This window comes from Hemitrygon akajei, unplaced genomic scaffold (assembly GCF_048418815.1).
Source record: "Hemitrygon akajei unplaced genomic scaffold, sHemAka1.3 Scf000039, whole genome shotgun sequence".
Classification (NCBI taxonomy): Eukaryota; Metazoa; Chordata; class Chondrichthyes; order Myliobatiformes; family Dasyatidae; genus Hemitrygon; species Hemitrygon akajei.
In genome coordinates, this window is record NW_027331925.1 from 1157142 (window position 1) to 1301320 (window position 144179).

A 144179-nucleotide genomic window follows, 5' to 3' on the forward strand; every position below is an offset into this window, starting at 1 on the left:
ATAAGCCTACCGTGTGGAACCTTATCAAATGCATTACTAAAATCCATGTAGATTACATCCACTGCACTACCCTCATCTATATGCCTGGTCACATCCTAAAAGAACTCCATCAGGCTTGTTAGACACGATCTGCCCTTCAGAAAGCCATGCTGACTGTCACTGATCAGACCATGATTCTCTAAGTGCCAATAAATCCTATCTTTGTGAATCTTTTCCAACAGCTTTCCCACCACAGATGTAAGGCTCAGTGGTCTATAATTATCCGGCCTATCCCTACTACCCTTTTTGGACAAGGGGGAGAACATTCGCCTCCCTACAATCCTCCGGTACCATTCCCGTGGATAATGAGGACATAATGATCCTAGCCAGAGGCTCAGCAATCTATTTCCTCGCCTCGGATGCAGAACTGGGAAGTGGCAGAGGGAGTTCAACACAGATGAAGAGATTCATTACTGCAGATCAAATTTGAACACAGAATATAATATTAATGGTAAGACTCTTGGTAGTGTGGAGGGTCAGAGAGATCTTGTGGTCCATGTCCATACGACATTCAAAGCTGCTGTGGAGGTTGGCAGTGTTGTTAGGAAGACGTCTGGTGTGATGGCCGTCATCAACCGTGGGATTGAGTTCAAGAGCTGTGAGGTGATGTTGAAGCTACATTTCTCCTAACCTGTACATAAGTAATTGTACCCCAACACGGCATGGTTGTGGGCTTAGTTGGACCCCACTTGGGAGACCTGTGTTCAGTTCTGGTGACCTCACTACAGGAAGGATGTGGATACTATAGAGAGTGTAGAGTAGATTTACAAGGAAGTTGCTCTTGGATTGGAGAGCATGCCTTATGAGAATAGATTGAGTGAACTTGGCCTTTCCTTCTTGGAGCGATGGAGGATGAGAGGTGACCTGATAGAGGTGTATACGATGATGAAAGGCTTTGACCATGTAGATAGCCAGAGGCATTTTCCCAGGCTTGAAGTGACTAACACGAGAGAACGTAGTTTTAAGCTGCTTGGAAGTCGGTACTGAGGGAATGTCAGGGGTAAGTTTCTTACACAGAGAGTGGTGGGTGCATTGAATGGGCTGCCTGCAGCGATGGTGGAGTTGGATACAATAGGATATTTTAAGAGATTCTTAGATAGGTTCATGGAGCTTAGAAACATAGAGGGATATACGATCAGGAAATCCTATGCAGTCTCTAGAGTAGGTTAAATGGTCGGTACAACATTGTGGGCTAAAGAGCCTGTAATGTGTTGTAGATTTCTGTGTTCTGTGTCAAAGGCAGACAGAGGGATTAGTTTAAACGGACAGGAGGACAGCATGGAAAGGTTGGGCCGAAGGGCCTGTGTTAGTGCCGTAAGGGAGGGGTTCTGTCCCAAACATCGACTCCATTCCCCTCAACAGATGCTGCCTGACTTGATAACGTTCTTGAAAAGTTGCATTCTGTTCTGCTTAGCATTCTGTACAAAGGATGTTTTGTGCTGGAAGAGAGCAGAGGAGATTCATCATGATTGAGGGGGCTGTGTTCATAAGTCCATAAGGCATAGGAACAGAATTAGGCCATTCAGCCCGTTGAGTCAGCCACCTTTCTATCATGGCTGATCCCAGATCGCACTCAATTCCAGATATCTGACCTCCCGCCATATCCTTTGATACCCTGACCGATCAGGAAACGATCAACTTCCGCCTTGAATATACCCACACACTTGGTCTCCACCGCAGTCTGTGGCAGAGCATTCCACAGATCCAATACACCCTGGGTAATAAAAAAAAATCCTGCTTACCTCTGTTTGAAAAGGTGGCCCCTCAACTTTGTGGTTGTGCCCCACCACAGGAAATACCTTCTCCACATCCACCTTATCCAGTCCTTTCAACACTCAGTAGGTTTCAATGAGATGCCCCCGCATTTTCCTGAGTTCCAGTGAGCACAGGGTCAAAGCTGCCAAGTGCTCCTCATATGTTAACCCCTTCATTCCCAAAATCATCTTTCTGAACTTCCTCTGGACTCTCTCCAATGACAACACATCCTGTCTGAGATGTGGGGCCCAACACTGTTGACAATACTCCAAGTGTGGCCTGACTCGTGTCTTATAAAGCCTCAGCATTATCTCCTTGCTGTTATATTCATGGGGCGAGATTGGACTGTGTTGACCTACAGGGGGATCTTGGAATCCGAGTTCATAACTTCCAGATAGTGGTTCCATTGTCAGGCAGTTATGTTGCAGTTTTATAAATCTCTAGTTTAATCACATCTGGAGAATTGCATTCGAAGACAGGAATAATGTGGAGGTTTTGGATGGTGAGTGGAAGAGGCTTAACAGGATGCTGCCTGGATAAAGTGAGACTGGACAATCTCGGGGAATTTTCTCCGGAGTGGCAGAGGCTGAGGGAGATCTGACAGACGTTTACAGGAACGTGAGAGACACAGACAGAGTGGACAGCCGGGATTTTTTCTCTGAGGAGGAAATGTCCAATGCCAGTGGGCATGCACTTCAGGAGAAAGAGGGAACACACTCTCATTGGTCCTTTTTGCAGTATTGAAGTATTTTGTAATTTCGTGTAATTTTGTCTTTTCTCTGCATAGCTGCTGTTGGAAAAAAACAATTGGAAAAGACAATGATGTTAAAAACCTGACTCAGAATGTTTAAAGGAGATTTGCGTTTCAAGTTTTGTTTTTCATTCCCATAGTGGTGGGTGTCTGGAGTGAATATCGGCTGGTGGTGGAGGCGGATGTGATAGAGGCTATTAGATACCATGTGAATGTGAGGAGGATGGAGGGATGTGTTCCTTGTGTAGGCAGAAGGGATTGGTTTAGTAAGGCATGAAGTGACAATTGGTTCAGAACAAGACAGTGAGCAGAAGGGCCTGTTCAAGGATAAGTACAGCAAGCAGAGCAGGTAAACTGGATAAAGTGATCCCACTCAGAGAACAGATTGTGACGTCAGTGGATATATGTCGTCATCACAGTTCTCTCACCAAAGATACTTCACTGCTGGATAAAATGAAGTTTGTGATGTTTATAACCGATGTGGTGAATTGTACTGATCAGACATCTCATCCTACTGAGGAAATAAAATGATTGTGAAAACTGCAGAAAGGTATCTTGGTGTAACTGGTGTTTTGTGGGAAGCTTTAAATGAAGTTTTGTTGGGTGGGGTATCTGTATCGCAGTCTACTTGTCAACATACACAATAGGATTAAAATATTGCAATGAAATGCGAGAACTCTGATTTATAATGGTCAAGACTTTAAGAAGTTTATTTCTGGTTTTCAGATTCTTCCGATGTTATATCTGTTCAGGAAACCTGTACATTTTAAGTTTCTATTCCTGTGCAGGATTGTATTGTCGTTTGGCTTGACAGGTTAGTTGGTAGAGGGGTGATGTTGCCAGTTTTATAAGGAAAGGGGCAGAGTATAGCGTTGTGAATGGGAATAAAATGTATCATGAACTTGTGCAAAATCTTGATTCAACAGGTATGTGTGTAGCTTCTTGTGTGAAATATTAACTTTTTGAATCGTATTTGGAGGTTTGGCCATCCACTTTCCTCATGGAAAATGGTTGTTGTAACAGTGTCCATTCTAAAACCTGCAGCTCCCCGTCTGATCCTCCTTGTTATAGGCCAATATCATGAACGCCTCATTTATGTAAACTTGTGGGATGTGTGGTAATTGGGAGTTTGCATTATATTTTTGATAAAAGAGTTGATTTCATGTTTTATCAGTCGGGGAATTCGGAAAACTTTGGAATCAGTTTTGGGTTTGGAAGATTATATTAGGAAACACAGTTAAATAAAGATCAACACGTACAAACAAGCTGGAGGAACTCAGCAGGTCAGGCAGCGTCCGTGAAAACGAGCAGTCAACGTTTCGGGCCGAGGCCCTTCGTCAGGACTGAAGAAGGAGGGGGCAGGGGCCCTACAAAGAAGGTGGGTGAGGGTGGGAAGGAGAAGGCTGGTAGGTGCCCGGTGAAAAACCAATCAGAGGAAAGATCGAGGGGGTGGGGGAGGGGAAGCACGGAGGGGATAGGCAGGAAAGGTGAAGAAGGAATGTAAGGGGAAAGCACTATGGGTAGTAGAAGAAGGCAGAATCATGAGAGAGGTGATAGGCAGCTGGAAGAGGAGGCAGAGTGAAAGTGGGATGGGGGAAGGGAGGGGGAGGTAATTGCCGGAAGTTGGAGAATTTGGTGTTCATGCCGAGGGGCTGGAGACTACCCAGACGGCATATGAGGTGTTGTTCCTCCAATCTGAGAGAGGGAGAGAGGGAGGGAGGGAGAGGAGGAGAGAGAGAGAGAGAGAGAGAGAGAGAGAGAGGAGAAGAGAGAGAGAGAGAGAGAGAGAGAGAGAGAGAGAGAGAGAGAGAGAGAGAGAGAGAGAGAGAGAGAGAGAGAGAGAGAGAGAGAGAGAGAGAGAGAGAGAGAGAGAGGAGAGTGGGGATTGAAAGAGGGAGAAGACAGAGTGGGGAGATGAAAAGAGATAAGGAAGAATAGGGAATAGCTGGCCTTCGAAGGGGCTGTAGCGCTATGCGGCGGGATTGCCTGGGAGGATGGTGTGCTGGGCACCTGTATCGACAAGTGCCATCCACCTCTGCGTGTTTCCCATTCCCCAGTGTACTACGACAGGTATATGTGGCCTCAGGTCCCCCGGGCGGGAGAGGGCGAGAGAGCAAATGCGCCGGGGGCCCTGGCCTTCATCCTATGGTGAGGCGCCTCGGTGGCTGAGGTGGGACATTTCCCGTCTCAGGAAATCTCTGAGTTCTGTCCTCAGGCAGTTTCAGGTAAGGGAGGTGCAGAGGGTGGGTTGGTGTGGGCATGGTCTGGCTGGGCGGGGCGGTCTGGCTGGTCTTGTTGTAGCTAGATTTGCCCCTGTAATGCAGAGAACGAAGTGAGATTGGGGAGAAGAAAGACGGGGGAGTAGGGAGAGGAAAGAAGGGGGAGTGGGGATTGAAAGAGGGAGAAGACAGAGTCGGGATACGAAGAGAGATAAGGAAGAATAGGGAATAGGTGAAGAATAAGGAACAGTGTGGTGTGGAAGAGGGATTCCGGAGAAAGGGGAGTACAACAGTGTCACTCCACTCTTCAGGAAGCGAGAGAGGCAGAGGGAAGGAAACTGAAGGCCAGCTGGTCTGACCTCAGTGTTTGGGAAGATGTTGGATTCGATTATTAAGGATGATGTCTCAGGGTTCTTTGGGCAAATGATAAAAAGGGCCGTAGTCAGCATAGTTTCCTGACAAACCTGTTGAAATTCATTGAAGAAACTAACAAGCGGGATAGACAAAGGACAATCAGTTGATGTTGTGTACTTTGAATTTCAGGCCTTTGAAAAGGTGGCAGACATGAGGCTGTTTAACAAGCTACGAGCCCATGATATTACAGAAAGAGTCCAGCACAGATAAAGCAGTGGCTGATTGACAGGAGGCAGAACGTGTGAATAAATGGAGCGTTTTCTGTCTGGCTGAAGATGTCCAATGGCATTCCACAGGGGTCTGTGATGGGACCGATTATTCTCTGCTATATGGCGATGACTTGGATGATGTATTTGATGGCTTTGCTGCAAAATCTGCAGAGGACATGAACAGAGATGGGGGGAAAGGTAGTTCTGAGGACGTAGAGAGGCCACAGAAGGAGCTGGACAGATTAGGATTGGAAACGGCAGATGGAATACAGAGCATTCATTCCATGAGGACTAAAAGGTAAAAGCAAGGACGAAATGCTGGAACATTAAAAAGCTCTGGTGGGGCCTCACTTGTAGTATTTTGAGCAGGTTTGAGCTCCTTGTCTTAGAAAGGATGTGCTGAATCTCCAGGGGGTTCAGAGGAGGTGCACGAAAATGGTTCCAGTATTGAATAGGTTGTCATATCACCATTGATGTCTCTGGGCCAGAATTCAGAAAAATAAGGGGTGAACTCGTTGAAGGAGGAGCCTTGATAGAGTGGATGTGGGCAGGATTTTTCCTGTGATTGGTGGGTCTAAGACCGGAGGAGCCATAACAGAGGGCATCCTGATAGAACGGAAATGAGGAGGAATTTCTTTAGCCAGAGTGGAGAATCTATGGGATTCTTTGCCACAGGCAACGGTGGAGGCCGAGTCTCTCAGTACATTTACTACAGAAGGTCATATATTACTGATTGTTCAGGGTGTGAAAGGATACGAGGAGAAGACAGGAGATTGGGACTGGGACGAAATTGGATCAACAAGGATGATACGGTGATATGTTAAAGCAGAGTCGATGGGCCGAATGTCCTAATCTACTCCTGCACCTCATGGTCTTATGGACTATCTGCATTTTGAACGCTTCTGTCTCTTTGGGATGTGGATAACCTAGGCTTTCTGAATTGCTTCCCAAAATTCCACCCAGTCTTGCTTTGACGTCTCTTCCAATCACTTTTGGCCAGCTCCTCTCTCACGCCTCTGCAGTTTCCAGGGCCTGCTGACATTTTCTACCTGTCATTGGTGCCAATATTTACCAACAAGTCTGGTTGCTCGCCGTCCCCCTTTAGAATGCCAGGGACCTGATCGGAGTCATCCCTGTCCCTGGCACCTGGACACATCTCACCATCCGGGTGACTCTATCGCCACCACAGAACCGCTGGTCGTTGGTTGACAACAGGAGGAACTCTAACCCTGTTACGGCGGAGGGAGGATCGGGTGAGAGTTAATGTTCTGGAAATGGAGGGTTTGCCTCATGGATCAGAGGGAATGAAAGGTTGGAGAGGCTTCAGTTGTTTCCTCTGTAGCGATGGGGGGTGAGGGGAGACCAGAGGCAGACTGAGGCTGAGTAGGGATCTGACAGAAGAGAACCGACATCGTTTGTTCACCAGGTGAATATCTCAATTACCAGAGGATGTGATTTCAAGGTGAGTGTGGAACAGTTCAAAGATGATGTTTACCTGTGTCCCGGTACTCTACTCTGCTCCACAGTCCTCTCTCTCTCCCTTTCTCCCTCTCTCCCCCTTAACTCTCATATCTCTCCGTCTCTCTCTCTCCCCCTTAACACTCATCTCTCCGTCTCTCTCTCTATACATATACAATTCCTCAATTTCTCTATCTCCTCTTTTCCTCATCCGTACTCTTTTACACCCTCCCACTCTTTCCTCCAAACATTCTTCCCTACACAGTCACTAACCTGCATCTTTCCCTTATTGTCTCTTGCTCCGTTTATGCCTAACTTTTCGCTTGCCTCTCGTTTTCTCCCCAATTCCCCCTTTCCTGTAGCTTGCTGTCTCCGCCACCCACCCGTCCAGACCAGCACCCCTCCCCCACCCCGCACTGTGATGACGGTTTTACACACTCAGTGGATTACAGATGTTGTATAATTTCTCGTCGGTTGGAAAGATTCAATGTTCTCTCAGAAGATAAAGGCTTGTGGTTTCCCGGAGAGACCTGTTTGTTTCCGTTTAGTGTGCTGCAGAATAGGCGGCGGAGGGGTGTGGAGAAGGGGGGAGAGAGAGGGCAAGTGAGGACGTAAGAGAGGGGGAAGAAGGGAAAAGAGAGGGGTAGAGAAAAGGGAAAGTGAGAGAGGGAGAGAGACAGAGAGAGAAAGAGAGAGAGAGAGAGTGACAGGCAGAGAGAATGAGAGAGGGGGAGAGAGAAGAGGAGAGGGGAAATGAGTGTAAATTGGGACATTTGCTTTCAACGAATCAAGGTACAGTGATAACCTTTGATTCGCATCCCGTCAATAAAGATCAATTCATCACCTCGGGACTGGGAGTGCGGGGTCGCGAAATGTAGGGGGACAATTAATTAAAGGAACGAATCATACAGACCAATTAATCACAACACTGCATTAGGGAGATTGTGAAGTTAGTGGTCCATCTCTCAGGAAGTCAGAATGTTCGACGTGTGTGGGGTCTTTGATAATGTGGACTGTTTTATTGAGGCAGAGAGATGTGTAAACAGTGTCCACAGTTTCCATGATGTACTGAACTTGTTCACAGCTCTCTGCAGTGTTTCCGGTGGGGGCCAGTGCTGTTGCCGTGACAACACGACTAGTTTCCGCACAGGATGTGTTCTGTAAAAACAGTTGATGGTCGTCCAGGAGGCGCCGATTTTCTTCAGCCTCTGGAAGAAGCAGAGAGGCCGCTGAGCTTTCTTGGCGATAGTGTCCTTGTGGCTGGACAAGGACAGGCTGTCAGTGGTGTTCACTCTCAGGAGATTGGGGCTCTCAACCCCCTTATCCTCTGCCGTTGATGTAAACAGGATTGTCTGCATCGCCCCGGCTGACTTCCTGTTGTCAGTAACCAGCTCTATTGTGTTGGTGAAATGGAGGGGGTGGGGAGTGTTGATACCAGGTCACAAAGCTCTCCAGCTCCGACCCGACACGCGGGTGGAGAAGGTTTACAGGAGTAAATTCCAACCGTGTGCAAACAGCACTGGCTCTGTGAACACGGGTGGAACTGTCCAGACGGACTGAAGGGTCTATTTACGCGCTTTCCCCGAATCTCATCCTTCTCTCTCACCTTCCTCTCTCTAGTCTCTCTCTGCTTCTCCTCTCACATCCCAAACTCTACTATCCCTCCCCCTCACTCCTCCATTACTCCCCACTCCCTCCGCCTTACACCACTCTCACACTGACCCCTCACCCTCTGCTTACTCCCTACCTTCCTGAATCCTGCATCACTCATATGAAACATATTCCTCCCGCGCCCTCCTCATCCAGCCGAAAGGCTTTATCTGCTGTCGCTTCCGCAGGACACGGATTTACTCAACTTCCGGTGACTCTGATTCACTGTCAAACCCTCAGCGGAGAGGAAGGGAGAGGGCGAGGGAAAGTATCAGGCCATTGGGAAGAGGGTGAAACAAATTTGGGGGAATTGGGTAGGGGGCGAGAGAGGAGGGAGACAAAGGGATGAGGATATGCGGGGAGAAGTGAGTGTGTAGAAGGAGGAGAGATAGAACGGGTAAAGAGCTCGGGGGAAGTTGAGAAGCAGGAGATACTGGGAAGATGGAGAAACAGGACTAAATGGAACCAGACAGGAGAGGAATTTCATCCTCACCCTCTCCATATCCCTCTCCCTATACGTATCCCTCTCTCACTCCCCCTCTCTCTCTCTCCTTCTCACGCTTTCCCTCTCTCTCCCTCTCCCTCTCTCTCCCCTCAGTTCTCTCTGTCTCCCTCTCTCTCTATCACACTCTGCCTCTCTCTCACTTCCTATGTCTGCCCTCCCTCTCCCTGTCTCCTTCTCTCTCACTCTCTCCTTACGCTCTCTCTGTCTCCATCTCTCCCTCTCTCTCACTCCCCTCACTCTTTCTGTCTGTCTCTCACTCCATTCCTCTCTCTCCCTCTCTCTCTGTCTCTCTCTTTCTGTCTCTCTTTCTCTCCCTCTCCCTCCCCTCTCTCTCTATGACACTTTCTGCCTCTTTCTCTCTCACTCTCTCTCCCCACTCTCTCTCTGGTTCTCTCCCTCTCTGTCTCCCTCTCTTTCTTTTTGTCTCTGTCTCTCTCTGTTCCACTCCCTCTCTCCCTCTGTCTCTCTCTTTCTGCCTCTCTCTCCTTCTCTCTCTCTCTCCTCCTCAGTTCTCTCTCTCTCCCTCTCTGACTCTCCCTCTCGCTTTCCTCCTCTCTCTCTGTCTCTGTCTCTCTCTCCGTTTCTCTCTCTCCTTCTCTCTCTGTCTCTCTCTTTCTGTCTCTCACTCTCTCTCTCCCCCTCAGTTCTTTCTGTCTCCCTCTCCCTCTCACTCTCTCAACTTCTCACTCCCTCTCCCTCTGTCTCTGTCTCCCTCTCTCACTCTCTCTCCCCACTCTCTCTCTGGTTCTCTCCCTCTCTGTCTCCCTCTCTTTCTCTGTCTCTGTCTCTCACTCTCTGTTCCACTCCCTCTCTCCCTCTGTCTCTCTCTTTCTGCCTCTCTCTCCTTCTCTCTCTCTCTCTCCTCCTCAGTTCTCTCTCTCTCCCTCTCTGACTCTCCCTCTCTCTTTCCTCCTCTCTGTCTCTGTCTCTCTCTCCGTTCCTCTCTCTCCTTCTCTCTCTGTCTCTCACTCTCTCTCTCCCCCTCAGTTCTTTCTGTCTCCCTCTCCCTCTCACTCTCTCTCAATGTCTTACTTCCTCTCCCTCTGTCTCTGTCTCCCTCTCTTTCTCTCCATCTCTGTCTCTCTCTCTCACTCTCTGTTCCTCTCTCTCGCTCTCCCTTTCTCTGTCTCTCTCTTTTGTCTCTCCCTCTCTTTCTCTCACTCTCTCCCCACCCTCTCTCTCTGTCTCTCTCCGTCTCCCTCTCTCTCTCTCCATCTGTCCCTCTCTCTCTGTCTCTCTCTTTCTGTCTCTCACTCTCTCTTCCCCTCTCTCCCCCTCTCAGTTCTCCCTGTCTCCCTCTGCCTCTCACTCTCTCCCTCTCTCTCTATCACTCTCTCTGCCTATCACTCTCTCTTCCCTACTCTGTCTGTCTCCCTCTCCCTCTCACTCTCTTTCACTCTCAATCCCTCTCCCTCTGTCTTCCTCTGTCTCTCCCGCTCCCTCTCTCTCTGTCCCTCTCTCTCACTCTCTCCCCACCCTCTCTCTCTCCCTCTCTCTCCCTCTCCCCCTCAGTTCTGTCTGTCTCCCTCTCTCTCTATCACTCTCTGCCTCTCTCTCACTTCCTCTGTCTCCCCTCCCTCTCCCTGTCTCCTTCTCTCTCACTCTCTCCTCACTCTCTCTGTCTCCCTCACTCACTCTGTCTCTGTCTCTCACTCTCTGTTCCACTCCCTCTCTCCCTCTGTCTCTCTCTTTCTGCCTCTTTCTGCCTCTCTGTCTCTGTCTCTCCTCCTCAGTTCTCTCTCTCTCTCACTCTCTGACTCCCTCTCTTTCCTCCTCTCTCTGTCTCTGTCTCTCTCTCCGTTCCTCTCTCTCCCTCTCTCTCTGTCTCTCTCTTTCTGTCTCTCCCTCTCGTTCTCTCACTCTCTCCCCACCCTCTCTCTTTCTCTCCCCATCTGTCCCTCTCTCTCGCTCTCTCTCTCTTTCTGTCTCTCACTCTCTCTTCCCCTCTTTCTCTCCCCCCTCAGTTCTTTCTGTCTCCCTCTCCCTCTCACTCTCTCTCAATGTCTTACTTCCTCTCCCTCTGTCTGTCTCCCTCTCTTTCTCTCCCTCTCTGTCTCTCTCTGACTCTCTGTTCCTCTCTCTCCCTCTCTCTGTCTCTCTCTCTCTCTGTCTCTCCCTCTCTCTCACTCTCTCCCCGCTCTCTCTCTCTGTCTCTCTCCGTCTCCCTCTCTCTCTCTCCATCTGTCCCTCTCTCTCTGTCTCTCTCACTCTCTGTTCCTCTCTCTCCCTCTGTTCCTTTCTCCCCCTCTCTCTGTCTCTCCCTCTCTTTCTCTCACTCTCTCCCCACCCTCTCTCTGTCTCTCCGTCTCCCTCTCTCTCTCTCCATCTGTCCCTCTCTCTCTCCGCCTCTCTCTCTCTCTCTCTCACTCTTCCGTTCCTCTCTCTCCCTCTCTGTTCCTTTCTCCCCCTCTCTCTGTCTCTCCCTCTCTTTCTCTCACTCTCTCCCCACCCTCTCTCTGTCTCTCCGTCTCCCTCTCTCTCTCTCCATCTGTCCCTCTCTCTCTCCGCCTCTCTCTCTCTCTCTCACTCTTCCGTTCCTCTCTCCCTCTCTCTGTTCCTCTCTCTCCCTTTCTCTGTCTCTCTCTTTCTGTCTCTCACTCTCTCTTCCCCTCTTTCTCTCCCCCTCTCAGTTCTCTCTGTCTCCCTCTGCCTCTCACTCTCTCTCCCTCTCTCTCTATCACTCTCTCTGCCTATCACTCTCTCTTCCCTTCTCTGTCTGTCTCCCTCTCCCTCTCACTCTCTTTCAATCTCTCACTCCCTCTCCCTCTGTCTTCCTCTGTCTCTCCCGCTCCCTCTCTCTCTCTCCCCACCCTTTCTCTCTCCCTCTCTCCCTCTCCCTCTCTCTCCCCCTCAGTTCTCTCTGTCTCCCTCTCTCTCTATCACTCTCTGCCTCTCTCTCTGTCTCCCCTCCCTCTCCCTGTCTCCTTCTCTCTCACTCTCTCCTCACTCTCTCTGTCTCCCTCGCTCTGTCTCTCTCTCCATCTCTCTCTCCCCTCTCTCTCTCTGTCTCTCTCACTCTGTTTCTCTCCCTCTCTGTCTGTCTCTCTCTTTCTGTCTCTCTCCCTCTCCCTCCCGTCTCTCTCTATGACTCTTTCTGCCTCTTTCTCACTCACTCTCTCTCTTCCCTCTGTCTGTTTCCCTCTCTCTCACTCTCTCAATCTCTCACTCCCTCTCTGTCTCTCTCTCTCTCTCTGTGTCTCCCTCTCTTTCTCTCTGTCTCTGTCTCTCACTCTCTGTTCCACTCCCTCTCTCCCACTGTCTCTCTCTTTCTGCCTCTCTCTGTCTCTGTCTCTCTCTCCTCCTCAGTTCTCTCTCTCCCTCTCTGACTCTCCCTCTCTTTCCACCTATCTCTCTCTCTGTCTGTCTCTCTCTCCGTTCCTCTCTCTCCCTCTCTCTCTGTCTCTGTCTTTCTGTCTCTCACTCTCTCTCTCCCCCTCAGTTCTTTCTGTCTCCCTCTCCCTCTCACTCTCTCTCAATGTCTTACTTCCTTTCCCTCTGTCTCTGTCTCCCTCTCTTTCTCCCCGTCTCTGTCTCTCTCTGACTCTCTGTTCCTCTCTCTCCCTCTCTCTGTCTCTCTCTTTCTGTCTCTCTCTCTGTCTCTCCCTCTCTCTCACTCTCTCCCCGCTCTCTCTCTGTCTCTCTCCGTCTCCCTCTCTCTCTCTCCATCTGTCCCTCTCTCTCTGTCTCTCTCACTCTCTGTTCCTCTCTCTCCCTCTCTGTTCCTTTCTCCCCCTCTCTCTGTCTCTCCCTCTCTTTCTCTCACTCTCTCCCCACCCTCTCTCTCTGTCTCTCACCATCTGTCCCCCTCTCTCTCTCTGTCTCTCTCTTTCTGTCTCTCACTCTCTCTTCCCCTCTCTCTCTCCCCCTCTCAGTTCTCTCTGTCTCCCTCTGCCTCTCCCTCTCTCTCTATCACTCTCTCTGCCTATCACTCTCTTCCCCTCTCTGTCTGTCTCCCTCTCACTCTTTCAATCTCTCACTCCCTCTCCCTCTGTCTCCCTCTCTCTTTCTCTCACTCTCTCCCTCTCTTTCTCTCACTCTCTCCCCACCCTCACTCTCTCTGTCTTTCTGTTTCCCTCTCTACTTCTCTCTCTCCCCCTCTCTGTCTCTCCCTCTGTTCCTCTCTCCCTCTCTCTCTCTCTGTCTCTCCCTCTCTCACACTTTCCCCACCATCTCTCTCTCTGCCTGTCTCTGACTCTCTCCCAGTCTCTCTCCCTCTCTCTCACTCTCTGTTCCTCTCTCCCTCTCTCTCTGTCTCTCTCTCTCTCAGTCTCTCTCCCACCCGCTCTCTCTCCCCACCCTCTCCCTGTGTCTCTCTCCCTCTTTCTGTCTCTCTCCCTCTCTCTGTTCCTCTTTCTCTGCCTGTCTCCCTGTCTCTCTCCCTCTCTCTCTCTTGCTCTCCCTCTCTCTGTCTCTCTCCCTCCCTGTTCCACTCTCTCTCGCTCGCTCTCTGTCTCTCAATCTCTGTTCCGCTCTCTCTCTTCCTCTCTCCCTCTCTCTCAGTCTCTCTCCCTCTCTCTCTGTCTTTCTCTCACTCCCTGTTCCTCTCTCTCTCGCTCTCTCTCTCTCTGTCTCTCTCTCACTCTCTGTTCCTCTCTCTCTCTTCCTCTCTCCCTCTCTCTGTCTCTCTTTCTCGATCTTTCTCTATCTCTCCCCACCCTCACTCCCTCTCTCTGTCTATCTGTCTCTCTCTCTCTGTCTCCCACTTTCCTGCTGTCTCTCTCTGTCTGTCTGTCTGTCTCCCTCCCTCGCTCTGTCTCCCTTTCTCTCTGGCTCTCTCCCTCTCTGACTCTCCCTCTCTCCCCACCCTCTTATTCTGTATGTCTGTCTTTCTCTGTCTCTCTCCCTCTCTCTCTGTTCCTCTCTGCCTGTCTCTGTCTCTCTCCCTCTCTCTCTGTCTCTCTCTCTCTCTCCATTTCTCTCTGTCTGTCTCTCCATCTCTCTGTCTGTCTCTCTCTCCGCTCCTCTCTCTGTCTCCCTCTCTTTCTCTCTGTCTCTCTCCCTCTCACTCTCTGTTCCTCTCTCCCTCTGTCTATCTGTCTCTTTCTGTCTCTCTCTCGCTCTCTGTCTCTCTCCCTCTCTTTCTCCCTCTCTCCATCTCTCTATCTCCCTCTGTCTCTTGCTCTCCCTCTCTCTGTCTCTCTCTCCATCTCTTCCTCTCTCCCTCTGTCTCTGTCTCTTGCTCTCCCTCTGTCTCTCTCTCCATCTCTTCCTCCCTGTCTCTATCTCTGTCTCTTGCTCTCCCTCTCTCTGTCTCTCTCTCCATCTCTTCCTCTCTCTCTCTCCATCTCTCTCTTTCTGTCTCTCACTCTCCCCTTCTCTCTCACCCTCTCAGTTTTCTGTCTCCCTCTGCCTTTCACTCTCACTCCCTCTCTCTATCACTCTCTCTTCCCTTCTCTGTCTGTCTCCCTCTCCCTCTCACTCTCTTTCAATCTCTCACTCCCTCTCCCTCTGTCTTCCTCTGTCTCTCCCGCTCCCTCTCTCTCTGTCTCCCTCTCTCTCACTCTCTCCCCACCCTCCCTCTCTCCCTCTCTCTCTATCACTCTCTGCCTCTCTCTCATTTCCTCTGTCTCCCCTCCCTCTCCCTCTCTCCTTCTCTCTCACTCTCTCCTCACGTTCTCTGTCTCCCTCGCTCTGTCTCTCTCTCTCCATCTCTCCCTCTCTCTCTCCCCTCTCCCTCTGTCTGTCTCTCACTCTGTTCCTCTCTATCCCTCTCTCTGTTCCTCTCGCTCCCTTTCTCTGTCTCTCCCTCTCTTTCTCTCACTCTCTTCCCACCCTCTCTCTCTCCATCTGTCCCTCTCTCTCGCTCTCTCTCTCTGTCTCTCTCTTTCTGTCTCTCACTCTCTCTTCCCCTCTTTCCCCCTCTCAGTTCTCTCTGTCTCCCTCTGCCTCTCACTCTCTCTCCCTCTCTCTATCACTCTCTCTTCCCTTCTCTGTCTGTCTCCCTCTCCCTCTCACTCTCTTTCAATCTCACTCCCTCTCCCTCTGTCTCTCCCGCTCCCTCTCTCTCTCTCCCCACCCTCTCTCTCCCTCTCTCACTCCCTCTCCCTCTCTCTCCCCTTCAGTTCTCTCTGTCTCCCTCTCTCTCTATCACTCTGCCTCTCTCTCACTTCCTCTGTCTCCCCCTCTCCCTGTCTCCTTCTCTCTCACTCTCTCCTCACTCTCTCTGTCTCCCTCGCTCTCTCTCTCTCCCCCCTCTCTCTGTCTCGCTCACTCTGTTCCTCTCTCTCCCTCTCTGTCTGTCTCTCTCTTTCTGTCTCTCTCCCTCTCCCTCCCCTCTCTCTCTATGACTCTTTCTGCCTCTTTCTCACTCACTCTCTCTCTTCCCTCTCTGTCTCCCTCTCTCTCTCACTCTCTCTCCGCACTCTCTCTCTGTCTCTCTCCCTCTCTCTGTCTGTTTCCATCTCTCTCACTCTCTCAATCTCTCACTCCCTCCCTCTGTCTCTGTCTCCCTCTCTCTCTCACTCTCTCTCCGCACTCTCTCTCTGTCTCTCTCCCTCTCTTTCTGTCTGTCTCTGTCTCTCACTCTCTGTTCCCCTCCCTCTCTCCCTCTGTCTCTCTTTCTGCCTCTCTCTGTCTCTCACTCTCTCTCCCCAGTTCTTTCTGTCTCCCTCTTCCTCTCACTCTCTCTCAATGTCTTACTTCCTTTCCCTCTGTCTCTGTCTCCCTCTCTTTCTCTCCGTCTCTGTCTCTCTCTCACACTCTGTTCCTCTCTCTCCCTCTCTCTGTCTCTCTCTTTCTGTCTCTCTGTCTCTCCCTCTCTTTCTCTCACTCTCTCCCCACCCTCTCTCTCTCTCCATCTGTCCCTCTCTCTCTCCGCCTCTCTCTGTCTCTGTCACTCTCCGTTCCTCTCTCCCTCTCTCTGTTCCTCTCTCTCCCTCTCTGTCTCTCTCTGTCTCTCCCTCTCACTCTCCCTCAGTCTCTCTCTTTCTGTCTCTCACTCTCCGTTCCTCTCTCTCCCTCTCTCTGTTCCTCTCTCCCTCTCTCTGTCTCCCTCTCTCTCTCTCTCAATCTGTCCCTCTCTCTCCCTCAATGTCTCTCTTTCTGTCTCTCACTCTCACTTCCCCTCTCTCTCTCGTCCCCTCTCAGTTCTCTCTGTCTCCCACTGCCTCCCTCTCTCTCTATCACTCTCTCTGCCTATCACTCACTCTTCCCCTCTCTGTCGGTCTCCCTCTCCCTCTCACTCTCTTTCAATCTCTCACTCCCTCTCCCGCTGTCTTCCTCTGTCTCTCCTGCTCCCTCTCTCTCTGTCTCCCTCTCTCTTTCTCTCACTCTCTCCCTCTCTCTCACTCTCTCCCCATCACTCTCTCTGTCTGTTTCCCTCTCCTTCTCTCTCTCCCCCTCCCTGTCTCTCCCTCTGTTCCTCTCCCCCTCTCTCTCTCACACTTTCCCCACCATCTCTCTCTCTCTCTGCCTGTCTCTGACTCTCTCCTCAGTCTCTCTCCCTCTCTCTCTCTCTCTCACTCTCTGTTCCTCTCTCCCTCTCTCCCTGTCTCTCCCTCTCTGTCTGTCTCTCTCCCACTCCCTCTCTCTCTCCCCACCCTCTCTCTCTCTGTCTCTCTCTCCCTCTCTCTGTTCCTCTCTCTCTGCCTGTCTCCCTGTCTCTCTCCCTCTCTCTCTCTTGCTCTCCCTCTCTGTCTCTCTCCCTCCCTGTTCCACTCTCTCTCGCTCTCTCTCTGTCTCTCTTCCTCTCTCCCTCTCTCTCAGTCTCTCTCCCTCTCTCTGTCTTTCTCTCACTCCCTGTTCCTCTCTCTCTCGCTCTCTCTCTGTCTCTCTCTCACTCTCTGTTCCTCTCTCTCTCTTCCTCTCTCCCTCTCTCTCGATCATTCTCTATCTCTCCCCACCCTCACTCTCTCTCTCTCTCTCTGTCTGTCTCTCTCTCTCCCTCTCTGTCTCTCCCTCTTTTTCTCTCACTCTCTCCCCACCTTCTCTCTCTGTCTGTCTGTCTCTCTGTCTCCCTCCCTCGCTCTGTCTCCCTTTCTCTCTGGCCCTCTCCTTCTCTGACTCTCCCTCTCCCCACCCTCTTTGTCTGTCTGTCTTTCTCTGTCTATCTCCCTCTCTCTGTTCCTCTCTCTCTGTTCCTCTCTGCCTGCCTCTCTGTCTCTCTCTCTCCATCTCTCTCACTCTGTCTGTCTCTCTCTCCATCTCTCGCTCTCTGTCTCTGTCTCCGCCCCTCTCTCTGTCTCCCTCTTTCTCTCTGTCTCTGTCTTTCTGCCTCTCTCTGTCTCTCTCTCTCTCTCCCCAGTTCTTTCTGTCTCCCTCTTCCTCTCACTCTCTCTCTCAATGTCTTACTTCCTTTCCCTCTGTCTCTGTCTCCCTCTCTTTCTCTCCGTCTCTGTCTCTCTCTCACTCTCTGTTCCTCTCTCTCCCTCTCTCTGTCTCTCTCTTTCTGTCTCTCTCTGTCTCTCCCTCTCTTTCTCTCACTCTCTCCCCACTCACTCTCTCTCTCTCTCTGTCTCTCTCCGTCTCCCTCTCTCTCTCCATCTGTCCCTCTCTCTCTCCGCCTCTCTCTCTGTCTCTCTCACTCTCCGTTCCTCTCTCTCCCTCTCTCTGTCTCTCTCTTTCTGTCTCTCTCTGTCTCTCCCTCTCTTCCCACCCTCTCTCTCTGTCTCTCTCCGTCTCCCTCTCTCTCTCTCTCTCTCCATCTGTCCCTCTCTCTCTCCCTCTGTCTCTCTCTCTGTCTCTCACTCTCTCTTCCCCCTCTCTCTCCCCCTCTCAGTTCTCTCTGTCTCCCTCTGCCTCTCCCTCTCTCTCTATCACTCTCTCTGCCTATCACTCACTCTTCCCCTCTCTGTCTGTCTCCCTCTCCCTCTCACTCTCAATCTCTCTCTCTCTCTTTCTCTCACTCTCTCCCCACCCTCACTCTCTCTGTCTGTCTGTTTCCCTCTCTCCTCTCTCTCCCCCTCCGTCTCTCCCTCTGTTCCTCTCCCCCTCTCTCTCTGTCTCTCCCTCTCTCACACTTTCCCCACCATCTCTCTCTCTCTCTGCCTGTCTCTGACTCTCTCCTCAGTCTCTCTCCCTCTCTCTCTGTTCCTCTCCCTCTCTCTCCCCACCCTCTCTCTCTGTGTCTTTCTCTCCCTCTCTCTGCCTGTCTCCCTGTGTCTCTCCCTCTCTCTCTCTTGCTCTCCCTCTCTCTGTCTCTCTCCCTCCCTGTTCCACTCTCTCTTCCTCTCTCTCTGTCTCTCTCTCTCCCGATCATTCTCTATCTCTCCCCACCCTCACTCTCTCTCTGTCTGTCTCTCTCTCTCTGTCTCCCACTTTCTTGCTGTCTCCCTGTCTGTCTGTCTCTCTCCCTCTCTGTCTCTTCCTCTTTTTCTCTCACTCTCTCCCCACCTTCTCTCTCTGTCTCCCTCCCTCGCTCTGTCTCCCTTTCTCTCTGGCCCTCTCCCTCTCTGACTCTCCCTCTCTCCCCACCCTCTTTGTCTGTCTGTCTGTCTTTCTCTGTCTCTCTCCCTCTCTCTCTGTCTCTCTCTCTCCATCTCTCTCTGTCTGTCTCTGTCTCCGCCCCTCTGTCTCCCTCTCTTTCTCTCTGTCTGTCTCTCTCCCTCTCACTCTCTGTTCCTCTCTCCCTCTCTGTCTATCTGTCTCTCTCGCTCTCTGTCTCTCTCCCTCTCTCTCTCTCCATCTCTTCCTCCCTGTCTGTCTCTTGCTCTCCCTCTCTGTCTCTCTCTCTCTCCATCTCTTCCTCTCTCCCTCTGTCTCTGTCTCTTGCTCTCCCTCTCTCTGTCTCTCTCTCCATCTCTTCCTCTCTCTCTGTCTCTCACTCTCAGTTCCTCTCCCTCTCTCTCTTTCTCTGTCTCTCTCTCACTCTCTCTCTCTTTACATATACAATTCCTCAATTTCTCTGTCTCCTCTCTTTTCCTCATCCGTTCTCTTTTGTACCCTCCCACTCTTTCCTCCAAACATTCTTCCCTACACAGTCACTAACCTGCATCTTTCCCTGATTGTCGCTTACTCCGTTTATGCCTAACTTTTCGCTTGCCTCTCGTTTTCTCCCAAATTCCCCCTTTCCTGTAGCTTGCTGTCTCCGCCACCCACCCGTCCAGACCAGCACCCCTCCCCCACCCCGCACTGTGATGACGGTTTTACACACTCAGTGGATTACAGATGCTGTATAATTTCTCGTCGGTTGGAAAGATTCAATGTTCTCTCAGAAGATAAAGGCTTGTGGTTTCCGGGAGAGGCCTGTTTGTTTCCGTTTAGTGTGCTGCAGAATAGGCGGCGGAGGAGTGTGGAGAAGGGGGGAGAGAGAGGGTAAGTGAGGACGTAACAGAGGGGGAAGAAGGGAAAGGAGAGGGGTAGAGAGACGGAGAAGAGAGAGATAGAGAGAAAGAGAGAGAGAGTGACAGGCAGAGAGAATGAGAGGGAGAGAGAAGAGGAGAGGAGAGATGAGCGTAAATTGGGACATTTGCTTTCAATGAATCAAGATACAGTGATAACTTTTGATTCGCAGCCCGTCCATAAAGATCAATTCATCACCTCGGGACTGGGAGTGCGGGGTTGCGAAATGTGAGGGACAATTAATTAAAGGAACGAATCATACAGACCAATTAATCACAACTGCATTAGGGAGATTGTGATGTTAGTGGTCCATCTCTCAGGAAGTCAGATTGTTCGACGTGTGTGGGGTCTTTGATAATGTGGACTGTTTTATTGAGGCAGAGAGATGTGTAAACAGTGTCCACAGTTTCCATGATTTACTGAACTTGTTTACAGCTCTCTGCAGTGTTTCCGGTGGTGGCCGGTGCTGTTGCCGTGACAACAGACAATCCTGTGTTTCCGCACAGAATGTGTTCTGTAAAAACAGATGATGGTCGTCCAGGAGGCGCCGATTTTCTTCAGCCTCTGGAAGAAGCAGAGAGGCCGCTGAGCTTTCTTGGCGATAGTGTCCTTGTGGCTGGACAAGGACAGGCTGTTAGTGGTGTTCACTCTCAGGAGATTGGAGCTCTCAACTCCCTTATCCTCTGCCGTTGATGTAAACAGGAATGTCTGCATCGCCCCGGCTGACTTCCTGTTGTCAGTAACCAGCTCTATTGTGTTGGTGAAATGGAGGGGGTGGGGAGTGTTGATACCAGGTCACAAAGCTCTCCAGCTCCGACCCGACACGCGGGTGGAGAAGGTTTACAGGAGTAAATTCCAACCGTGTGCAAACAGCACTGGCTCTGTGAACACGGGTGGAACTGTCCAGACGGACTGAAGGGTCTATTTACGCGCTTTCCCCGAATCTCGTCCTTCTCTCTCACCTTCCTCTCTCTAGTCTCTCTCCGCTTCTCCTTTCTCATCCCAAACTCTACTATCCCTCCCCCTCACTCCTCCATTACTCCCCACTCCCTCCGCCTTACACCACTCTCACACTGACCCCTCACCCTCTGCTTACTCCCTACCTTTCTGAATCCTACATCACTCATATGAAACATATTCCTCCCGCGCCCTCCTCATCCAGCCGAAAGGCTTTATTTGCTGTCGCTTCCGCAGGACACGGATTTACTCAACTTCCGGTGACTCTGATTCACTATCAAACCCTCAGCGGAGAGGGAGGGAGAGGGCGAGGGGAAGTATCAGGCCATTGGGAAGAGGGAGAAACAAAGTTTTTGTCACTCTCTCGTACTCTCTGTCTCCCTCTCTCACTCACTCTCTCTCTCCCTTTCTGTCTCCCTCTCTCTCTCTCTGTTCCTCTTTCTCTCTCCCTCTCCGTGTCTCTCCCTCTTCCTCTCTCTGCCTCCCTCTCTCTCTGTCTCCCTCTCTCTCTCTCTCTCTCTCTCTCTCAGTGTACTATAAAGTCACGGATGGAGGGAAGGATATGCAGTCTGGGAGAAAGGTGGAGCTGGGGTCACTGAACGAAGCCAATGCCGAAACAATCAATTGCTGACTCGATCAGTTTCACTCCTCCCTCTCCATATCCGTCTAACTCTTTCCCCTCTCTCCGTGGCCGAAGGACAGATGTGACAGTGGTGAAGAGAGAAAGAGAGTGAGGGAGAGAGATGTTAAGAGACAAAGGGTAGACTATAGGGGGGAGAATGGGAGAGTGCGGGTAAGTAGGTTGAAGAGGGTAAGATTGGGTTGAGCGAGTGGGTGCAGTGATAGAGGGTGAAGAGAGGCACCGAGGGAAGGAGGAAGGAAGGTGGAGGGTAAGAACGTGAGCAAAGATAGAGGGTGGGGAGGCAGAGAGGGAGAACAATTTTACGTGAAATTTGGGCAAACAAGAGAAGGAGAGCGGGAACAGGGCTGGGTTAGAGAGGGAGGGAAGGAGAGAGGGGGAAAGGAAGGAGTGGACCAGCGTGGAGGCGGGAGAGATGGAGAGGGCTGGAGTGGAGGAGAGTGTGGGAGTGATTGCGAGAGTAATACAGGGGAGAAGTCTGTGTGTTGTGTGTGTGTGTGAGAGAGAGAGAGAGAGTGATAAAGGGGGAGACAGAGAGACTGCAATGAACTGTTGGGGTGAGAGAGGGACAGAGGGAGTGAGAGCGCATGGGAGAGATAGGTAAGAATGGAGGAAGGGAGAGAGGTGCCAGAAATGGGAAAAGAAAGGTGCAGAGAGGAGGAGGAGTAACGGAGAACAACACACACAAAATGCTGGAGGAACTCAGCAGGTCAGGCAACCTCTATGGAAAATAATAAAGAGTGGACGTGTCGGACCGAGATCAGCAAGATGAGAGGATTCGATCAGTGGGGAGTAGGAACTTTCCGAGGATGCTGTGGGATTGTTTGTTGGATTACAGTAAGTGAGAAGTACAATATATAATGAAAAACACAATCCCAAGTCTAAAACAAAGAGTGAAGGAATTGATGAAGGAACAAGTGATACAAACAATTTACTAAACAAGTGTAAACAGAGCACAGAATCATTGATCTGAGAGAGGGGGTGTAGTGGGGGTGAGGGTGAGAGTGGGGGAGACTGGAGAGGGGTGGAGAAAGGGGAAAAGGGAAGGGGAGAGGGAGGGAAGAGGGATGAGAGTGAAAGAAAGAGAATGTGGGGAGAGAGGGTTCAAGAGTAGGAGAATGGGGTATACTGGGGAGGAAAGAGTGAAGCAGAGAGTTGGGAGAGAGTGGGAAGTGTGGGGAGAGAGTGTGGGAGGAGAGTGTGAGAGAGAGAGGAGAGAGTTGAGAGAGGGGAGGGAGCGAGAGAGAATGGTAAGAATGAAAGTGAGGTTTGTAGGCAAGAGAGGGGGGAGGGACAGAAATGGATGGGTATGGAGTGGGAGGTGCCTCACCTCATCTTGCCTTGATGACCGATGCTGCTTTTCCTTTTGCTAAGGCAGAGGTGGATGGACTTTCGATCGGTCAGGGCATGAAAGGATACGCGGCGAAGGCAGGAAAATGGGGCTGGGAGGAAAAATGGATTTACCATGATGAAGTGGCAGAGCAGTTTTGATGGGCCAAATGGCCTAATTCTGCTTCTATCTCTTATGGTCTTAGAGCAGCCTCTCATTCAATGAGAGCAAGAGCAATGAACTGGGTATGGACTTTGGAGGAGGAAACAGGAACCCATGAGGCAATCCTCATCGGGGCTCAAAGGTGGAGACGTTCAGCAACTTTAAATTCCACAATATTAACATTTCAGAGGATCTGTCCCGAGCCCGGGACACAAGTGCAATTACAAGAAAGCAGGAACTGTCTGTCCTCAGTAGTATGGCCCAGCACATCATAGTAGATATGGCCCAGCACATCACGGGTAAAACTCCCCTCACAACTGAGCACATCTCTGCGGAGTGCTGTCGCAGGAAATCAGCATCCATCATCAAGGACCCCCACCACCCAGGCCATGCTCTCTTCTCAATGCTGCCATCAGGAAGAAGGTGCATGAGCCTCAGGAGCCTCAACCCCAGGTTCAGGAACAGTTATTACACTCAACCAACAGGTCCTTCTTTCTTTTTACAGTATTTTTATTCAGAAGAAAAAAAAAGATTTACAGAGTGCAACACATAGATATATCTCAACATAACTTGTGTACATTCATATATTGTAATAAAATTGATCAAAATGTTATAGCATAACACATAAAAGTATACCACTCTGTAATCAAAAATTTAAAGATAGGTCATACATCATAAAAGAAATGTTTTATATATATAAAAAAAGTCAACCCTCTACCAACTACCAAAGAAAAAAGCTGATGGATGACAATGGATAATTAGAAAAAAAACATATTCACTTAAGAAGAGAAGATAAAAATATACATAAAAGTCTGTGCACTGTTAAACTTTATAAATTGGAAAAGTAATTTAGGAAAGGTCCCCAAATATCATAAAAAGATTGTTTCGAATTTAAGACTGAGCAGCGGATCTTTTCTAAATTTAAATACGACATAATATCACGTAGCCATTGAAGATGTGTAGGAGGGGTAGACTCCTTCCATTTACGCAAGATTGCTCTCCTTGCTAAAAGAGAGGTAAAACTAAAACCTGTATGTTAGGAGTATTTAAAGTTATATCTTCATTTGCAATCATATCAAACAAGGCAGTAAGGGGATTTGGGTCAAATTGGACCCTAAAAAGTTGAGAGAAGGTATGAAACACTTCCTGCCAAAACTTTTCAATTGTAGGGCAAAACCAAAACATGAATTAAAGAGGCATCAGCAGAGTTGCATTTATTATAAAGTGAAGAAACATTCGGGTAAAAACTGGAGAGCTTCTGTTTAGAAATGTAAGCTCTATGAACCACTTTAAATTGTAGAAGAGAATGACGAGCACAGAGAGATGATTTATTAACCCGTTTAAGAATTTTATTCCATCTATGATCAGAAATCTGACAATTTAGGTCATCCTCCCAAGCTTTTTTTATTTTATCTAAAAAGACTTGTCTAGAATCAATCAACAAGTTATAGATACCGGTAATAGAATCATTAACAGAAGGTTTTAAATTTAAAAGATCATCCAGTAAATTTTTATCAGGACCTATAGGAAAAGTAGCTAATTGGAAACGTAGAAAATCTCTAATTTGAAGGTATCTGTAAAAATGTGATTTTGGGAGTGCAAATTTATTTGACAATTGGTCAAATGATGCAAGAGATCCTGAGATAAACAAGTCCCAAAAATGCTTAATACCGAGTTCATCCCGATCCTTAAAGACTTTGTCAGTCATGGAAGGGATAAAAAAAATAATTAAGGAGAATGGGAGATGATAATGAAAAATTCGCTAAACCAAAAAATTTTCTAAATTGAGACCAGATCCTTAAACTTAGCTATTCCCACAACCAACAGCTCTTCATCTCATGTTCTTGAAGTTTATTTCTGAGTTATTTATTAGTTTTATTTCTTTTGTATTTGAATTTTGTTGTCTTTTGCACATGGTTGTTTTGTTTGTCCTTTTGGGGCCGATCTTTCATTCATCTTATAATGGTTATTGAGTTTATGGAATTTATAATATAATCAAATCCTAGGATTATACATGGTGACATGTCTATACTTTGATAATAAATTTACTTTGCACAGTTTAAATTGTACATTTCAATTTGTAAATAACTCTGAAACACAAGAGCGGGTTGTGAGCTCAGTCTGCTGGGTAAATTATTTTGTTTTGATCTGAATGGTCGGCCCAACTTTGTGACCCGTCTTTCGAGGCACACCAATTACTGGAAATATTCCTGAATTGAATTGGAAAGCCTCAAATACTCTGTCTCTCTGCTCAAGCGTGCGAATACCTGTAGACACACACACACACACACACACACACACACACACACACACACACACACACACACACACACACACACACACACACTTAAAAACATCGACAATCATATCAGTGCCCAAAAATACCAGGGTGACCTGCCTCAACAACTATCGCCCAGTGACGCTCACTACTGTGATGAAGTGCTTTGAGGGGTTGGTCATGGTCAATCAACTCCTGTCTGTGTGCAGGGACCCACTGAAATTTGCCAATCACCGCAATCTGTCAACAATTCTCACTGGCTCACACTCAGCCTCAGATCACCTGGATAAAAGCAATACACAAGTCAGGCTGCTGATTACAGCTCAGCGTTCAACACAATCAGACCCTCAATTGTAATCGACAAGCTCCAAAACCGGGGCGTCTGAACCTCCTTCTGCAACTGGATCCTCACCAGGAGACCACAGTCTGTGTGGATCAGAAATAACATCTCCTCCTTGCTGACAATCAACACGGGCACACCTCAACGATGCGTGCTCAGCCCACTGCTCTACTCTCTCTACACCACGTCTGTGTGTCTAGGCTCATCTATAAACTTGCCGAAGACACAACTATTGTTGCTGGAATTTCAGACGGTGACGAGGAGGAGTACCGGAGTGAGATAGATCAGCAAGTTGAGTGGTGTCGCAGCAACAACCTTGCACTCAGCATCATGAAGACAAAGGAATTGATTGTGGATTCAGGAAGGGGAAGTCGAGGGAACACACACCAGTCCTCATCGTGGGATCAGAAGTGAAAAGGGTGAGCAGTTTCCATTTCCTGCCTGTCAACATCTCTGAGGAACTATCGTGGGCCCAACATATTGATGCAGTTACAATTAAGGCACAACATCGGCTATATTTCATTCGGAGATTGAGGGGAATCGGTCCGTCACTAAAGATACTTGCAAATTTCTACAGATGTACTGTGGAGAGCATTCCAACTGGTTGCATCACTGCCTGGTATGGAGAGGCCACTGCACAGGATCAGAAAATGCTGCAGAAAGTTGTAAACTCAGCCAGCTCCTTCATGGGCACTGGACTCCACAGCATCCAGGACACAGTCAAAAGATGATGCCACAAAAAGGTGGTATCCATCATTAAGGACCCCCATCACCCAGGACATGCCTTCGTCTCATTGCTACCATCAAGGAGGATGTACAGGACCCTGAAGACACTCTCGCCAGTTCAGGAACAGCTTCTTCCCCACCATCAGATTTCTGAATGGACACTGTGCCAATAAACACTTCCTCAGGATTTCCCCTCACTTTTTGCACGACATTTTAAATATAATTTTACACATACTAATTGTAATCTGTAGTATTTATTACTAAATATTGCAATCTACTGCTGACAAATTTCACCACATATGCCGGTGATATTAAACCTGATTCCGATACACAAACACACACAGCTGGGCTCAGACATACAACACTCCCACATTCCTCCCTTTGTGACACCCTGCTTGCTCCGTGGCCCCTGGTATGAAGCTCAAACTGTTGCAACACCTGGCCTTTAAATTCATGGCTGAGGCTGTGTTCTGTCTGTTCACTGTTTGAGTTCGATATTAAATGAAGAGCATTGAATGGGATGGAAGGTTTGAATAGAAGAATAAAGATCTCCTCTGAAGGTATATGGGATCCTGGTGAGAGCGTACATGGAACACTGTGCACAGGTCTGGTCTTCCTCCCGGAGTCAGCCTGTGGGATGAAGGGAATGAAGAGATCTCCCAGATTGATTTAGGAGGTGAGGTAGTGTCCTCGGAGAGATTATACTGACCGGGCCTGTCTCAAAATTAGAGAAATAAAAGATCGTCTGACTAAGACAGACACAGTCTCACAGGGTATTGACAGGGTAGAGGCAGGAATGATGTTTCCTTTGCCTGTGGTGAAGAATGGGGGTCACAGAATCCGAGGTCACCTCAGCAGGACTGAGATGAGGAGATATTTCCTCACCCAGAGGGTAGTGAATCATTGCAATTATTTCCACAAGGTTTCTGAATTCGAAGGACAAATTTTGGGGCTCTGCGATGTTGGGAACGTTGCGCAGAGGTGGCGCTGAGGTCAGAGATCAGGCAGGTTCTGAGTGAAAGGCAGAACAGACACAAAGGGCCGAATGGCCTGCTCCTGTCCGAGTTTACCTTTGCGCCTGGTTCTCCCTTGACCTTCAGCCTGTCCTTTTGCACAGGGGAGCGCTCACAGCACCGGAGTTCCATCGGCAGCCGCTGCGGGCCAGCTCCCGTATCCCAGCAGCAGGAGACAGGACTGGGAGGAAACTCCGGACAATAGGCCCCGATCCACGGCGGGGAAAGACCGGGCACCCCCTGTGTGGCTGAAACATCTCACGGAATCTCCGCCCGAATCTTCACCTCCGCCATCGGAAGGATTCAAAACTCCGGCCGCTGTTGCAGCCTTTACCCGGGGAGCTGCTCCCAATCTCGGGTCTCTCACCGGGTCCACTCGTTCCCGGTTCCAAACTTCGGTCCGCCCAGCGTCCCGCCCACTGACACTCCTCAGCCAATGGAGGCAAGATTCTCCCAGTAGTGTTCTCTGATTAGCTGTGAGTGTGTCCGAGGGCGGACTGCTGCCGGGAGACGGAGATGTCAGTCACACTTTGTTCTCAGAATCAAAGCAAGTTCCCCGAGGCACAAAGTTCAAAATAAATTTTATTATTTTTTTATTTTTATTGAACACAAACAAAAACAGAAACACCAAACATATGCTAACAAAGCCAGGGAATCACACAAAAGCAGCAACATATATATAACTATTAACTTTAAATATAGAAATAAACAAGGAAATCCGCTCTAAATACTGTTGGACAGAAGGAACTGTATCTAAGAGGAGTCACAAAACAGGAACATTTACAGAGATAACCCAAAACGTTGACAGATTTGTACAGTCTTTACAGCCTTCTGGTTATGGGAAGTTTTCAGAGTATAAACATATAGTTTGAAGTCTGATGTAAAAAAAATAAATGAAGGTTTCTTATTGCTGTGATTGCATTTATGGATATAAAATTTGCTGAAAATTAACAAAATATTTATGATAAAGAAATGATCCCTATGAGATTTGGTGTTATTAGTAAACCCAAATAAGACATTTTGAAAACAAAAAGTAAAATCCACATTAATATATTGATCTATAAATTGACAAACAACAACCCAAAATGTTTTAACACATTCACAATCCTGAAACAGATGAAATAAATACTCTGGATATAAACCACAAAAAAGAACAGTTAGTTTCAATATCAGAATTAACCCTTGTCAAATAAACATTGGTTGGATAATATCTATGTATAATTTTAAATAAGCCCCAAATACTCCTCCACCTCAGATTCCCCAAGTGACTATTCCAAAAACTAACAGAGTACATATAAGTCACCACATACAACTCCTACAAACATACAGAGCAAAGCTACAGAACGGTAACTATACCTGGATCACTGAAAGATCAACCAGAGTGCAGAAGACAACAAACTTCGCCAATGCAAATAAACAACGAGAACATGAAATAACCGCAGCGGCTGCCGATAGATGTCCGGTGCACTCAGCTCCCCCCTGTTCAATCTGACAGGACAAGAAACAGTGAGGCGCAAAGGTAAACTCGTGTTTCAGAAAATACGCTGAGCCCCAGGATATGGCCATTCAATTTAGAAACCTTGTGGAGATAATTGCAATGATTCACTGCACTCTGGGTGAGGAAATTTCTCCTCATCTCAGTCCTGCTGAGTTGTCCTCGGATTTTGAGTCCGTGACCTCGGATTCCACACCTTATGGGAAACATCATTCCAGCCCTTCTGCTGTAAAAATCCTGTGAGATAGTATTTCTCTAATTCTGAGACAGGAATGTGATCTGTCTCAGACAAACCACCTCTTATTTCACTCATTTTGAGACAGTCCCAGTACGATGATTTGTTGTGGGAGCATCTCTATGGACAGCAGGTGAGTGCAGTTATCCCATACTGTTCCACAGCCTGATGGTTGAGGAGTAGTAACTGTTCCTGACCCTGGTGGGGTGAGTCCTGAGGCTCTTGTACCTTCTACCTGATTACAGCAGTGAGAAAAGAGCCTGCCTGTGTGGTGAGACTGATCACAGCCACCTGTATCACCATCCCCTCTGGCCTGCCCTATCCGGGACCAAAGGGATTGTGGAGAGTAAATGTGGTACTCTGTCGAGTATTACTGTTACCCTGTGTTACTCTGTCGAGGGGCTGTCTTCCTGCCCCTTATTATTCTTGTCTGTGATTGCAATGCGACAATCTCTGGCCAAATGTCCCCTCTTTCTGCAAACACCGTTTCTGTCCTTAGCTAAGTGTCAGCTTCATCTGCACCGTCCGCACGATCCTGCCTCCCGTTCTGGGTTCTTCGTCAGGACCCAAACTCCATCTCCTCACTACCGGTTCTCTGTGCACACTCTCGCTTTCCCCCAGTCCCTTTAAAGAGTAAATTGCGCTCCATATTCATCAGAATTTATGTCACCCGGGGCCAGGTCTGACACAGCGAATTGAGATTAGTTAACTTAAAGGAGTGGGCAGACTTGGGTCTGAGACAGTTTAGAAAAGTCTGCACTGCCAGCTGGACATACTGATCAGTCCAGGGGTTTGCCGGCATTGGACTCTCACGTATCCTTAAAACGAGCTATAAAGTACGCAAGGGATTCTCCTTTTTTCTGTAGTTATCGAGTAAATTCACCAAAATCCGCGGGCAGTCGGGCTGTCATTCAAATGGGTTCCCTTACCTCAGCGACCCACCGTGCCATGGCTTGTATTACATCAGCCCCTCTGGTGGCTCCCGGTCACCTTCAGGTGTCTGCCTGGGAAAGGGGAACCCACTCCCTGTCCCTGTCCGAGAGGTTCCATATATAACCCTGAGGAGTGGCATAAGCCCCCGGGCAGGGTCTGGAAAGGGGAACCCACTCCCTGTCCCTGTCCAAGAGGTTCCATATATAACCCTGAGGAGTGGCATAAGTCCCCGGGCAGGGTCTGGAAAGGGGAACCCACTCCCTGTCCCTGCCTGAGAGGTTCCATATATAACCCTGAGGAGTGCAGGCAGGTCCCCGGGCAGGGTCTGGAAAGGGGAACCCACTCCCTGACCCTGTCCGAGAGGTTCCATATATAACCCTGAGGAGTGGCACAAGTCCCCGGGCAGGGTCTGGAAAGGGGAACCCACTCCCTGTCCCTGCACGAGAGGTTCCATGTATAACCCTGAGGAGTAGCACAAGTCCCCGGGCAGGGTCTGGAAAGGGGAACCCACTCCCTGTCCCTGCCCGAGATGTTCCATATATAACTCTGAGGAGTGGCACAAGTCCCCGGGCAGGGTCTGGAAAGGGGAACCCACTCAATGTACCTGCCCGCGAGGTTCCATATATAACCCTGAGGAGTGGCATAAGTCCCCGGTCAGGGTCTGGAAAGGGGAACCCACTCCCTGTCCCTGTCCGAGAGGTTCCATATATAACCCTGAGGAGTGGCATAAGTCCCCGGGCAGGGTCTGGAGAGGGGAACCCACTCCCTGTCCCTGCCTGAGAGGTTCCATATATAACCCTGAGGAGTGCAGGCAGGTCCCCGGGCACGGCCTGGAAAGGGAACGCACTCCCTGTCCCTGTCCGAGAGGTTCCATATATAACCCTGAGGAGTGGCACAAGTCCCCGGGCAGGGTCTGGAAAGGGGAACCCACTCCCTGTCCCTGTCCGAGAGGTTCCATACATAACCCTGAGGAGTGGCACGTCCCCAGGCAGGGTAACGAAAGGGGAACCCACTCCCTGTCCCTGCCTGAGAGGTTCCATATATAACACTGAGGAGTGCCACAAGTCCCCGGGCAGTGTCTGGAAAGGGGAACCCACTCCCTGTCCCTGCCCGAGAGGTTCAATATACAACCCTGAGGAGTGGCACAAGTCCCCGGGCAGGGTCTGGAAAGGGGAACCCACTCCCTGTCCCTGTCTGAGATGTTCCATATATAACCCTGAGGAGTGGCACAAGTCCCCGGGCAGGGTCTGGAAAGGGGAACCCACTCCCTGTCCCTGTCCGAGAGGTTCCATATATAACCCTGAGGAGTGCAGGCAAGTCCCCGGGCAGGGTCTGGAAAGGGGAACCCACTCCCTGACCCTGTCCGAGAGGTTCCATATATAACCCTGAGGAGTGGCACAAGTCCCCGGGCAGGGTCTGGAAAGGGGAACCCACTCCCTGTCCCTGCACGAGAGGTTCCATGTATAACCCTGAGGAGTAGCACAAGTCCCCGGGCAGGGTCTGGAAAGGGGAACCCACTCCCTGTCCCTGCCCGAGATGTTCCATATATAACTCTGAGGAGTGGCACAAGTCCCCGGGCAGGGTCTGGAAAGGGGAACCCACTCAATGTACCTGCCCGCGAGGTTCCATATATAACCCTGAGGAGTGGCATAAGTCCCCGGTCAGGGTCTGGAAAGGGGAACCCACTCCCTGTCCCTGTCCGAGAGGTTCCATATATAACCCTGAGGAGTGGCATAAGTCCCCGGGCAGGGTCTGGAGAGGGGAACCCACTCCCTGTCCCTGCCTGAGAGGTTCCATATATAACCCTGAGGAGTGCAGGCAGGTCCCCGGGCACGGCCTGGAAAGGGAACGCACTCCCTGTCCCTGTCCGAGAGGTTCCATATATAACCCTGAGGAGTGGCACAAGTCCCCGGGCAGGGTCTGGAAAGGGGAACCCACTCCCTGTCCCTGTCCGAGAGGTTCCATACATAACCCTGAGGAGTGGCACGTCCCCAGGCAGGGTAACGAAAGGGGAACCCACTCCCTGTCCCTGCCTGAGAGGTTCCATATATAACACTGAGGAGTGCCACAAGTCCCCGGGCAGTGTCTGGAAAGGGGAACCCACTCCCTGTCCCTGCCCGAGAGGTTCAATATACAACCCTGAGGAGTGGCACAAGTCCCCGGGCAGGGTCTGGAAAGGGGAACCCACTCCCTGTCCCTGTCTGAGATGTTCCATATATAACCCTGAGGAGTGGCACAAGTCCCCGGGCAGGGTCTGGAAAGGGGAACCCACTCCCTGTCCCTGTCCGAGAGGTTCCATATATAACCCTGAGGAGTGCAGGCAAGTCCCCGGGCAGGGTCTGGAAAGGGGAACCCACTCCCTGTCCCTGTCCGAGAGGTTCAATATACAACCCTGAGGAGTGGCACAAGTCCCCGCGCAGGGTCTGGAAAGGGGAACCCACTCCCTGTCCCTGTCCGAGAGGTTCCATATATAACCCTGAGGAGTGGCACAAGTCCCCGGGCAGGGTCTGGAAAGGGGAACCCACTCCCTGTCCCTGTCCGAGAGGTACCATATATAACCCTGAGGAGTGGCACAAGTCCCCGGGCAGGGTCTGGAAAGGGGAACCCACTCCCTGTCCCTGTCCGAGAGGTACCATATATAACCCTGAGGAGTGGCACAAGTCCCCGGGCAGGGTCTGGAAAGGGGAACCCACTCCCTGTCCCTGTCCGAGAGATTCCATATATAACCCTGAGGAGTTGCACAAGTCCCCGGGCAGGGTCTGGAGAGGGGAACCCACTCCCTGTCCCTGCCTGAGAGGTTCCATATATAACCCTGAGGAGTGCAGGCAGGTCCCCGGGCACGGCCTGGAAAGGGAACCCACTCCCTGTCCCTGCCCGAGAGGTTCCATATATAACCCTGAGGAGTGGCACAAGTCCCCGGTCAGGGTCTGGAAAGGGGAACCCACTCCCTGTCCCTGTCCGAGAGATTCCATATATAACCCTGAGGAGTGGCACAAGTCCCCGGGCAGGGTCTGGAAAGGGGAACCCACTCCCTGTCCCTGTCCGAGAGATTCCATATATAACCCTGAGGAGTGGCACAAGTCCCCGGTTAGAGTCTGGAAAGGGGAACCCACTCCCTGTCCCTGCCCGAGAGGCTCCATATATAACCCTGAGGAGTGGCACAAGTCCCTGGGCAGGGTCTGGAAAGGGGAACCCACTCCCTGTCCCTGTCCGAGAGGTTCCATATATAACCCTGAGGAGTGGCACAAGTCCCCGGGCAGGGTCTGGAAAGGGGAACGCACTCCCTGTCCCTGTCCGAGAGGTTCCATATATAACCCTGAGGAGTGGCACAAGTCCCTGGGCAGGGTCTGGAGAGTTTGGCAAGTCTGTGTGAGCCAATTAGTGAACATAGGACCTGTGCAATAGGGACAGTTTACACCTGAACTTGGGGGGGGGGGGGGGGGGGGGGTGAGTGCTGCTAATGTCCATGCGGGTAGGATTGCCAGAGCTGTTCGCGAGGATTTAAACTAATTTGGCAGCAGATCTGAACTGGAGTGATAGGGCTGAGGAGAATGTTGTTAGTTTTCAAACAGCGGCAGTGTGTAGTGAGACTGCCAGCATTGAGAGGCTGACGATAGGGCAAAATTTCAGTGGGCGGGATGAGTTGCAATGCAAAAGGGTGAGAAAATGAAAAAGGTGATGAATACAGAACTGAAGGTTTTATATTTGAATGTGAGCAATACATGGAGTAAGGGAGATGAACTTGTGTCACAGTTACAGATTGGCATTGTGGGCATCACTGAATGGTGGCTGAAGGAAGATCATAGCTGGGAGCTTCATGTGCAAGGATACAGATTGTACTGAATGGACTGGCAGGTAGGCAGAGGGGTGGGGAGGTTCTGTATGTACAAATGAAATCAAATCTTCAAACTGGTGAAATGGGATTGCAAGGTTTAGAATACTGACATATAGGGGGTGAATACTGATGCACTCAAAGATTTTCTATTTTATATTTGTAATTACTTTTTTTTCAGTTTTTGGTGATCTATTTTCACATTGACACAAGAGAGTTTTTATTTCTAATGATCAGTGTGAATAAAACAAATCTAAATCCACTCTGTCTCAATGTTGTAAAACAATAAAAGATGAAAACTTCCAAGGTGACCGCATACTTTTTATAAGCACTGCAAGTGCAATTATGAAGAAAGCACGGCAGTGCCTCTCCTTCCTTTGAAGTTTGCAAAGCTGCAGCATCACACACACACACACACTCACACACACACACACACACACACACACACACACACACACACACACACACACACACACACACACACACACACACACACACACACACACACACACACACACACACTCACATGCACACACACACACACACACACACACACACACACACACACACACACACACACACACACACACACACACACACACACACACACACACACACACACACACACACACACACACACACACACTCACATGCACACACACACACACACACACACACACACACACACAGACACACACACACACACACACACTCACACACACGCACACACTCACACACACACACACACACACACACACACATGCACACACACACACACACACACACACACACAGACACACACACACACACAGACACACACACACACACACACACACACACACACACACACACACACACACACACACACACACACACACACACACACACACACACACACACACCAATCATACCGGTGCCCAAAAAGAACAGGGTGAACTGCCTCCATGACTATCACCCAGTGGTGCTCACATCTACTGTGATGAAGTGCTTTGAGGGGTTGGTCATGTCTGGAATCAACTCCTGTCTGTGCATGGACCTGGACCCACTGCAATTTGCCGATCGCCACAATATACGTACAGCAGATACAATCTCACTGGCTCTCCACTCAGCCTTAGATCACCTGGACAATAGCAATACACAAGTCAGGCTGCTGATTACAGCTCAGCGTTCAACACAATCAGACCCTCAATTGTAATCAACAAGCTCCAAAACCTGGGCCTCTGTACCTCCTTCTGCAACTGGATCCTCACCAGGAGACCACAGTCTGTGTGGATCAGAAATAACATCTCCTCCTTGCTGACAATCAACACTGGCACACCTCAACGATGTGTGCTCAGCCCACTGCTCTACTCTCTCTACACCCACGTCTGTGTGTCTAGGTTCATCTATAAACTTGCCGAAGACACAACTATTGTTGGTGGAATTTCAGATGGTGATGAGGAGGAGTACCGGAGTGAGATAGATCAGCAAGTTGAGTGGTGTCGCAGCAACAACCTTGCACTCAACATCATGAGGACAAAGGAATTGATTGTGGATTCAGGAAGGGGAAGTCGAGGGAACACACACCAGTCCTCATCGTGGGATCAGAAGTGAAAAGGGTGAGCAGTTTCCATTTCCTGCCTGTCAACATCTCTGAGGAACTATCCTGGGCCCAACATATTGAATCAGTTACAATGAAGGCACAACATCGGCTATATTTCATTCGGAGATTGAGGGGAATCGGTCTGTCACTAAAGACACTTGCAAATTTCTACAGATGTACTGTGGAGAGCATTCTAACTGCTTGCATCACTGCCTGGTGTGGAGAGGCCACTGCACAGGATCGGAAAATGCTGCAGAAAGTTGTAAACTCAGCCAGCTCCTTCATGGGCACTGGACTCCACAGCATCCAGGGCACATTCAAAAGATGATGCCACAAAAAGGTGGCATCCATCATTAAGGACCCCCATCACCCAGGACATGCCTTCGTCTCATTGCTACCATCAAGGAAGATGTACAGGACCCTGAGGACACTCTCACCAGTTCAGGAACAGCTTCTTCCCCACCATCAGATTTCTGAATGGACAATGAACCCATGAACAACCCCTCAGTATTTTTCTTCTCTTTTTGCACAACATTTTAAATATAATTTTACACATTCTAATTGTAATCTGTAGTTTTTATTACTAAATATTGCAATGTACTGCAGACACAAAACAACAAATTTCACACATATGCCAGTGATATTAAACCTGATTCTGATGCACAAACACACACAGCTGGGCTCAGACATACAACACTCCCACATTCCTCCCTTTGTGACACCCTGCTTGCTCCGTGGCCCCCGGTATGAAGCTCAAACTGTTCCAACACCTGGCCTTTAAGTTCATGGCTGAGGCTGTGTTGTGTCTGTTCACTGTCTGAGTTCGATATTAAATGAAGAGCATTGAATGGGAAGGAAGGTTTGAATAGAAGAATAAAGATCTCCTCTGAAGGTATATGGGGTCCTGGTGAGAGCGTACATGGAACACTGAGCACAGGTCTGGTCTCCCTCCCGGAGTCAGCCTGTGGGATGAAGGGAATGAAGAGATTTCCCAGATTGATTTAGGAGGGGAGGAAGTGTCCTCGGAGAGATTATACTGACCGGGCCTGTCTCAAAATTATAGAAATATAAGGTCGTCTGACAGAGACAGACACAGTCTCACAGGGTATTGACAGGGTAGCGGCAGGAATGATGTTTCATTTGGCTGTGGTGAGGAATGGGGGTCACAGAATCCGAGTTCACCTCAGCAGGACTGAGATGAGGAGAAATTTCCTCACACAGAGGGCAGCGAATCTTTGGAATTTTCTCCACAAGGTTTCTAAATTCGAAGGACGAATTCTGGGGCTCTGCGATGCTGGGAACACTGCGCTAAAGTGGCGATGAAGTCAAAGTTCAGGCATGTTTTGAGTGAAAGGCAGAACAGACACAAAGGGCCGAATGGCCTGCTCCAGTTTCTTACTTTCTAAAGTCCGAGTTTACCTTTGAGCCTGGTTCTCCCTTGACCTTCAGCCTGTTCTTTTGCACAGGGGAGCGCTCACTGCGCCGGAGTTCCATCGGCAGCCGCTGCGGGCCAGCTCCCGTATCCCAGCAGCAGGAGACAGGACTGGGAGGAAACTCCGGACAATAGGCCCCGATCCACGGCGGGGAAAGACCGGGCACCCTCTGTGTGCCTGAAACATCTCACGGAATCTACGCCCGAATCTTCACCTCCGCCATCAGAAGGATTCAAAACTCCGGCCGCTGTTGCAGCCTTTACCCGGGGAGCTGCTCCCAATCTCGGGTCTCTCACCGGGTCCACTCGTTCCCGGTTCCAAACTTCGGTCCGCTCAGCGTCCCGCCCACTGACACTCCTCAGCCAATGGAGGCAAGATTCTGCCAGTGGGGTTCTCTGATTGGCTGTGAGTGTATTCGAGGGCGGACTGCTGCCGGGAGCTGGAGATGTCAGGCACAGTTTATTCTCAGAATCAAAGCAAGTTCCCCGAGGCTCAAAGTTCAAAGTAAATTTTATTTTTTTTTCTATTTTTTTAATTTTCATTGAACACAAACAAAAACAGAAAGATTAAACTTATGGTAACAAAGCCAGGGAGTCACACAAAAGCAGCAACGAATATATAACCATTAACGTTAAATATACAAATAGGAGTCACAAAACAGGAACATTTACAGAGATAACCGAAAACATTGACAGATCTATACAGTCTTTACAGCTTTCTGCTTATGGGAAGTTTTCAGAGTATAAACATATAGTTTGAAGTCTGACGTAAAAATATAAATGAAGGTTTCTTATTGCTGTATTTGCATTTATGGATATAAAATTTGCCGTAAATTAAGACAAGATTTAAGATAAAGAAATATCCCTGTGAGATTTGGTGTTATTAGTAAACCCAAATAAGATATTTCGGAAACAAAAATTAAAATCCACATTAATATATTGATCTATAAATTGACAAACATCAACTCAAAATGTTTTAACACATTCACAATCCCAAATCAAATTAAATAAATCCTCTGGATATAAACCACAAAAAGAACAGTTAGTTTCAATATCAGAATTAACCATTGTCAAATAAACACTGTTTGGATAATATCTATGTCTAATTTTAAATAAGCCCCAAATACTCCTCCACCTCAGATTCCCCAAGTGACTATTCCAAAAACTAACAGAGTACATATAAGCCGCCACTTACAACTCTTACAAACATACAGAGCAAAGCTACAGAACGGTAACTATATCTGGATCACTGAAAGATCAACCAGAGTGCAGAAGACAACAAACTTCGCCAATGCAAATAAACAACGAGAACATGAAATAACCGCAGCGGCTGCCGATAGATGTCCGGTGCACTCAGCGCTCCCTGTTCAATCTGACAGGACAAGAAACAGTGAGGCGCAAAGGTAAACTCGTGTTTCAGAAAATCAGAAATAGAGAAGGCGTGGCCATTCGGCCCCTTGCGCCTCTTCTGCCCTTCACTCAGAACATGCTTGACTTTTGACCTCAGCACCACTGCCCTGCAACTTCCCATCACCGCTGAGCCCCAGGATATGTCTATTCAATTTAGAAACCTTGTGGCGGTAATGGCAATGATTCACTGCACTCTGGGTGAGGAAATTTCTCCTCATCTCAGTCCTGCTGAGTTGACCTCGGACGTTGAGTCTATGAGCGCTGGTTCCACACCTTATGGGAAACATCATTCCAGCCCCTCCGCTGTAAATATCCTGTGAGATTGAATTTCTCAAATTCTGAAACAGGAATACTATCTGTCTCAGTCAAACCACCTCTTATTTCACTCATTTTGAGACAGTCCCAGTACGATGATTTGTTGTGGGAGCATCTCTATGGACAAGTGAGTGCAACTATCCTGTGTTGTTCCAAACCTGACGGTTGAGGGGTAGTAACTGTTCCTGACCCTGGAGGGGCGAGTCCTGAGGTTCTTGACCATCGACATGATTACAGCAGTGAGAAAAGAGCCTGCCTGTGTGGTGAGCCTGATCACAGCCGCCTGTATCACCGTCCCCTCTGGCCTACCCTATCCGGGACCAAAGGGATTGTGGAGAGTAAATGTGGTACTCGGTCGAGTATCACCGTGATCCGTCCACTCTGGCCTGCCCTACCCGGGAACAAAGGGATTGGGCAGAGTAAATGTGGTACACTGTCGAGTATCACTGTGATCCGTCCCCTCTGGCCTGCCCTATCCGGGACCAAAGGGATTGTGGAGAGTAAATGTGGTACTCTGTCGAGTATCACTGTGATCTGTCCCGTCTGGCATGCCCTATCCGGGACCAAAGGGATTGTGGAGAGTAAATGTGATACTCTGTCGTGTATCACTGTGATCCGTCCCGTCTGGCATGCCCTATCCGGGACCAAAGGGCTCGTGGAGAGTAAATGTGGTACTCTGTCGAGTATCACTGTGATCCGTCCCCTCTGACCTGCTCTATCCGGGACCAAAGGGATGGTGGAGAGTAAATGTGATACTCTGTCGAGTATCACTGTGATCCGTCCCCTCTGACCTGCTCTATCCGGGACCAAAGGGATGGTGGAGAGTAAATGTGATACTCTGTCGAGTATCACTGTGAACCGTCCCCTCTGGCCTGTCCTATCCGGGACCAAAGGGATTGTGGAGAGTAAATGAGGTACTCTGTTGAGTATCACTGTGATCCGTCCCCTCTGGCCTGCCCTATCCGGGACCAAAGGGATTGTGGAGAGTAAATGTGGTACTCTGTCGAGTATCACCCTGATCCGTCCTCTCTGGCCTGCCCTATCCAGGACCAAAGGGATTGTGGAGAGTAAATGTGGTACTCTGTCGAGTATCACTGTGATCCGTCCCCTCTGGCCTGCCCTATCCGGGACCAAAGGTATTGTTGAGAGTAAATGTGGTACTCTGTCGAGTATCACTGTGATCCGTCCCCTCTGGCCTGCCCTATCCGGGACCAAAGTGATCGTGGAGAGTAACTGTGGTACTCTGTCGAGTATCACTGTGATTCGTCCCCTCTGGCCTGCCCTATCCGGGACCAAAGTGATCGTGGAGAGTAACTGTGGTACTCTGTCGAGTATCACTGTGATCCGTCCCCTCTGGCCTGCCCTATCCGTGACCAAAGGGATCGTGGAGAGTATATGTGGTACTCTGTCGAGTATCACAGTGATCCGTGCCCTCTGGCCTGCGCTATCGGGGACCAAAGAGATTGTGCAGAGTAAATGTGGTACTCTGTCGAGTATCTCTGTGATCCGTCCCGTCTGGCATGCCCTATCCGGGACCAAAGGGATCGTGGAGAGTAAATGTGGTACTCTGTCGAGTATCACCCTGATCCGTCCCCTCTGGCCTGCCCTATCGGGGACCAAAGAGATTGTGCAGAGTAAATGTGGTATTCTGTCGAGTATCTCTGTGATCCGTCCCGTCTGGCCTGTCCTATCCGGGACCAAAGTGATCGTGGAGAGTAAATGTGGTACTCTGTCGAGTATCACTGTGATCCGTCCCCTCTGGCCTGCCCTATCCGGGACCAAAGTGATCGTGGAGAGTAACTGTGCTACTCTGTCGAATATCACTGTGATACGCGCCCTCTGGCCTGCCCTATCCGTGACCAAAGGGATCGTGGAGAGTAAATTTGGTACTCTGTCGAGTATCACTGTGATCCGTCCCCTCTGGCCTGCCCTATCCGGGACCAAAGGGATTGTTGAGAGTAAATGTGGTACCCTGTCGAGTATCACTATGATCCGTCCCCTCTGGCCTGCCCTATCCGGGACCAAAGGGATTGTGGAGAGTAAATGTGGTATTCTGTCGAGTATCACTGCGATCCGTCCCGTCTGGCATGCCCTATCCGGGACCAAAGGGATCGTGGAGAGGAAATGTGGCACTCTGTCGAGTATGACCCTGATCCGTCCCCTCTGGCCTGCCCTATCGGGGACCAAAGAGATTGTGCAGAGTACATGTGGTACTCTGTCGAGTATCTCTGTGATCCGTCCCGTCTGGCATGCCCTATCCGGGACCAAAGGGATCGTGGAGAGTAAATGTGGAACTCTGTCGAGTATCACCCTGAGCCGTCCCCTCTGGCCTGCCCTATCCAGGTCCAAAGGGATCGCGGAGAGTAAATGTGGTACTCTGTCGAGTATCACCCTGAGCCGTCCCCTCTGGCCTGCCCTATCCGGGACCAAAGTGATCGTGGAGAGTAACTGTGGTACTCTGTCGAGTATCACTGTGATCCGTCCCCTCTGGCCTGTCCTATCCGGGACCAAAGGGATGGTGGAGAGTAAATGAGGTACTCTGTCGAGTATCACTGTGATCCGTCCCCTCTGGCCTGCCCTATCCGGGACCAAAGGGATTGTGGAGAGTAAATGTGGTACTCTGTCGAGTATCACTGTGATCCGTCCCCTCTGGCCTGCCCTATCCTGGACCAAAGGTATTGTGGAGAGTAAATGTGGTACTCTGTCGAGTATCACTGTGATCCGTCCCCTCTGGCCTGCCCTATCCTGGACCAAAGGGATTGTGGAGAGTAAATGTGGTACTCTGTCGAGTATCACTGTGATCCGTCCCCTCTGGCCTGCCCTATCCTGGACCAAAGGTATTGTGGAGAGTAAATGTGGTACTCTGTCGAGTATCACTGTGATCCGTCCCGTCTGGCATGCCCTATCCGGGACCAAAGGGATCGTGGAGAGTAAATGTGGTACTCTGTCGAGTATCACTGTGATCCGTCCCCTCTGGCCTGCCCTATCCTGGACCAAAGGGATGGTGGAGAGTAAATGTGATACTCTGTCGAGTATCACTGTGATCCGTCCCGTCTGGCATGCCCTATCCGGGACCAAAGGGATCGTGGAGAGTAAATGTGGTACTCTGTCGAGTATCACCCTGATCGGTCCTCTCTGGCCTGCCATATCGGGGACCAAAGGGATCGTGGAGAGTAAATGTGGTACTCTGTCGAGTATCACTGTGATCCGTCCCCTCTGGCCTGCCCTATCCGGGACCAAAGTGATCGTGGAGAGTAACTGTGGTACTCTGTCGAGTATCACTGTGATCCGTCCCCTCTGGCCTGCCCTATCCGTGACCAAAGAGAGTGTGCAGAGTAAATGTGGTACTCTGTCGAGTATCACTATGGTCAGTCCCCTCTGGCCTGCCCTATCCGTGACCAAAGGGATCGTGGAGAGTATATGTGGTACTCTGTCGAGTATCACAGTGATCCGTGCCCTCTGGCCTGCGCTATCGGGGACCAAAGAGATTGTGCAGAGTAAATGTGGTACTCTGTCGAGTATCTCTGTGATCCGTCCCGTCTGGCCTGTCCTATCCGGGACCAAAGTGATCGTGGAGAGTAAATGTGGTACTCTGTCGAGTATCACTGTGATCCGTCCCCTCTGGCCTGCCCTATCCGGGACCAAAGTGATCGTGGAGAGTAACTGTGCTACTCTGTCGAATATCACTGTGATATGCGCCCTCTGGCCTGCCCTATCCGTGACCAAAGGGATCGTGGAGAGTAAATTTGGTACCCTGTCGAGTATCACTGTGATCCGTCCCCTCTGGCCTGCCCTATCCTGGACCAAAGGGATCGTGGAGAGTAAATGTGGTACCCTGTCGAGTATCACTATGATCTGTCCCCTCTGGCCTGCCCTATCCGGGACCAAAGGGATTATGGAGAGTAAATGTGGTACTCTGTCGAGTATCACTGTGATCCGTCCCCTCTGGCCTGCCCTATCCGTGACCAAAGGGATTGTGGAGAGTAAATGTGGTACTCTGTCGAGTATCACTGTGATCCGTCCCCTCTGGCCTGCCCTATCCGTGACCAAAGAGAGTGTGCAGAGTAAATGTGGTACTCTGTCGAGTATCACTGCGATCCGTCCCGTCTGGCATGCCCTATCCGGGACCAAAGGGATCGTGGAGAGGAAATGTGGCACTCTGTCGAGTATGACCCTGATCCGTCCCCTCTGGCCTGCCCTATCGGGGACCAAAGAGATTGTGCAGAGTACATGTGGTACTCTGTCGAGTATCTCTGTGATCCGTCCCGTCTGGCATGCCCTATCCGGGACCAAAGGGATCGTGGAGAGTAAATGTGGAACTCTGTCGAGTATCACTGTGATCCGTCCCCTCTGGCCTGCCCTATCCAGGTCCAAAGGGATCGCGGAGAGTAAATGTGGTACTCTGTCGAGTATCACCCTGAGCCGTCCCCTCTGGCCTGCCCTATCCGGGACCAAAGTGATCGTGGAGAGTAACTGTGGTACTCTGTCGAGTATCACTGTGATCCGTCCCCTCTGGCCTGCCCTATCCTGGACCAAAGGGATTGTGGAGAGTAAATGTGGTACTCTGTCGAGTATCACTGTGACCCGTGCCCTCTGGCCTGCCCTATCCTGGACCAAAGGGATTGTGGAGAGTAAATGTGGTACTCTGTCGAGTATCACTGTGATCCGTCCCCTCTGGCCTGCCTTATCCGGGACCAAAGGGATTGTGGAGAGTAAATGTGGTACTCTGTCGAGTATCACTGTGAACCGTCCCCTCTGGCCTGCCCTATCGGGGACCAAAGGGATCGTGGAGAGTAAATGTGGTACTCTGTCGAGTATCACTGTGATCAGTCCACTCTGGCCTGCCCTATCCGGGACCGAAGTGATCGTGGAGAGTAACTGTGCTACTCTGTCGAGTATCACTGTGATCCGTCCACTCTGGCCTGCCCTATCCGGGACCAAAGGGATTGTGGAGAGTAAATGTGGTACTCTGTCGATTATCACTGTGAACCGTCCCCTCTGGCCTTCCCTATCCTGGACCAAAGGGATCGTGGAGAGTAAATGTGGTGCTCTGTCGAGTATCACTATGATCCGTCCCCTCTGACCTGCACTATCTGGGACCAAAGGGATCGTGGAGTGTAAATGTGGTATTCTGTCGAGTATCTCTGTGATCCGTCCCGTCTGGCATGCCCTATCCAGGTCCAAAGGGATCGCGGAGAGTAAATGTGGTACTCTGTCGAGTATCACTGTGATCCGTCCCCTCTGGCCTGCCCTATCCGGGACCAAAGTGATCGTGGAGAGTAACTGTGCTACTCTGTCGAATATCACTGTGATACGCGCCCTCTGGCCTGCCCTATCCGTGACCAAAGGGATCGTGGAGAGTAAATTTGGTACCCTGTCGAGTATCACTGTGATCCGTCCCCTCTGGCCTGCCCTATCCGGGACCAAAGGGATTGTGGAGAGTAAATGTGGTACTCTGTCGAGTATCACTGTGATCTGTCCCCTCTGGCCTGCCCTATCCGGGACCAAAGGGATTCTGGAGAGTAAATGTGGTACTCTGTCGAGTATCACTGTGATCCGTCCCCTCTGGCCTGCCCTATTCGGAACCAAAGGGATTGTGGAGAGTAAATGTGGTACTCTGTCGAGTATCACTGTGATCCGTCCCCTCTGGCCTGCCCTATCCGTGACCAAAGAGAGTGTGCAGAGTAAATGTGGTACTCTGTCGAGTATCACTGTGATCCGTCCCCTCTGGCCTGCCCTATCCGGGACCAAAGGGATTGTGGAGAGTAAATGTGGTACTCTGTCGAGTATCACTGCGATCCGTCCCGTCTGGCATGCCCTATCCGGGACCAAAGGGATCGTGGAGAGGAAATGTGGCACTCTGTCGAGTATGACCCTGATCCGTCCCCTCTGGCCTGCCCTATCGGGGACCAAAGAGATTGTGCAGAGTACATGTGGTACTCTGTCGAGTATCTCTGTGATCCGTCCCGTCTGGCATGCCCTATCCGGGACCAAAGGGATCGTGGAGAGTAAATGTGGAACTCTGTCGAGTATCACTGTGATCCGTCCCCTCTGGCCTGCCCTATCCAGGTCCAAAGGGATTGTGGAGAGTAACTGTGGTACTCTGTCGAGTATCACTGTGATCCGCCCCCTCTGGCCTTCCCTATCCGGGACCAAGGGGATCATGGAGAGTAAATGTGGTACTCTGTCGAGTATCACTGTGATCCGTCCCCTCTGGGCTGCCCTATCCGGGACTAAAGGGATTGTGGAGAGTGAATGTGGTACTCTGTCGATTATCACTGTGATACGTCCCCTCTGGCCTGCCCTATCCGGGACCAAGGGGATCATGGAGAGTAAATGTGGTACTCTGTCGAGTATCACTGTGATCCGTCCCCTCTGGCCTGCCCTATCCGGGACCAAAGGTATTGTGGAGAGTAAATGTGGTACTCTGTCGAGTATCACTGTGATCCGTCCCCTCTGGCCTGCCCTATCCGGGACCAAAGGTATTGTGGAGAGTAAATGTGGTACTCTGTCGAGTATCACTGTGATCCGTCCCCTCCAGCCTGCCCTACCCGGGACAAAAGGGATAGTGGAGAGTAACTGTGGTACTCTGTCGAGTATCACTGTGATCCGTCCCCTCTGGCCTGCCCTATCCGGGACCAAAGGGATCGTGGAGAGTAAATGTGGAACTCTGTCGAGTATCACTGTGATCCGTCCCGTCTGGCCTGCCCTATCCGGGACCAAAGGGATTGTGGAGAGTAAATCTGGTACTCTGTCGAGTTTCACCCTGATCCGTCCCCTCTACCCTGCCCTATCGGGGACCGAAGTGATCGTGGAGAGTAACTGTGGTACTCTGTCGATTATCACTGTGAACCGTCCCCTCTGGCCTTCCCTATCCTGGACCAAAGGGATCGTGGAGAGTAAATGTGGTGCTCTGTCGAGTATCACTATGATCCGTCCCCTCTGACCTGCCCTATCCGGGACCAAAGGGATTGTGGAGAGTAAATGTGGTACTCTGTCGAGTATCACTATGATCCGTCCCCTCTGGCCTGCCCTATCCCGGACCAAAGGGATCGTGGAGAGTAAATGTGGTACTCTGTCGATTATCACTGTGAACCGTCCCCTCTGGCCTTCCCTATCCTGGACCAAAGGGATCGTGGAGAGTAAATGTGGTGCTCTGTCGAGTATCACTATGATCCGTCCCCTCTGACCTGCACTATCTGGGACCAAAGGGATCGTGGAGTGTAAATGTGGTACTCTGTCGAGTATCACTGTGATCCGTCCCCTCTGGCCTGCCCTATCGGGGACCAAAGAGATTGTGCAGAGTAAATGTGGTATTCTGTCGAGTATCTCTGTGATCCGTCCCGTCTGGCATGCCCTATCCAGGTCCAAAGGGATCGCGGAGAGTAAATGTGGTATTCTGTCGATCATCACTGTGATCCGTCCCCTCTGGCCTGCCCTATCCGGGACCAAAGGGATTGTGGAGAGTAAATGTGGTACTCTGTCGAGTATCACTGTGATCCGTCCCCTCTGGCCTGCCCTATCCGGGACCAAAGTGATCGTGGAGAGTAACTGTGCTACTCTGTCGAATATCACTGTGATACGCGCCCTCTGGCCTGCCCTATCCTGGACCAAAGGGATCGTGGAGAGTAAATGTGGTACCCTGTCGAGTATCACTATGATCCGTCCCCTCTGGCCTGCCCTATCCGGGACCAAAGTGATCGTGGAGAGTAACTGTGCTACTCTGTCGAATATCACTGTGATACGCGCCCTCTGGCCTGCCCTATCCTGGACCAAAGGGATCGTGGAGAGTAAATGTGGTACCCTGTCGAGTATCACTATGATCCGTCCCCTCTGGCCTGCCCTATCCTGGACCAAAGGGATCGTGGAGAGTAAATGTGGTACCCTGTCGAGTATCACTATGATCCGTCCCCTCTGGCCTGCCCTATCCGGGACCAAAGGTATTGTGGAGAGTAAATGTGGTACTCTGTCGAGTATCACTGTGATCCGTCCCCTCTGGCCTGCCCTATCCGGGACCAAAGGTATTGTGTAGAGTAAATGTGGTACTCTGTCGAGTATCACTGTGATCCGTCCCCTCTGGCCTGTCCTATCCGGGACCAAAGGGATTGTGGAGAGTAAATGTGGTACTCTGTCGAGTATCACTGTGATCCGTCCCCTCTGGCCTGTCCTATCCGGGTCCAAAGGGATCGTGGAGAGTAAATGTGGAACTCTGTCGAGTATCACTGTGATCCGTCCCCTCTGGGCTGCCCTATCCGGGTCCAAAGGGATCGTGGAGAGTAAATGTGGTACTCTGTCGAGTTTCACCCTGATCCGTCCCCTCTACCCTGCCCTATCGGGGACCAAAGGGATCGCGGAGAGTAAATGTGGTACTCTGTCGAGTATCACCCTGAGCCGTCCCCTCTGGCCTGCCCTATCCGGGACCAAAGTGATCGTGGAGAGTAACTGTGGTACTCTGTCGAGTATCACTGTGATCCGTCCCCTCTGGCCTGTCCTATCCGGGACCAAAGGGATGGTGGAGAGTAAATGAGGTACTCTGTCGAGTATCACTGTGATCCGTCCCCTCTGGCCTGCCCTATCCGGGACCAAAGGGATTGTGGAGAGTAAATGTGGTACTCTGTCGAGTATCACTGTGATCCGTCCCCTCTGGCCTGCCCTATCCTGGACCAAAGGGATTGTGGAGAGTAAATGTGGTACTCTGTCGAGTATCACTGTGATCCGTCCCGTCTGGCATGCCCTATCCGGGACCAAAGGGATCGTGGAGAGTAAATGTGGTACTCTGTCGAGTATCACTGTGATCCGTCCCCTCTGGCCTGCCCTATCCTGGACCAAAGGGATGGTGGAGAGTAAATGTGATACTCTGTCGAGTATCACTGTGATCCGTCCCGTCTGGCATGCCCTATCCGGGACCAAAGGGATCGTGGAGAGTAAATGTGGTACTCTGTCGAGTATCACCCTGATCCGTCCCCTCTGGCCTGCCCTATCCGGGACCAAAGGTATTGTGGAGAGTAAATGTGGTACTCTGTCGAGTATCACTGTGATCCGTCCCCTCTGGCCTGCCCTATCCGGGACCAAAGGTATTGTGGAGAGTAAATGTGGTACTCTGTCGAGTATCACTGTGATCCGTCCCCTCCAGCCTGCCCTACCCGGGACAAAAGGGATAGTGGAGAGTAACTGTGGTACTCTGTCGAGTATCACTGTGATCCGTCCCCTCTGGCCTGCCCTATCCGGGACCAAAGGGATCGTGGAGAGTAAATGTGGAACTCTGTCGAGTATCACTGTGATCCGTCCCGTCTGGCCTGCCCTATCCGGGACCAAAGGGATTGTGGAGAGTAAATCTGGTACTCTGTCGAGTTTCACCCTGATCCGTCCCCTCTACCCTGCCCTATCGGGGACCGAAGTGATCGTGGAGAGTAACTGTGGTACTCTGTCGATTATCACTGTGAACCGTCCCCTCTGGCCTTCCCTATCCTGGACCAAAGGGATCGTGGAGAGTAAATGTGGTGCTCTGTCGAGTATCACTATGATCCGTCCCCTCTGACCTGCCCTATCCGGGACCAAAGGGATTGTGGAGAGTAAATGTGGTACTCTGTCGAGTATCACTATGATCCGTCCCCTCTGGCCTGCCCTATCCCGGACCAAAGGGATCGTGGAGAGTAAATGTGGTACTCTGTCGATTATCACTGTGAACCGTCCCCTCTGGCCTTCCCTATCCTGGACCAAAGGGATCGTGGAGAGTAAATGTGGTGCTCTGTCGAGTATCACTATGATCCGTCCCCTCTGACCTGCACTATCTGGGACCAAAGGGATCGTGGAGTGTAAATGTGGTACTCTGTCGAGTATCACTGTGATCCGTCCCCTCTGGCCTGCCCTATCGGGGACCAAAGAGATTGTGCAGAGTAAATGTGGTATTCTGTCGAGTATCTCTGTGATCCGTCCCGTCTGGCATGCCCTATCCAGGTCCAAAGGGATCGCGGAGAGTAAATGTGGTATTCTGTCGATCATCACTGTGATCCGTCCCCTCTGGCCTGCCCTATCCGGGACCAAAGGGATTGTGGAGAGTAAATGTGGTACTCTGTCGAGTATCACTGTGATCCGTCCCCTCTGGCCTGCCCTATCCGGGACCAAAGTGATCGTGGAGAGTAACTGTGCTACTCTGTCGAATATCACTGTGATACGCGCCCTCTGGCCTGCCCTATCCTGGACCAAAGGGATCGTGGAGAGTAAATGTGGTACCCTGTCGAGTATCACTATGATCCGTCCCCTCTGGCCTGCCCTATCCGGGACCAAAGTGATCGTGGAGAGTAACTGTGCTACTCTGTCGAATATCACTGTGATACGCGCCCTCTGGCCTGCCCTATCCTGGACCAAAGGGATCGTGGAGAGTAAATGTGGTACCCTGTCGAGTATCACTATGATCCGTCCCCTCTGGCCTGCCCTATCCTGGACCAAAGGGATCGTGGAGAGTAAATGTGGTACCCTGTCGAGTATCACTATGATCCGTCCCCTCTGGCCTGCCCTATCCGGGACCAAAGGTATTGTGGAGAGTAAATGTGGTACTCTGTCGAGTATCACTGTGATCCGTCCCCTCTGGCCTGCCCTATCCGGGACCAAAGGTATTGTGTAGAGTAAATGTGGTACTCTGTCGAGTATCACTGTGATCCGTCCCCTCTGGCCTGTCCTATCCGGGACCAAAGGGATTGTGGAGAGTAAATGTGGTACTCTGTCGAGTATCACTGTGATCCGTCCCCTCTGGCCTGTCCTATCCGGGTCCAAAGGGATCGTGGAGAGTAAATGTGGAACTCTGTCGAGTATCACTGTGATCCGTCCCCTCTGGGCTGCCCTATCCGGGTCCAAAGGGATCGTGGAGAGTAAATGTGGTACTCTGTCGAGTTTCACCCTGATCCGTCCCCTCTACCCTGCCCTATCGGGGACCAAAGGGATCGCGGAGAGTAAATGTGGTACTCTGTCGAGTATCACCCTGAGCCGTCCCCTCTGGCCTGCCCTATCCGGGACCAAAGTGATCGTGGAGAGTAACTGTGGTACTCTGTCGAGTATCACTGTGATCCGTCCCCTCTGGCCTGTCCTATCCGGGACCAAAGGGATGGTGGAGAGTAAATGAGGTACTCTGTCGAGTATCACTGTGATCCGTCCCCTCTGGCCTGCCCTATCCGGGACCAAAGGGATTGTGGAGAGTAAATGTGGTACTCTGTCGAGTATCACTGTGATCCGTCCCCTCTGGCCTGCCCTATCCTGGACCAAAGGGATTGTGGAGAGTAAATGTGGTACTCTGTCGAGTATCACTGTGATCCGTCCCGTCTGGCATGCCCTATCCGGGACCAAAGGGATCGTGGAGAGTAAATGTGGTACTCTGTCGAGTATCACTGTGATCCGTCCCCTCTGGCCTGCCCTATCCTGGACCAAAGGGATGGTGGAGAGTAAATGTGATACTCTGTCGAGTATCACTGTGATCCGTCCCGTCTGGCATGCCCTATCCGGGACCAAAGGGATCGTGGAGAGTAAATGTGGTACTCTGTCGAGTATCACCCTGATCCGTCCTCTCTGGCCTGCCATATCGGGGACCAAAGGGATCGTGGAGAGTAAATGTGGTACTCTGTCGAGTATCACTGTGATCCGTCCTCTCTGGCCTGCCCTATCCGTGACCAAAGAGAGTGTGCAGAGTAAATGTGGTACTCTGTCGAGTATCACTGCGATCCGTCCCGTCTGGCATGCCCTATCCGGGACCAAAGGGATCGTGGAGAGGAAATGTGGCACTCTGTCGAGTATGACCCTGATCCGTCCCCTCTGGCCTGCCCTATCGGGGACCAAAGAGATTGTGCAGAGTACATGTGGTACTCTGTCGAGTATCTCTGTGATCCGTCCCGTCTGGCATGCCCTATCCGGGACCAAAGGGATCGTGGAGAGTAAATGTGGAACTCTGTCGAGTATCACTGTGATCCGTCCCCTCTGGCCTGCCCTATCCGGGACCAAAGGGATCATGGAGAGTAAATGTGGTACTCTGTCGAGTATCACTGTGATCCGTCCCCTCTGGCCTGCCCTATCCGGGACCAAAGGTATCATGGAGAGTAAATGTGGTACTCTGTCGAGTATCACTGTGATCCGTCCCCTCTGGCCTGCCCTATCCGGGACCAAAGGTATTGTGGAGAGTAAATGTGGTACTCTGTCGAGTATCACTGTGATCCGTCCCCTCTGGCCTGCCCTATCCGTGACCAAAGAGAGTGTGCAGAGTAAATGTGGTACTCTGTCGAGTATCACTGCGATCCGTCCCGTCTGGCATGCCCTATCCGGGACCAAAGGGATCGTGGAGAGGAAATGTGGCACTCTGTCGAGTATGACCCTGATCCGTCCCCTCTGGCCTGCCCTATCGGGGACCAAAGAGATTGTGCAGAGTACATGTGGTACTCTGTCGAGTATCTCTGTGATCCGTCCCGTCTGGCATGCCCTATCCGGGACCAAAGGGATCGTGGAGAGTAAATGTGGAACTCTGTCGAGTATCACTGTGATCCGTCCCCTCTGGCCTGCCCTATCCAGGTCCAAAGGGATCGCGGAGAGTAAATGTGGTACTCTGTCGAGTATCACCCTGAGCCGTCCCCTCTGGCCTGCCCTATCCGGGACCAAAGTGATCGTGGAGAGTAACTGTGGTACTCTGTCGAGTATCACTGTGATCCGTCCCCTCTGGCCTGCCCTATCCTGGACCAAAGGGATTGTGGAGAGTAAATGTGGTACTCTGTCGAGTATCACTGTGACCCGTGCCCTCTGGCCTGCCCTATCCTGGACCAAAGGGATTGTGGAGAGTAAATGTGGTACTCTGTCGAGTATCACTGTGATCCGTCCCCTCTGGCCTGCCTTATCCGGGACCAAAGGGATTGTGGAGAGTAAATGTGGTACTCTGTCGAGTATCACTGTGAACCGTCCCCTCTGGCCTGCCCTATCGGGGACCAAAGGGATCGTGGAGAGTAAATGTGGTACTCTGTCGAGTATCACTGTGATCAGTCCACTCTGGCCTGCCCTATCCGGGACCGAAGTGATCGTGGAGAGTAACTGTGCTACTCTGTCGAGTATCACTGTGATCCGTCCACTCTGGCCTGCCCTATCCGGGACCAAAGGGATTGTGGAGAGTAAATGTGGTACTCTGTCGATTATCACTGTGAACCGTCCCCTCTGGCCTTCCCTATCCTGGACCAAAGGGATCGTGGAGAGTAAATGTGGTGCTCTGTCGAGTATCACTATGATCCGTCCCCTCTGACCTGCACTATCTGGGACCAAAGGGATCGTGGAGTGTAAATGTGGTATTCTGTCGAGTATCTCTGTGATCCGTCCCGTCTGGCATGCCCTATCCAGGTCCAAAGGGATCGCGGAGAGTAAATGTGGTACTCTGTCGAGTATCACTGTGATCCGTCCCCTCTGGCCTGCCCTATCCGGGACCAAAGTGATCGTGGAGAGTAACTGTGCTACTCTGTCGAATATCACTGTGATACGCGCCCTCTGGCCTGCCCTATCCGTGACCAAAGGGATCGTGGAGAGTAAATTTGGTACCCTGTCGAGTATCACTGTGATCCGTCCCCTCTGGCCTGCCCTATCCGGGACCAAAGGGATTGTGGAGAGTAAATGTGGTACTCTGTCGAGTATCACTGTGATCTGTCCCCTCTGGCCTGCCCTATCCGGGACCAAAGGGATTCTGGAGAGTAAATGTGGTACTCTGTCGAGTATCACTGTGATCCGTCCCCTCTGGCCTGCCCTATTCGGAACCAAAGGGATTGTGGAGAGTAAATGTGGTACTCTGTCGAGTATCACTGTGATCCGTCCCCTCTGGCCTGCCCTATCCGTGACCAAAGAGAGTGTGCAGAGTAAATGTGGTACTCTGTCGAGTATCACTGTGATCCGTCCCCTCTGGCCTGCCCTATCCGGGACCAAAGGGATTGTGGAGAGTAAATGTGGTACTCTGTCGAGTATCACTGCGATCCGTCCCGTCTGGCATGCCCTATCCGGGACCAAAGGGATCGTGGAGAGGAAATGTGGCACTCTGTCGAGTATGACCCTGATCCGTCCCCTCTGGCCTGCCCTATCGGGGACCAAAGAGATTGTGCAGAGTACATGTGGTACTCTGTCGAGTATCTCTGTGATCCGTCCCGTCTGGCATGCCCTATCCGGGACCAAAGGGATCGTGGAGAGTAAATGTGGAACTCTGTCGAGTATCACTGTGATCCGTCCCCTCTGGCCTGCCCTATCCAGGTCCAAAGGGATTGTGGAGAGTAACTGTGGTACTCTGTCGAGTATCACTGTGATCCGCCCCCTCTGGCCTTCCCTATCCGGGACCAAGGGGATCATGGAGAGTAAATGTGGTACTCTGTCGAGTATCACTGTGATCCGTCCCCTCTGGGCTGCCCTATCCGGGACTAAAGGGATTGTGGAGAGTGAATGTGGTACTCTGTCGATTATCACTGTGATACGTCCCCTCTGGCCTGCCCTATCCGGGACCAAGGGGATCATGGAGAGTAAATGTGGTACTCTGTCGAGTATCACTGTGATCCGTCCCCTCTGGCCTGCCCTATCCGGGACCAAAGGTATTGTGGAGAGTAAATGTGGTACTCTGTCGAGTATCACTGTGATCCGTCCCCTCTGGCCTGCCCTATCCGGGACCAAAGGTATTGTGGAGAGTAAATGTGGTACTCTGTCGAGTATCACTGTGATCCGTCCCCTCCAGCCTGCCCTACCCGGGACAAAAGGGATAGTGGAGAGTAACTGTGGTACTCTGTCGAGTATCACTGTGATCCGTCCCCTCTGGCCTGCCCTATCCGGGACCAAAGGGATCGTGGAGAGTAAATGTGGAACTCTGTCGAGTATCACTGTGATCCGTCCCGTCTGGCCTGCCCTATCCGGGACCAAAGGGATTGTGGAGAGTAAATCTGGTACTCTGTCGAGTTTCACCCTGATCCGTCCCCTCTACCCTGCCCTATCGGGGACCGAAGTGATCGTGGAGAGTAACTGTGGTACTCTGTCGATTATCACTGTGAACCGTCCCCTCTGGCCTTCCCTATCCTGGACCAAAGGGATCGTGGAGAGTAAATGTGGTGCTCTGTCGAGTATCACTATGATCCGTCCCCTCTGACCTGCCCTATCCGGGACCAAAGGGATTGTGGAGAGTAAATGTGGTACTCTGTCGAGTATCACTATGATCCGTCCCCTCTGGCCTGCCCTATCCCGGACCAAAGGGATCGTGGAGAGTAAATGTGGTACTCTGTCGATTATCACTGTGAACCGTCCCCTCTGGCCTTCCCTATCCTGGACCAAAGGGATCGTGGAGAGTAAATGTGGTGCTCTGTCGAGTATCACTATGATCCGTCCCCTCTGACCTGCACTATCTGGGACCAAAGGGATCGTGGAGTGTAAATGTGGTACTCTGTCGAGTATCACTGTGATCCGTCCCCTCTGGCCTGCCCTATCGGGGACCAAAGAGATTGTGCAGAGTAAATGTGGTATTCTGTCGAGTATCTCTGTGATCCGTCCCGTCTGGCATGCCCTATCCAGGTCCAAAGGGATCGCGGAGAGTAAATGTGGTATTCTGTCGATCATCACTGTGATCCGTCCCCTCTGGCCTGCCCTATCCGGGACCAAAGGGATTGTGGAGAGTAAATGTGGTACTCTGTCGAGTATCACTGTGATCCGTCCCCTCTGGCCTGCCCTATCCGGGACCAAAGTGATCGTGGAGAGTAACTGTGCTACTCTGTCGAATATCACTGTGATACGCGCCCTCTGGCCTGCCCTATCCTGGACCAAAGGGATCGTGGAGAGTAAATGTGGTACCCTGTCGAGTATCACTATGATCCGTCCCCTCTGGCCTGCCCTATCCGGGACCAAAGTGATCGTGGAGTGTAACTGTGCTACTCTGTCGAATATCACTGTGATACGCGCCCTCTGGCCTGCCCTATCCTGGACCAAAGGGATCGTGGAGAGTAAATGTGGTACCCTGTCGAGTATCACTATGATCCGTCCCCTCTGGCCTGCCCTATCCTGGACCAAAGGGATCGTGGAGAGTAAATGTGGTACCCTGTCGAGTATCACTATGATCCGTCCCCTCTGGCCTGCCCTATCCGGGACCAAAGGTATTGTGGAGAGTAAATGTGGTACTCTGTCGAGTATCACTGTGATCCGTCCCCTCTGGCCTGCCCTATCCGGGACCAAAGGTATTGTGTAGAGTAAATGTGGTACTCTGTCGAGTATCACTGTGATCCGTCCCCTCTGGCCTGTCCTATCCGGGACCAAAGGGATTGTGGAGAGTAAATGTGGTACTCTGTCGAGTATCACTGTGATCCGTCCCCTCTGGCCTGTCCTATCCGGGTCCAAAGGGATCGTGGAGAGTAAATGTGGAACTCTGTCGAGTATCACTGTGATCCGTCCCCTCTGGGCTGCCCTATCCGGGTCCAAAGGGATCGTGGAGAGTAAATGTGGTACTCTGTCGAGTTTCACCCTGATCCGTCCCCTCTACCCTGCCCTATCGGGGACCAAAGGGATCGCGGAGAGTAAATGTGGTACTCTGTCGAGTATCACCCTGAGCCGTCCCCTCTGGCCTGCCCTATCCGGGACCAAAGTGATCGTGGAGAGTAACTGTGGTACTCTGTCGAGTATCACTGTGATCCGTCCCCTCTGGCCTGTCCTATCCGGGACCAAAGGGATGGTGGAGAGTAAATGAGGTACTCTGTCGAGTATCACTGTGATCCGTCCCCTCTGGCCTGCCCTATCCGGGACCAAAGGGATTGTGGAGAGTAAATGTGGTACTCTGTCGAGTATCACTGTGATCCGTCCCCTCTGGCCTGCCCTATCCTGGACCAAAGGGATTGTGGAGAGTAAATGTGGTACTCTGTCGAGTATCACTGTGATCCGTCCCGTCTGGCATGCCCTATCCGGGACCAAAGGGATCGTGGAGAGTAAATGTGGTACTCTGTCGAGTATCACTGTGATCCGTCCCCTCTGGCCTGCCCTATCCTGGACCAAAGGGATGGTGGAGAGTAAATGTGATACTCTGTCGAGTATCACTGTGATCCGTCCCGTCTGGCATGCCCTATCCGGGACCAAAGGGATCGTGGAGAGTAAATGTGGTACTCTGTCGAGTATCACCCTGATCCGTCCTCTCTGGCCTGCCATATCGGGGACCAAAGGGATCGTGGAGAGTAAATGTGGTACTCTGTCGAGTATCACTGTGATCCGTCCTCTCTGGCCTGCCCTATCCGTGACCAAAGAGAGTGTGCAGAGTAAATGTGGTACTCTGTCGAGTATCACTGCGATCCGTCCCGTCTGGCATGCCCTATCCGGGACCAAAGGGATCGTGGAGAGGAAATGTGGCACTCTGTCGAGTATGACCCTGATCCGTCCCCTCTGGCCTGCCCTATCGGGGACCAAAGAGATTGTGCAGAGTACATGTGGTACTCTGTCGAGTATCTCTGTGATCCGTCCCGTCTGGCATGCCCTATCCGGGACCAAAGGGATCGTGGAGAGTAAATGTGGAACTCTGTCGAGTATCACTGTGATCCGTCCCCTCTGGCCTGCCCTATCCGGGACCAAAGGGATCATGGAGAGTAAATGTGGTACTCTGTCGAGTATCACTGTGATCCGTCCCCTCTGGCCTGCCCTATCCGGGACCAAAGGTATCATGGAGAGTAAATGTGGTACTCTGTCGAGTATCACTGTGATCCGTCCCCTCTGGCCTGCCCTATCCGGGACCAAAGGTATTGTGGAGAGTAAATGTGGTACTCTGTCGAGTATCACTGTGATCCGTCCCCTCTGGCCTGCCCTATCCGGGACCAAAGGTATTGTGGAGAGTAAATGTGGTACTCTGTCGAGTATCACTGTGATCTGTCCCCTCTGGCCTGCCCTATCCGGGACCAAAGGTATTGTGGAGAGTAAATGTGGTACTCTGTCGTACCACTGTGATCCGTCCACTCTGGCCTGCCCTATCCGGGACCAAAGGGATCATGGAGAGTAAATGTGGTACTCTGTCGAGTATCACTGTGATCCGTCCCCTCTGGCCTGCCCTATCCGGGACCAAAGGTATCATGGAGAGTAAATGTGGTACTCTGTCGAGTATCACTGTGATCCGTCCCCTCTGGCCTGCCCTATCCGGGACCAAAGGTATTGTGGAGAGTAAATGTGGTACTCTGTCGAGTATCACTGTGATCTGTCCCCTCTGGCCTGCCCTATCCGGGACCAAAGGTATTGTGGAGAGTAAATGTGGTACTCTGTCGTACCACTGTGATCCGTCCACTCTGGCCTGCCCTATCCGGGACCAAAGGGATCATGGAGAGTAAATGTGGTACTCTGTCGAGTATCACTGTGATCCGTCCCCTCTGGCCTGCCCTATCCGGGACCAAAGGTATTGTGGAGAGTAAATGTGGTACTCTGTCGATTATCACTGTGATTCGTCCCCTCTGGCCTGCCCTATCCGGGACCAAGGGGATCATGGAGAGTAAATGTGGTACTCTGTCGAGTATCACTGTGATCCGTCCCCTCTGGCCTGCCCTATCCGGGACCAAAGGTATTGTGGAGAGTAAATGTGGTACTCTGTCGAGTATCACTGTGATCTGTCCCCTCTGGCCTGCCCTATCCGGGACCAAAGGTATTGTGGAGAGTAAATGTGGTACTCTGTCGTACCACTGTGATCCGTCCACTCTGGCCTGCCCTATCCGGGACCAAAGGGATCATGGAGAGTAAATGTGGTACTCTGTCGAGTATCACTGTGATCCGTCCCCTCTGGCCTGCCCTATCCTGGACCAAAGGGATTGTGGAGAGTAAATGTGGTACTCTGTCGAGTATCACTGTGATCCGTCCCGTCTGGCATGCCCTATCCGGGACCAAAGGGATCGTGGAGAGTAAATGTGGTACTCTGTCGAGTATCACTGTGATCCGTCCCCTCTGGCCTGCCCTATCCTGGACCAAAGGGATGGTGGAGAGTAAATGTGATACTCTGTCGAGTATCACTGTGATCCGTCCCGTCTGGCATGCCCTATCCGGGACCAAAGGGATCGTGGAGAGTAAATGTGGTACTCTGTCGAGTATCACCCTGATCCGTCCTCTCTGGCCTGCCATATCGGGGACCAAAGGGATCGTGGAGAGTAAATGTGGTACTCTGTCGAGTATCACTGTGATCCGTCCTCTCTGGCCTGCCCTATCCGTGACCAAAGAGAGTGTGCAGAGTAAATGTGGTACTCTGTCGAGTATCACTGCGATCCGTCCCGTCTGGCATGCCCTATCCGGGACCAAAGGGATCGTGGAGAGGAAATGTGGCACTCTGTCGAGTATGACCCTGATCCGTCCCCTCTGGCCTGCCCTATCGGGGACCAAAGAGATTGTGCAGAGTACATGTGGTACTCTGTCGAGTATCTCTGTGATCCGTCCCGTCTGGCATGCCCTATCCGGGACCAAAGGGATCGTGGAGAGTAAATGTGGAACTCTGTCGAGTATCACTGTGATCCGTCCCCTCTGGCCTGCCCTATCCGGGACCAAAGGGATCATGGAGAGTAAATGTGGTACTCTGTCGAGTATCACTGTGATCCGTCCCCTCTGGCCTGCCCTATCCGGGACCAAAGGTATCATGGAGAGTAAATGTGGTACTCAGTCGAGTATCACTGTGATCCGTCCCCTCTGGCCTGCCCTATCCGGGACCAAAGGTATTGTGGAGAGTAAATGTGGTACTCTGTCGAGTATCACTGTGATCCGTCCCCTCTGGCCTGCCCTATCCGGGACCAAAGGTATTGTGGAGAGTAAATGTGGTACTCTGTCGAGTATCACTGTGATCTGTCCCCTCTGGCCTGCCCTATCCGGGACCAAAGGTATTGTGGAGAGTAAATGTGGTACTCTGTCGTACCACTGTGATCCGTCCACTCTGGCCTGCCCTATCCGGGACCAAAGGGATCATGGAGAGTAAATGTGGTACTCTGTCGAGTATCACTGTGATCCGTCCCCTCTGGCCTGCCCTATCCGGGACCAAAGGTATCATGGAGAGTAAATGTGGTACTCTGTCGAGTATCACTGTGATCCGTCCCCTCTGGCCTGCCCTATCCGGGACCAAAGGTATTGTGGAGAGTAAATGTGGTACTCTGTCGAGTATCACTGTGATCTGTCCCCTCTGGCCTGCCCTATCCGGGACCAAAGGTATTGTGGAGAGTAAATGTGGTACTCTGTCGTACCACTGTGATCCGTCCACTCTGGCCTGCCCTATCCGGGACCAAAGGGATCATGGAGAGTAAATGTGGTACTCTGTCGAGTATCACTGTGATCCGTCCCCTCTGGCCTGCCCTATCCGGGACCAAAGGTATTGTGGAGAGTAAATGTGGTACTCTGTCGATTATCACTGTGATACGTCCCCTCTGGCCTGCCCTATCCGGGACCAAGGGGATCATGGAGAGTAAATGTGGTACTCTGTCGAGTATCACTGTGATCCGTCCCCTCTGGCCTGCCCTATCCGGGACCAAAGGTATTGTGGAGAGTAAATGTGGTACTCTGTCGATTATCACTGTGATACGTCCCCTCTGGCCTGCCCTATCCGGGACCAAGGGGATCATGGAGAGTAAATGTGGTACTCTGTCGAGTATCACTGTGATCCGTCCCCTCTGGCCTGCCCTATCCGGGACCAAAGGTATTGTGGAGAGTAAATGTGGTACTCTGTCGAGTATCACTGTGATCCGTCCCCTCCAGCCTGCCCTACCCGGGACAAAAGGGATAGTGGAGAGTAACTGTGGTACTCTGTCGAGTATCACTGTGATCCGTCCCCTCTGGCCTGCCCTATCCGGGACCAAAGGGATCGTGGAGAGTAAATGTGGAACTCTGTCGAGTATCACTGTGATCCGTCCCGTCTGGCCTGCCCTATCCGGGTCCAAAGGGATCGTGGAGAGTAAATGTGGTACTCTGTCGAGTTTCACCCTGATCCGTCCCCTCTACCCTGCCCTATCGGGGACCGAAGTGATCGTGGAGAGTAACTGTGGTACTCTGTCGTGTATCACTGTGATCCGTCCCCTCTGACCTGCACTATCTGGGACCAAAGGGATCGTGGAGAGTAAATGTGGTGCTCTGTCGAGTATCACTATGATCCGTCCCCTCTGACCTGCACTATCTGGGACCAAAGGGATCGTGGAGTGTAAATGTGGTACTCTGTCGAGTATCACTGTGATCCGTCCCCTCTGGCCTGCCCTATCGGGGACCAAAGAGATTGTGCAGAGTAAATGTGGTATTCTGTCGAGTATCTCTGTGATCCGTCCCGTCTGGCATGCCCTATCCAGGTCCAAAGGGATCGCGGAGAGTAAATGTGGTACTCTGTCGAGTATCACTGTGATCCGTCCCCTCTGGCCTGCCCTATCCGGGACCAAAGTGATCGTGGAGAGTAACTGTGCTACTCTGTCGAATATCACTGTGATACGCGCCCTCTGGCCTGCCCTATCCTGGACCAAAGGGATCGTGGAGAGTAAATCTGGTACTCTGTCGAGTATCGCAGTGATCCGTCCCGTCTGGCATGCCCTATCCTGGACCAAAGGGATCGTGGAGAGTAAATGTGGTACCCTGTCGAGTATCACTATGATCCGTCCCCTCTGGCCTGCCCTATCCGGGACCAAAGGGATTGTGGAGAGTAAATGTGGTACTCTGTCGAGTATCACTGTGATCCGTCCCCTCTGGCCTGCCCTATCCGGGACCAAAGGTATTGTGGAGAGTAAATGTGGTACTCTGTCGAGTATCACTGTGATCCGTCCCCTCTGGCCTGCCCTATCCGGGACCAAAGGTATTGTGTAGAGTAAATGTGGTACTCTGTCGAGTATCACTGTGATCCGTCCCCTCTGGCCTGTCCTATCCGGGACCAAAGGGATTGTGGAGAGTAAATGTGGTACTCTGTCGAGTATCACTGTGATCCGTCCCCTCTGGCCTGTCCTATCCGGGTCCAAAGGGATCGTGGAGAGTAAATGTGGAACTCTGTCGAGTATCACTGTGATCCGTCCCGTCTGGCCTGCCCTATCCGGGTCCAAAGGGATCGTGGAGAGTAAATGTGGTACTCTGTCGAGTTTCACCCTGATCCGTCCCCTCTACCCTGCCCTATCGGGGACCAAAGGGATCGTGGAGAGTAAATGTGGTACTCTGTCGTGTATCACTGTGATCCGTCCACTCTGGCCTGCCCTATCCGGGACCAAAGGGATTGTGGAGAGTAAATGTGGTACTCTGTCGAGTATCACTGTGATCCGTCCCCTCCCGCCTGCCCTATCCGGGACCAAAGGGATTGTGCAGAGTAAATGTGGTACTCTGTCGAGTATCACTGTGATCCGTCCCCTCCGGCCTTCCCTATCCAGGACCAAAGGGATTGTGCAGAGTAAATGTGGTACTCTGTCGATTATCACTGTGAACCATCCCCTCTGGCCTTCCCTATCCTGGACCAAAGGGATCGTGGAGAGTAAATGTGGTGCTCTGTCGAGTATCACTATGATCCGTCCCCTCTGACCTGCACTATCTGGGACCAAAGGGATCGTGGAGTGTAAATGTGGTACTCTGTCGAGTATCACTGTGATCCGTCCCCTCTGGCCTGCCCTATCCGGGACCAAGTGGATTGTGGAGAGTAAATGTGGTACTCTGTCGAGTATCACTGTGATCCGTCCCCTCTGGCCTTCCCTATCCGGGACCCAGGTGATCGTGGACATTAAATGTGGTACACTTTCGAGTATCACTATGATCCGTCCCCTCTGGCCTGCCCTACCCGGGACCAAAGTGATTGTGGAGAGTAAATGTGGTACTCTGTCGAGTATCACTGTGATCCAAGCTCTCTTCCTGCCTCTTATTATTCTTGTCTGAAACTGCAGTGCGACAATCTCTGGCCCAATGTCCCCTCTTTCTAGAAACCCCGTTTCTGTCCTTAGCCAAGTGTCCTCTTCATCTGCACCGTCCGCACGATCCTGCCACCCGTTCTGGTTTCTTCGTCGGGACCCGAACTCCATCTCCTCACTACCGGTTCTCTGTGCACACTCTCGCTTTTCCCCAGTCCCTTTAAAGAGTCAATTGCGCTCCATATTCATCAGAATTTATGTTACCTGGGGCCAGGTCTGATACAGCGAATTGAGATTAGTTAACTTCAAGGAGTGGGCAGTCTTGGGTCTGAGACAGTTTAGAAAAATCTGCACTGCCAGCTGGACACACTAATCTGTCCAGGGGTTTGCCGGCATTGGACTCTCACGTATCCTTAAAACGAGCTATAAAGTACGCAAGGGATTCTCCTTTTTTCTGTAGTTATCGGGTAAATTCACGAAAATCCGCATGCAGTCGGGTTGTCATTCAAATGGGTTCCCTTACCTCAGCGACCCACCGTGCCATGGCTTGTATTACATCAGCCCCTCTGGTGGCTCCCGGTCACCTTCAGGCGTGTGCCTGGGAAAGGGGAACTCACTCCCTGTCCCTTCCGAGAGGTTTCATATGTAACCCTGAGGAGTGGCACAAGTCCCCGGGCTGGGTCTGGAAAGGGGAACCCACTCCCTGTCCCTGTCCGAGAGGTTCCATATATAACCCTGAGGAGTGGCACAAGTCCCCGGGCAGGGTCTGGAAAGGGGAACCCACTCCCCTTTCATTTTTCAATGAATTAAGGTAAAGCCATTGGTCCGGACGGTTATACTGCTGAATTTTTTAAATCCTTTTCTTCTATACTCGCTCATTGGCTTTGTAAAATTTTTAAAGATGCGTTAACTGTAGATAAATAACCACAATCTTTTTATGATGCCTCCATTTCTCCAATTCTTAAAAAAAAGATAAAGACCCCACTGAATGTGCATCCTATCGGCCAATATCCTTGCTGAATACGGATTCTAAGATTTTTACCAAAAGTTTGGCCACTACATTAGAAAAAATATTACCTCAAATTATCTCTGAAGATCAGACCGGATTTATTAAAAACTGTTATTCATCTTTTGACATTAGAAAATTAATTAATATAATTTATACTTCTTCATCTAAAATACCAGAATGTCATTTCCTTAGATGCTGAAAAAGCGTTCAATAGAGTTGAATGGCTATATTTATTTAATACATTGCAGAATTTTAATTTTAGCTTAAAATTTATATCATGTATTAAATTAATGTATTATAAACCTTTGGCTTTGGTTCTTACCAATAATCAAAGATCTTTTTTTCAGTTGTCCCGTGGTACGAGGCAAGGCTGCCCTTTAAGTTCTCTATTATTTGACATTGCTTTGGAACCTTTAGCCGTTGCCATTCGTGAATCACCTAATATTTTTGGTATTATCTGAGGGTAAGGGACTTGTAAGTTATCATTATATGCTGATGATTTGTTACTATACATATCTGACCCTGAGAGATCTATCCCTGTTATTTCATCCTTGCTGGCTCAGTTTAGTAGCTTTTCTGGCTACAAACTGAATTTTAATAAGAGTGAATTATTTCCATTAAATATGCAAGTTCCAATTTATAAACACTTACCATTGAAAGTTGTCACAGATCATTTTACTTATTTGGGTATTAAAATTACCAAGAAACATAAGGGTTCATTTAAAGTTAATTTTTCACCTTTAATTGAACAAATCAGGCAACTTGTTACCAGGTGGTCCCCATTATCTCTGTCATTGGTTGGTCGAATTAATACTATCAAGATGATAGTATTACCCAAATTTTTATATTTATTCCAAGCATTACCAATTTGTATTCCTAAATCTTTTTTTGATATTATTGACTCCAAAATATCCTCGTATGTTTGGCAGAATAAAAATCCTAGATTAAGTAAAAAATATTTACAGAAGCCTAAGAAGGAAGGTGGTTTTGCTTTGCCAAACCTGAGATTTTACTATTGGGCAGTTAATATTCAATATTTAATATTTTGGACACAAGAATCGGTCATAGTACCTTGCCCACAATGGGTAAATTTGGAGTGTAAATCTGTACAAGACTTCTCATTGTTTTCTATTTTAGGATCTTCGCTTCCTTTTGCTTTATCCAAACCGAATAAACAAATAACTAATCCTATAGTTAAACATACATTAAGAATATGGTTTCAATTTCGTAAATTCTTTGGCTTGAATAATCAAGCCCTATTATATCTAACTTCTTTATCCAGCCTTCTTTTATGGACCAAGCCTTTGTGTTATGGAAAACAAAAGGTATAACATGTTTTCGTGATCTATTTTTAGCTAACAGTTTTCTGTCCTTTGAGCAGCTATCCAACCTAAAACTCATTTTTTTAGATACTTGCAAGTTAGAAATTTCTTGAATGTTATATTTTCTGAAATTATGTCCAATGGACATTAAAGAAAAAATTCTATCTCTGAATCCTTGCCAGAAGGGTTTAGTAGCCATCATTTATCATATGATCATGAAAATACAGCCAGGAGTATCAGAAATAGTTAAGAAGGAATGGGAAAAAGAACTTCACTGTCTTATACCCACAGAGCAGTGGGAGAAAATTTTAGAATTAGTCAATTCTTCTTCTATTTGTGCTAAACATGCCTAATACAATTTAAGGTTGTTCATAGGGCTCACATGTCCAAGGATAAACTCGCTCGATTTTATTCTTACGTTAATCCAACCAGTGACAGATGTCATTCTGAAGTCGCTTCATTGACCCAAATGTTCTGGTCTTGCCCCCATTTGCAAAATTATTGGAAAGATATTTTTGGTATTATTTCCACAGTTCTGAATATCAAATTGCAACCGCATCCTATTACTGCAATTTTCGGTTTACCAATGGTGGATAATAGTTGTTTATCCCCCCTCAGCCCAGCGGATGATTGCATTTGTTACATTAATGGCTAGAAGATCTATCCTATTGAACTGGAAAGAAATTAATCCTCCAAATATATTTCAGTGGTTTTCTCAAACTATTTCTTGTTCGAGTTTAGAAAAAATTACAAGTGTTGTCTTTGACCCTTCAGTTAAATATGAAGAAACATGGAGACCATTTATTCAACATTTTCATATGAGCTAAACTGACTTTTCCTAAACCTTACTTTTATTGTCCTTAATTATTTGGATGGAGGTGCGGAGTTATTGACGCTACTGTGTATAATTGATATAATGCAATGGCCCATGTCGGTTAGGATTTTTTCTTTTTTTGGGGGGGGGGAGGGTTTCTTATTTTCTCCATTTTTTGTAACCAGTATGAGTTTGGGAGGTTATTATCATCTATTTGTATTTATACCTTAACCTATTGATTATGTACTCTCAAGCTCTTTGTTTACATGTTTCATTTATGTTTGTTTAAAATCAATAAAAAGATTTCAAAAGTAAGGACTATTCTGAGGAAAAGGGTGGCATAGGCGCAACGGGCCGAGTGGCCAGGCATGCTCCTGTTACTTATTTTCTAAAGCACGAGTTTACCTTTGCGCCTTGTTCTCCCTTGGTTTTCAGCCGTTCGGATTGCACAGGGGAGCGGTGAGAGCTCCGGAGATCCATCGGCAGCCGCTGCGGGGCAGCTCCCGTCTCCCAGCAGGAAGGGACGAGTCTGGGAGACAACTCCAGACAACAGGCCCCGATCCTCGGCGGGGAAAGGCCGGGCGCCCTCCGTGTAGCTGAAACATCTCACGGAATCTCCGCCGGTCTCTTCAGCTCTGCCTTCGAAAGGATTCACGACCCGCCGGTAGCTCACGAGGCGCAGCTCCCGGTCTCCGACCGGTCCGGGCGCTCAGCGTCCCGCCCACTGACACCCCTCAGCCAATGGGAGCAGCCCTCTCCCAGCGGTGATCGCTGATTGGCTGTGAGTGTGAGGACGGTCTGCTGCTGGGAGCTGGAGATGTCAGTCACAGTTTGTTCTCAGAATTAAAGGAAAATCCCCAAAACTCAAATTTCAAGGTAAAATTTGAAAGTCACCAGATAAGTGACCACATACAACGCCGAGAAGCAGTTTCCTGCGGAAATACTTAGAAAAATTATAGAATAGTAACCATAACAGAAGCAGGCAGTGAAAGATCAGCCAGAGTGCTGAAGGTAACAAACTGTGTAAATGCAAATATGGAGAAACTGGATAAATAACAAGAGCATGAAATAACCGCAACGGCTGCTGCTGGATCTCCGGAGCTCTCACCGCTCCCCTGTGCAATCCGACAGGCTGAAGGCCAAGGGAGAACAAGGCGCAAAGGTCAACTCGTGCTTTAGGAGATAAGAAACAGGAGCAGCCGTTGTCATTCGGCCCGTTGCACTGTTCTGCCGCTCACTCGGAACATGGCTGATCTTTGACCTCAGCGCCACTTTCCTGAAACGTTCCCAACATCGCCGAACCCCTAAATATTAATTTAGAAAACCTGTGGAGAAAACTCCAAATATTCACCGCAATGTGTTGGGGAAATTTCTCCTCATCTCAGTCCTGCTGAGGTGATCTCGGATTTTGAGTCTGTGATCCCTCGTTCCACTGCCCAGCCAGGAGAAACATCATTCCTGCCCCTACCCTGTAAACACCCTGTGAGACTGTGTCTGTCTCAATCAGGAAGCTTCTCCATGTGAACCTTGTGTTAATGAAATTGGTGACAGTTCTTTCAGACCAGCAGCTTTGACCACAAGAACATCAGGCAGTGGTCAGCACGGAATGACCTGCAGTTACTGCAGGAGAAGGACTGGATGGACACAGTGGAGTGGTTCCCTGAGCAGACAGTCCAGCCCATCTGGCAGAATGCCTCATCACCAGATCTCACCAACAGGCAGCAAGACCTCACCTGTCTGGCAGCGAGAGGGCCCCTCCCAGTCTGATCCTTGCTGTATGCCCGGAGATCACTCCCACAGCGCGCTGCCCCGAGATTACTGCAGTGGAGACGAGAGGGCCCCTCCCAGTCTGATCCTTGCTGCATGCCCGGAGATCACTCCCACAGCGCGCTGTCCTGAGATTACTGCAGTGGAGACGAGAGGGCCCCTCCCAGTCTGATCCTTGCTGCATGCCCGGAGATCACTCCCACAGCGCGCTGCCCCGAGATTACTGCAGTGGAGACGAGAGGGCCCTCCCAGTCTGATCCTTGCTGCATGCCCGGAGATCACTCCCACAGCGCGCTGTCCCGAGATTACTGCAGTGGAGACGAGAGGGCCCCTCCCAGTCTGACCCTTGCTGCATGCCCGGAGATCACTCCCACAGCGCGCTGCCCCGAGATTACTGCAGTGGAAACGAGAGGGCCCCTCCCAGTCTGATCCTTGCTGCATGCCCGGAGATCACTCCCACAGCGCGCTGCCCCGAGATTACTGATCTGTATCCAGAGTGAAGGAGGCCAGGCCTTCTATTGGAGTCGGGACGGACATGGGTCGAGTCACGAAGTTTTTCTCACGAAGGGCTGTTGAAATCAGGACCTTACCGAAAAAATAACATTTTCCACCCTATGACGTAGAATGTCCAGTCCTGTGCTTTTTCCTACAACCACAGGTCGGTCATCACCACTGCATCTCTCTCCTCACAGCACAATATTCTCTCTGCATCCCCAGCTTAATGGCATGTTTTCACTGTTTACTTATCCACGGTTTTACACTCCACTCTGACTCTCTTAGACCTGCAGAAAGATAAAAAACGAGCTGCTGGAGGAACTCAGCGGGTCAGGCAGCATCTGTGGAGGGAAATGGAAAATCGACATTTCGGTTTGAGACAGTTCAGATGAAGGATTCTGACCCGGAAAGTCGATGTACATTCCTCTCCATAGATTCTGCCTGACCCGCTCAGTTCCTCCAGCATCATGTTTCTCATTCGAGATTCCGGCATCCGCAGTCTCTTGTGCCTCTCTGTTCAGAATTTGCCCCTTTCAGCCCTGCCTTAGACAGTAGACTGAACAAGGCTCTCCTTTCTGGCTTCACTTCTGTTCTGCTTCTTCTTTAGCCCATCACGCCTACCGGGACACAGGCCGTCAACAGCAGCTCGCCAGAGTCCCCTGTCCAGGCCGAGGATGATCACACGACTTCAATCGTCTTACAGGGGAAGGTACTTTCGATCACAGCGATGGGGCCTTTGGACATTCAGCTAACATTTTTTTGTCGCTGTAGGTGTTTACGAGATGGGGTTCCTGGGCATATGGCCGACTCACCTACGCTCGTAGCCGGGCTTAGACAGTCCATTGGGCGTTTTCTTATCTTTTCCCTGTTTAATTTGTTTTTGATCCCACACTAACATGGAAATAACCAGAATTTCCACTGAACACATCCAGCAGCAGAATGTTCATTCCCTGAGACTGCAGCGCGCGTAGTGGACAATCGCGGTACTGCAGGGGATCAGCAGCTCCCGGAACGCGAAAGCATTCTGAATCAGGAAGTGCTGGGAGTTAACATGGCTTCGAAAGGACCGGCCGAGAGTTTGAGCGAGGAGGCAATTTGTCCCGTCTGCCTGGATTTCTTCACCGATCCGGTTATACTGGAGTGTGGACACAACTTCTGTCGCTCTTGTATCACACGGTGTTGGGAAAGGGAGGAGAGAAACTCCTGCCCGGAATGTAGAGAGGTGTTTGCTGACCGCACCCTCAGGGTGAATCGGGCCTTAGCAAATCTGGCTGAAAAAGCTCGAAATCTGAATCTGAATCCCAAAGGGAAGGAAAGTAAACGTCACTGCGAGGAACATGAGGAAGAACTGAAGCTGTTTTGTGAAACGGACAAGACACTGATCTGTCTGATCTGTAGAGATGCGCAGGAACACCAAGAGCACCGCTTCAAGCCGATTAAAGAAGCTGTTAAAATCTACACGGTACAACTAACGTTAGTTCAATACTTAAAATATTTCCTTTGTCCTACATATCATCACACGAGCCTCTATAACTAACACATCCTTCTCTGCAACTTTCGCCTTCTCCAACGGGATTCTAGCAACTCTCCGTCCCACAGCCCACCTCCTCACCCAAAACTCTCCGCTCTCTATACGGATCGCGCTCCACGTACTGTATCGCCCTGATCCACTCGCTCCTCCGCACTGATCTCCCTCCTGGCACTGACACCAGCAAGCGGGACAAGTGCTACACCTGACTCCTAACCTCCTCCCTCGTCACCATTCAGGGCCGCAAACAGCCCAGTTCCTCCCGTTTCTTCCATGGTCGATTGTCCTCTCGAATTAGATTCCTTCTTCTCCAGTCCTTTACCTCTTCCACCTGTCCCCTCTCAGCTTCTCACTTCATCACCCTCCCCCACGCTCCCCCTCACGTTGTCTCACCCGTCACCTGTCAGCTGGTTCTCATCCCCAACCTTTTTATTCTGGCTTCTGTCCCATTCCTTCCCAGTCCTAATGATGGGTCTCATCCCGAAACACCGACTGTTTATTTCCCCTGAATAGATGCTGCCTGACTCACTGAGTTCCTCCGGCATTTTGTGTGATAATCGGGTTTGATCACCTGTTTCTTTTGATGTATCTTTGTTTCTATTTCCTTCACTCTCTGACTTCCAGGATCAGCTAAAATCTTCCTTAGACTCTCTCACAAAAAAGAAATCAGAATTCCAGGAAAAGGAGCAACAACAGAAAGAGAAGATTTCCGGAGTTCAGGTGAGGCTTCCTGAGCGGAATTTCTGATATTACTGTCGAGTTTTGCTCCATTTAATGCAGAATAGCCGAGTATCGCAGCTCCAGTGACCTGGGTTCGATCCTGACCTCTGCTGCTGTCTGTGTGGAGTTTGCATGCTCTCCCTGTGACCACGAGAGACTCCAACAAATCCCAAGGACATGCTGGATAAATGGCTAATTATAATTAACCCTGTGAAGGTGGGGAGTGCGTGCGTGAATTAGATGGGAGTTTATGGGTCAATAAATGAGAGTAGGTTTCAGGAAAACGTGAGGGAATGGTGTTGACGGGAATGCACTCAGAAGTAGCATGGACTCTAATAGACCGAACTTAACGACAAAAGGAAACAGAGCACAACAATGCAGTATATTAATCTTCACCTTTCATTCAACAGGAACAGTCACACAGCGTTCAGTCCCACATCACATCCCAGTTTGCTGAACTGCGCCAAATTATCACTGAGAAAGAGCAGAGCTTACTCAGGGATCTCAAGGAAGAAGAGAAGAGGATTCTCAACGCAATGGAGAAAAATCTTCTAGCTCTTCAAGAGAATATAAGGATTATTCAGGAGGAAATCCCTAAATTAAAGGAACAGATGGATCAAAAAGACAGTGTGATGTTTCTCAAGGTGAGGGATTATATTTCAAATTGTTTCTGTCAAAGGGCACTAAATGAACAGTGGTATATTTGAAATAAACACAGCACAGCGGCCAATTCTAACAAATCAATTGCCGCTGCTGGTGACCTCACACAAGTTGTTATACCTGCATGATGCGCCCTCCCATCACTCCAATAATGACATTTCAATATGTCCAAGATACGCTTTCAGTCCTTCATTAGCAAAATACAATCCTGAAGCGATGAAACTTCAGGGTAATTCATTGTAAAGTAAGCTGCAACACAGCGGTCAAGAACAGAATGACATCCGCCCGTCCCCAGCTCAAAACTGCCCAGAACAAAGTACAGATACGTAACTTTTTCCCTTCGCTTTTACCATGCCTGGGTTGTTAATAATAAGATTACTAAGATTACTAAGGAATTGGACACGCTGGAGGCAGGAAGCATGTTCCCGCTGATGGGTGAGTCCAGAACTAGAGGCCACAGTTTAAGAATAAGGGTAGGCCATTTAGAACAGTGATGCGGAAAAACTGTTTCAACAAAGTAACAAGGACTCTTCTACCAACGGCATCCTGAGTCACTTCCCTTGTCCCGCTCTGCTACTCCTGCCAAAAGACCCCAAACCAGACTACAGTCCGTCACAAATCTCTCTCCGCCCAGCTCTCTCTAGAGTGGTGGATATGTGGAATGCTCTGCCCCAGAAGGCAGTGGAGGCCAAGTCTCTGGATGTTTTCAAGAGAGTTAGATAGAGCTCTTATAGATAGCGGGGTCAAGGGATATGGGGAGAGGACAGGAACGGGGTACCGATTGCGTATGATCAGCCATGATCACATTGAACGGCGGTGTTGGCTAGAAGGGCCGAATGGCCTACACCTGCACCTATTGTCTATTGTCTATTGTCCCAAAATTGGACTTCCACAACTTCTGTACATCCCAGGACAGAATGCAAATTTCTCTGAAATTATTTACTCTGACCATAACACAGAGCTGCTGACTGTTTCCTTAATTCATCATTAAATATCCTCTAAAACTCTCATTAACTCCCATTTCCAGTCACAGGCTGTGAGTGTGTCTGGTGCGGTGGGTGTGAGGATCTCTTTGTCAATCAGTGAGAACAAAGAATTTGACCCACACATCAGACTTACCTTCTGTATCCGGTTTCCATCAGATTAGGGAAACTATTACTGTCTCTTTACTTTTAAAGATAACATTCAAATGAACGTTCAATCGTTCAAAACATAACCAGGCCATTCGGCCCATTTTCTCCTCTCAATTTCCCTGCTTCACAATCCTCCTGCCACCTGCTCACCACAACCAGCAACAGTGCCCCGAAATCTCTGGTCCCCCACGTGTTTATCCATCCTCCCCATTACATTCAGTCTCTGCTGTTCCATTTCAACCACTCCTGTGGCAGCGAGTTCCACATCCTCTTCACTAAATTTCTTGTGGAATTTGTTAAGATCCATCTGGAATTACATCTCCTCACAAGTCTCCCCGTCTCCCCATAAATAGAGGTACTTCCTCCACCCGCACACAATCACATACATCACTGATCTTAAATTTCTCCATCCTATCAGCCTGACGTCATATCCAGATGATAATGCACAGCCTGTCCTGTCTTCCCTGTAAGTTTCATCCTCTCAGTAAGGGTCTGACATTCAGAAACTTTCCTTGTAATTTACCCCATGGTTCTGTATTGTCCGTGTGTGTGAGTGATTGCGGGAGTGGGAATTATCAACACCTTGTAACGATTTGGATGAAATTCAGGATGTGGACAGTAAGTCCAAGTCTAATCAGATTTGTGTTTTATTTATTTCAGGAGGAAGTTCGTCGGAACAGAAGGTAGGACATGCTCTTTACTGAACCCTAAATGGATTTGTAAAATAGTTCAGAATAGCAATTAATAACCAGCAGTTTAATATTTACAGGATTAATGACGATGTCCAGGAATTGTCAGTGACAGATGAGACCCTACCGGTTGAAAAATTCGATCACCCCTATTTGTTGAACACAGTGCTGAGAGAAACGCTTGATGCTATTAATCGAGGTAAAACTTACAAAGATTCATTTATCCTTGTTTATGAAGCTCAATTTAGTTCCAATTTGAGGCAAACATTGTCTGTAATACTGGGCTGAAGGGGAACTGAAGTTTATTCCACATCAACCCCACCGACTGGGAGACATCACTGTCACATGGTCAGCTGGGGATGTCAGACCCCTGGACACACCAGCACAGGGTCACAATACAACCAATACACGGGACTGGCAGATGAACCACCCTGTCCTGATCCCAGGCAAACGCACTAACACACCACGACAGGAGTTTGGATCTACCAGAGGAACTGGGAATTTAATACTGACGATAGTATTGTCGGGAATAAAAGCGGGTATCAGTGTGGTGACAGGGATTGTCAGGAAAATACACAAGTCCTTCATGTGCCCTGTGAGTGCAGACTCTGACTGACACAGGTCTTCCCCCTTCTGGATCAGCATCTCTCACTGTTGTTAGAGGCAGAAGAGGGGAGTGGTCGTGATCAGGGACTGAATCACCAGGCTAACAGACAGGAGAATCTATTGATGTAAACGGGACACTCGAATGGTATGTTGCCTCCTGGTTGCCAGGGTCAGGGATTTCTCGAATTGTGTCCGCAGCATTTTAGAGAGGGAGGGAAAAGAGCCAGATATTTTGGTAAATTTGTGACAATGACATTGGAAGTAAAAGCAAAGAGGTCCTGAAAATAGAATTTGGAGAGATTGGTAGACAGCTCAGAAGCAGTACCCCCAGGGTTGTAATTTCTGGATTGCTGCCTGTGCCACGTGCTGGTGAGGGTAGAAACAGGATAATTTGACAGATAAACATGGCTGAGAAGATGGTGCTGGGGATAGGGATTCAGGTTCTTGGATCATTGGGATCTGTTCTGGTGGAGGAATGACCTGCTCAAAAGGGATGGGCCGCACCTGGACCCAGGGGAGAACAATATTCTCACAGAGAGGTTTGATAGAGTTGTCGGGGAGGGTTTAAACTAATTTGGTGGGGTGGGGGGTTGGAAGTGGAGTGAAGGGACAGGACTGATGGTAAAAATGCAAAGATATCGTGCAGTCAGACTGTCAGATAGGGCGGACAGATGAGAGGAGAAAATTGCAGCCAGCAGGGTGAGTATCAGTGCATTAGGGATGCAGAATTAAAAAGGGTAGCAGATACAGTACACAAAGTGTTATATCTCAATGTATGGAGTATGGGAAATAAGGTGGATGATCTTGTTGCACTATTACCGATTGTCAGGTATGATGTTGTGGCCATCACGGAATCGTGGCTGAAGGATGGTTGTAGTTGGGAGCTGAATGTTCAAGATTACACAATGTATCGGAGGAAGGAAGGTCGGGTGAGGGGGTGTCGTGTCTCTGCAGGTAAATCAGCAGCAAGATGTGACATAGGATTGGAAGATGTTGAATCTTGTGGGTTGAGGTAACGAACTGCAAAAGTAAAAATGATACTGACAGCAGTCATATACGGGCCTCCCAACAGTCAGTGGGATGAGGCCCACAGATTACAACTGGAAATAGAAAAGGCTGATGAAAAGGACAATGTTATGATAATCATGGGAGATTTCAACATGCAGGTCAATTGGGAAAATCAGGTTGGTAAAGGATCTCAAGAGAGTGAGTTTGTTGAATGCAATGTGATGGCTTTCTAGAGCAGTTTGTCGTTGAGCCTACTCGGGGAACAGCTCTACTGAATTGGGTGTTATGTATTGAACCAGAGGAGAGTAGTTAAAAGAAACCTTAGGAGGCAGTGCTCACAACGTGACTGAGTTCAACTTGAAATCTGATAAGGAGACAGTAAAGTCTGACATTGTAGTATTTCAGAGAAATGAAATAAATTACAGTGGTCTGAGAGAGGAGTTGGCCAAAACAAACTGGAAGGAGATGCTGGCAGGGATGAGAGCAGAGCAGAAATGGTGTCAGTTTCTGGGAAAATGAGGAAGGTAAAGGATAGATGTATTCCAAAAATAAATAAATACTCAAATGGCAAAATAGTACAACCGTGGCTGACAAGGGAAGACAAGTTTTACAAGATTTACTAGGATGTTACCTGGGTTTCAGCACTTAAGCGATTTACTAGGTTGTTACCTGGGTTTCAGCACTTAAGTTACAGAGAAAGGTTGAACAAGTTAGGTCTCTATTCATTGGAGCGTAGAAGGTTGAGGGGGGATTTGATCGAGGTATTTAAAATGTTGAGAGGGATAGATAGAGTTGACGTGAATAGGTTGTTTCCATTGAGAGTCGGGGAGATTCAAACGAGAGGACATGATTTGAGAGTTAGGGGGCAAAAGTTTAAGGGAAACACGAGGGGGTATTTCTTTACTCAGAGAGTGATAGCTGTGTGGAATGAGCTTCCTGTAGAAGTAGTAGAGGCCAGTTCAGTTGTGTCATTTAAGGTAAAACTGGATAGGTATATGGACAGGAAAGGAGTGGAGGGTTATGGGCTGAGTGCGGGTAGGTGGGACTAGGTGAGATTAAGAGTTCGGCACGGACTAGGAGGGCCGGAATGGCCTGTTTCCGTGCTGTGATTGTTATATGTTATATGTTATAAGTTAATGTAAAGGCAAAAGAGAGGGAATACAACAAAACAAAAATTAGTAGGAAGACAGATGATTGGGAAGCTTTTAAATATCTACAGAGAGGAACTGAAAGAATGATTGGGATGAAAAAAATAAACAAGAAATTGATTTGAATTGAATTGACTTTATTACTTACATCCTTCATATACATGAGGATTAAAAATCTTTACGTTACATCTCCGTCTAAATGTGCAATTTGCAATTGATAGTAATTTATGATGAATAATATGTACAACAGGCTGGTTAATATAACACAGAAATTCAGTTGTGTCCACATGAGTTAATCAGTCTGATGGCCTGGCTGAAGAAGCTGTCCCGGAGCCTGTTGCTCCTGGATTTTAATCTGTGGTTTAGAATAGCATTCAATCCAAGAGCAGGGATGTGATGCTGAGGCTTTATAAGGCACTGGTGAAGCCTCACCTTGAGTATTGTGAACAGTTTTGAGCTCCTCGTATAAGAAAAGGTGTGCTGGCATTGCAGAAGGTTCATTTCATAAGGATGATTCCAGGAATGAAAGGGTTATCATACGAGGAACGTTTGATACCTCTGTGTCTGTACTCGCTGGAATTTAGAAAGATGAGGGGGGATCTCATTGAAACCTTTCGAATGTTGAAAGTCCTAGACAGAGTAGATGTGGAAAGGATGTTTCCCATGGTGGTGGAGTTTAGGACAAGAGGGCACAGCCTCAAGATAGAGGGGGGTCTATTTAAAACAGATGCGGAGAAATTTGTGCCAGCGGCTGGTGAATTTGTGGAACTTGTGTGTATTTAAGACAGAGCTTGATAGGTTCTAGATTGGACACAGCATCAAAGGTTACGGGGAGAAGACCAGGTAGTGGGGCTGAGGAAGGAAAAAAAAGATCAGCCATGATTGAATGGCGGAGCAGACCCGATGGGCAAATGGCCTAATTCTGCTCCTATGTCTTCTGGTTATCAGACCACTACATTGAAGCATTGTGAGACTGAGCTCGGACACACCAACAAGCATTGACATGGGTCAAGATTTCATCTCGGGAGAAGCACACACAGCATAACCGGCCTGGCAAAGCTCCCTCGCACACATACACAGGAAGGACTGGCAGATTGTAGTCAGAGCCTCAGCAACGTCCGTTGTTATTCCCCTCAGTAACCTGTAAACCAATCTCTTCAGAGACAGTCATTTATTCATTTAAACAACTCAAACACGTATGACACATTGTCAACACACACCAGACATGTGATGACACACTGTAACATACAAATTCTTCAATGTGCACACTCTCCTTCAATGTGTATACACACCACACGGCCACAGAAATAGGCACAAATTCCCATTTAGGATTGAAATCTGCCGTCCTTACCCAGTCTGTCTGTTCTGTGGCACTGAGCTGCCTTCTGACGTGACGTCACATCAACACTTCACAGACAGACTCCGGGGTGAGATTCCTCAGGAGGATGATCTGGGAGGGTTTGATGGATGATGAACCCACGGCCCACTTCATCAATCTGCAAGACTAAGATGTCTTCTTGAGCACGGCCCATTTGTGTGTGTTTGCCCCCACCCCCATCCCTCTAACCATTTCCCATCTGTGTACCTGCCCAAATTTATATTAAAATATTTTATTTTTACCTGTTTCTACAGCGTCTGAGGGCAAATTCCATTTACCAACCTCCCTCTCTATGAAAATGTTACCCGATAGACCACTCAGAAAAATTTCCCGTCTCACTTTCAATCTGAGGCCTTTGGTTCTGTACTCCCATTTCTTGGAAAAAGAAACGTTATTTAAGCTCCTTACGAATTATTTACCTTGATAAGGGGTCATACCTGAACATCCTACACTACAGCTGAATAGCCCAAGCTTATCCACTCTCTGTTTGTAACCCAAGCCCCCAGTCCTGGTAACATCCTCCTGAAGCCTCCTGTCCAGTGTAATGACATCCTCCCCATATTCGGGAACCGGAAATGCAGACAATACTCCAAGTGTGGTCTATCCTCGACATCAAAGGCCTTGCTGAATTTCATGTGGACAGTGTGGAATAGGCTGATGAATACAGGACTGAAGGTGTTTTTTCAGATTGGGACAAGAAGGGCGGCGTGGGAGCTAAATTCTGAAGGAAGGCAGTTTTTTAAAAAACTTCGCGTACAAGAACGGCGAGACTGCGCTGGACAGCGCGGAGAGTTTAAAAAGATGACCACCCTATACAGCGGGCAGCGGAGTGGGTGGCAGCAGAGTGTAGGGCTTTGGCTCAACGGGCTTAGGCGGCAACGGGAAGAGGCGAGAGCGAGGCACAGACTCTTTTTCTCCCCTTGGCAAATCGGCCCGCCGGACGATCCCCGAGTCTCCCCCCGATCCCCGGGGCCGCGCTGTCCGAGTCTCCCCCCGATCCCCGGGGCCGCGCTGCCCGAGTCTCCCCCCGATCCCCGGGGCCGCGCTGTCCGAGTCTCCCCCCGATCCCCGGGGCCGCGCTGTCCGAGTCTCCCCCCGATCCCCGGGGCCGCGCTGTCCGAGTCTCCCCCCGATCCCCGGGGCCGCGCTGCCCGAGTCTCCCCCCGATCCCCGGGGCCGCGCTGTCCGAGTCTCCCCCCGATCCCCGGGGCCGCGCTGTCCGAGTCTCCCCCCGATCCCCGGGGCCGCGCTGCCCGAGTCTCCCCCCGATCCCCGGGGCCGCGCTGCCCGAGTCTCCCCCCGATCCCCGGGGACTCTCTAATTCTCTGCTTCTCCCCCCAGTCTCTGTCACCCTGGATGTGGAAACGGCGAATCCGTGGCTCGAGGTGTCTGAGGATCGGAAGAGTGTGAGACGAACCGGGACCCGGACCCGGACCTGGAGGAATCTCCCTGACACCGGGAAGAGATTCACAGACCGGCCTTGTGTGCTGGGATCGGAGGGATTCACATCGGGGAGACATTACTGGGAGGTGGAGGTGACGGGGAATCGGGTCTGGTGTGTGGGAGTCGCCGCAGAGTCTGTGGAGAGGAAGGGACCGGTCAGACTGAGTCCGGAGTCCGGATTCTGGGTCATCGGGCAGGATTATGACGTGTTACATCGGGATTATGACGTGTCCCGTGGTCCCCCCTCCCCCGAGTCCCGTCTCGCTGCCGGTCCCATCGCCGGGAGGGTGGGAGTTTATCTCAGTTACGAGTCCGGGACAGTTTCATTTTACAACGCGGAGACCAAGTCCCATCTCCACACCTTCACTGGGAATAAATTCACGGGGAAACTTTATCCTTTCTTCGCGAACTGGGATGGAAACCAGTGGCTGAGAATCTGCTCCGGTTCCGCTCCGGGTCTGTAAACGGGTCGGGTCCCGGGACCGGCGTCAGGAGTAAAGTCCCTGTAAATATAAATGTGCGGAGAGTGCAGCTAAATACGTGGCTAAGGAGATGGTGCAGGAGGGAGGGCTTCAGGTTTCTGGACAATTGGGCTTTGACAGGTGGGGCCTGTTCCGACGGGACGGTTTGCCCCTGAACTGGAGGGGAACTAACATTCTTGCGGGTAAATTTGCCAGTGCTGCTCGTGGGGGGGGGGGGGGGGGGGAGTAGGGGTAAAAAAGATTTGGAGAGGGAGGGGAACCAGAGTGTTAGAGCAGATAGTGAGGTGGAGGAGGATAAAGGTCATGCGAGGACTGCATGTATAGACAGAAATCAAAGGTTTGTACATTAGGTTGTAAATCTCTCCTTTGTTAAATAGTAACAGTGAACAATTTTAAATTGAATTAAACACTGATTGGTTCATATTAAAGAATTGACCATCTTCATTAACAAAGGTCATATTAAGTTCTCTCTCCCAAACTTGTATAATATTTAGTGATTAAGGGAATCTGTTTTTTTTGGAGATTTATTTATTTTTATTATCATTTATTTTGTGATGGTCGATTGATGACTTTTGAAGAGTTAATTAGCAAATACTCTCTCTCTCATACACACTAACTGCAATATCTTCAGGTTAGACATTGTTTACAAAAATAATTATCTAAGTTTCCATATATGCACGAATCTGATTTGTTGGATACTATTTTGAATATGAAGCCTTTAGTAAGAGAATTTGTAATTCTCATTGGTAGAATTTATAACTTATTTTTAATACATTAATACAAAAAGATAACCTTCCACCTAAGGTTTATACATGATAGAAATATTCGTTGTTTCAGACGTGATAGAGGGGGAGGGATGAAAGGGGGAGGAGGGGCATTACTAGTCAGGGAAAATATCACAGCTGTGCGTAGACAGGACAGACCGGAGGGCTTGTCTACAGAGGCCATATGGGTGGAGCTGAGGAACGGGAAAGGTGTGTCCACACTAATAGGGGTGTATTATAGACCGCCCAATAGTCAGAGAGAATTGGAGGAGCAAATCTGTATAAAGATAGTAGACCGATGTAAGAAACAGGAAGTTGTAATAGTAGGGGATTTTAACTTTCCACATATTGACTGCGACTCCAAAAAACTGTAATAGGGCTAGATGGCTTGGAGTTTGTGAAATGTTTTCAGGAAATTTTTCTAAATCAATATATAGAGGTACCTACGAGAGAGGTTGCAATACTTGATCTCCTATTAGGAAACCAGACAGTCAGGTGACAGAAGTATGTGTAGGCGGACATTTTGGGTCCAGTGACCATAATGTCATTAGTTTCAAGTTAATTATGGATAAGGATGGGTCTGGTCCTCGAGTTGTGGTTCTAAATAGCAGAAGGGCTAATTTTGTGGAAATGAAAAAAAATCTAGGAAGAGTGGATTGGGATAAGTTTTTATTTTTTCCTGACAAGGATATGTTCAGTAAGTGGAAGGCCTTCAAATGTGAAATTTTGAGAGTGCAGAGTTTGCATGTTCCTGCCAGGATTAAAGGCAAAGTTAACAGGCATAGGGAACCTTGGTTTTCAAGGGATATTGGCGATCTGGTTAAGAAAAAGAGAGGTGTATATCAGATAGAGGCAACAAAGAGCAAATGAGTTACTTAAAGAGAATAGAAAACGTAAGACAATACTAAAGAAGGAAATCAGGAAGAAAAAAAGACATGAGGTGGCTTTGGCAGATAATGTGAAGGAAAACCTGAAGGGTTTCTACAAGTATATTAAGAGTAAAAGGATAGTAAGGGACAAAATTGGTCCCCTAGAAGATCAGAGTGGTCGTCTACGTGTGGAGCCTTACGAGATGGAGGAGATCTTAAACAGTTTTTTTTTGCATCAGTATTTACTCAGGAAACTGGCATAGTGCATATGGAAGAAAGGGAAACAAGCAGTAGTGTCATGGAACATTTGTAGATTAAAGAGGAGGAGGTGCTTGCTGCCTTACAGCGCATAAAGGTAGATAAATCCCACCGGGCCTGACTTGATATTTTCTCGGACCTTGAGAGAGACTAGTGTAGAAATTGCAGTGGCCCAGACAGAAATATTTAAAATGTCCTCAGCCACGGGTGCAGTGCCGGAGGATTGGAGGGTAGCTCTTGTTATTCCGTTGTTTACAAATGGCTCCAATTGTAAACCAGGAAATTACAGGCCAGTGAGCCTGACATCAGTAGTATGTAAATTATTGTAAGATGTTAAGAGAGATCGGATTTACCAGTATTTGGACAGCCAAGGGCTGATTAAGGATAGTCAGTATGGCTTTGTGCGTGGTAGATCATGTTTAACGAATGTTGTAGAGCTTTTCGAGGAGGTGACCAAGAAAGTAGGTGAAGGAAAGGCTCTGGATGTTGTCTACATGAACTTTAGTAAGGTCCTTGACAAGGTCCCACATGGGAGGTTAGTTCAGAAAGTTCAGACATGAGGTATCCATGGAGACGTTGGAGAGATTGAAAGAGTGCAGAGATTTACTAGGATGTTGCCAGGTCTTCAGGAGTTGAGTTACAGGGAAAGATTGAACAGGTTAGGACTTTATTCCTTGAAGCGTAGAAGAATGAGGGGAGATTTGATAGAGGTTTACAAAATTATGGGGGATATACTCAGTAAATGCGAGCAGGTTCTTTCCATTTAGATTAGGAACGATAAATACGAGAGGACATGGTTTTATGGTGAAAGGGAAAAGGTTTAGGGGAACATTAGGAGGAACTTCTTCACTCAGAGAGTGGTGGGAGTGTTGAACGAGCTGCCATCTGACGTGGTAAATGCGGGCTCACTCTTAAGTTTTAAGAATAAATTGGATAGATACATGGATGGGAGAGGTTTGGAGGGTTACGGAGTGGGTGCGGGTCAACGGGACGAGCGGAATAAAGTTTCCGCACAGACTAGAAGCGCCAAATGGCTTGTTGTCTGTGCTGTAGTGTCCTATGGTTCTATGGAGTGAAATAAACACGAGATGAGAATTATCGGTCGATTAATTTTAACTCGTTCACCGCATCCGTCAACCGAACAGAAACACCAGGGATACAGCAGCAGCCGCGGGCGGCGTGTCCTGAGCTCCCCCGGGTCCTAAAGTCCACCCGTAATGAGACAGGTTAAATGGGACAAGTAGGGGCGGTGTTGACCGGAAAGGACAGTGAAGATTGTTCATTAAGTTCATCTGCCATTTCTTTGTCCCCCATTACTACTTCACCAGCATCATTTTCCAGAGGTCTAGTATCAACTCTCATCTCCCTTTCACTCTTCATGTAACTGAAAACTAAACTTTTAGTGTCCTGATTTATATTGTTGGCCAGTTTGCCCTCATATTTCGTCTTGACCATTCTTATGGCTTTCTTCGTTGCCTTTTGTTGGATTTTAAGAGCATCCCAATAATCCAACATCCCACTCACCTTTGCTACCTTATATGCCATTTCCTTAGGTTTAACACAACTATTACATGCCTTTTCCAGCTCAAACTGTGAATTAATTTAAAGTCAGTCCCATAATTTAATAAAGTTTTATCTGAAAACTATCTACCCTCGCAAAGATTGTACTGAAGACTGCATTTGATTTTTCGTCAGCCTTATACGCTTCACATTGAAATAGTATGTGTTTCGACAGTTTCATAATGACAAAATGTACACGACACAGAATGAAGTTTTCCAATTAGTTACAAGGCATAATTAAGCATAGTGTGGACATTTCTATGTCATGTCAATATCATTCCTTCCCTTGTTTTAAGCCCTTCTTCTATAAACCCAACAGGTTTATGTATTCTGTAAAGGTGTCTGTCCTTATGTCCATTATCCTACGTCTTGCCATAAGCCCCTAATTCTTAACACTACCAACCCTTTAGCTTCTCATTTGCTGAGTGGAAGGTCTATATCCACAGCATAAAATTTAACAGCTTTTGGTGCTAAACAGTCAATATCATCATTTCCCTCAACAGTGTGATGTGCAGGGCCCATAATGTGCAGACATATAAATCAAACTTTATATATGAAATACCATTTGAGGAGTTTTCAACAGACAATCTGACCTACTGCCAGAATGACCTGTTTAAGACTCATCAAAACCGAAATGTATTCTGAGCAAATTATAAGGACCAATTTCCTCCACCCACTGTAAGCCTAAACTGTTGGCAAATAATTCTTTTTTCTATGCTGATAAATGACATAAGTCATTTCTTTATCATTACCTGCAATTCAGGCACACAAAAACAGCCACACCAACATCCCCAGTTAATTTATCTTTTGATTCATCTGTAAAAATGGTTACTGTATGATGATAAATTTCATTAACATACTGATGAACCAACAGACTCTCAGGCAGAACCGAACCCGATCGTGTAACCTAATATCAACTGAAGTCATTGGAAAAAACAAGGTGGGGTTACGGAGAAAGCTACAGTGGGACATATAGTACCAGCCACCCAAAACTTAAAACACTCTACTTGTGATGTCCCCAAACGTCCTCCAGCACAGCTTTAACAAGATGATCATTTCTTTGTTCCTGCAAATTAATCCAGTATGTTGACATCAACTTGAACCTCTGTTACTTTGAGGGCAATTGTCCCATTGCAATCAGTAAAGCCAAAACAGGAGACAACATTACTGCACTAGAAAACAATCTTAAAGTCTGTAATTGTATCACATACAAACATTTTTAATTTGAAGATGAAGCTGATCCATAAGCCACACAGACATAATCAAGAACAGATCCAATTAAACAAATATAATTGGTCAACAAAGATTTTCAAGTTGCACCTAAGAATACATACATAGATATCTGAGGAGATTTAAAGCTCCTTTACATTTATCAATTATTTTACTGATAGGTGCTTCCACGTCAGCTTATTATCCATCCACATACTGAGAAATCTTACCACTAACACTTCCTCAAGATATTAATCATATAATTTAAAATCAAGTGCAAGCCTATTAATGTTGTTTGTAAACCACGTAATGTGTTTTAACGACTAAAAGCTTAAACTCCTCATCAATCTGCCCACAGTTTTACCTATTAATTGTAAATTGCAATTAATACCTCTAATCTATAAAGCTACATCATCTGTATATTGTGATTTACCCAGGGTATCCCACTTTCCCATCTCAGAGAAAATATCATTAATCATAATATTAAATAATGAAGGGCTACAAATACTGCCCTGTGGGATCCCATTCTCTATCTCATAGAAGCACAAACATAACATGCCGACCGGTACTTGGACAGTCCATCCAAAAAAACCTCCAAAAAATTATACAATGTCCTCCTCACTCCTAATTTAATCAAAAGTCCTTTCTTCCATATCATTTCCCTTTTCAGTATCAAAAATTACTACTATTACAACATCTTTATTTAATTGTGCTTTCCAATATCATCTTCCAAACCTAAAACTGAATCTAATGACATTTCACCCTTCCAAAATCCACTCTAATAAAACACTTTATCACCACTCTTTCCAAAATATTACTCAGGCGCTTGATTACCGTACATTCCATAAGTTTACATAAATGAGACATTCACGATATAGGCCCTTAACTAGAAGGATCAAATGGGGATCTGCCAGGTTTCAGAATAGGCACCACTATTTCCATTTTCCATGAGGAAAGTAAATGCACAATTCTAACATTTAGTCTTTTCACAAAAGAGAATTATAGACAATTACAATTTCAAATATCACTCTTTCCTGGGGACACCAGACCTGCATTATTAAAAGACTTCTTAAATTCATACAAAGAAATCTCTCCATCAGTGATACTATCATTGCTACAGCTGACTTCCAGCACATCATTCCAGCACTGAAAAACATATCCCTACATTGTTTAACTTCTTCACTTAAATTATCCTGATTATGAATCTCAACAAATGACCCAGCCAGTAACACAACCTTCCCTGTTTCAGTAACAATCATTTTGCCCTCATTAATCAACACTGGAATATTATGATCCCCACAAATCCCCCCATTTTCTAAATCATATCCTAAACAATTCCAAGTTTGATATCCCTTCCAATATTATCTCCATATAACCTCCAGTAAATCACCTACTTCCTCACCACGGCCTTTGCCCTTTTATTGTTAATAATGTAACTCGGAGACTGATGCACCATCACATAAAAACTCACATTTCTCCCAATTTGCTTCCTGTCCCGTTATAAATCCAAATCCAAACTCATAAAGACAGGAAGGCTGACTGACGTTCACATAAACTAATCACCCTCTGAGTTCCCATTTGAGCGACAGGCACTACACCCAATAACAGCAGGGGTCAGTGTTACGTCTGAGATACGATAGGCTGGAGGAAATCGGCCCATGATCAGCCCCTCCTCTTCCGCTCCATCGCCATGGCGGAGATCAGCGATTCGCTTCTGTCGGTGTGGCCGGCCTCGGCGCCCACAAGGACGGGTGTGATTCCCCTTCGCGCCTCGGTGGGTCTGTTTCGGTGACGTCTGTGGTGGCTGACGAAACATGCTTCGACAGGGAGCGAGAGAGGACCAATGACTACAACTCCCAGAAGGCCCCACTGATGACGTTGTGGTGTTGTTCAGGGGTAAGGTATCAAAGCAAAATGGAGGAAAATGTAATGCATTACGTTTTCTGTACTGTGTCGTGCCTTCAATAAAAAATTAAATTAAAAGAGAGATTCCAGCGAGAAATAGATAGAACATAGAACAATACAGCACAGTACAGGCCCTTCGGCCCACAATGTTGTGCCGACCCTTAAACTCTGCCTCCCTAAATTTACATTCCTCCATATTCCTGTCTAATAGTCTCTTAAACTTCACTAGTGTATCTGCCTCCACCATTGACTCGGGCAGTGCATTCCACACACCAACCACTCTCTTGAGTATAAAATCTTCCTCTAATATCCCACTTGAACTTCCCTCCCCTTACCTTAAAGCCATGTCCTCTTGTATTGAGCAGTGGTACCCTGGGGAAGAGGCGCTGGCCGTCCACTCTATCCATTCCCCTTAATATCAACTATACCTCTATCATTTCTCCTCTCATCCTCCTTCTCTCCAGAGAGTAAAGCCCTGGCTCCCTTAATCTCTGATCATAATCCATACTCTCTAAACCAGGCAGCATTCTGGTAAATCTCCTCTGTACCCTTTCCAATGCTTCCACATCCTTCTTTTTGTGAGGTGACCAGAACTGGACAGAGTACTCCAAGTTTGGCCCAACCAGAGTTTTATAAAGCTGCATCATTACATCGCGACTCTTAAACTCTGTCCCTCGACTTATGAAAGATAACACCCCATAAGCTTTCTTAACTACTCTGTCTACCTGTGAGGCAACTTTCAGGGATCTGTGGACATGAGCCCCAGATCCCTCTTCTCCTCCACACTTCCAAGCATCCTGCCATTTACTTTGTACTCTGCCTTGGAGTTTGTCCTTCCAAAGTGTACCACCTCACCCTTCTCCAGGTTGAACTCTATCTGCCTCTTCTCAGCCCACTCCTGCATCCTATCAATGTCTCTCTGCAATCTTTGACAATCCTCTGCAATATCCACAACACCACCAACCTTTGTGTCTTCTACAAACTTGCCAACCCATCCTTCTACCCCCACATCCAGGTCATTAATAAAAATCACGAAAGGTAGGGGTCTCGGAACTGATCCTTGTGGGACACCACTAGTCACAACCTTCCAATCCGAATGTACTCCCTCCACCACAACTCTCTGCTTTCTGCAGGCAAGCCAATTCTGAATCCACCTGGTCAAACATCCCTGGATCCCATGCCTTCTGACATTCTGAATAAGCCTACCGTGTGGAACCTTATCAAATGCATTACTAAAATCCATGTAGATCACATCCACTGCATTACCCTCATCTATATGCCTGCTCACCTCTTAAAAGAGGCTTGTTAGACACGATTTGCCCTTCAGAAAGCCATGCTGACTGTCACTGATCAGACCATGATTCTCTAAATGCCAATAAATCCTATCTTTGTGAATCTTTTCCAACAGCTTTCCCACCACAGATGTAAGGATCAATGGTCTATAATTATCCAGACTATCCCTACGACCCTTTTTGAACAAGGGGACAACATTCGCCTCCCTCCAATCCTCCGGGACCATTCCCATGGACAATGAGGACATAATGATCCTAGCCAGAGGCTCAGCAATCTATTTCCTCGCCTCGGATGCAGAACTGGGAAGTGGCAGATGGAGTTCAACACAGATGAAGAGGTTCATTTCTGCAGGTCAAATTTGAACACAGAATATAATATTAATGGTAAGACTCTTGGTAGTGTGGAGGGTCAGACAGATCTTCGGGTCCATGTCCATACGAAACTCAAAGCTGCTGTGGAAGTTGACAGTGTTGTTAGGAAGACGTCTGGTGTGATGGCCTTCATCAACCATGGGATTGAGTTCAAGGGCTGTGAGGTGATGTTGAAGCTATATTTCTCCTAACCTGTACATACGTAACTGTACCCCAACACGGCAGGGCTGTGGGCTTAGTTGGACCCCACTTGGGAGTCCTGTGTTCAGTTCTGGTGGCCTCACTACAGGAAGGATGTGGATACTATAGAGAGTGTAGAGTAGATTTACAAGGATGTTGCTCTTGGATTGGAGAGCATGCCTTATGAGAATAGATTGAGTGCAGGCCTTTCCTTCTTGGAGCGACGGAGGATGAGAGGTGACCTGATAGAGGTGTATAAGATGATGAGAGGCTTTGACCACGTGGATAGCCAGAGGCATTTTTCCAGGCTTGAAGTGACTAACACGAGGGGACGTAGTTTTAAGCTGCTTGGAAGTCGGTACCGAGGGAATGTCAGGGGTAAGTTTCTTACACAGAGAGTGGTGGGTGCATGGAATGCACTGCCTGCAGTGATGGTGGAGGTGGATACAATAGGATATTTTAAGAGACTCTTAGATAGGTTCATGGAGCTTAGAAACATAGAGGGATATACGATTAGGAAATCCTAGGCAGTCTCTAGAGTAGGTTACATGGTCGGTACAACATTGTGGGCTGAAGAGCCTGTAATGTGCTGTAGATTTCTGTGTTCTGTGTCAAAGGCAGGCAGAGGGATTAGTTTAAATGGACAGGAGGACAGCATGGAAAGGTTGGGCCGAAGGGCCTGTTTTAGTGCCGTAAGGGAGGGGTTCTGTCCCAACCATCGACTCTATTCCCCTCAACAGATGCTGCCTGACTTGACAACGTTCTTGAAAAGTTGCATTCAGTTCCGCTTAGAATTCTGTACAAAGGATGTTTTGTGCTGGAAGAGTGCAGAGGAGATTCATCATGATTGAGGGGGCTTGTGTTCATAAGTCCATAAGGCATAGAAACAGAATTAGGCCATTCAGCCCATTGAGTCAGCCACCTTCCCATCATGGCTGATCCCAGATCGCACTCAATTCCAAATATCTGACCTCCTGCCATATCCTTTGATGCCCTGACCAATCAGGAAACGGTCAACTGCCGTCTTGAATATACCCACACACTCGGCCTCCACCGCAGTCTGTGGCAGAGCATTCCACAGATCCAATACACCTTGGCTAATAAAAAAAAAATCCTGCTTACCTCTGTTTGAAAAGGTGGCCCCTCAACTTTGTGGCTGTGCCCCACCACAGTAAATACCTTCTCCACATCCACCTTATCCAGTCCTTTCAACATTCGGTAGGTTTCAATGAGATGCCCCCGCATTTTTCTGAGTTCCAGTGAGCACAGGGTCAAAGCTGCCAAGTGCTGCTCATATTTTAACCCCTTTGTTACCAAAATCATCTTTCTGAACTTCCTCTGGACTCTCTCCAATGACAACACATCCTGTCTGAGATGTGGGGCCCAACACTGTTGACAATACTCCAAGTGTGGCCTGACTAGTGTCTTATAAAGCCTCAGCATTATCTCTTTGCTGTTATATTCATGGGGCGAGATTGGACTGTGTTGATCTACAGGGGGATCTTGGAATCCGAGTTCATAACTCCCAGATAGTGGTTCCATTATCAGGCAGTTATGTTGCAGTTATATAAATCTCTAGTTTAACCACATCTGGAGAATTGCATTCGAATACAGGAATAATGCGGAGGTTTCGGATGGTGAGTGGAAGAGGCTTAACAGGATGCTGCCTGGATAAAGTGAGACCGGACAATCTCGGGGAATTTTCTCCGGAGTGGCAGAGGCTGAGGGAGGTCTGACAGACGTTTACAGGAATGTGAGAGACACAGACAGAGTAGACCGCCGGGATTTTTTCTCTGAGGAGGAAATGTCCAATGCCAGTGGGCATGCACTTCAGGAGAAAGGGGGAACACATCCTCATTGGTCCTTTTTGCACTATTGAAGTATTTTGTAATTTAGTGCATTTTGTATCTTTTCTCTGGATAGCTGCTGTTGGGGAAAAAACAATTAGAAAAGACAATGACGTTAAAAACCTGACTCAGGATGTTTAAAGGAGATTTGCGTTTCAAGTTTTGTTTTTCATTCCCATAGTGGTTGGTGTCTGGAGTGAATATCGGGTGGTGGTGGAGGCAGATGTGATAGAGGTTATTAGATACCACGTGAATGTGAGGAGAATGGAGGGATGTGTTCCTTGTGTAGGCAGAAGGGATTGGTTTAGTAAGGCATGAAGTGTCCAGTTCAATTGGTTCAGAACAACACAGTGAGCAGAAGGGCCTGTTCAAGGACAAGTACAGCAAGCAGAGCAGGTAAACTGGATAAAGTGATCCCACTCAGAGAACAGACTGTGACGTCAGTGGATATATGCCGGCATCACAGTTCTCTCACCAAAGATACTTCACTGCTGGATAAAATGAAGTTTGTGATGTTTATAACCGATGTGATGAATTGTACTGATCAGACATCTCATCCTACTGAGGAAATTAAAATTATTGTGAAAGCTGCAGAAAGGTATCTCGGTGTAACTGGTGTTATGTGGTAAGCTGTAAATGAAGCTCTGATTTGTGGGGGTTTCTGCATCCCAGTCTACTTGTGAAGATATGTAATGGGATTGAAATATTGAAGTAAAATGCAAGAAGCCTGATTTTACATGGGCAACACTTTTAGCAGTTTATTTCTGATTTGTCAGATTCTGCCGATGTTATATCTGTTCAGGAAACCTGCACGTTTTAAATTTTATTCCTGTGCAGGATTATATTGTCATTTGGCTTGTCAGGTTAGTTGGTAGAGGGGTGGTGTTGTCAGTTTTATAAGGAAAGGGGCAGAGTATAGCGTTGTGAATGGGAATAAAATGTATCATGAACTTGTAGAAAATCTTGATTCAACAGGTATGTGTAATTTTCATTTGTGAAAATATTAACTTTCTGAATCGTATTTGGAGGTTTGGCCATCTACTTTTCTCATGGAAAATGGTTGTAGTAGTTCCCATTCTAAAACCTGGATCTCCCCGTCTGATCCTCCTTCTTGTAGGCCAATATCATTAAGGTCTCATTTATGTAAACTTGTGGAATGTATGGTAATTGGGTGTTTGAATTATATTTTTGATAAAAGAGGTAATTTCACGTTTTATCAGAGGGGAGTTTGGAACGGTAGAATAAGACCATAAGACAAAGGAGCAGAAGTCGGTCATTCGGCCCATCGAGTCTGCTCTGCCATTTTATCATGAGCTGATCCATTTTCCCATTTAGTCCCACTCCGCCGCCTTCTCACCATAACCTTTGATATCCTGGCTACTCAAATACCCAGCAATCTCTGCCTTAAATAACATTGGAATCAGTTTGGGTTTGGAAGATCATATTAGGAACGTACAGTTAAATAAAGATGTTGTAATAGCAATATTTGTGATATTGAAAAGGCAAATAATATTTATTGACGGATGGACTTTTGATTAATTTTTGGAACTGCAATTGAGAGGGCTATTGTACAATTTTTTTCTGATTGTTTCTATTTGTACGTCTTGTAAAGGTATGGGTGGGCAAGTATGACATTGAATTCATTTTTATATTTGGAAGATGGTATTAGTAAAGCCAGTTAAATATAGATGTTGTAACAGCGGTATTTTTACTATTCAAAAGGCAGATGGTATTTATGGAAGGAAAGAATTTTTATGAAATTGTGGAAATGAGGATGGAGGGGCTATTATCTAACTTTGAGTTGTTTTAATTGAACGTTTTGTGTCAGGTATGGGTGGGAAAGTTATATTCAGGTTGTTATGAGATAGAGACTGGAATCCCACAGGCAGTATTTATTATTTTATATTATAATTAATAATATTTTTCTTTGAGACAGGTTTTGGAGTGTATAAATCCCTATATGCAGATGATGGAGGTTTATGGATCAGAGGTAGAAATTTCAATTTTTCTGTATATAGGATGCATTCGCAATTAATGAGGTCGAAAAGTTGGCAAATAGATGGGACAAGTTATGTGTTTTACAGACAGGATTAATGAACCTGCACTTGCTTGGAAATGATAGGAACTAATATGGTCAAACTCCTTAAAAGGTGTCAGTGGTAAGATTTCCAGGCATGTGGATGGATAATAAGCTGACATGGAAGCACTGGATCAGAAAATAATTGATAAACATTAAATATTCTCAGTTATCCCTGCGGATATTCTAGGGTGTTACATGAAAGTATTTGTTGACCAATATCATTTGTTCAATTGGATCTGTTCTTGATTATAGTTGTGGTTTATAGATCAGCTTCAGCTTCAACTTTATTTTGTTTGGGTGTGATACAAGCACAGGCTTTGAGATTGTGTTGTGGTGCAGTCAGGTCGTCCCCTGTTTCGGCTTTACTGGCTGAAATTATGGAGTTTGAATTTAATGTTAACATACTGGATTAATTTAAGGGGGAAGAAATGAGTTGCTGGTAAAGGTGTGTTGGAGGACTGTTGGGAACTTCACAAGAAGAGTGTTTTTAGTTTTCGTTGCCTGGGTTCTTATCATGCTTGAAATATGTGTTTGTTGGGTTGTGCAAAATGTCCCACAGTAGTGTTCTTGGTAACCCCACCTTGTTTCTTTCAATGCCTTTAGTTGAGTATAGGATACATGATTTAATGAAGTCTAACAATTCTGTTCTGCCTGAGAATTTGTTGGTTCAGTGTACATTAAGGAAATTATTGAGAAAGTTTAACAATTTTCCAGAGGATCAAAATATAATTTAACTGGGATTGTTGATGTTGCTGTGTTATGCGTGAATTATTGGTAATGATAAAGAAACGACCTACCAGATATTTATCAGCATTTACAACAGAATCGCTTGTCATCATTTCGTGCTTACAGTGGGTGGAGGAATTTTTTTCCCTGCAAAGTTGTAATTCGCTCAGATTCCCTTTCGGTTTTGAAGAGTCTTAAAACAGGTCTCATTCTCACAGTAGGTCAGATTTACTGCTGGAAACTCATCAAACATTGTTTCATATTCAAAGGACTGGATTCGAGGTGTGCTCTGATTTGGGGTGCATGAAGACACGGTGAGCAGTCGGGTTCTGAGGAGTCGGTGGACCAGAGGGATCTGTGAACACAGATTCATAATTACTTGAAAGTGGCGTCACAGGTAGATAGCGTCGAAATGAGAGGTTTTGGCACATTGGACTTCATAAATCAAAGTACTGAGTACAGGAGATGGGATGTTATGTTGAAGTTGTATAAGACGTTGGTCAGGCCTAATCTGAAGTATTGTGTGTAGTTTTTGTTACCTGCCTGAAGGAAAATTATCAACAAAATAGAAAGAGTGCAGAGAAAATTTACAATACGTTTGCTGGGACTTGAGGACTCGAGCTTTAGGAAAAGCTGAGGACTTTATTCCCTTTAATGTTGGAAAATGAAGGGGGATTTCGCAGATTTGTACAAAATTATGAGTGTTGTTGACAGGGTAAATGCAGGCAGGATTTTTCCTCTGAGGTTGGGTGAGATGGGAACTGGAGGTCGCAGTTTAAGGGTGGAAGGTGAAATATTTCAGAGGAATCTGAATGAGATTTCCTTAACTCAGAGGGTGGAGAGGGTGTGGGAAGAGCTGTCAGTGGAAGTTATGGATTTCATTGTAGAAAAGTTTGGATCAGTACATAGACGGGAGGGGTATTGAGGGCCATGGTCCAGCTGCGGTGATGGGACTCGGTAGAATAACAATTCGGTACGGACTAAATGGGAAAAAGGGTTTGTTTGTTTGTTATAGTGCCCTTTGACTCCAAATAAAGTGTCGATAGGGAATTGGTTGGGAATGTTGTCGGGAAGCAAACGATGTGCTTTCAGGATTTCCTGCTGGGGACAGAAGCGAATTGATACTGGATATCCATGGTCAAAGTGTGGCGATCAGAGCCAGGGATTGTAAAGTTGTAAAATATCTCTTTCGTCCTCTTTGGCTCAAACTCTCCCCACTCTCCTGCCCCCATTTTCACCCCTTCCCACTTTTGCCACCTCTGCTTTCCCGTTCCCTCACCGTCTCTTTCTCTCCATCTCTTGTCTCCCACTCCCTCATTCTTTCTCTTCCTCCTCTCCCCTCACCTATTTTCCTCTCTTCCACACACTCTCTCTCTCTCCTCTCTTCATCCGTTCCCTTCCCCACTGACGCACCCTTGTCCTCAGCACATTCCTCCCTGCCCTATCCACTCACTCACTCACCTTCTTCTCTCCCTTTATTGTCTCTTTCTCCCTTACTACCCAACGCTTCACCTGCCTCTCGCCTTCTCCCCAGTTCCTCCATTACTGCAGCTCGTTTTCCCGGCCACCCTCCCGTCCCCACATCCCCCACCCCGCACTGTGATGACGGTTGACTCGCACAGTGAATTGTCTGATGTTGTGTCATTCTTCGTTGTTTGGACAGTGACAATGTTCTCTCAGAGATGAAGGCTTGTGGTTTCCGGGAGAGGCCAGTTTGTTCCCTTTCTGTGTGCTACAGAATAGGCGGGGGAGGGGAGTGTGGAGGAGAGAGGAGAGAAAGAGAGAGAGAGAGACTAAATATATATAGCCTCAATCTCTTTCTCCCTGTCCTCCTCTCTTCATCCGTTCTCATCCACACTGCCCCACTCTTTCCTCCACACATTCCTCCCTAATCTTCCGCATTTTCTGTCGCCTGTTTCCCCGCCATCCACCCGTCCCCACATCCCCCACCCCACACTGTGATGACGGTTGACTCGCACAGTGAATTATAGATGTTGTGTAATTCTTCGTTGTTCGGAAAGCAGCAATGTTCTCTCAGAAGCCGAAGGGGTGTGGTTTCCGGGAGAGGCCAATTTGTTCCCTTTCTGTGTGCTGCAGAATAGGCGGGGGAGGGGATGTGAAGTAGACGGGATAGCCGTGTGTTCTCAGTAGCTACGCCGTCACGACAAAGACTGAGCGCTGTCTGCGAGCTGGTCTCTGATACAAACACACACAGACACACAAACACACACAGACACATACGGGGACACATATGAACACACAGAGATTCAGACATACAGAAATACTTTAAAAATAAATGCAGTTTGCATTTTGAACGTTTTAAGATGGATGTCGCTATTTTGTGAACTGTTTGAAATGATTCTTGCTCTGGGATAATCTAGTGTGCTTGTGGGGATGTCAGCGGGTTTGGGGGTTCACATGGAAATGGGTCTGCACATTGATTTGCGGATGTGCGAAGGTTTCAGGGTATGTTGGTGAATCTGGATTTTGGAGTGTCGGTGAATTTGGGGGTCACACTGCTTTGGGCATTTGAGGGTGCACGGGGATTTGAGAGTATGCAGGGCTGCACACAGATTTGGATGTCTCAGCGGATTTGGGGTTGCAGTCGGATTTGGGGGTGTAATGAATCTTAGGACCTTTTCATTTATAGATACTTCAGGAACAAATGCACTTTGAAATTTGAACTTTGATCTTGCCATTAGGTTTGAGGTGGAGACAGCTGTTTTGTGAAGTTTTTGAAATCATTCTTGCTCTGTGATAATCTAATGTGCATGTGGGATGTCAGCGGGGTTGGGGTGCGCACGGATCTGGGTATGTTGGTGGATTTGGGAGTGCCGGCAGGTTTGGGGTGCGCACGGATCTGGGTATGTTGGTGGATTTGGGAGTGTCGGCAGGTTTGGGGTGCGCACGGATCTGGGTATGTAGGTGGATTTGGGAGTGTTGGCAGGTTTGGGGTGCGCACGGATCTGGGTATGTAGGTGGATTTGGGAGTGCCGGCAGGTTTGGGGTGCGCACGGATCTGGGTATGTAGGTGGATTTGGGAGTGCCGGCAGGTTTGGGGTGCGCACGGATCTGGGTATGTAGGTGGATTTGGGAGTGCCGGCAGGTTTGGGGTGCGCACGGATCTGGGTATGTAGGTGGATTTGGGAGTGCCGGCAGGTTTGGGGTGCGCACGGATCTGGGTATGTTGGTGGATTTGGGAGTGCCGGCAGGTTTGGGGTGCGCACGGATCTGGGTATGTAGGTGGATTTGGGAGTGCCGGCAGGTTTGGGGTGCGCACGGATCTGGGTATGTAGGTGGATTTGGGAGTGCCGGCAGGTTTGGGGTGCGCACGGATCTGGGTATGTAGGTGGATTTGGGAGTGCCGGCAGGTTTGGGGTGCGCACGGATCTGGGTATGTAGGTGGATTTGGGAGTGCCGGCAGGTTTGGGGTGCGCACGGATCTGGGTATGTAGGTGGATTTGGGAGTGCCGGCAGGTTTGGGGTGCGCACGGATCTGGGTATGTAGGTGGATTTGGGAGTGCCGGCAGGTTTGGGGTGCGCACGGATCTGGGTATGTTGGTGGATTTGGGAGTGCCGGCAGGTTTGGGGTGCGCATGGATTTGTCGATGCACACTGATTTGGGGGTGAACACTGTGTGCTGCCTTTATGGCAGTTATTTAGTTTATAATATTTTCGCGTAGTAATTTGTTAGCATTTTTAGTTAAAGTTAGGATTGTTTAAATCAATTGATTTGTCTGTAATACATCGCGGCTGCGATGACGTCACATCCGGGTTCGCCGCGTCTTGTGGGGAATTACCGGTTTGAGATTCACGCAAGGGTGGGGGTCACTCACATGTGCGACCATAACGCTGACTAGGGTCTCTCTATGCACCAAAGACACAGTGAAAGCAACGCTGTAAGTCATTAGATAATCGGTATTTTGAGTTAAAATGTTAACGCCGATTCTGTTAAAAGTAACGACGGTCGGTAAGGTTTACCTTTTCGTCAGTTAAAGAGTCGGGATAGTTTGTATTGAAGTGTATCTAAAGCAGCCAATGGAGCAGCTAGATTCTGACTGTATGCTGCACTTTAATGTAATGTAGTTATTGTAGTTTTACCTTTGCAAGTATTCACAATGTAAACGTGATATTTAGAAGGGAACAAACACTGTACCAATCTTGTATTGTTTTTCAACAGTTTTCACCATGCGTTAATGTGAAGAGTGAACAGTAAATGGTTAATCTTACTGCGGTCTCGTTTGCATTGATTCTGGTTTATCTCGACGTTTACCTCGGCGTTACTTCACACCCGAGCGAGAAGGTTACAGTGAAAAAGCGGCATTATCAGGTGTTTAAAGTGCAGCCATGTCAACCCGATCCAGCATCAAGTCGTTGTCAAAGTCATCGTCATCCTGCGACAGGGGCAGTAGGGCATCAAGTAAGGCCACCCAAGCAAGAGCGAAAGCAGAAGCCGCCAAGGTGCGAGCGCGCTTTGCCAAAGAAGAATTAGAAGTAAAGATGAAAGCGGCTGCCAGAGAAGCCGAAAACCAGAAGGAAAAGGCTGCCAGAGAAGCCGAAGCGGCCGCCAGAGAAGCCGAAAACCAGAAGGAAAAGGCCGCCAGAGAAGCCGAAGCGGCTGCCAGAGAAGCCGAAAACGAATTGGAAAGGAAAAGGGTAGAGGCACGGTTAGAAGCGCTGAAGCTAGAACGAGAAGCAGCAGCTGCCGAGGTGGAAGCAGAGTTAATAGAAGACGCCGAAGAAATGCATGATCCGAAGGACGGAAAATCTACCTCAGAAAAGATCGGATTGGAACGTACAAGGAACTATGTCCAATCTCAAATGGAATGGAAGACTCTTTCTTCCTCTCCTTACTTATTCGATAACGTCCCACTTCACGAGGAGTCTTGGAGAGGCCCGACGGCATCACGTCCATCCGAGGAAGATAATTTACCCTCGCAACGCCGCGATGAATCCAGGAATGAAAGGGCTCACGACAAGTACTTCTCGACACCGAACTTACCGGATTTGGGGAGAAGAGAGGCAAAGACTGAGTCCAGACCAGCAAATCCCATAACAGATGTACGCCCTCAGTCATGTACCTGTGGACATGTTCCCTCAGCCCGCACGCCACCTGCAGATGAATCCGCAGCACGGTATTTCGCACGACGGGATCTCGTCACTTCAGGACTATACCAGTTCGACGATAAACCTGAAAATTACCGTGCATGGTACTCCACTTTCACCAACGCTATCGACGGATTCCAGCTCAGAGCAACCCAGGAGTTGGATCTTATGGCAAAATGGCTGGGAAAAGAATCATGCGAACAGGTGAGACGCATGCGTTCAGTGTACATCAACAAACCCGAGCTAGCATTGAAGAAAACATGGGAGAGACTTCAGGAGGGCTACGGAGCCCCCGAAATTATTGAGGCGGCGCTATGCCAACGTTTGGGAAATTTTCCTAAGGTGTCAGCCAAGGACCACACCAAGCTAAGAGAATTCGGAGATTTACTCATGGAGATTCAAGGCGCCAAAGAAGATGGCCACTCAGCTGGTCTAGTATACCTAGACACTCCAACCGGGATTAGACAACTCGTGGACAAACTTCCATTTGGGCTGCAGGACAGGTGGTTGTCCGTTGCCTCAGATTACAAGGAAGAACACGAAGGTCAATTCCCTCCCTTCGAGTATTTCACCAGGTTCGTGTGCAAGGAGGCGAAGAAGCGAAACGATCCTAGCCTCATAGGTCCAGGAAGCAGTACAATTTACACCAAGCCAGATAAATCCACTTCGAATAATTCCAACATTACTAAACCAGTCTCAGCGCTTAAGACTGAAGTCCTTACAACTAACAACGACTCTAGCAAGAATTGTTCATTGCATAACAAACCCCACCCCCTCAAAAGATGCAGAACGTTTAGGGAAAAACCCCTTGAAGAGAAGAAGGCCCTCCTCGAGGAGAAAGGAATATGCTTTAGATGCTGTTCCTCGACCTCTCACTGTGCGAGAGAGTGTACGATCGCCGTGAAGTGCCTGGAATGTGATAGCACTAATCACGACTGGGCCATGCATCCTGGCCCGTCACCGCAAACCGACAACGCTCCTTCACCCCCACAACAGGACGGCGGGGAGGGAGAAGCTCACTCCAGGACAACTGTTGTCAGCTCGAGCTGTACGGAAGTTTGCGGTCAAGCTCTGGCAAGCCGTTCTTGTTCAAAGATCTGTCTCACTAAGGTGTACCCTAAGGGAGCCAAAGACAAGGCCATCAAAGCCTACGTAATTCTGGACGATCAGAGCAACCGCTCGCTAGTCAGTCCAAAGTTCTTTAACTTGTTCAGCATTGAGAGTGAGCAGTTCCCATACTACCTTAGAACTTGCTCAGGCAACATGAAAACTTACGGAAGGAGGGCCGAAGGCTTCCAGATCGAGTCCCTGGATGGTAAAGTCCTCATCTGTCTCCCCCCACTCGTAGAGTGCGAGAAAATCTTGAATAACCGCACTGAGATCCCGACGCCAAGTGCGGTGCTACACCAACCACATCTCCACCACATCGCCAAACACATCCCAGAGCTGGATCCAGAAGCAGAAATACTCCTGCTATTAGGGAGGGATGTTCTCCGGGTACACAAGGTTAGGTAGCAGGTCAATGGACCACACGACGCCCCCTTTGCCCAACGCCTGGATCTGGGCTGGGTGGTGATAGGAGAGGTGTGCCCTGGCAACATACACAAATCAACGGTTAACACACTCAAGACCAATGTGCTAGAGAGTAGCCGCCATATGATTCTTCAACACCGCACAAGTTCCATGTGCGTCCAGGAAGCACCACAAGGCTTTAACAAGCGCAAAGTAACTGACGAGACGCTGGGTCAGTCTGTCTTTGCTCAAAAGGAGCATGATAATAAACTCGCTCCATCGGCTCAAGACGCCATCATCTTAAAAACGGAGGACACCAAGGTCTTCAGAGACAAAGCAAATAGTGGGGTCGCCCCACTACCTTTCAGAGAACCACGCCAGTGCTTGCCAAACAACAAAGAGCAGGCAGTCAAGCGGTTCACACCCTTGCAAAAAACCACGAAAAGGAGACCTGAGATGCAGCAAAGCATCCGATCGACCCACGAGGTACTGGGCACACCAATGGCAGAGGTCACAGCCATTATGAATGCACGACCACTCCTACCCGTGTCTTCTGACCCGGAAAACCCCTTCATACTGTCGCCATCAATGCTCCTTACGCAGAAGGCAGGAGCTGCCCCTCCACCAGGGGACTTCTCCGATAAGGACCTGTACACAAAGCAATGGAGAAGGGACCTTCAGGTTGGAGATTTAGTCCTGCTCAAGGACAAGCAAATCGCCGGCAACTGCTGGCCAATGGCCAGAATCACTGCCACATTCCCTAGTAGGGATGGACATGTCAGGGAAGTCGAGTTGAAAACTACCGACCAAGGCAATGTGACAATTTACCAAAGGCCCGTTACAGAAGTCATTCTACTTCTACCTAATGACTGATTTAGAGACTGAAGTTTGTATTATGTTCATTGTGACCTTACGAAGGTCAAGCGGGGAGTGTGCTGCCTTTATGGCAGTTATTTAGTTTATAATATTTTCGCATAGTAATTTGTTAGCATTTTTTAGTTAAAGTTAGGATTGTTTAAATCAATTGATTTGTCTGTAATACATCGCGGCTGCGATGACGTCACATCCGGGTTCGCCGCGTCTTGTGGGGAATTACCGGTTTGAGATTCACGCAAGGGTGGGGGTCACTCACATGTGCGACCATAACGCTGACTAGGGTCTCTCTATGCACCAAAGACACAGTGAAAGCAACGCTGTAAGTCATTAGATAATCGGTATTTTGAGTTAAAATGTTAACGCCGATTCTGTTAAAAGTAACGACGGTCGGTAAGGTTTACCTTTTCGTCAGTTAAAGAGTCGGGATAGTTTGTATTGAAGTGTATCTAAAGCAGCCAATGGAGCAGCTAGATTCTGACTGTATGCTGCACTTTAATGTAATGTAGTTATTGTAGTTTTACCTTTGCAAGTATTCACAATGTAAATGTGATATTTAGAAGGGAACAAACACTGTACCAATCTTGTATTGTTTTTCAACAGTTTTCACCATGCGTTAATGTGAAGAGTGAACAGTAAATGGTTAATCTTACTGCGGTCTCGTTTGCATTGATTCTGGTTTATCTCGACGTTTACCTCGGCGTTACTTCACACCCGAGCGAGAACGTTACAGTGATTAAGGGGATCTATATTTTTTTGCAGATTTATTTATTTTTATTATCATTTATTTTGTGATGGTCGATTGATGACTTTTGAAGAGTTAATTAGAAAATATTCTCTCATACACACTTTCTGCAATATCTTCAGGTTAGAAATTTTTTACAAAAATAATTATCTGAGTTTCCATATATGCAAGAATCTGATTTGTTGCATACTATTTTGAATATGAATCCTTTAGTAAGAGGTTCCATTGGTAGAATTTATAATTTATTTTTAATACATTAATACAAAAAGATAATCTCCCACCTAAGGTTTATACATGATAGAAATATTCGTTGTTTCAGACGTGATAGAGGGGGAGGGATGAAAGGGGGAGGAGGGGCATTACTAGTCAGGGAAAATATCACAGCTATGCGTAGACAGGACAGCCCGGAGGGCTTGTCTACAGAGGCCATATGGGTGGAGCTGAGGAACAGGAAAGGTGTGACCACACTAATAGGGGTGTATTATAGACCGCCCAATAGTCAGAGAGAATTGGAAGAGCAAATCTGTATAAAGATAGTAGACCAATGTAAGAAAAGGAAGTTGTAATAGGGGATTTTAACTTTCCACATATTGACTGGGACTCCCAAACTGTAATAGGGCTAGATGGCTTGGAGTTTGTGAAATGTTTTCAGGAAAGTTTTCTAAATCAATATATAGAGGCACCTACAAGAGAGGATGCAATACTTGATCTCCTATTAGGAAACCAGACAGTCAGGTGACAGAAGTATGTGTAGGCGAACATTTTGGGTCCAGTGACCATAATGTCATCAGTTTCAAGTTAATTACGGATAAGGATAGGTCTGGTCCTCGAGTTGAGGTTCTAAATAGCAGAAGGGCTAATTTTGTGGAAATGAAAAAAGATCTAGGAAGAGTGGATCAGGATAAGTTATTTTTTCCTGACAAGGACGTGTTCAGTAAGTGGAAGGCCTCCAAATGTGAAATTTTGAGAGTGCAGAGTTTGCATTTTCCTGCCAGGATTAAAGACAAAGTTAACAGGCAAAGGGAACCTTGGTTTTCAAGGGATATTGGCGATCTGGTTAAGAAAAAGAGAGAAGTGTATAGCAGGTAGAGGCAACAAAGAACAAATGAGTTACTTAAAGAGTATAGAAAATGTAAGAAAATACTAAAGAAGGAAATCAGGAAGGAAAAAAAGAAGACATGAGGTGGTTTTGGCAGATAATGTGAAGGAAAACCTGAAGGGTTTCTACAAGTATATTAAGAGTAAAAGGATAGTAAGGGACAAAATTGGTCCCCTAGAAGATCAGAGTGGTCGTCTATGTGTGGAGCCTTATGAGATGGGGGAGCTCTTAAACAGTTTTTTTGAATCATTATTTACTCAGGAAACTGGCATAGTGTATATGGAAGGAAGGGAAACAAGCAGTAGTGTCATGGAACATTTGTAGATTAAAGAGGAGGAGGTGCTTACTGCCTTACAGTGCATAAAGGTAGATAAATCCCCCGGGCCTGACTTGATATTTCCTCGGATCATGAGAGAGACTAGAGTAGAAATTGCAGGGGCCCTGACAGAAATATGTAAAATGTCCTCAGCCACGGGTGCAGTGCCGGAGGATTGGAGGGTAGCTCTTGTTACTCCATTGTCTAAAAAAGGCTCAAATAGTAATCCAGGTAATTACAGGCCAGTGAGCCTGACATCAGTAGTATGTAAATTATTGTAAGATGTTCTGAGAGATCGGATTTACAAGTATTTGGACAGCCAAGGGCTGATTAAGGATAGTCAGTATGGCTTTGTGCGTGGTAGATCGTGTTTAATGAATGTTGAAGAGCTTTTCGAGGAGGTTACCAACAAAGTAGGTGAAGGAAAAGCTGTGGATGTCGTCTACGTGAACTTTAGTAAGGCGTTTGACAAGGTCCCACATGGGAGGTTAGTTCAGAAAGTTCAGACATGAGGTATCCATGGAGAGGTTGGAGAGATTGAAAGAGTGCAGAGATTTACTAGGATGTTTCCAGGTCTTCAGGAGTTGAGTTACAGGGAAAGATTGAACAGGTTAGGACTTTATTCCTTGAAGCGTAGAAGAATGAGGGGAGATTTGATAGAGGTTTACAAAATTATGGGGGATATAGACAGTAAATGCGAGTAGGTTCTTTCCATTTAGATTAGGAAAGATAAATACGGGAGGACATGGTTTTAGCGTGAAAGGGGAAAGCTTTAGGGGGAACATGAGGAGGAACTTCTTCACTCAGAGAGTGGTGGGAGTGTGGAACGAGCTGCCATCTGACGTGGTAAATGCGGGCTCACTCTTAAGTTTTAAGAATAAATTGGATAGATACATGGATGGGAGAGGTTTGGAGGGTTACGGAGTGGGTGCGGGTCAACGGGACGAGCGGAATAAAGTTTCCGCACAGACTAGAAGCGCCAAATGGCTTGTTGTCTGTGCTGTAGTGTCCTATGGTTCTATGGAGTGAAATAAACACGAGATGAGAATTATCGGTCGATTAATTTTAACTCGTTCACCGCATCCGTCAACCGAACAGAAACACCAGGGATACAGCAGCAGCCGCGGGCGGCGTGTCCTGAGCTCCCCCGGGTCCTAAAGTCCACCCGTAATGAGACAGGTTAAATGGGACAAGTAGGGGCGGTGCTGACCGGAAAAGTCAGTGAAGATTGTTCATTAAGTTCATCTGCCATTTCTTTGTCCCCCATTACTACTTCACCAGCATCATTTTCCAGTGGTCCAGCATCAACTCTCATCTCCCTTTCACTCTTCATGTAACTGAAAACTAAACTTTTAGTATCCTGATTTATATTATTGCCCAGTTTGTCCTCATATTTCATCTTTACCATTCTTATCGCTTTTTTTGTTGCCTTTTGTTGGATTTTAAGAGCATCCCAATAATCCAACATCCCACTCACCTTTGCTACCCTATATGTCATTTCCTTAGGTTTATCACAATTATTACATGCCTTTTCCAGCTCAAACTGTGAATTAATTTAAAGTCAGTCCCATAATTTAATAAAGTTTTTATCTGAAAACTATCTACCCTTGCAAAGATTGTACGGAATACTGCATTTGATTTTTCTTCAGCCTTATACGCTTCACATTGAAATAGTATGTGTTTCGACAGTTTCATAATGACAAAATGTACACGACACAGAATGAAGTTTTCCAATTAGTTACAAGGCATAATTAAGCATAGTGTGGGCATTTCTAAGTCGAGTCAATATCATTCCTTCCCTTGTTTTAAGCCCTTCTTGTATAAGCCCAACAGGTTTATATATTCTGTACAGGTGTCTGTCCTTATGTCCATTATCCTACGTCTTGCCATGAGCCCCTAATTCTTAACACTACCAACCCTTTAGCTTCTAATTTGCTAAGTGGAAGGTCTATATCCACAGCTTAACATTTAACAGCTTTTGGTGCTAAACAGTCAACATCATCATTTCCCTCAACAGTGTGATGTGCAGGGCCCATAATGTGCAGGCATATAAATCAAACTTTATATATTAAATACCGTTTGACAAGTTTCCAATAGTCAATCTGATCTACTGCCAGAATGACCTGTTTAAGACTCATTAAAACCGAAATGTATTCTGAGCAAATTACAAGGACCAATTTCCTCCACCCTTGTAAGCCTAAACTGTTGGCAAAGAATTCTGCTTCCTATGCTGATAAATGGCTATAAGTCATTTCTTTATCATTACCTGCAATTCAGGCACACAAAAACAGCCACACCAAAATTCCCCAGTTAACTTATCTTTTGATTCATCTGTAAAAATGGTTACTGTATGATAATAACTTTCATTAATATACTGATGATCCAACAGACTCTCAGGCAGAACCGAATCCGATTGTGTAACATAAAATCAACTGAAGTCATTGGAAAAAACAAGGTGTGGTTACAGAGAAAGCTACAGTGGGACATATTGTATCATCAAATACACCCGTATTCCCAGCGTGGTAAGAACCCAGCCACTCAGAACAAAAAACACTCTTCTTGTGATGTCCCCAACCGTCCTCCAGCACACCTTTAACAGGATGATCATTTCCTTGCCCCCACAAATTAATCCAGTATGTTGAACTTCTTGAACCTCTGTTACTTTGAGGGCAATTGTCCCATTGCAATCAGTAAAGCCAAAACAGGAGACAACATTACCACACCAGAACACAATCTTAAAGTCTGTAATTGTATCACATACAAACATCTTTAATTTGAAGATGAAGCTGATCCATAAGCCACACAGACATAATCAAGAACAGATCAAATTAAACCAATATAATTGGTCAACAAAGATTTTCATGTAGCACCCAAGAATACCCACATAGATGTCTGAGGAGATTCAAAGCTCCTTTACATTTATCAATTATTTTACTGAACGGTGCTTCCACGTCAGCTTATTATCCATCCACATACTGAGAAATCTTACCACTGGCACTCCCTCAAGATATTAATGACATAATTTAAAATCAAGTGCAAGTCTATTAATTTTGTTTGTAAACCACGTAATGTGTTTTAACGACTGAAAGCTTAAAATCCTCATCAATCTGCCCACTGTTTGACCTATTAACTGTAAATTGCAATTTATACGTCTAATCTATAAAGCTACATCATCTGTATATTGTGATTTACCCAGGGTATCCCATTTTCCCATCTCAGAGAAAATATCATTAACCATAATATTAAATAATGAAGGGCTACAAATACTGCCTTGTGGGATCCCATTCTCTATCTCATAGAAACACAAACATAACATGCCGACCAGTACTTGGACAGTCCATCCAAAAAAAACTCAAAAAATTATACAATGTCCCTCTCACTCCTAATTTAATCAAAAGTCCTTTCTTCCATATCATTTCCCTTTTCAGTATCGAGAAATACTGCTATTACAACATCTTTATTTAATTGTGCTTTCCGAATATCATCTTCCAAACCTAAAACTGAATCTAATCTCATTTCACCCTTCCAAAATCCACTCTAATAAAACACTTTATCATCACTCTTTCCAAAATATAACTCAAGCGCTTGATTACCATACATTCCATAAGTTTACATAAATGAGACATTCACGATATAGGCCCTTAACTAGAAGGATCAAATGGGTATCTGCCAGGTTTTAGAATTGGCACTATTATTTCCATTTTCCATGAGGAAAGTAGATGCACAATTCAAACATTTAATATTTTCACAAAAGCGAATTATATACAATTACAATTTCAAATATCACTCTTTCCTGGGAACACCTGACCAGCATTATTAATAGACTTCTTAAATTCATACAAAGAATTCCACGCACCAACCAATCTCTGAGTTTAAAATCTTCCTCTAGATAGATAGATAGATAGATAGATAGATAGACAGATACTTTATTCATCCCCATGGGGAAATTCAACCTTTTTTCCAATGTCCCATACACTTGTTGTTCCAAAAACTAATTACATACAATACTTAACTCAGTAATAATATGATATGCATCTAAATCACTAACTCAAAAAGCATTAATAATAGCTTTAAAAAAAAAGTTCTTAAGTCCTGGCAGTTGAATTGTAAAGCCTAATGGCATTGGGGAGTATTGACCTCTTCATCCTGTCTGAGGAGCATTGCATCGATAGTAACATGTCGCTGAAACTGCTTCTCTGTCTCTGGATGGTGCTATGTAGAGGATGTTCAGGGTTTTCCATAATTGACCGTAGCCTACTCAGCGCCCTTCGCTCGGTCCCCCTTGAACTTCCCTCCCCTTACCTTAAAGCTATGTTCTCTTGTATTGAGCAGTGGTGCCCTGGGGAAGAGGCGCTGGATGTCCACTCTATCTATTCCCCTTAATATCAACTATACCGCTATCATTTCTCCTCTCATCCTCCTTCTCTCCAGAGAGTAAAGCCCTAGCTCCCTTAATCTCTGATCATAATCCATACTCTCTAAACCAGGCAGCATTCTGGTAAATCTCCTCTGTACCCTTTCCAATGCTTCCACATCCTTCCTATAGTGAGGTGACCAGAACTGGACAGAGTACTCCTTGTGTCGCCCAACCAGAGTTTTATAAAGCTGTATCATTACATCGCGACTCTTAAACTCTATCCCTCGACTTATAAAAGCTAACACCCCATAAGCCTTCTTAACTACTCTGTCTACCTGTGAGGCAACTTTCAGGGATCTGTGGACATGTAGCCCCAGATCCCTCTGCTCCTCCAGACTTCCAAGTATCCTGCCATTTACTTTGTACTCTGCCTTGGAGTTTGTCCTTCTAAAGTGTACCACCTCACACTTCTGCAGATTGAACTCTATCTGCCACTTCTCAGCCCTCTCCTGCATCCTATCAATGTCTCTCTGCATTCTTTGACAATCCTCTGCACTATCCACAACACCACCAACCTTTGTGTCTTCTGCAAACTTGCCAACCCATCCTTCTACCCCCACATCCAGGTCATTAATAAAAATCACGAAAGGTAGGGGTCTCGGAACTGATCCTTGTGGGACACCACTAGTCACAACCCTCCAACCCAAATGTACTCCCTCCACCACAACTCTCTGCTTTCTGCAGGCAAGCCAATTCTGAATCCACCTGCTCAAACATCCCTGGATCCCATGCCTTCTGACTTTCTGAATAAGCCTACCGTGTGGAACCTTATCAAATGCATTACTAAAATCCATGTAGATCACATCCACTGCACTACCCTCATCTATATACCTGGTCACCTCCTAAAATAACTCCATTAGGCTTGTTAGACACGATCTGCCCTTCAGAAAGCCATGCTGACTGTCCCTGATCAGACCATGGTTCTCTAAATGCTAATAAATCCTATCTTTGTGAATCTTTTCCACAGCTTTCCCACCACAGATGTAAGGCTCAATGGTCTATAATTATCCGGACTACCCCTACTACCCTTTTTGAACAAGGGGACAACATTCGCCTCCCTCCAATCCTCCGGGACCATTCCCGTGGACAATGAGGACATAATGATCCTAGCTAGAGGCTCAGTAATCTATTTCCTCACTTTGGATGCAGAACTGGGAAGTGGCAGATGGAGTTCAACACAGGTTCATTTCTGCAGGTCAAATTTGAACACAGAATATAATATTAATGGTAAGATGCTTGGCAGTGTGGAGGGTCAGAGAGATCTTGTGGTCCATGTCCATACGACACTCAAAGCTGCTGTGGAGGTTGGCAGTGTTGTTAGGAAGGTGTCTGGTGTGATGGCCTTCATCAACCGTGGGATTGAGTTCAAGAGCTGTGAGGTGATGTTGAAGCTATATTTCTCCTAACCTGTACATAAGTAATTGTAATAAGATGATGAGAGGCTTTGACCATGTGGATAGCCAGAGGTATTTTCCCAGGCTTGAAGTGACTAACACGAGGGGACGTGGTTTTAAGCTGCTGGAAGTCGGGTACCGAGGGAATGTCAGGGGTAAGTTTCTTACACAGAGAGTGGTGGGTGCATGGAATGCACTGCCTGCAGCGATGGTGGAGGTGGATACAATAGGATATTTTAAGAGACTCTTAGATAGGTTCATGGAGCTTAGAAACATAGAGGGATATACGATCAGGAAATCCTAGGCAGTCTCTAGAGTAGGTTACATGGTCAGTACAACATTGTGGGCTGAAGAGCCTGTAATGTGCTGTAGATTACAGAGGGATTGTGCAGAGGGATTAGTTTAAATGGACAGGAGGACAGCATGGAAAGGTTGGGACGAAGGGCCTGTGTTACTGCCGTAAGGGAGGGGTTCTGTCCCAACCATCGACTCTATTCCCATCAACAGATGCTGCCTGACTTGACAACGTTCTTGAAAAGTTGCATTCAGTTCCGCTTAGCATTCTGTACAAAGGATGTTTTGTGCTGGAAGAGTGCAGAGGAGATTCATCATGATTGAGGGGGCGTGTGTTCATAAGTCCATAAGGCATAGGAACAGAATTAGGCCATTCAGCCCATTGAGTCAGCCACCTTTTCATCATGGCTGATCCCAGATCGCACTCAATTCCAGATATCTGACCTCCCGCCATATCCTTTGATACCCTGACTGATCAGGAAACGATCAACTTCCGCCTTGAATATACCCACACACTCGGCCTCCACCGCAGTCTGTGGCAGAGCATTCCGCAGATCCAATACACCTTGGCTGATAAAAAAATAAGCTGCTTCCCTCTGTTTGAAAAGGTGGCCCCTCAACTTTGTGGCTGTGCCCCACCACAGGAAATACCTTCTCCACATCCACCTTATCCAGTCCTTTCAACATTCGGTAGGTTTCAATGAGATGCCCCACATTTTTCTGAGTTCCAGTGAGCACAGGGTCAAAGCTGCCAAGTGCTCCTCATATTTTAACCCCTTCATTCCCGAAATAATCTTTCTGAACCTCCTCTGGACTCTCTCCAATGACAACACATCCTGTCTGAGATGTGGTGCCCAACACTGTTGACAATACTCCAAGTGTGGCCTGACTCGTGTCTTATAAAGCCTCAGCATTATCTCTTTGCTGTTATATTCATGGGGCGAGATTGGACTGGGTTGATCTACAGGGGGACCTTGGAATCCGAGTTCATAACTCCCAGATAGTGGTTCCATTGTCGGACAGTTATGTTGCAGTTGTATAAATCTCTAGTTTAACCACATCTGGAGAATTGCATTCGAATACAGGAATAATGCGGAGGTTTTGGATGGTGAGTGGAAGAGGCTTAACAGGATGCTGCCTGGATAAAGTGAGACCGGACAATCTCGGGGAATTTTCTCCGGAGTGGCAGAGGCTGAGGGAGGTCTGACAGACGTTTACAGGAATGTGAGAGGCACAGACAGAGTGGACAGCCGGGATTGTTTCTCTAAAGAGGTAATGTCCAATGCCAGTGGACATGCACTTCAGGAGAAAGGGGGAACACATCGTCATTGGTCCTTTTTGCACTATTGAAGTATTTTGTAATTTAGTGTAATTTTGTATCTTTTCTCTGCATAGCTGCTGTTAAAAAAAAAACAATTAGAAAAGACAATGATGTTAAAAACCTGACTCAAGATGTTTAAAGGAGATTTGCGTTTCAAGTTTTGTTTCTCATTCCCATAGTGGTGGGTGTCTGGAGTGAATGTCAGGGGTGGTGATGGACGCAGATGTGACAGAGGCTATTAGATACCACGTGAATGTGTGGAAAATGGAGGGATGTGTTCCTTGTGTAGGCAGAAGGGATTGGTTTAGTAAGGCATGAAGTGACCAGTTCAATTGGTTCAGAACAACACAGTGAGCAGAAGGGCCTGTTCAAGGACAAGTACAGCAAGCAGAGCAGGTAACCTGGATAAAGTGATCCCACTCAGAGAACAGACTGTGACGTCAGTGGATATATGCCGGCGTCACAGTTCTCTCACCAAAGATACTTCACTGCTGGATAAAATGAAGTTTGTGATGTTTATAACCAATGTGGTGAATTGTACTGCTCAGACATCTCTTCCTGCTGAGGAAATTAAAATTATTGTGAAATCTGCAGAAAGGTATCTTGGTGTACCTTTTTTTTTGGGAAGCTGTAAATGAAGCTCTGATTTGTAGGGGTTTCTCCATCCCAGCTACTTGTGAAGACATCTAATAGGATTGAAATATTGAAGTGAAATGCAAGAAGCCTGATTTTACATGGTCAACACTTTAAGCAGTTTATTTCTGATTTGTCAGATTCTTCCGATGTTATATCTGCTCAGGAAACCTGCACATTTTAAGTTTTATTCCTGTGCAGGATTATATTGTCGTTTGGCTTGACGGGTTTGTTGGTAGAGGGGTGGTGTTGTCAGTTTTATAAGGAAAGGGGCAGAGTATAGCGTTGTGAATGGGAATAAAATGTATCATGAACTTGTGGAAAATCTTGATTCAACAGGTATGTGTGTAATTTTCTTTTGTGAGAATATTAACTTTCTGAATCGTATTTGGAGGTTTGGCCATCTACTTTTCTCATGGAAAATGGTTGTAGTAGTTCCCATTCTAAAACCTGGATCTCCCCATCTGATCCTCCTTCTTGCAGGCCAATATCATTAAAGTCTCATTTATGTAAACTTGTGGAATCGAGTGTTTGAATTATATTTTCGATAAAAGAGGTAATATCACGTTTTATCAGAGGGGAATTTGGAACGGTAGAATAAGACCATAAGACAAAGGAGCAGAAGTCGGTCATTCGGCCCATCGAGTCTGCTCTGCCATTTTATCATGAGCTGATCCATTCTCCCATTTAGTCCCACTCCCCCGCCTTCTCACCACAACCTTTGATACCCTGGCTACTCAGATACCCAGCAATCTCTGCCTTAAATAACATTGGAATCAGTTTGGGTTTGGAAGATCATATTAGGAAAGTACAGTTAAATAAAGATTTTGTAATAGCAATATTTTTGATATTGAAAAGGCAAATAATATTTATTGAAGGATGGACTTTTGATTAATTTTTGGAAATGCAATTGAGAGGGCTATTGTACAATTTTTTTCTGATTGTTTCTATTTGTTCATCTTCTAAAGGTATGAATGGGCAAGGATGACATTGAAATCATTTTTATATTTAGAAGATGGTATTAGTAAAGCTAGTTAAATATAGATGTTGTAACTGCAGTATTTTCACTATTCAAAAGGCAGATGGTATTTATGCAAGGAAAGAATTTTTATAAATTGTGGAAATGAGGATTGAGTGGCTATTATCTAACTTTGAGTTGTTTTAATTGAATGTTTTGTGTCAGGTATGGGTGGGAAAGTTATATTCAGGTTGTAATGAGATAGAGACTGGGATTCCACAGGCAGTGTTTATTATTTATAATTCATAATATTTTTCTCTGAGACAGGTTTTGGAGTGTGTAAATCACTATATGCAGATGATGGAGGTTTATGGATTAGAGGTAGAAATTTCAATGTTACTGTATATAGGATGCATTCGCAATTAATAAGGTCGATAAGTCAGGAAACAGATGGGACAAGTTATGTGTTTTACAGACAGGATTAATGAACCTGCACTTGATAGGAACTGATATGGTCAAACTCCTTAAAAGGTGTCAGTGGTAAGATTTCCAGGCATGTGGACGGATAATAAGCTGACATGGAAGCACCTGATAAGAAAATAATTGATAAATATAAAGAAACATTAAATATTCTCAGTTATCCCTGCGGGTATTCTAGGGTGTTACTTGAAAGTATTTGTTGACCAATCTCAGTTGTTTAATTGGATCTGTTCTTGATTATGGTTGTGGTTTGTAGATCAGCTTCAGCTTCAACTTTATTATGTTTGGGTGTGATACAAGCACAGGCTTTGAGATGGTGTTGTGGTGCAGTAAAGTTATCCCCTGTTTCGGCTTTACTGCATTGGTCAGGCCTAATCTGGAGTATTGTGTGTAGTTTTTGTTACTGGCCTGAAGGAAAGTTATCAACAACATTGAAAGAGTGCAGAGAAAATTTACAATACGTTTGCTGGGACTTGAGGACTCGAGCTTTAGGAAAAGGTAAGGACTTTATTCCCTTTAGTGTTGGAAAATGAAGGGGGATTTTGCAGATTTATACAAAATTATGAGTGTTGTTGACAGGGTAAATGCAGGCAGGATTTTTCCTCTGAGTTTGGGTGAGATGGGAACTGGAGGTCGCAGTTTAAGGGTGAAAGGTGAAATATTTAAGAGGAACCTGATGGGAATTCCTTCACTCAGAGGGTGGTGAGGGTGTGGGAAGAGCTGTTAGTGGAAGTTATGGATTTCTCTGCAGAGAAGTTTGGATCAGTACATGGACGGGAGGAGTATTGAGGGCCATGGTCCAGCTGCGGTTACGGGACTTGGCAGAATAACAATTCGGTACGGACTAAATGGGAAAAAGGGTTTGTTTGTTTGTTATAGTGCTCTCTGCCTCCAAATAAAGTGCCGACGAAGGGGAATTGGTTGGGGCTGTTGTCGGGAAGCAAATGATGTGCTTTCATAGTTTCCTGCTGGGGATAGAAGTGAATTGATACTGGATATCCATGGTCAAAGTGTGGCGATCAGAGCCAGGGATTGTAAAGTTGTTGGAAACAAACAAACACATACACCACCCCCCCCCCCCCCAACACACACACACTCTCTCTCTCTCTCACACACGCACACACACACACACACACACACACACACACACACACACACACACACACACACACACACACACACACACACACACACACTCCCTTCACATTGGCGTTCACCCCACTTCCCAAAAATATCTCGTTCCTCCTCTTTGGCTCAAACTCTCCCCACTCTCCTGCCCCCATTTTCACCCCTTCCCACTTTTGCCACCTCTGCTTCCCCATTCCCTCACTGTCTCTTTCTCTCCATCTCTTGTCTCCCACTCCCTCATTCTTTCTCTTCCTCCTCTCCCCTCACCTATTTCCCTCTCTTCCACACACTCTCTGTCTCTCTCCTCTCTTCATCCCTTCCCTTCCCCACTGACACACCCTTGTCCTCAGCACATTCCTCCCTACCCTACCCACTCACTCACTCCTCCTTTCCATTATTGTCTCTTTCTCCCTTTCTACCCAATGCTTCACCTGCCCCTCTCACCTTCACCCCAATTCCTCCTTTACTGCAGCTCGTTTTCTCCGCCACCATCCCGTCCCCACATCCTCACCCTGCACTGTGATGACGTTTGACTTGCACAGTGAAATGACTGATGTTGTGCAATTCTTCGTTTTTTGGACAGTGACAATGTTTTCTGGGAAGATGAAGGCTTGTGGTTTCCGGGAGAGGTCAGTTTGTTCCCTTTTTATGTGCTACAGAATAGGCGGGGGAAGGGAGTGTAGAGGAGAGAGGAGAGAAAGAGAGAGAGAGAGACTAAATATATATAGCCTCAATCTCTTTCTCCCTGCCCTCCTCTCTTCATCCGTTCTCATCCACACTGCCCCACTCTTTCCTCCACACATTCCTCCCTAATCTTCCCCCTTTTCTGTCGCCCGCTTTCCCGACCACCCACCCGTCCCCACATCCCCCACCCCGCACTGTGATAACGGTTGACATTCACAGTGAATTATAGATGTTGTGTAATACTTCATAGTTTGGAAAGCAGCAATGTTCTCTCAGAGATGAAGGCTTGTGGTTTCCGGGAGAGGCCAGTTTGTTCCCTTTCTGTGCGCTACAGAATAGGCGGGGGAGGGGATGTGGAGTAGACGGGATAGCCGTGTACAGTAGCTACGCCGTCACGACAAAGACCGAGCGCCGTCTGCGAGCTGGTCTCTGACACAAACACGCACAGACACACAAAGAGACGGACAGACACATACAGGGACACATATGAACACACAGAGATTCAGACAGACAGAAATACTTTAAAAATAACTGCAGTTTGCATTTTCAACGTTTTAAGATGGAGGCATTGTGGTTTGTTTGAAATGATTCTTGCTCTGGGATAATCTAGTGTGCTTGTGGGGATGTCAGCGGGTTTTGGGGGTTCACATGGAAATGGGTCTGCACATTGATTTGCGGATGTGCGAAGGTTTCAGGGTATGTTGGTGAATATGGATTTTGGAGTGTCGGTGAATTTGGGGGTCACACTGCTTTGGGCATTTGAGGGTGCACGGGGATTTGGGAGTATTTAGGGCTGCGCACAGATTTGGGTGTCTCAGCGGATTTGGGGTTGCACACGGATTTGGGGAATCCTTCGATTTAGGGGTGTAATGAATCTCAAGGCCTTTTCATTTATAGATACTTGAAGAACAAATGCACTTTGAAATTTGAACTTTGTTCTTGCCATTAGGTTTGAGGTGGAGGCAGCTGTTCTGTGAAGTGTTTGAAATCATTCTTGCTCTATGATAATCTGATGTGCATGTGGGATGTCAGCGGGTTTGGGGTGCGCACAGATCTCGGTATGTGGAAGGATATTGGGGTGTCGGTAGGTTTGCGATGCGCATGGATTTGTCGATGCACACTGATTTGAGGGTGCACACTGATTTGGGGGTGAACACTGAGTTGGGGTTTGCGGACATGCACAGATTCTTACAAATAAATGATTCTTGCTATGGGATCATCTAATGTGCATGTGGGATAATCTGTTGATTTGGAGCTGTGACGAGTCTCAAGGCAGATTTGCAGTGGCAGCATATTCAATTGATCCCAACCTTTGTTGAGACAGCTGACTCCCACATATGGTCTAAATATTAACTCATTAATGTAATCACAATCTGTCACCGTGGGGATTGCGCGGGTCAGACGTTATCAGGTGATGAGCGCGGTGAAATATCCGGTCACCTCGGGGCTTCAGTTCATTAAGGTATCTTGGTGTAACTGGTGTTATGTGGGAAGCTGTAAATGAAGCTCTGATTTGTGGGGGTTTCTGCATCCCAGTCTACTTGTGAAGATATGTATTACGATTGAAATATTGAAGTGAAATGCAAGAAGCCTGATTTTACATGGTCAACACTTTAAGCAGTTTATTTCTGATTTGTCAGATTCTTCCGATGTTATATCTGTTCAAGAAACCTGCACATTTTAAGTTTTATTCCTGTGCAGGATTATATTGTCGTTTGGCAGGTTAGTTGGTAGATGGGTGGTGTTGTCAGTTTTATAAGGAAAAGGGGCAGAGTATAGTGTTGTGAATGGGAATAAAATGTATCATGAACTTGTAGAAAATCTTGATTCAACAGGGATGTGTGTAATTTTCTTTTGTGAGAATATTAACTTTCTGAATCGTATTTAGAGGTTTGGCCATCTACTTTTCTCATGGAAAATGGTTGTAGTAGTTCCCATTCTAAAACCTGGATCTCCCCGTCTGATCCTCCTTCTTGTAGGCCAATATCATTAAAGTCTCATTTATGTAAACTTGTGGAATGTATGGTAATCGAGTGTTTGAATTATATTTTCGATAAAAGAGGTAATTTCACGTTTTATCAGAGGGGAATTTGGAACGGTAGAATAAGACCATCAGACAAAGGAGCAGAAGTCGGCCATTCGGCCCATCGAATCTGCTCCGCCATTTTATCATAAGCTGATACATTCTCCCATTTAGTCCCACTCCCCCACCTTCTCACCATGACCTTTGATACCCTGGCTACTCAGATACCTGGCAATCTCTGCCTTAAATAACATTGGAATCAGTTTGCGTTTGGAAGATCATATTAGGAAAGTACAGTTAAATAAAGATGTTGTAATAGCAATATTTTTCATATTGAAAAGGCAAATAATATTTATTGATGGACTTTTGATTAATTTTTGGAAATGCAATTGAGAGGGCTATTGTACAATTTTTTCTGATTGTTTCTATTTGTACGTCTTGTAAAGGTATGGGTGGGCAAGTATGACATTGAATTCTTTACAACCCCTCTTTTATCTGAACTCACGGGGTCTCAGATGTCAATCAGGTTGGGATGATGCAATCTCTCTCCATCTCTCCACCCCTGTTGCCCCAAGGGTATACACGTAGTACAGTTCCCAATTCACAAAGGTGTCTCCACGAGACAATGACCACAGTTGCCAGCTTTTGCCTCGCCATGAAACGAGGGGCACCGCACGTATCTTTCTCTTCTCTTGGGTCATTGACCCCCCCCCCCCCTTCACTAGGGCTCTTGCGATTCTCACAAAGGTGGGGGCTGGGATCATAACAGTGCTAAACAGTCAACATCATCATTTCCCTCAACAGTGTGATGTGCAGGGCCCATAATGTGCAGTCATATAAATCAAACTTTATATATGAAATACCGTTTGAGGAGTTTCCAACAGTCAATCTGACCTACTGCCAGAATGACCTGTTTAAGACTCATCAAAACCGAAATGTATTCTGAGCAAATTATAAGGACCAATTTCCTCCACCCACTGTAAGCCTAAACTGTTGGGAAAGAATTCTGCTTCCTATGCTGATAAATGGCTATAAGTCATTTCTTTACCATTACCTGCAATTCAGGCACACAAAAACAGCCACACCAACATCCCCAGTTAATTATCTTTTGATTCACCTGTAAAAATGGTTACTGTATGATAATAACTTTCATTAATATACTGATGAACCAACAGACTCTCAGGCAGAACCGAATCCGATCGTGTAACCTAAAATCAACTGAAGTCATTGGAAAAAACAAGGTGTGGTTACAGTGAAAGCTACAGTGGGACATATTGTATCATCAAATACACCCGTATTCCCAGCGTGGTAAGAACCCAGCTACCCAATACAAAAAAACACTCTTCTTGTGATGTCCCCAACCGACCGCCAGCACACCTTTAACAGGATGATCATGTCATGCCCCCGCAAATTAATCCAGTATGTTGAGATCAACTTGAACCTCTATTACTTTGAGGGCAATTGTCCCATTGCAATCAGTAAAGCCAAAACAGGAGACAACATTACCGCACCAGAACACAATCTTAAAGTCTGTAATTGTATCACATACAAACATTTTTAATTTGAAGATGAAGCTGATCCATAAGCCACACAGACATAATCAAGAACAGATCAAATTAAACAAATATAATTGGTTAACAAAGATTTACATGTTGCACCCAAGAATACCCACATAGATGTCTGAGGAGATTTAAAGCTCCTTTACATATATCAATTATTTTACTGATAGTTGCTTCCACGTCAGCTTATTATCCATCCACATATTGAGAAATCTTACCACTGACACTTCCTCAAGACATTAATCATGTAAGTTAAAATCAAGTGCAAGTCTATTAATGATGTTTGCAAACCACGTAATGTGTTTTAACAACTGAAAGCTTAAAATCCTCATCAACCTGCCCACTGTTTGACCTATTAATTGTAAATTGCAATTAATACCTCTAATCTATAAAGCTACATCATCTGTATATTGTGATTTACCCAAGTATCCCATTTTCCCATCTCAGAGAAAATATCATTAATCATAATATTAAATAATGAAGGGCTACAAATACTGCCTTGTGGGGTCCCATACCGTATCTCATAGAAACACAAACATAACATGCCGACCCGTACTTGGACAGTCCATCCAAAAAAAACTCAGAAAAATTATACAATGTCCCCCTCAATACTAATTTAATCAAAAGTCCTTTCTTCCATATCATTTCCCTTTTCAGTATCAAGAAATACTGCTATTACAACATCTTTATTTAATTGTGCTTTCCGAATATCATCTTCCAAACCTAAAACTGAATCTAATGTCATTTAACCCTTCCAAAATCCACTCTAATAAAACACTTTATCATCACTCTTTCCAAAATATAACTCAAGCGCTTGATTACCATACATTCCATAAGTTTGCATAAATGAGACATTCACGATATAGGCCCTTAACTAGAAGGATCAAATGGGGATCTGTCAGGTTTTAGAATAGGCACTACTATTTCCATTTTCCATGAGGAAAGTAGATGCACAATTCAAACATTTAATATTTTCACAAAAGCGAATTATATACAATTACAATTTCAAATATCACTCTTTCCTGGGGACACCTGACCTGCATTATTAATAGACTTCTTAAATATATACAGAGAAATCTCTCCATCAGTGATACTATCATTGCTACAGCTGACTTCCAGCACATCATTCCAGCAGTGAAAAACATATCCCTACATTGCTTAACTTCTTCACTTAAATTATCCTGATTATGAATCTCAACAAATGATCCAGCCAGTACACAACCTTCCCTGTTTCAGTAACAATCATTTTGCCCTCATTAATCAACACTAGAATATTATGATCCCCACAAATCCCCCCATTTTCTAAATCATATCCCAAACAATTCCAAGTTTGATATCCCTTCCAGTATTATCTCTATATAAACTCCAGTAAATAACCTCCTTCCTCACAACGGCCTTTGCCCCTTTATTGTTAATAATGTAACTCGGAGACTGATGCACCATCACATAAAAACTCACATTTCTCCCAATTTGCTTCCTGTCCCGTTATAAATCCAAATCCAAACTCAGAGCCAGGAAGGCTGACTGACGTTCACATAGACTAATCACCCTCTGAGTTCCCATTTGAGCGACAGGCACGACAGCCAATGACAGCAGGGGTCAGTGTTACGTCTGAGCTACTATAGGCTGGTGAAAATCGGCCCATGATCAGCCCCTCCTCTTCCGCTCCATCGCCATGGCGGAGATCAGCGAGTCGCGCTTCTGTTGGTGTCGCCGGCCTCAGCGTCCACAAGGACGGGTGTGATTCCCCTTCGCGCCTCGGTGGGTCTGTTTCGGTGACGTCTGTGGTGGCTGACGAAACATGCTTTGACAGGGAGCGAGCGAGAGAATGACTACAACTCCCAGAAGACCCCACTGATGACATTGTGGTGTTGTTTAGGGGTAAGGTCTCAAAGCAAAATGGAGGAAAATGTAATGCATTTTATGCACTGTGTCGTGCCTTCAATAAAAAATTAAATTAAAAGAGGGATTCCAACGAGAAATAGATAGAACATAGAACAATACAGCACAGTACAGGCCCTTCGGCCCACAATGTAGTGCCGACCCTTAAACTCTGCCTCCCTAAGCTTAAATTCCTCCATATACCTGTCTAGTAGGCTCTTAAACTTCACTAATGTATCTGCCTCCACCACTGACTCGGGCAGTGCATTCCACGCACCAACCACTCTCTGAGTATAAAATCTTCCTCTAGATAGATAGATTGATAGATAGATACTTTATTCATCCCCATGGGGAAATTCAACATTTTTTTCCAATGTCCCATACACTTATTGTAGCAAAACTAATTACAACTAATACTTAACTCAGTAAAAATATGATATGCATCTAAATCACTCTCTCAAAAAGCATTAATAATAGCTTTTAAAAAGTTCTTAAGTAGTTTACTTAAATACATTGAGTCCTAACCCCGGCACTTTAACATATCTTACTCCTGGCGGTTGAATTGTAAAGCCGAATGGCATTGGGGAGTATTGATCTCTTCATCCTGTCTGAGGAGCATTGCATCGATAGCAACCTGTCGCTGAAACTGCTTCTCTGTCTCTGGATGGTGCTATGTAGAGGATGTTCAGGGTTTTCCATAATTGACCGTAGCCTACTCAGCGCCCTTCGCTCTGCTACCGATGTTATACTCTCCAGTACTTTGCCCACGACAGAGCCCGCCTTCCTTACCAGCTTATTAAGACGTGAGGCGTCCCTCTTCTTAATGCTGCCTCCCCAACACGCCACCACAAAGAAGAGGGCGCTCTCCACAACTGACCTATCTGTCAGCATCTCACTACAGACATTGAATGACGCCAACCTTCTAAGGAAGTACAGTCGACTCTGTGCCTTCCTGCACAAGGCATCTGTGTTGGCAGTCCAGTCTAGCTTCTCGTCTAACTATACTCCCAGATACTTGTAGGTCTTAACCTGCTCCACACATTCTCCATTAATGATCACTGGCTCCATATGAGGCCTAGATCTCCTAAAGTCCACCACCATCTCCTTGGTCTTGGTGATATTGAGACGCAGGTAGTTTGAGTTGCACCATATCACAATATCTAATATCCCCCTTGAACTTCCCTCCCCTTACCTTAAAGCCATGTCCTCTTGTATTGAGCAGTGGTGCCCTGGGGAAGAGGCACTGGCTGTCCACTCTATCTATTCCCCATAATATCAACTATACCTCTATCATTTCTCCTCTCATCCTCCTTCTCTCCAGAGAGTAAAGCCCTAGCTCCCTTAATCTCTGACCATAATCCATACTCTCTAATCCAGGCAGCATTCTGGTAAATCTCCTCTGTACCCTTTCCAGTACTTCCACATCCTTCCTATAGTGAGGTGACCAGAACTGGACACGGTTCTCCAAGTGTGGACAGAGTACTCCGTGTGTGTTTATAGAGCTGCATCATTACATCGCGACTCTTAAACTCTATCCTTCGACTTATGAAAGTTAACACCCCATAAGATTTCTTAACTACTCTGTCTACCTGTGAGGCAGCTTTCAGGGATCTGTGGACATGTTGCCCCAGATCCCTCTGCTCCTCCACACTTCCAAGTATCCTGCCATTTACTTTGTACTCTGCCTTGGAGTTTGTCCTTCCAAAGTGTACCACCTCACGCTTCTCCAGGTTGAACTCTATCTGCCACTTCTCAGCCCACTCCTGCATCCTATCCATGTCTCTCTGCAATCTTTGACAATTCTCTGCACTATCCACAACACCACTAACCTTTGTGTCTTCTGCAAACTTGCCAACCCATCCTTCTACCCCCACATCCAGGTCAATAATAAAAGTCACGAAAGGTAGTGGTCCCAGAACTGATCCTTGTGGGACACCACTAGTCACAACCCTCCAATCCGAATGTACTCCCTCCACCACAACTCTCTGCTCTCTGCAGGCAAGCCAATTCTGAATCCACCTGGTCAAACATCCCTGGATCCCATGCATTCTGACTTTCTGAATAAACCTAACGTGTGGAACCTTATCAAATGCATTACTAAAATCCATGTAGATCACATCCACTGCACTACCCTCAGCTATATGCCTGGTCACCTCCTAAAAGAACTCCATCAGGCTTGTTAGTCACGATCTGCCCTTCAGAAAGCCATGCTGACTGTCACTGATCAGACCATGATTCTCTAAATGCCAATAGATCCTATCTTTGTGAACCTTTTCCAACAGCTTTCCCACCACAGATGTAAGGCTCAATGGTCTATAATTATCCGGACTATCCCTGCTATCCTTTTTGAACAAGGGGACAACATTCGCCTCCCTCCGATCCTCCGCGACCATTCCCGTGGACAATGAGGACATAATTCTCCTAGCCAGAGGCTCAGCAATCTATTTCCTCGCCTCGGATGCAGAACTGGGAAGTGGCAGATGAGTTCAACACGGATGAAGAGGTTCATTTCTGCAGGTCAAATTTGAACACAATATAATATTAATGGTAAGACTCTTGGCAGTGTGGAGGGTCTGAGAGATCTTGGGGCCCATGTCCATACAACACTCAAAGCTGCTGTGGAGGTTGGCAGTGTTGTTAGGAAGGCGTCTGGTGTGATGGCCTTCATCAACCGTGGGATTGAGTTCAAGAGCTGTGAGGTTATGTTGAAGCTATATTTCTCCTAACCTGTACATACGTAATTGTACCCCAACACGGCAGGGCTGTGGGGTTAGTTGGACCCCACTTGGGAGTCCTGTGTTCAGTTCTGGTGGCCTCACTACAGGAAGGATGTGGATACTATAGAGAGTGTAGAGTAGATTTACAAGGATGTTGCTCTTGGATTGGAGAGCATGCCTTATGAGAATAGATTGAGTGAACTTGGCCTTTCCTTCTTGGAGCGACGGAGGATGAGAGGTGACCTGATAGAGGTGTATAATATGATGAGACGCTTTGACCATGTGGATAGCCAGAGGCATTTTCCCAGGCTTGAAGTGACTAACACGAGGGGACGTAGTTTTAAGCTGCTTGGAAGTTGGTACCGAGGGAACGTCAGGGGTTAGTTTCTTACACAGAGAGTCGTGGGGGCATGGAATGTACTGCCTGCAGCGATGGTGGAGGAGGATAGAATAGGATATTTTAAGAGACTCTTAGATAGGTTCATGGAGCTTAGAAACATAGAGGGATATACGATCAGGAAATCCTAGGCAGTCTCTAGAGTAGGTTACATGGTCGGTACAACATTGTGGGCTGAAGAGCCTGTAATGTGCTGTAGATTTCTGTGTTCTGTGTCAAAGACAGGCAGAGGGATTAGTTTAAATGGACAGGAGGACAGCATGGAAAGGTTGGGCCGAAGGGCCTGTGTTAGTGCCGCAAGGGAGGGGTTCTGTCCCAACCATCGACTCTATTCCCCTCAACAGATGCTGCCTGACTTGACAACGTTCTTGAAAAGTTGCATTCAGTTCCGCTTAGCATTCTGTACAAAGGATGTTTTGTGCTGGAAGAGTGCAGAGGAGATTCATCATGATTGAGGGGGCTTGTGTTCATAAGGCCATAAGGCATAGGAACAGAATTGGGCCATTCAGCCCATTGAGCCAGCCATGATGGAAAGGTGGCTCCACTGCAGTCTGTGGCAGAGCATTCCACAGATCCAATACACCTTGGCTAATAAAAAAAATAAGCTGCTTACCTCTGTTTGAAAAGGTGGCCCCTCAACTTTGTGGCTGTGCCCCACCACAGGAAATACCTTCTCCACATCCACCTTATCCAGTCCTTTCAACATTCGGTAGGTTTCAATGAGATGCCCCTCATTTTTCTGAGTTCCAGTGAGCACAGGGTCAAAGCTGCCAAGTGCTCCTCATTTTAAACCCTTCATTCCCGAAAACATCTTTCTGAACTTCCTCTGGAGTCTCTCCAATGACAATACATCCTGTCTGAGATATGGGGCCCAACGCTGTTGACAATACTACAAGTGTGGCCTGACTCGTGTCTTATAAAGCCTCAGCATTATCTCTTTGCTGTTATATTCATGGGGCGAGATTGGACTGTGTTGATCTACAGGGAGATCTTGGAATCCGAGTTCATAACTCCCAGATAGTGGTTCCATTGTCGGACAGTTATGTTGCAGTTGTATAAATCTCTAGTTTAATCACATCTGGAGAATTGCATTCGAATGCAGGAATAATGCGGAGGTTTTGGATGGTGAGTGGAAGAGGCTTAACAGGATGCTGCCTGGATAAAGTGAGACTGGACAATCTCGGGGAATTTTCTCCAGAGTGGCAGAGGCTGAGGGAGGTCTGACAGACGTTTACAGGAATGTGAGAGGCACAGACAGAGTGGACAGCCGGGATTTTTTCTCTAAGGAGGAAATGTCCAATGCCAGTAGGCATGAACTTCAGGAGAAAGGGGGAACACATCCTCATTGGTCCTTTTTGCACTATTTAAGTATTTTGTAATTTAGTTCATTTTGTATCTTTTCTCTGCATAGCTGCTGTTGGAAAAAAAAACAATTAGAAAAGACAATGATGTTAAAAACCTGACTCAGGATGTTTAAAGGAGATTTGCGTTTCAAGTTTTGTTTTTCATTCCCATAGTGGTGGGTGTCTGGAGTGAATATCGGGTAGTGGTGGAGGCAGATGTGATAGAGGCTGTTAGATACCACGTGAATGTGAGGAGAATGGAGGGATGTGTTCCTAGTGTAGGTAGAAGGGATTGGTTTAGTAAGGCATGAAGTGACCAGTTCAACTGGTTCAGAACAACACAGTGAGCAGAAGGGCCAGTTCAAGGACAAGTACAGCAAGCAGAGCAGGTAAACTGGATAAAGTGATCCCACTCAGAGAACAGACTGTGACGTCAGTGGATATATGCCGGCATCACAGTTCTCTCACCAAAGATACTTCACTGCTGGATAAAATGAAGTTTGTGATGTTTATAACCGATGTGGTGAATTGTACTGATCAGACATCTCATCCTACTGAGGAAATTAAAATTATTGTGAAAGCTGCAGAAAGGTATCTTGGTGTAACTGGTGTTATGTGGGAAGCTGTAAATGAAGCTCTGATTTGTGGGGGTTTCTGCATCCCAGTCTACTTGTGAATATATGTAATGGGATTGAAATATTGAAGTGAAATGCAAGAAGCCTGATTTTACATGGGCAACACTTTAAGCAGTTTATTTCTGATTTGTCAGATTCTTCCGATGTTATATCTGTTCAGGAAGCCTGCACATTTTAAGTTTTATTGCTGTGCAGGATTATATTGTCGTTTGGCTTGACAGGTTAGTTGGTAGAGGCATGGTGTTGTCAGTTTTATAAGGAAAGGGGCAGAGTATAGTGTTGTGAATGGGAATAAAATGTATCATGAACTTGTAGAAAATCTTGATTCAACAGGTATGTGTGTAATTTCCTTTTGTGAAAATATTAACTTTCTGAATCGTATTTGGAGGTTTGGCCATCTACTTTTCTCATGGAAAATGATTGTAGTAGTTCCCATTCTAAAACCTGGATCTCCCCGTCTGATCCTCCTTCTTGTAGGCCAATATCATTAAAGTCTCATTTATGTAAACTTGTGGAATGTATGGTAATCGAGTATTTGAATTATATTTTCGATAAAAGAGGTAATTTCACATTTTATCAGAGGGGAATTTGGAACGGTAGAATAAGACCATAAGACAAAGGAGCGGAAGTCGGTCATTCGGCCCATCGAGTCTGCTCCGCCATTTTATCATGAGCTGATCCATTCTCCCATTTAGTCCCACTCCCCCACCTTCTCCCCATGACCTTTGATACCCTGGCTACTCAGATACCTAGCAATCTCTGCCTTACACGCTGTACATGCTGGAATTAAGGAGATTGAGAGGGGATCTGATTGAAACATATAAGATTATTAAGGGATTGGAAAAGATAGAGGCAGGAAATATGTTCCAGATGCTGGGAGAGTCCAGTACCAGAGGGCATGATTTGAGAATAAGGGGTAGGTCATTTAGGACAGAGTTAAGGAAAAACTTCTTCTCCCAGAGAGTTGTGGGGGTCTGGAATGCACTGCCTCGGAAGGTAGTGGAAGCCAATTCTCTGGATGCTTTCAAGAAGGAGCTAGATAGGTGTCTTATGGATAGGGGAATCAAGGGATATGGGGACAAGGCAGGAACCGGTTATTGATAGGAATTGATCAGCCATGATCTCAAAATGGCCGTGCAGGCTCGAAGGGCCGAATGGTCTACTTCTGCACCTATTGTCTATTGTCTATTGTCTATTAAATAACATTGGAATCAGTCTGGGTTTGGAAGATCATATTAGGAAAGTACAGTTAAATAAAGATGTTGTAATAGCAATATTTTTATTATTGAAAAGGCAAATAATATTTATTGAAGGATGGACTTTTGATTAATATTTGGAAATGCAATTGAGAGGGCTATTGTACAATTTTTTTCTGATTGTTTCTATTTGTACGTCTTGTAAAGGTATGGATGGGCAAGTATGACATTGAATTCATTTTTATATTTGGAAGATGATATTAGGAAAGCACAGTTAAATATAGATGTTGTGTTATGCCATCGGCCCCCTCCTTTGTGAGAATCTCAACAACCCTAGTCAAGGGGGGGTCAACTGACCCAAAAGAGGAAGAGACGTGCTGAATGGACGCAGAAAAATGGGAGAGAGAGAGAGAGACCACGTTCTCCCAAGAAGCAGAATAAAGGTGACATTGACTATTGTCTCATGGAGACCACCTGAAAAGCCCTCGGGCAAAGTGGGCTGGTTGAGAGAGAGATCGCATTACCTGCAACTTGATTGACACCTGCGATCCCGTGAAGAAGTATAAAGGAGTGTCTGGGGGCGGGGGGGGAACCCTCAGACGCACCCAGGAGACGAAGGAAGCACGGTACCGATTCCCGTGGGAGCGGGAAGCCATTCTGAAGGAAGCCACGTGCGTTAGATTCCAACTTTTGAATCTGTGGCTAGAACCAACGAAAGACTGCTTTTAGCTAACAACGGGGAAGTCTGCTCCCCTGATTCCAAGGATTTTGCTCTGCCAAGATGACGGGCAAGTGTTTATCTTTTCCAAATCATCTCTTTCTCTCTACAACGTGAAAACCCCAGGGGTTCCCAAAAGGGAAAAGCCTGCAAACTTCTGAGTGACTCTTTATATTTCAATTGGACTCAGTATTAACCCCTAGACAACTGTAGAGCTTATTTCTGATTGATTATGGTTACACCGGTGTTTTAGATTGAGTTTGACGATGTATATGATCTGAATGTTTTGTATTAACCATACGCTTGTGCCCTTTTCGAATAAAACGTTTGAAAATAGTAGCATCCGACTCAGCTGATCCATCTATCTTTGCTGGTAAGTTACCTGATTACGGGGTTACGTAACAGTTGTAACAGCAGTATTTTCATTATTCAAAAGGCAGATGGTATTTATGGAAGGAAAGGATTTTTATGAAATTGTGGAAATGAGGATGGAGGGGCTATTATCTAACTCTGAGTTGTTTTAATTGAACGTTTTGTATCAGGTATGGGTGGGAAAGTTATATTCAGGTTGTTATGAGATAGAGACTGGGATCCCACAGGCAGTATTTATTATTTTATATTGTTATTAATAATATTTTTCTCTGAGATAGGTTTTTCATTCTGTAAATCCCTATATGCAAATGATGGAGGTTTATGGATTAGAGGTAGAAATTTCACTTTTATTGTATATAGGATGTGTTAACAATTAGTAAGGTTGAACAGTCGGTGAATAGATGGGATTTAAGCTTTCAGTAGCAAAAACACAAATTATGTGCTTTACAAACAGGATTAGCAGACCTGCACTTGATTGGAAATAATATGGTCAAACTCTTTAAAAGGTGTCAGTGGTAAGATTTCCAGGCATGTGGACGGATAATAAAAGCTGACATGGAAGCACCGGATCAGAAAATAATTGATAAATGTAAAGAAACTTTAAATACTCTTCATTATCTCTGTGAGTATTCTGGGGTGTTACATGAAAATATGTGTTGACCAATCTCGTTTGTTTAATTGGATCTGTTCTGGATTATGTTTGTGGTTTATAGATCACCTTCTTCTTCAACTTTATGATGTTTGGGTGTGATACATTTTGTGCTTTAAGATTGTGTTGTGGTTAAGTCAGGTCGTCCCCTGTTTCGGCTTTACTGGTTGAAATGGGACAATTGCCCTTACAGGGACAGAGGTGGAAGTTGATGTTAACAAATTGGATTGAATATCCTGTGCTAAAGGGTGGTTGGGAACATCACAAGAAGAATGCTTTTAGTTTTGGGTGGCTGGGTTCTTATAACGCTGGGAATATGGGTGTATTGGATGATACAATATGTTCCACTGTAGCTTTCTCGGTAACCACACTTTGTTGTTTTTTCCAATGACTGTAGTTAATTTTAGGTTACACAACTGGATTCTGTTCTGCCTGAGAGTCTGTTGGTTCATGAGTATATTAATGAAAGTTATTATCATACGGTCAGCATTTTTACAGATGGATTAAAACATCATTTAACTGGGAATGTTGGTGTGTCTGTTTTCATTTTTTGTGTGCACCTGAGTTGCAGGTAATGATAAAGAAATCACTTACCAGCCATTTGTGGGTCTATGGAGCAGAATTCTTTGCTTTGATTTTAGGGTTACAGTGTGTGGAGGAAATTGGTCTTTGCAAACTTGTAATTTGTTCAGATTCTCTTTCGGTTTCGATGAGCCTTAAAACAGGACATTCTGGCAGTAGGTCAGATTGACTGTTGAAAACTCATCAAGCATTATTTCATATACAAAGTTCGGTTCATATGTCTGCACCTTATGGGCCCTGCACATCGCACTGTTGAGGGAAATGATGGGGTTGACTGTTTAGCAACAAAACCTGTTAGGAGTTCAACTGTGGATATAGACATTCCACTTCGCAAATCAGAAGCTAAGGGGATGGTAAGGTTAAGAATTCAGGACTTATGGCCAGATCTGTAGGAAAATTGACATAAGGACTGATGCCTTTACAGAATACATAAACAAGTTGGGTTTATGGAAGAAGGGCTTAAAACAGGAAGGGAAGGAATGATATTGACACGACTTAGACTTGCCAACACTATGCTGAATTATGCCTTGTATCTAATTAGAAAACTTCATTCTGTGTCATAGGACCATAGAACCATAGAACATTACAGCACAGAACAGGCCCTTCAGCCCTCTATGTTGTGCCGACCCATATAATCCTTAAAAAAAGTACTAAACCCTCACTACCCCATAATCCTCTAATTTTCTTTCATCCATGTGCCTGTCCAAGAGGTTCTTAAATACCCCTAATGTTTTAGCCTCCACCACCAACCCTGGCAAGTCATTCCAGGCACTCAGAACCCTCTGTGTAAAAAAACTTACCCCTGAAGTCTCCCCTAAACTTCCATCCCTTAATTTTGTACCTATGCCCTCTGGTGTTTGCTATTGGTGCCCTGGGAAATAGGTACTGACTATCCACCCTATCTATGCCTCTCATACTCTTGTAGACCTCTATGAAGTCCCCTCTCATTCTTATACGCTCCAAAGAGAAAAGTCCCAGCTCTGCTAACCTTGCTTCATATAACTGTCGTGTACATTTTGTCATTATGAAACTTTTAAACACATACTATTTCAGTGTGAAGCAGATATGGGTGAAAAAAATTAAATGCGGTCTTCAGTACAATCTTTGAGGGGTTGGTAGTTTTCAGATAAAAAATTTATTAAGTTATAGGACTGACTTTAAATTAATTCACAGTATTGAACAGGCAAAAGCATATAATAATGGTAACGTCCCAATTGTATAGGGATGTTACTCTAGGTATGATGGCTTAACAGAGGTGGCTGACAGATGTGGGAATAGCAGGAGAGACATGTCCCACCGAAGAAGTTCTCAAATGGCAGGGGTAGGAATCTGTCGCTGACAAGGGAAGTTAAGGACTGTGTTAAGCCTAAGGAAATGGCATATAAGGTAGCAAAGGTGAGTGGGATGTTGGATTATTGGGATGCTCTTAAAATCCAACAAAAAGCAATGAAAAAAGCCATAAGAATGGTAAAGACGAAATATGAGGGCAAACTGGCCAATAATATAAATCAGTATACTAAAAGTTTAGTTTTCAGTTACATGAAGAGTGAAAGGGAGATGAGAGTTGATACTGGACCACTGGAAAATGATGCTGGTGAAGTAGTAATGGGGGACAAAGAAATGGCAGATGAACTTAATGAATAATCTTCACTGTCTTTTCTGGTCAGCACCGCCCCCACTTGTCCCATTTAACCTGTCTCATTACGGGTGGATTTTAGGACCCGGGGGAGCTCAGGACACTATTCTAGTCTGTTGTTGGACGCGGTGAACGAGTTAAAATTAATGGATCAACAATTCTCATCTCATGATTATTTCACTCTCCGCATATTTACATTTACAGTGATCTTACTCCTGACGCCGGTCCCGGGACCCGACCCATTTACAGACCCGGAGCGGAACCGGAGCAGATTCTCAGCCACTGGTTTTCATCCCCAGTCGCAAAGTAAGGATAAAGTTTCCCTGTGAAGCTGTGGAGATGGGACTTGGTCTCCGCGTTGTAAAATGAAACTGTCCCGAACTCGTAACTGAAATAAACTCCCACCCTCCCGGGGATGGGACCGGCAGCAGATGGGACACTGGAGAGGTACGAACTTTCATCATGTCATAATTCCGGAGTAACACGTCATAATACCGCCCAATGACCCAGAATCTGGTCTCCGGACTCAGTCCGACCCCTCTCTTCCTCTCCACAGACCCTGCAGCGACTCCCAGACCCCAGTCCCGATTCCCCGTCACCTCCACCTCCCAGTAATGTCTCCCCGATGTGAATCCCTCCGATCCCAGCACACAAACCCGATTTGTGAATCTCTTCCCGGTGTCAGGGAGCTCTCTCCGGGTCCGGGTACATCTCACACTCTTCCGAACCTCAAACACCTCGATCCACGGATTCGCCATTTCCACATCCAGGGTGACAGAGACTGGGGGGAGAAGCAGAGAATTAGAGAGTCCCCGGGCATTGTGGGGAGACTCAGGCAGCGCTGCCCCAGAGATTGGGGGAACACTCGGGCAAAGCGTCCCCAGGACCAGTGGAAAGCCCGTGGGCCTCAGGCGCAGTCGGGTTGCCGACAGGCAACCTTTCCCAGGGAAGCGGGTGGGCAACTAATATCTGTGCAATATCTTTCCGCTGGACGGAGAGCAGAGATTTCCCGATCAAACAGACACAAAATGCTGGAGGAACCGAGTGGGTCAGGCAGCATGTGTGGAGAGAGATGGACAGTCTACGTTTCAGATCGACATCTTCCCTCAAGAGCAGAAATGAATAGGGGAGAGAGACAGCAGAAACGAGTGCAGGAAAGGGGTGGATTAAGATGGGAAGGGGGTGAGTGAATGGATTTAAACAGGAGGTCACAGAGGCTCTTTGGCCCAACTTGTTTGTGCCGACCAGCTTGCTTTAATGAGCTGGTCCCATTTGCCCATTATTCCTTTCCACCTTTCTTATCCACGTCCCTGGCAAGATGTATTTTAAAACATTGTCACTGTACCCGACTCTACAGTTGATCAAGAGCCCAGTGTACTATACCATGAATTTTAGTGTCACCCACAAACCTACTAACTGTGTCATCTACATTCTCATATAAATCATTAATATGAATGACAAGCAACCCGGCCCCAGCACCGACCTCTGCAGGTCACAGGCCTCCAGTCCTCTGTGTTTGAGAGACACTTGGACAGACACTTCAATAGACAAGACACAGAGGGAGACTGAGCTAATGCCGGCCAATGGGAAGAATGTAGATGGGTAAATAGATCAGCACAGAGGCGATGGGTCAAAGGGAACATTTCTATGCTGTATGCACCCCCTTGCTGATCATTCCAAACGGACAGTGACCCCTGACCTTTGACTCCTCAGAAACATCCTCCCTGTATCCTGCCTGTTGATCCCTGAAAGAATTCTGTGTTTCCCTGAGATCTGCTCCCATTCTTCTAAACAGGGAACAGAGAACATAGAACACTACAGCACAGGAACAGGCCCTTCATTCAATGTTCACATTCACTGAGTGTGAAGTGGGAAGTTGAAGGTTCGAGATAGTAAAGAAGGTGATAATGGGAACCAGTAGGGGAGAGATGAACGGGTGATTGAACCAGAACCAGGTGGGGGAGGGGTGGAATGCCTGTGGGTGAACTGTGTGTGTGGACATAATGAGAAGTTGGAGGGGAACAAAGATGGGGGATGAGTATTCCTTTGTCCCCTTTCCCACAACCCAATCACCCACAACCCCTCACTAGGACACGGGAGGGAAATGCACAGATCCTTAAGCAATACAGGTCCTGATGAAGGGTTTCAGCCCAAGCCGTCGACTGTCTACTCTTTTCCAGAGATGCTTCCTGGCCTGCTGAGTTCCTCCAGCATTTTGTGTGTGTTAATCTACTTTAAATATACTCAATTATTTGTCCTCCGCAGCTACCTGCTGCAAATTCACTATTCTCTGGCGAAAGGAATTCCTCCTCATCTCTGTTCTAAATGAGCATCCTCCAGTCAGAGGCTGTGCCATCTGGTCCTCGACCCACCCACATCCTCCAGACATCAACTCTCTCCAGACAGGAGACCAGGCAAGACCTTCATCAGGACCTGTGTAGCTTGGATTACCAGCATCCGCAGATTTTCATCCTCCAGTCGGAGGCTGTGCCATCTGGTCCTCGACCCACCCACATCCTCCAGACATCAACTCTCTCCAGACAGGAGACCAGGCAAGACCCTTCATCAGGACCTGTGTAGCTTGGATTACCAGCATCCGCAGATTTTCTCATGTGTGATCTTTAAAGCACAAGTTGATAGGTAAACTTCTTGATTAGTCAGAGTCTCAAAAGTTATGGGGAGGAGGTGGGAGAATAGGGTTGAGGGGGATAATAAATCAGCCATTCTTCTAAACTCCAGTGAGTACAGGCCCAGAAATAACAAATATGTCTCATATGTTAACTGTTTCATTTCCAGAATCATTCTTGTGAACCTCCTGGACCCTCTCCAATGCCAGCACATCTTTTCCGATATAAGGGACCCATAACTGCTGACAATACTGCAAATATGGTCTGACTAATGCCTTATAAAACCTCAGCATTACATCCTTGCTCTTGTATTCTAATCCTCCCGAAATGAAAGAAAACATTGAGTTTGCCGATCTTACAACTGATACAAACTGCAAGTTAACCATGAGGGAATCCCGCACAAGGACACCAAAGTCCCTTTGCACTTCTGATTTTTGAATTTTCTCCCTGTTTACAAAATTGTCTATGCCTTTATTCCTTCTACCAAAGTGCATGCACGACTTCCCTACCCGATAATCCATCTATCACTTATTTGCCCATTTCCTGATCTGTCTCTGCCCTTCCCCAGATTCTGAGCTTCTGCAGCACTACTTGCCCCTTCACCTATCTTCATATCATCTGCAAGCTTGGCCACAAAGGCAACAATTCTCTCATCCAAATCATCCTTCTGTCTATCTTGGCTTTGTGTTCCTCAAAGAATTCCAACAGATTTGTCAGGCAAGATTTCCCCCTAAGGGAAGGCATGCTGTCTTTGCTCTATTTTATCATGTGCCTCCATGTACCCGAAAGCTCGTCCTTAACACTGGACTCCAACATCTTCCCAAGCACACCACATCCAGACTAACTCACCTATAATTTTCTTTCCCCAGCTGCTCTGCCTTCTTAAAGAGTGAAGTGACCTTTGCAATTTCAAGTCATCTTGAATGATCTAGTGATTCTTGAAAAATCCTTACTAATGCCCCCATATTCTCTTCAGCTAACTCTTTCCGAACACTGGGGTGTGGTCCACCTGGTCCAGGACCTTCAGACCTTCGATCTTCCCACGCACTCTCTCCTTAGTATTAGCAACAGCACTCATTTCTCTCCCCTGACACTCTCACATTTCTGACGCACAGCTGTTATCATTCACAGTGAGGATTGACACACAATATTGAATAAGTACCTCTGCCATGTCCTTTGTCACATCTCTCCTCTCCAGTGTCATTTTCTAGGGTAGTGGTCACCAACCTTTATAAGCCCAACATCTACTACCTCGGCCTCAGTAAAAGGTGAGATCAACTCCAAATTGATTAGTCACACGTATGCACACCGGGGCAGAAAAGACCTGAAGTAGAAATTATGCATAAGTGCCAGGGGTGCCCACTCTGTTTTGTACCGTGGACCGGTTTAATATTGAGAATATTCTTGCGGACCGGCCGACGGGGGTGGGGGGGTGTTAAACACGACCTTCGCGACTCTTGGCACCAAAAGTGATATTGGACACGGCCTACCCTACCACACTGAAGTCTACTGGTTGAGCATAGGTGTGGTGCTCAAACATTTTCTTTCAATTACGTGCGGAAATTTGACTGTTCATCAATGAGAAAGGGAAGCCAGTGGCAGAGTTCGATGACCCAGACTGGCTTCACGAACTTGCATTTTTGGTGGATATAACAGAGCACTTAAATGTGCTTAATGTTAACATGCAAGGCCCAAACAAACTTGTTATGGAATATTACAACAGCATTTGTGCCTTTCAAATTAAATTAGGCCTGTGGGAGATGCAACTATCCCGGAGCAACCCAGCTCATTTCCCCTCTTTGCAGTCTGTGTGTGTCGCTCATGGTAACAATGACAACATGGACAGCTATAAGGACAAAATATCACGGCTGGAAAGTAAGTTTCAGAATCATTTTCAAGTCTTCAGTCAGCTCGAGAAGGAATTCTCACTATTTTGCCCGTGACCTAAAATGAGTTTGACACCCCTGATCTACTACATCCCCTTTATACTACTTGTAACTCCTCAAGGAATTCCAACAGGTTTGTCAGGCAAGATTTTCCCTTGAGGAAACCATACTGACTTTGTCCTACCTTGTCCTGTGTCACGAAGTATTCCATATGGGCATACTTAACAATTGACTCCAACATCTTCGAAACCACAGAGGTGAAGCTAAGTGGTCTATAATTTCCTTTCTGCTGCCTTCCTCCTTACTAAAAGAGTGCAGCGACAGTTGAAATTTTCAGGTCCTCTGACACGATGCCAGAGACAAATGATTTTTGAAAGATCATTTCAAATGCCTCCAGAATGCCTATTGCTACCTCTTTCAGAACACTAGGGTGCAGTTCATCTGGTCCGGGTGACTTATGTACCTTTAGGGCTTTCAGCTTTTTGAGCACCTTCTCCCTTGTAACAGTAACTGCGCTCACTTCTCTTCCCTCGAACCCTTCAACACCGGGCACAGTGCTAGTGTTTTGCACGGTGAAGACTGGTGCAAAGTACTCATTTAGCTCATCTGCCATCTCTTTGTCCCCCGTTAATGTATATCCAGCCTCATTTTCTAGCGATCCTGTTACCACTCTCATCTCTTTTATTTTATTTACCTACTTGGAAAAAAAAACTTCTACTATTTACTTTGATATTGTTTGCTAGCTTGGTTTCAAATTTCATTCTTCCCCTCCCACTGATTATTTTAGTTCCTCTCTGTAGGTATTTAAAGCCTCTGAATCCTTTGTCTTCCTACTAAATTTTGATTTGTTGTAGCCCCTCTCGTTTGCCTTTACAATAGCTTGTCTTCCCTTGTCTGCCACAGTTATACTATTTTGCCATTTGAGTATTTATTTATTTTTGGAATACATCGATCAATTCCTCATTTTCCCAGAAGCTGACACCATTTCTGCTCTGTTGTCATCATTGCCAGCATCTTCTTCCAGTTTGCTTTGGCCAACTCCTCTTTCAGACCACTGTAATTTCCTTTACTCCAGTGAAATACTACAACATCAGACTTTACTTTCTCCTTATCAGATTTCAAGTTGAGCTCAGTCATGTTGTGAGCACTGTCTCCTAAGGGTTATTTTACCTAATCACCTCTGGTTCAATACATAACAGCAGCAGGAGACAGGTAGGAGACAGGTGTAGCACTTGTCCCGCTTGCAGGTGTCAGTGCCAGGAGGGAGAGGAGCGAGTGGATAAAGGAGTGACGTAGACAGCGATTCTGAGTGGGCTGGGTGTAGGGAGAGATGTGTTTGGTGGTAGAATCCGGCTGGAGATGGTGAAAGATGTCAGGATAAGTTGGATATAGAGGCTCGTGTTGCGGTAGGTCGGACTTTGGAGATAAACTTGACCATGGGGTCGGTATCGAATTCAGGTTGATTTTACCTTGTAGATTTTAACAGCTTCTTTAATCGGCATGAAGCGGTGCTCTCTGTGTTCCTGCGCATCTCTACAGATCACACAGACCAGTTTCTTGTCCGTTTCACAAAACAGCTTCAGTTCTTCCTCATGTTCCTCGCAGTGACGTTTACTTTCCTTCCCTTTCGGGTTCAGGTTTAGATTTTGAGCTTTTTCAGCCAGATTTGCTAAGGCCCGATTCACCCTGAGGGTGCGGTCAGCAATCACCTCTCTACATTCCGGGCAGAAGTTTCTCTCCTCCCTTTCCCAACACCGTGTGATACAAGAGCGACAGAAGTTGTGTCCACACTCCAGTATAACCGGATCGGTGAAGAAATCCAGGCAGACGGGACAGAGGGTTGGGCTTGTGAAAAAAAAACAGTGCGACAGAAACGTCAACTGAATCTCCAAAGGCCTCATCCCTGGGACCAGAAGGACCATCCCTGGGATCAGAAGGACCATCCCCGGGATCAGAAGGACCGTCCCCTGGGATCAGAAGGACCGTCCCCTGGGATCAGAAGGGCCATCCCCGGGATCAGAAGGACCATCCCTGGGATCAGAAGGACCATCCCTGGGTTCAGAAGGACCATCCCCGGGATCAGAAGGACCATCCCTGGGTTCAGAAGGACCATCCCCGGGATCAGAAGGACCATCCCCGGGATCAGAAGGACCATCCCCGGAAGACGATTGAAGTCGTGTGGTGAAAAAAGAAGCCACAGGGCCCACCAACCCAGGCCCTGGATTGGGGTCTCTGGCGAGCTGCTGTTGGTGACCCGTAGGCGTGATGGGCTAAAGAAGAAGCCGAACAGAAATGAAGCCGGAGAGAAGAGCCTGGTTCAGTCTGAGGCCGGACTGAAAGGGAGAAGTTCTGAAAAGAGAGGCCCAAGAGACTGCACATGCTGGAACCTGCAGTAAGAAACATCATCCTGGAAGAATTGTGGTGAGAAATGCACAGTCGCCCTTCCTGGTCGAGATCCTTCATCTGGAATGTCTCAACCCAAAATGTCGATTGTCCACTTCCCCCCACAGATCGCTGCAGTTGCTGCCCGACCCGTTGAGTTCTCGGGAAATAAATAACAAGAACATGAAATAACTGCAGCGGCTGCTGATGGATCTGAGGTGCTCTCACTGCAAAGGCAAACATGTGCTTTAGAAAATAAGAAACAGGAGGATGCATCGCCATTCGGAACATGCCTGACCTTTCACCTCAGCGCCACTTTCATGCAAAGTTCCCAACATCGCTGAGACACCAAATTTGCTTTTTCAATTCAGAAACCTTGTGGGGAAAATTCAAAAATATTTACCGCACTCTGGGTGAGAAACTTTCTCCTCATCTCTGTCCTGCTGAGCTGACCTCTGATTTTGAGTCTGGATCCCTGGTTCCAAACCACAGCCGGGAAACATCATACCTACCGCTACCCTGTCCGTATAATCTCTCTAAGGACACCTCCTCATCCTTCTCTCCCCCCAAATCAATCTGGGAAACCTTCTCTTCATTCCCTTCATCCCACAGGCTGACTCTGGGAGGGAGACTAGACCTGTGCATAATGTTCCATTGTACGCTCTCACCAGGACCCTATATACCTTCAGAGGAGATCTTTATTCTTGTATCCAAACCTTCCTTCCCATTCAATGCTCTTCATTTAATATCGAACTCAAACAGTGAACAGACACAACACAGCCTCAGCCATGAATTTAAAGGGCAGGTGTTGCAACAGTTTGAGCTTCATACCGGGGGCCAAGGAGCAAGCAGGGTGTCACAAAGGGAGGAATGTGGGAGTGTTGTATGTCTGAGCCCAGCTGTGTGTGTTTGTGTATCAGAATCAGGTTTAATATCACCAACATATGTGTGAAATTTGTTGTTTTGTGACAGCAGTACATTGCAGTACATAGTAATAAAAAGTATAAATTACAACAAGTATGTGCAACATTATATTTTAAAAGTAGTGCAAAAGAGAGGGAAAATACTGAGATAGTGTTCATGGGCTCATTGTCCATTCAGAAATCTTATAGCAGAGGGAAAAAAAGCTGTACCTGAAACAGTGAGTGGCTCTTCAGGACCCTGTACATCCTCCTTGATGGTAGCAATTAGAGGAAGGCATGTCCTGGGTGATCGGGGTCCTTAATGATGGATGTCACCTTTTTGTGGCATCATCTTTTGAATGTGTCCTGCATGCTGTGGAGTCCAGTGCCCATGAAGGAGCTGGCTGAGTTTACAACTTTCTGCAACATTTTCTGATCCTGTGCAGTGGCTTCTCCGTACCGATATATCACCTTTCTCACTTTTCGTTGTTTAAGGATGAGCACATTACACATGTGCTACATTTACTGAAATTATGCAGCGTATTAATTTAAAATAAAGGACCCAGTGCTTTCCCGGCGTAGATGACGTTTAAACTCTTCTCAGGCTTCCAACCGGGTACAGGTGTCTATTTCAATCAACATGTCAATACCAAACTCTGCATCTTCGTCAGGGACGACACCTGGGCATGTCTAATCGGTGCGGCTGACAGAAATATATATACCACTGGAATAGACATGCCCAGGCATCATCCCCGATGAAGATGGCAGAGTTTGTAATGGAAACATTGGTTAAAGTTGACACCTGTACCCGGCTGGAAGCAGGGGAAGAATTTAATTAATTAATCCATCGTCATCAAAGTAAGTTCCGTTATCTTATTATAGAAGGGATAGATTTTTCAGAAGCGCTGACTTTTTTGCCTTACACTTCTTGCCATCGTTCTCAGCTCTTTGTTTAGTTTGATGAGGATTTGTATGTTTGTTTGTACTCTAAGATAAACCGAAATTTTGAAATTAAGGTCACTAGTTATTTTTAACTCCCGGGAGAACTCCAAGCATCAGAAATTAAACAGTTTCCACAGGAGAAGAAATCAGTCATGATGGGATGGCAGGCAGACTGGAAGGGCCGAATGTTCTAATTTTGCTCCTTTATCTCATCGCCCTTCAGTCTCTGAACTTGTGCAGCCACATTTGAGGCTCCACGACGATGGGAGACCATAAGATACAGGAGCAGGATTCGGCCATTCGGCTTGTGACGGGCAGCGCTCGATAAACACACTCCTTACACACGCAAATATTGTCTTGTCGTTCTGTTGTCATTCAGCTGTCTGTACGCACTTCAATGTCTTCCCCGTTATATTTAATAAAGTGTTTTAAACCCGTTTGATATGCCCGGGTTGGCTTTGTGGTGCTTTTCCGAACATACACGGTGGAATATTCAATGTCTCTCGTGATGGGGATGTGTAAATGTGTATATGTTGTTTGTATACAGATAGATAATTATGTTTATTTTGTAACATGATTGTAACTACATTGTGATGGTCTAGTTTGGGTGCAGTCTTCAATAAACTTTGTGGGTAATTAAAGATGGTGTGTCCTGGTGCCCAATAAATGGGGCTTGTCGCTCTTGCAAAAATGTGAGAAGCTATGTCAAATGTTTATTCATTGAAATGCCGAAGGGGAAGGTGAGGTGGGAACATTCACTCAGGGGATGAGAGTGTGGAACGGGCTGCCAGCGCAAGTGGTGAATGCGGCTTCGGTTTCCACATTTCAGAGTGATCTGCACAGGTAATGAGGGCTGGGATTTGGGGAGCGACGCATCCGGTCGATGGGTCGAGGCAGCACCGTAGTTTGGCGTCTGATAGGTGGGATGAGTGGCCTGTTTTTGGTTCTATAATTCTATGTTCACGGTCAGAAGCGACTCTTTAACGGTGTGTCCCGCATTTCTCTCCCTCACGCTGCTTTGGCCAGGGTAAAGCGGGTAGGAATCAGTGACCAACGATTCGGTGTGATTCGGCTATTTTTATTTGTTTAAAATTTGTGTTTCTGTCATTTAAATATGACTCGTGGTTCCTACATCACGATGGGAGTGTGTCTTCTGATGATCAGTCCTCCCCACTGAGTGTGGCCTGTCTCACAGGTAACAACAATCGAGCTCATCATTCCAGAAGCTTCTGCCCACTGCGTCACTATACGGACACGGCCCCGGAAGAACCCTGAGGATCAGAAATCAAACAGAATGTGCACAGAAGGAGAAATCAGTCATGGTGGGACGGCAGGCAGACTCGATGGGCCTAATGTTCCCATTGTGATCCTTTCTATCATGGCCTTTCAGTCTATCAACTTGTGCAGCTGCTTTGAGGGAATCCTCCAACGTCCTCACATTCAGAAGTGTTGGAATCTGCCGAGGGAGATGGAGGGTTAATGTAGAACTGGCTCCTCTACGGTGAGGGATGTTTACAGCCTTTCCCCAACCGTTTCAAGTTCAAGTTCCAGTTTGCCGTGATTCAGCCGTACACCCACATACTGGCTGAAACAAAACAATGCCCTGGGCAAATTTCCTACTCTCCCTCTCTAAAACCTCCACGACTTTCCTATCAGGAGGAGACCAGAAATGACACAAAACTCTCAGTGTCGTCTAACTAGACTTTTCGAGAGCTCAACATGGCCCTTGAGATTAATGTTTCGACTAATGAAGTCCAGCACTCCATACGCATTCTTAAACACCCGACCGGCTTCATTGTAAGGATGTGATGATGTGGGCAGCAGGGAGAATATCCCTCTAGGTTTGTCAACCTCCTCGTAGATACACCGAATCCCTTCACTGAAGATGTTTTATAGGTCAGTTGTGGAGAGCGCCCTCTTCTTTGTGGTGGCGTGTTGGGGAGGAAGCATTAAGAAGAGGGACGCCTCACGTCTTAATAAGCTGGTAAGGAAGGCGGGCTCTGTCGTGGGCAAAGTACTGGAGAGTTTAACATCGGTAGCTGAGTAGGCTACGGTCAATTATGGATAACTCTGAACATCCTCTACATAGCACCATCCAGAGACAGAGAAGCAGTTTCAGCGACAGGTTACTATTGATGCAATGCTCCTCAGACAGGATGAAGAGGTCAATACTCCCCAATGCCATTAGGCTTTACAATTCTACCGCCAGGACTTAAGAACTTTTTAAAAGCTATTATTAATGCTTTTTGAGATGGTGATTTAGATGCATATCATATTTTTTACTGAGTTGAGTATTGTATGTAATTAGTTTTGCTACAACAAGTGTATGGGACATTGGAAAAAAAGTTGAATTTCCCCATGGAGATGAATAAAGTATCTATCTATCTATCTATCCCAACTTTGAGATGGCCCACGTCTTCATTATCCAGGTCCCCCAAGTGTCTTTATTGGGATCTTTCTCCTCATTAACCTCATTTTAATGTTTGAAGTTACCTGTACGTTCAGCTGGTGGGGTTATTACTGATGGACTGGGAGAGACTGCACTGTTTCGCCCTGTCCTGAGGCTTTCTCAGCGGAATCTGCTGTCCGCCCTCAGATGGGCTCCGTTTAAAGTTGGGATTCTGTGCCTCCCCCTCCCGGAGTGTTCTGCCCAACCCCCCTCAGGTGGGCTCCGTTTAAAGTTGGGATTCTGTGCCTCCCCCTCCTGGAGTGTTCTGCCCAACCCCCAACAGTCCTCGGCATTGTTTTACCAAACCTGTTTGTCTGCTTCGGCTGCAAGTCCTGACTGTTGCTAGGATACCGACTGTTTGCATAGTCTGCTCGAGGTATGTAACATAGAAACACAGAAAACCTAAAGCTCCATGCAAGCGCTTCGGCCCACAAAGCTGTTCCGAACATGTCCCTACCTTAGAACAAACTAGGCTTACCCATAGCGCTCTATTTTTCTAAGCTACATATACCCATCCAGGAGTCTCTTAAAATACCCTATTGTTTCCGCCTCCACCACTGCCGCCGGCAGCCCATTCTAAGCATTCACCACAATCTGCGTAAACAAATTTACAACTGACATCTCCTCTGTACCTACTTCCAAGCAGCTTAAAACTATGCCCTCTCGTGCTAGCCATTTCAGCCCTGGGGAAAAAGCCTCAACCCCACGATCAATGATTCTCATTATCTTGTTACCTACCCCGTAACTGGGTGTCTAACCAGCAGAGAAAGAAGAATTCGTTGGAGTCTGGTGGTAACAAACTAAAGGTATTTATTAATAAAAATAAGCAAAGACCATATCAATAATGCAAATATACATATAAAACAAGTTAGCAGTAACAAACCTAAAAGTGTAGGAATAATAATAATCAATAATAAACAAGCTCTATCGATGTCTAGGGGTAAATAAACTGTCATAGAAAAGTATAAAGTTCAGTTCGGTTCACGAGTGCTGATGTAATTATGGTTGTTGTAGAGAGCGAGCGAGCGAGATGTAACAGCTACAGTCAGGCAAACCTTCCTTTGCTTTCTTAATCCGTTGTATCGGTGTGGTCATTCAGTTATGACCTCTCAGTCCTTCTGCTAGACCGTTCTTCTGTGGTGGACTCGTCACTCTGGCATGAGTGGACACACACACACAAGTCCCCAATGGCCCTGTTTTAACACTGAGCTTTACTGACCGATCTCCTGGGTCGGTCTCCGAAGCCCCCACCTTTCTTTTGGGTTCCAACACTCAATCAGTGTCCACTGGCGTGTCTGGAGGGTGTCTCTCCATAGCTGCCTTTTATCCCTACTCACGGGGTCTCAGCAATCCATCACTCCTGAATGACTGTGTCCATCAAATAAGCCCACTCCTTCAGTCCGCTGAGGAATGTTTATGAGCAAACTATTGTCCTTGCAGCGAAACAGTAAATAATTCAAAAAGGAGTCACAATACAGTTAATCAGCAATTTCCCCGTCTCTCTTACCTGTCGCCGATGTTCTTGCTTGTTTTTCCATCTCTCTTTCTCATGGTCAGCATAGCAACAGTAATAGTTCGTGTTTCTCGGGGGGGGGGGGATGGTTAACTCTTCACCCCATTGTCCATCAGGTCTGTTCATCAGCCATAACACTCTTGTACACCTCCATCAGGTCACCTCTCATCCTCTGTCGCTCCAAGGAGGAAAAGCCGTGTTCACTCAACCCTATTCTCATATGCAAAGCTCCCTTTTCATAAGGCATGCTCCCTTTTTAAAGGAAAACGAGAGAATCTGCAGATGCTGGAAGTCCAAGCAACACACACAAAATGCTGGGGGAACTCATCAGGCCAGGCAGCATCTATGGAAAAGAGTGCAGTCGACGTTTTGGGACTTCATTGGTGGATCAACTCCAGTAACACATTCAGTAACAGAAAGAGAAACAAGCAATGACCCAACATTGTGGGAAGTTTATGAAATCACCATGCGAGAATGGCCAGCTCACAGGCAGCCCTATGTTTCCAGCGCTCTCAGTGAGATGAGACCAACTGTTGGTAAGTCAAAGAACGCTGATGTGCCTCGTGCCGTGTTTCCCTCTAAACTGTGCACCAGGGTGTTAGAAACTCTGCACGAAAGACAGCTGGATACAGTGAAGATGAAGAGTCTCGTCCGGAGTTACGTGTGTTGGCCAGGAATAGGAGATAGATTGCAGACTTGGGCAAAAGCTGTATGGGATGCCACGAAGTTCAAAATGCACCCCTACCGGCACCGTTACGCCTGTGGGAATGGCCGTCTTCATTGTGGATGGATGTGCATATTGACTTTGCTGGGCTTTTCATGGATTCCGTGTTTCTGGCTGCTATGGATGCTCATTCGAAGTGGCATAAGGTCATATCAGTCACTGCTGTTCCTCCACTCTGACAACTGACTTCTCCACAAGTTGCTGATGCTGAACAAATTATGTGTGACAATGGACCAGAATAGACGTCAGAAGAGTTTAGACTATTCATGCAGGAAAATGGCATCAGATATTTCAAATCAGCTCACCACCACACAAAAACGAATGGGTTAGTTGAAAGTTTTATCCAAACCTTCAAGCATTCGAACAAAACTATGGACAAGGAGGACATTTCTCTGAAACACAAGGTGAACAGCTTTTTTCTTTTTGGTGCATTGGAACTCAGTCCATGTGATGACAAATCAAACACCTGCAATGATGTTCATGAACAGGAGTCTGAGATCTTGCCGAGACATCCTGAAACCGGATCTATGGAGGAAGAGCAGTTGAGCCGGTTTCCAGCAGATCGGCACGGAACTTCAAAATTGGAGAAAAGGTCCTAGCAGGTGATTACCGAGAGGACCAGTGGATGCTGGAGACCCTATATGGAGACGGCACGTGGACCAGATATTGGATGCTCAGCTGAAGAACAAATCTGGGTCAATTGCATCCAACAAGACGGACGCATTACAGCCACTAGACTTACCTCACAATGACAATCCTGTCACTAACAGCAATTTGACACCAGCAACCAAGAATGTCAGTGGTTACAGAAAGACTTAACGAAGTAACAGACTAGGTCCTGTTGGCTGAATAAAATGCTGATGCCCAGGTCTAATAGCAAAGCCAGTTCTCTATGACAACAAGTGATACACAGTATAATATCATCAGTGAAGTTCCTGAAACTTGGGTGTCGTCACTGCTCCAATCCATGTCTCTAATTCTCGACCTTGCCAGCAGTTTCCCTTCACGTTAGCATTTTTTATTTAAACACTCCAGCACAGACCAGGCCATTTAGCCCGTCCAGACCTTGCCGAGCTATTACTCTGCCTGCTCCCACCGATCTGTACTGAACTCTCCCACACATGTAGTCATCCAAAACTCTCGTCAATGTTGAACTTCTGCTGGCAGCTCGTTCCACACCCACCACACTCTCAGTGAGGATGTTCCCTTAAAATTTTCACCTTTCGCCCTTAACCGATCATCTCCACATGTAGTTCGCCCAAGCTAACTGGAAAATATTAGCCACCCTATCTATACCCTCATAAGCTATACACACCTATCAAATCACCTCTCCTTCTTCGAACTGAAATTAACCCATTCAATTTTTCCCTATAACCAAGAGCTTCTGGTGTCAGTAACATCTTTGTAAACGTCGTATTGAATTCCTTGAGGGTGTGACAAAGTGTATTGATGAAGTTAGAGCAGTTGATGTGGTGTATATGGATATTGGCAAGGCATCAGTTCCTCATGGTAAGCTCATTCAGGGAGTCAGGAGGCATGGTATATGTGAATACAGAATTGTCTTCTCCATTGAAGGTAGAGGGTGGTTCAGATAGAGGGGATTCTGCCTGGAGGTCAGTGACATGTTGTGTTCTGCAGGGATCCGCTCTGGAATGTGTGGATACGGAATTGTCTTCTCCATGGAAGGTAGAGGGTGGTTCAGATAGAAGGGATTCTGCCTGGAGGTCAGTGACATGTGGTGTTCTGCAGGGATCTGCGCTGGGCACATTGATCTTTGCGATTTTTATAACAGCGTAATAAAAACAAAATCCTGGAGGAACTCAGCAGATCAGGCAGCATCTGTGGTGATGAATAATGAGTTGACGGATTAGGCTGAGACCCTTCGTGCGCAATGGAAAGGAAGGGAGCAGAAGGGAGAATAATAATGGCGTGAGAGGGGAAGGGGAACAAGCGGGCAGGTGATAGGTGAGGGGAAAGGTGAGTAGGTGGGGGAAGGGACATGAAGTATGAAGCTGGGAGTGACAGGGAGAAGAGATAAATGGCTGAAGAAGGAATCTGATGGGAGAGGAGTGTGGACCATGGGGGAACGGTAAGGAGGAGGACTACCCGAGGAAAGGATGTGAGGAGAAAAGAGGAGGTGAGAGTGGAGCCAGAATGGGGAATGGGAGAAAGGGGAGGGGGGATAAATACCGGAACCTGGGGCAATCAGTGTTCATGCCATCATGTTAGAGTCTCGGCAGCCAGACGACCACTCAGAGCAGAGTTAAGGAGGAATACTTTAGCTGGAGAGTAATGAATCTGTGGAATGCGGTGGAGGCCGAGTACGTGGTGTTACTCCTCCAACCGGGGAGTTGTGTCATAGAGGCAGTGGGGAGGGCATGGACAGGCATGTTGGAGTGAGAAAGGGAAAGGGAATTACAATCGGTGGCCAGCAGGAGACTCTGTCCATAAGATATAGGAGCAGGATTAGGCCATTCAGCCCATCCAGTCTGCTCCACCATTTCAGCTTGGCCGACCCGGATTCCGCTCGACACCATGTTCCTGCTTTCTCAACATATCCTTTGATGTCTTAACCAATCAGGAACCTATCAATTTCCACTTCAAAAATACCCTCGTACTTGGCCTCCGGCACATTCCACAGATTCAATACTCTCTGGCTAAAATATTCCTCTTTAACTCTGCTCTAGGTGGCCATGCCTTAGTTTTGCCCTCCAGTGGTGGATACCCCCTTCAGAGGAAACATTATTTTTACATACAAATTATCTAGTCCTTTCAACATGCTGGAGGTTACAATCAGATTTCCCCCGCATTCTTCTAAATTCCAGTAAGCTCAGGCCAAACGCTGCCAAACTCTCCTCATATATAAACCCCATCGTCCCTGAAATCATACTTGTGAAACCAGAATCATCCGTTGTTTTCGATAGAGCAAACGTACTGAATAAAACAGGTCCCCAACAGGTGTCAGGTTTCGTGACTGAAGAGCAGACTGACGCCATCGGTGACCCTGACAAACTCACAGGCGAAGTGTCACTTCATCGGGTGGGGTCTGTTAGGATTCTTCAATGTTGGTGATTGAGGAGATGAACGGGAAAGTGTAGCAATTGCTGAGACACAACGGAGGTTAGAAGCAGAGATTGGAAAAACCTGTGTCCAACCTGAAGGGGCAATTAACAATTAGTGTCCAGGCTGAAGGGAGATTTAACAAGTGTTTGTAGTGTCACAGATAGAATAGACAATGGGTTTTGTTGTTCAGTGATTGAAATATCACTGACTAGGTGGCATGTATTTATGCTGAGCGGGGCTATGTTGAAAGGAGATTTGCGGGGCAAGATTTATTGACCTATTGTGATGGGTGAATGAAATTCCCTTCCAGAGTTGCCCAAAATGGCAGGACTCTACCCCTCCTACACATCTTCAATGGCTTCGTGATATTATGTCATTAAATTTAGAAAAAGATCAGCTGCTCAGTCTTAAATTTGAAACAATCTTTTTATGATATCTGGGGACCTTTCCTAAATTACTTTTCCAATTTATAAAGTATAACTTTTTTTTCTTTGGTATTTGGTAGGGGGTTGACTTTTTTATATAAAAAATTATTTTATGATGTATGAACTATCTTTAAATTTTTGATTGCAGAGTGGTATAATATTTTGATCAAATTTATTACAATATATGAATGTACACAAGTTATGTTGAGATGTATCTATGTGTTGCACTCTGTAAATCTTGTTTTTTTCTCTTCTGAATAAAAAATATTGTAAAAAGAAAGGAATGTTGTTCCACCCTTGGACTGGATAGAGCAAATCCAGCTGATTATATCAGTTATTATGAAATCTTCATCACCATCCACACCCTTATAGCAATAAATCAAACCTACATTCCTTTCGTGACAATTCCAGGTAAATTTATTATCAAAGTACATATACATTATCACATACTTTGCGGAGAATCAAAACCTTTCAGCCGTTCAGAAGAAAAAAAACTGAAAAAAAAGACGGAGAAACAACCAATGGTCTGGGAAAATAAAGTTGGCAAATAAAAATAATAAAACGAAGT

General features: G+C 47.0%; 2 protein-coding genes and 1 long non-coding RNA gene across 5 annotated transcripts in view; all 3 read left to right on the forward strand.

The window, feature by feature from the left end:
* The first annotated feature begins 4516 nt into the window (after window positions 1-4516).
* LOC140720258 (zinc-binding protein A33-like) lies at window positions 4517-77160 on the forward strand. Its single transcript, XM_073035128.1, has 8 exons — window positions 4517-4693; window positions 66781-66882; window positions 67366-67635; window positions 68326-68421; window positions 68832-69065; window positions 70875-70897; window positions 70984-71102; window positions 76385-77160. Exons 1-8 carry the CDS (start codon window positions 4517-4519, stop codon window positions 76948-76950), a joined length of 1587 nt encoding a protein of 528 aa, XP_072891229.1. The 3' UTR covers window positions 76951-77160.
* A 5994-nt stretch (window positions 77161-83154) lies between these two features.
* On the forward strand, window positions 83155-98173 carry LOC140720276 (uncharacterized). Of its 3 annotated transcripts, XM_073035143.1 has the most exons (4): window positions 83155-83524; window positions 84942-85209; window positions 90300-90427; window positions 94211-98173. In XM_073035143.1, the coding sequence occupies exon 4, from the start codon at window positions 94378-94380 to the stop codon at window positions 96649-96651; it is 2274 nt and encodes a 757-aa protein (XP_072891244.1). In that variant the 5' UTR covers window positions 83155-83524; window positions 84942-85209; window positions 90300-90427; window positions 94211-94377; the 3' UTR covers window positions 96652-98173. The 3 variants fall into 3 exon arrangements, with proteins under 3 accessions (XP_072891244.1, XP_072891245.1, XP_072891246.1); XM_073035144.1 differs by lacking the exon at window positions 90300-90427; XM_073035145.1 differs by lacking the exons at window positions 83155-83524; window positions 84942-85209; window positions 90300-90427 and adding an exon at window positions 93603-93929.
* A 28723-nt stretch (window positions 98174-126896) lies between these two features.
* The window catches only part of LOC140720279 (uncharacterized), a 334456-nt gene continuing 317173 nt past the window's right edge, over window positions 126897-144179 (forward strand). Inside the window, exon 1 of the long non-coding RNA XR_012097150.1 lies at window positions 126897-127004. This is a non-coding gene — a long non-coding RNA (uncharacterized lncRNA). The remainder of the gene's footprint in view (window positions 127005-144179) is intronic.

What these genes read in the sequence shown, in the direction of transcription:
- LOC140720258 (XM_073035128.1), top strand. Translation starts at nt 4,517, where the DNA reads ATGCGGCGGGATTGCCTGGGAGGATGGTGTGCTGGGCACCTGTATCGA. An exon ending in GCCCTGGCCTTCATCCTATG is followed by an intron (nt 4,694 to 66,780) that starts GTGAGGCGCCTC and finishes CTTCTTCTTTAG; the next exon opens with CCCATCACGCCTACCGGGAC. An exon ending in ACAGTGTGATGTTTCTCAAG is followed by an intron (nt 69,066 to 70,874) that starts GTGAGGGATTAT and finishes TATTTATTTCAG; the next exon opens with GAGGAAGTTCGTCGGAACAG.
- LOC140720276 (XM_073035143.1), top strand. Translation starts at nt 94,378, where the DNA reads ATGTCAACCCGATCCAGCATCAAGTCGTTGTCAAAGTCATCGTCATCC.